We start from the raw sequence: 144,179 nt of genomic DNA on the forward strand, positions 1-144,179 counted from the left end.
AGAAAGCATTTGTGTCCCCGCCCCTTGAAAAACTGCTTTGTAATTGGCTGTAATACTTACTGTGAGAAAAATGTCACCTCCCCCCCAGCTCCCCCATCCCGCGCTTTGGCTTATGCATGGAGATGAGGATTATTTCACCTGAGATGATCTCAGGAGAGGTCAAAGAACAGGAACGGGAAGACCCGGACATTGCAAGGTCTAAGCATGAGGTTATTTCTAATGGATGGAAAACTCATGCATAACTCCAAGGAACAACCGAGTCAGTCTGGGGGCGAATGTGAGTGAAAGTACCCATGCACAAAGGACCACAGACTGTTCACACATCTCAAACACATCTTCTAATTTGAACCTAATCCTTTCATCTTCTCATGGTGAACGGGTTTTACAGGAATATTCCCTTTATGGTTCAACATCTCTAGCATGATGGCACAGATGAGAAAGTAATGGATCACACTGCCCCCTCCACCGGATCATTCTCGCCGCTCTCCCTGCACCTGCTCCATGCTGTGTACAGCGTTGGCCATCCTACTCTTCATATTCTCCAAACAGGTTCCACTGTTCTGGGGAGATGAGTTAATTCTCTATAGACAATTCCAATAGATTATCCTTTATCCTTGCTTAGTTTCCTGGATCACAACTGTTACATATCCACTCCCCTACACATGATGGCTAATACCTTGGCCTAGGAAAAATAAACAAGCAACTCTCTGTGGAAACGACAAACGTTCACCTCAGCAATATGGGTGAGGCCAGCAACTAGGCAGCACATAGCTGGTTTATCAGATAAACAGATGGTTAGTACTGCACAACTATAGACCCTTCCTCAGTTAAGAGAATGAAAACTGAACAACAGATTGGGCTTGCTAGGTTTTAGGGTCACTTGCCAAAAACAAGGAAAATGAAAAGCCACGTATATTTATCTCCTCATATAGATAAAACACACATAACACAATTCTGGTTTTTACATAATGAACATAAATTTGTGCTGTTATAATTACCATCAGCAGGAGCAAGCATCTGGGGGAAGGAATACATCAGGGCACAGCCTACTGCATTGCTATTACCATGGTAGGATTTATTTATGTAATTCCAAAAATAAAATACATTTCCATGACTCATGAGACTGTGTGTGGCTGGGATGAGATTGTGCAAGGGGCCCATCTTAGAAAATTCTACCAGGCCCAGAGAAATTACACTTGGGCCCCGATCCCCATCTTGCCGGTACCTTCATTGCTGAGTTTTAAAGCTGGTGTTTCAGAAAAGGGCCATAGCATCACCTAGAAGAAGCCATCTTCGTGACATATGAGCTTTCCATACAAAACAAAATATTAATATGGGGGTGTTTCAGCCACATCATATCAACCCAACAGGCACTGTGAAGTGACAAATGGCCATAGAAATCCTAATCTGTGCACATGTTAATCAGCTCTGAGGATGAAAAAAAATGTACCAGCAAAATGAGCTTATCCTTAAATTTCTCAGTGTATAAATGGTTCAAAAATTAGCAGGCACTTCACTGAAGTTCATTGCACACAATTTGCATAACTTGCAGATTCTTTTTTCTATTTTGTATTAATTTCTATCTCTGAGCCTCTTCACTTCCAAGTTTGAGCACCTTTGTGACAAGTGCTGGCCTGCTACTAGAGTACAAGAATTACTAGTAATTGAACTTCAAAGGCATTTCTCACAGCAGTCAAATTTAATTTCAGGTATCACACTGACCTTGTAGAAAGTACTATGATCACATTTCAGTGATTTCACTCATTTATGCATCATGCTTATAGAGATACCCTCTTAATCTATGAGTAAAGTCATTGTGATATACCAGTGAATGTGTTTTATGCCTACTGAAAAAGAAACAGAAAGTGTGGTGAACGCACATAGAGCTTGGGATGAAGATAGACTCGGGTCCCTAGTCACCTGTGCAGATGATTCTCCAACCTCAGAAACAAGTTTTCCCCTTCAGTTTTGCATACATGAACACATGAAGCAGCCTTATACTGAAAAAGATCATTGGTCAATCAAAGTCAGTCTTGTCTACTTAGATTAACAATTACTTACTATTTTTAGATTGCTTTAAAGGGTTGTGAGCCACTCTGTGCTTGGCTTGGCTAGGAAAGGGCAGCCTAAAAATCAAATCAGATCCAATCAATAGCTCTCCAGCGTCTCAGGCTGAAGACTTTCAAGTTACCTAAGGCATACTGGAGATGCTGGGGATTGAACATGGCACCTTCTGCATGTCAAGCAGGTGCTCTACCACTAAGCAATGACATATGTACATATATTACCAAAATGTCTGTCAAGAATAGCTACCCTTTATGAGTATTCAAAAAGTCACATTTTTAACAACAGGAGTCATTAGGAAATCATACACTCCTCAAGGACTACAAAATGATATCATGCATCAGGCTAAACATTGGAATATAATACCCAATATCCAAACAAGCCCTATAGCAAGTCAATGGGAAGCCAGTCTACAGACAATACCAAACAGATAAAAATGAAAGCAACTCTTACCTTTCAGATTCCTGCAGCAATGCAAAGGGGCAGATAGAACCAGAGTTGCTTATTCCAGCAAAATCCTCCTCCTTGGCAAAGAAAGGAAACAGCGACTGAAGGCTCTCCCAATTTCAAGGTGGCCAGGGCTTCTTTAGCAGCTATAGCCATCATCCAGAACCCCCGCCCCATCTTAAGAACCAACCTTACGTGGCTTTGCAAGACCTGAGCTGATATGCGGTGTTAACCTACACATGGGAGTTAGGGAATAAAAACCACACTAACATGCAGCAGCTTGAAAACGGTGGTCAGAGGATAGGGAATGTAGTGAAGTCTATCGTCTATGCCCTGACCTGGATGGCCCAGGCGAGCCTGATCTCGTCAGAAGCTAAGCAGGGTCAGCCCTGGTTGGCATTTGGATGGGAGACCACCCAGGAAGTCCAGGGTTGCTGTGCAGAGGAAGGCAGTGGCAAAACCACCTCTGTTAGTCTCTTGCCTTGAAAACCCCAAAAAGGGGTCGCCATAAGTCGGCTGCGACTTGACGGCACTTTACACACACACACATACTACAGTCTATGTTGTAAATCGGGGGGGGGGAGGTTTCCTTCAGTCCTTTATTTCCCCACATACCTCGGAGAAGAACCCTAGGTAGGAGCCTTCCTCTTTTTTCCACCCTCTCTCGAAGGCGTTCAGACGATGATAGGACGCTTCGCCTTCCAGCTGAAGCCTCACCTTGGAGGGTAGGGGGCCCACTTTCCGCGTCCCCCAGCCTCCCGTCCAGCGCGACTGCACCCCCCCCCCCACACACTTTCTACACCAACCTTTGTTCCCAGTGGCCTGGCCCTGCTCTGAGGGTCATTCTTCTCTTTACCTCAAGCGCACTCCTCCTCCTCCTCCTCCTCGGACAAAAGCATGATGGGAAATTCCCGCCCCCCAATCCCCTACTGCCGCTGGATCTGCGTCTCCTGGCAGAGACAAGGAAGGGGGGGGGAGGGAGAAAGCTATTAGCAACCATCCGCGGCCACTACACAGAGGCAACCGAACCCAGCGGCACCTGCAGTCCCTCCCCCTGCCGTGTTATTGGCCAGCGTTTGGAGCGGCCCGCTTCCTAGCGGCCAATGCCACCGTCCTGCTGGAGCTGGAGCGAGGTTGGCCGCGCGAGGAGCGAGAGACCGACAGGCGTTTGCAAAGCGGGGCGGGGGGGAAGGAGGGCGGCGCGCGCGAAAAGGCCGTCTTGTGCGCACGCGCTGGCGGCAGTGAGGATGCCTCCATAGAAACTGGGTGCTCCGTGCAACTCAGCCGTCTTCTTCCAATAGATAATTCCCAGTGGGTAGCCGTGTTAGTCTGTCTGCAGTAGTAGAAAAGGGCAAGAGTCCAGCAGCACCTTGAAGACTAACACAGATATTTTTGGAAATCTTTCCCATTCATTCATAGATCGACTCACACCCGCTAAATTAATTCCCAGTGGGTAGCCGTGTTAGTCTGTCTGCAGTAGCACAAAAGGGCAAGAGTCCAGCAGCACCTTAAAGACTAACAAGAATATTTTTGGAAATCTTTCCCATTCATTCATAGATCGACTCACACCCACTAAATTAATTCCCAGTGGGTAGCCCTGTTTGTCTGTCTGCAGTAGCACAAAAGGGCAAGAGTCCAGTAGCACCTTAAAGACTAACAGAAATATTTTTGGAAATCTTTCCTGTTCATTCATAGATCAACTCAAACCTGCTAAATTAATTCACAGTGGGTAGCCGTGTTAGTCTGTTTGCAGTAGTAGAAAAGTCCAGTCGCACCTTAAAGACTAACAAGAATATTTTTGGAAATCTTTCCCATTCATTCATAGGTAAACTCACACCCGCTAAATTAATTCCCGGTGGGTAGCCGTGTTTGTCTGCAGTAGTAGAAAAGGGCAAGAGTCCAGTAGCACCTTAAAGACTAACAGAAATATTTTCTGGTAGGGTAAATATTTTTGTTAGTCTTTAAGGTGCTACTGGACTCTTGCCCTTTTCTTCCAATAGAGTTCGGACTGTTTGCTTGCTCAGCTCCCGCAGTCAACTTCCAGACAGCGTTGCTGCAGTGGGCATGTCACTTTTAGTGTGTGTGCGGGCGCGCAAAAAGTGGGGAGGGACCACCAGGGTCATCTAGTCCAACCCCCTGCGCAATGCAGGAAACTAACAACGACCTCCTCCCCACATCCCCAGTGACCCCAACCCTCTCCCCCCCGCCATGCACAATCAAAGCACTCCCGACAGATGGCCATCTACCCTCTTCTGGCCTTAACGCGTGTTGGCCTGCTACATGTTAGTGCCGTCAACGTTGCGTTACTGTTTCCACACTCAACGTCTATTAGTTTCGGCAGAACTAGAAGAGCACAGCGATTCTTGGAGTTGGAATCTGGTTTTCTAGCAGAGTCTCTGTGTGTGTAAAGTGCCGTCAAGTCGCGACCCCTTTGGGGGGTTTTCATGGCAAGAGACTAACAGAGGTGGTTTGCCAGGGCCTTCCTCTGCACAGCAACCCTGGACTTCCTTGGTGGTCTCCCATCCAAATACTAACCAGGGCTGACTCTGCTTAGCTTCTCAGATCTGACCAGATTAGGCTATCCAGGTCAGGGCAGCAGAGGCTGTACATGAAGCATATTAGGGATTTTCTGCTCAAATCGTCTCACATTGAGACGGGGCTGGCTTCAGGCGAGCACATCTTCAGTGTGGCTTTGGGGTGGGCAGCCTAACCACTTGACGGGGAGTATATTAGGCAAATTGGCTGCTGTTCGCTTCTTGGTGCTGCTGGTATAAATCCCTACTTCAGATATTCCAAACTATATTGTCTACATTTCTTCCTTCATTTTTCTGCTTCTGTCATTTCTGTTCTGAAACAAAGAATGTATTGATTAAAATTTTAATGGAAATAATGCCAAAATAATTGCATATGCTTCATTAGCATCACCACAAATTAAAAGAAAAATACACTAAAATCTGGACGTCTTTTTAAGACATAACATTTCTACATCTGTTGACTACTAAATAAATGTTTGAATTGCTAGCGATATACTGATAGTTACACGGGAGAATTTTGAAGACAATCTACTAGTTTTATTAAGAATAATTACTTGGGTAAAAATTGTTATAAGGGCTATAGTGCCTTTTCACTATCAATGAATAATTGTTTGGAAAGATTCAGCAGGTATTAAAAGAAAAATATGGCTCATGGGAAGTAATGATACAATTTAAAAAACATTCTCAGCCCATTCCTGAGGCCGAATTATTTTATCTTCTCCACCCAACCTTGGGTATCCAGCTTTTAGTAAAGAGCTAAATGCTAGTATGGGATACAATAGCAGACCTAGAAAACATCCAACAGAATATATAGTGTGTTTCAAATAAGAATAAAAAATATTTTCCACACAGTCCTGAAACTGAGCCTTAGATATTGTGTACAAAAGCATGGTGGGGCTTGGCTCCAGTCTGTCTGAAAATGATATGGACTTTCCCCTCATCGTTGTTGTGTAGGGATTCTCTGTCGTTTGTCAGTGACAGTGAGGAGAAAGCACTTTCATATATTCCTTCTACGTGAGTCAGGGCTGAGACTCCATGCTGTGACACTCAAGGTCAGAGCTGTGATCTCCAAGACATCCTGGTAGGATTGCCTTCTGCCACCAGTTTTAGTCATGGCCAAGATCGTTGGTTTTACTAGACCAACTCATGGGACATAAGCATTCAGCTGTGAGTAGGTAAGGTGCTCATGTCATCCACACTCAGAGTGGCCCTAGTACCTGAAAAGGTGGGCCTCTTGGCCAAAATACTGGCAAGCAATTTAAAGTGGAATGGATTGGTAGGTAGGGGGATTATTGACATGACTGCTTGTAATGTCCTCAGTGTCCAGGGCTATGGATGCGGGTCGCAGTCTGAGGGCTGGATCGATTGCAACTGGGTCTTGGTAGGTTTGCTCAATACCCACGTCACGGACCCTAGGGCTGCTGTGGCCTCCCCGCCAAGCTCCATGGCCTGTGGTTGGGGGTGCAAAGGACTGGGTGTCATGGCAGGGATGAGCAGCTACTGGGGAGGGCAGCCGCGGCTCAGGAGCACACAAGGCTCCCACGCTGCGCAAGGCTTGATCAGTTATGGAGGGCATGACTGCTGTGTGAGTTGGTTGGGGCCAGCTCCTTACCTGCGACGGCAAGGCCAGGACCTGTTCTGGCGCTGGGGTGGAGATTGCGCCGCCACTCCTGCGACGTCACTCGCTGCCGCCTCTCTGCGTCGGCCTAAATGCACTTACGCCGCCCCCCTTGCCAGTTCAGATGGTGCAAGTAGTATTTGCACCAGCGCTAGCCTTCCACCACCTCCTATACAAGGTTGATACTTGCATACACATTCTGTATGGGAGACCAATACAGCCCAGTATAAGAACAACTTGCAAGCACTCCAACTAGAGGGCTTTGCAATTTGAACTTTAACACCCTACGCACAAGCCTGGGCTGGTATATAGTTGTCTGCACATGTTGAGATATTTGTAAATACTTGTGTATGCAATATATAGGTTTAATTTGACCACTGATGAAGGCCTGCTGGCCGAAACACATCTGGCGTGTGGTATAGGTCTATCAACCTTATAAGATGCCATTGTGCCGTGTTTCATCATTTTTGATGTTTTTAATCCTTATATAGCACCTTAAAATAAAATATATTTCTTTATTATTACTTTATCTTTTCCACCCAGCCTTGGGTACCCAGCTTTTGGTTTTTAAAGGTTGGGTTCTTCCCCCTTCCCCCCCCCCCGTTAGTTCTTTACCAAGTCACCTCCCATTCATGCTGAAGAGCCCCAATGTAAGCATTTTTTTTAAAATTGAAGGTTACATTTTTGCCCAGTAACCCAGTTCTTCTAGATTCAGTCCCCAAAATACTATACCCTTGATGGGTATGGTACTGCACAAATGTCTCCTCCCATCACTTGCATGATGTAATTTACGAACATTTGATGCAGCTGTACATTGAGTCAAACCACTAATCCATCTAGCTTAGTGTTGCCCATTCTGGCTAGCAACGGCTTCAAGGTGTCAAACAGACCTACTATTTGAGAGCCATTTAACTGGAGAATACCTGGAGATGAACTGGGGATTTTCTGCAAACAAAGCACTTGTTCTACTACTGACGCGTGGTCTCTTGCCAATATATGCTAGTCACAATCATACTACCCAGTAACCAGATGTTGGTGGGCACAGTGCGTCGTATTATATTGTATGTGGATGGTGAGGTATTTATGTGCTAACTTATACCTTTAAGATATAGTATTCTAGGCTTGAGCATGTATAACCAGCCCTATGAAGAAGAAGAGCTGGTTTTTATATGCCGACTTTCTCTACCACTTAAGGGAGACTCAAACCGGCTTACAATCACCTTCCCTTCCCCTCCCAACAGACACCCTGTGAGGAAGGTGAGGCTGAGACAATGTGACTTGCTCAAGGTCACCCAGCTGGCTTCGTGTGTAGGAGTGGGGAAACAAATCCAGTTCACCAGATTAGCCTCCGCTGCTCATGTGGAGGAGTGGGGAATCAAACCCGGTTCTCCAGATCAGACTCTACTGCTCCAAACCACCGCTCTTAACCACTACACCACACAAGCACTGAATGGAGCACTCAAAGCTAGAAATAACCCACTGCTGAAAAGCTGAACCGTATAGAAATTTTGATTGTTCAATAACATGGGGCTTTCCATTCATTTTTCTACTAATGTACTTCTGTCCTACCCTGAACAAACAAATGATGTGTGCAAGTAAGCTCCAGCAAGTACACAGTTTACACGTGCAGAGGGAACATGACTGAATGGTACAGCCTCTGTTTTGCATGCAGAATCCTCTGTGAAAAGGATCTGGTAGTGGTTGATGTGAAACCCGAAATCCTGGAGGGCTGCTGCTAGTCTGAGAAGACAATACTGACCTTGCTAGACCAATGTAGTGACGCAGTATAACAGATGTCCCCAACATGGTGTCCACCAATATTTTTTCTGGTGCCTGCCAAGTGCTTTTGGCCAGCAAGGGCTCTGATTGACTATTGGAGATTTGATTGGGTGAGCAAATTTTGTAATACATTGCTTTGGCAGCAGCTGCCAGGCAACACAAGGATCTGCACTGTGTTATTGAAGTTAAACTGTGGCAGTAATTTGGTGGCTGGCTCCACCTTTTGTGGCTTCCATTTTGTTGCTGCGCCCACCATGGCATGTCAGAATTACAAATGTGCCTGCTGGCTGAAAAGGGTTGGGGACCCCTGCAGTATATAGCAGCTCTGTGTACGTGCTCAAGTTTCTGCTGGTTTGTATGTCCAAATCCTCCCATCATGTGGATCTTGAAAACAGCTTTGGTATAAACTGCCCATTCTGTCTGCATCCAAGTTTGGAGGGAAGGATTTTACTAACATTAGCTCTGTTTCAAGCTTTGGTATCTGACAACTCAAAAAACCACCCGTTTACATAGTACACTGGGATCACCGGAGGCTTTAGAACAGCTAACCTGACATAAACTCAAGGATGTCAGAAGCAACTAACTAGGACAAGTCCTTTCCATTTAGCTTCTCTTCACAGAATGTCTCCATAGAAACAGAAGCGCATCAGTGTGTTGAATGTCCTTCCCATTTTGTACCATGAGAATCTCAGCTCACAACAAAGGAGGAAAGTGTGGGACTGTTTGGGAGAGGTCAGAACAGAGTATGAATAATAAAGCCTATTTAAAAAAAAATCAGGCAAAATTAGAGAAAAGGGAAAAGCAGATATTTCTGTCACTTCTGCAGGAACCATGTTGTCTCTTTGATGTAATTAAACACAGCACAAACGCTTCCAAGACTTAAAAGAACTTAAGGGTTCAGTTCTCCTCTTTTACCCTTGGAGTTGACCCAACAGGAATAGAAGTGTATGGGAGATACCACTCCCCTTTTCCAGGAATGAGCAGCAACGTAAACAAAAGGACAGCAGGTTGGACAAGCACTGCCTGGCTAGATGCTTATGCATAACATGTAGGAAGCAAAAAACCAAGGCATGGCGAAGAGCTGGCACAATATCCGTTTGGTGCCAGCTCAGCTGCCCCACAGTTGAATCCGAAACAGGAACCACTACACATTGAGAAAGGGGAAAGCAGACAGCTCCTGGCCTTCCTCACTGTCTCTAGTGTTCCCGGAGCACAACGCTGTCCGGGGAGCTGCAGGGATACATTCTGGCTCAGCGGCATCAGCCAGCATCATGCTTGAGGGTGCTACCAGCTCCATGCCAGCAAATAGTGAAACTGTACCATCTGGATCCCCCCTTGGGGGTCTGTCCTCTTTGGGATCAGGCCCTGGAAGTCTGCATTCTGCCTGCTCTTGATGCAGGGTAGGCGGCAAGTCATCTAGCTGGTTACAGGACTCAGATTCTGGCATTGGTCCTTCTGCAAGGCGCAAAACACTTGCAAGGGCATTCGGTGCTTGGGAGGGGAGCGGTGCTAGGCTTGTAGGCTTGAGGACAGTCTCTCCTGCAAAAGGCATTGTATCATACAGCAGATCATCAGGACACTTAGCTGGGGTCTTGATAGGGACAAAGAGGTTGACGGCTGGGGGAGAGCTCTTGGAGGTGTGGTGGTTCCTGCACAGTGCTTCAAAGTGACGCAAGATCTGTAATTAATAATAATAATTAAAATAATAATAATTTAGTGCATAGACCAGTCATAGACCAGAAAATATCGTATTACATTTCTATGCAACGCAAGATCTGTTGCAAGGAGACAGACAGAGAAAAGGGGAAGCACGCCAGATGTGAGAACAGTGGTGACATCAAAGAAACAAAGACTTCTTCCACCACCATGTAGACTCTACTTGATGAGGAGGCCACCAGGATGTCATGAAGACATCATCTTCACACCCCTGGTTGCACTAATTTTTTACTCCTCTCATTGTCTGCCTATTTTGTATTTAAACTCCAGATTTTTCATTCATGTATCCTTCTCTTCCATGGAAAGCAAAGAGCGACACCAAATGTCTCCCATTTAGGCACTGATAAGGTACACACTCCCCCTTAGTTTCAACAATGCTACATCATCATTTTACTTTTTGGCAAGATCTGCTATCAGTGTTTCTGCAATGCCCCGGTTCTCAGGCGGTCTGTAGGAGTTGCATACGCCAACTGAGATCCTCTCTGCTACAGTTAATATACATAAACTACATAATATCATCAGCTGTCTCCATTCATTCCTGTATGCCTGAGCTGTGACACCTGAACCACATACAATTCAACCAGTCTTGTCATGTGGGCCTGTAGAGGAAAAAGTATATCAGATGCAGACTCAGAGGGAAGAGAGAGCCAAAACAAAGCAAAACATGATGGATTGGACCTTGCAATGCTCCTACTACAACAGGGGAATACTTGGATGGAGCCTGGATTGCCCAAGCTTGCCTGATTCATCAGATCTCACAACCTAAGCAGGGTCAGCCATGGTTAGTACTTGGATGGGAGACCACTAAGGAAGTCCAGGGTTGTTACATCCAGAGGCAGGCAATTGCAAACTACCTTGCCTTAAAAACCGTACAGGGTCACCATAAGTCAGCTGCAACTGGATGGCACTTTCTACCACATAGGTTTAGTATAGTAGTGGAGAGATGACTGCAAATCCCATATCATGACAAAGGACAGGGGTCTGAGAGGTTGCTTCAGGAAATCAAGGTTAACGGGGAAAATCAAGGGCAGAAATGACAAAAGCAGGAATTACCTTTGTTGCTTTGTTGGCTACAGGCCCAGGGCGCTCTTGACTGAGCTCCTGCAAGTGCTGTTGGGTAATGGCAAATATCTGGTCATGGGAGAACAGGTCAGAGCACATGAGGGAATAGATAGCACACATGGCCCTCTGTAGGGGGAAAATGCAAGGTTAGGAAGGCAAAAGGTTTGTGCACTGGGCTCAGTTTGGGTAGCTGGAGGGGAGGGGTACTAATTTCAGCCCCTCGTAGTTCACTGGAAGCCACCAATCCTCGGCTGCCTTCAGTCCATGCCCACCCTGGTGTGATGAGAAAGGAATGTGGGTGCTAGTCACCAACCCTGAAGGAGGTTGCCCCAAGCCCGATATGAGGTGGAGGTGACCCAGACGGCTTTTTGTACAGTATGCCTCTCAGCAGCATGTTCCCTTGGAGACTCACGGATTCCCTCACCATGCGGATGCACTCACGGGGGTCCTTCAGGGTTCGGTTGAGCAAGGCCAAGACCACCTCGCAATTCAGCAGCCCACACCTGTGAAACAGGACAGCACTGAGCCAAGCACTCAGAGGAAAAGACTAAGGCTGAATCTTCCCTGCTTTCCCTGCTTGAGAAATTTTGTACAGGAAAGCAAATGAGTGCGATCTTCGTTTTAATAGAGATTTTGTATGAAATAGTTTTTATCCAGGCAATGTATATTGATGCAATTTTATCCCTTTTTTGGCTTTTTGTAAGATATTTTGTAAAGGCCTATGGCTAAACAAATAAATGAATTCTCTCTCTCTTAGCTCACAGTACAATCAACAGACAGCCTTTTGGAAGGCCTCTGCATAAGTGGAGAGCAGCTTAGTCAGCCATCATAATGCTGGGTCTGATACAGGTTCAATTCTGACATGGATGCTCACGGTGTGACTTTAGGCCCATCACTCTCTCTCAACCTAACCTACCTCACAGGGGTGTTAGGAGGATAAAAAGAGGGAGGGGAGAGGCATACATACTGTACTGAAGTCTTTGGTGGAAGGGTGGGATAAAAAGAAGAAAAATTGGTTTTGATATGCCGACTTTCTCTACCAATTAAGGGAGACTCAAACCGGCTTACAACCACCTTCCCCTCCCCTGTGAGGTAGGTGAGGCTGAGAGAGTGTCACTAGCCCAAGGTCACCCAGCTGGCTTCATGTGTAGAAGTGGGGAAACAAATCCAATTCACCAGATTGGCGTCCACCGCTCATGTGGAAGAGCGGGGAATCAAACCCGGTTCTCCAGATCAGAGTCAACACTCCAAACCACCGTTCTTAACCACTACACCATGCTGGAGGCCACCAACCCTCAGCTGCCTTCAGTCCATGTCCACCTTGGTGTGATGAGAAAGGATTGCCAGTGCTAGACACCAAAACTAAAGGAAATCGCTCCAAGCCCAGTTTGAGGTGGAGGTGACCCACCCTGCTTTTTGTACAGTATACCTCTCAGCAGCATGTTCCCTGGGAGACATACACACACCATAGATTAGGCAGGTAGGCCTGGGAGAATCTGTATGCGCTAGGGTGGCCAGCTCTGGGTTGAGAATTATGGGGGTGGAGCCTGGGGGTGGATTATGGGGGTGGAGCCTGGGGACAGTGGTGTTTGGGGAGGGAAGGGACCTCAGCAGGGTATAATGCCATAGAGTCTACCCTCCAAAACAGCCATTTCCTCCAGGGGAACTGATCTTGGTCATCTGAAGATCAACTGTAATCGCGGGAGATCTCCAGGGGCCACCGGGTGGTTGGCAGCTCTAGTATGGGCGAGGGACCAGCAGTATCCTGGGACAAGGATCGAAGAGTGCTCTTACTTCTTGAGGAAGTGCTGGGTCTCCTCACGAGTCAGGAAGACTTTGGAGCCCTGAGTGAGGCTGCTGACAAGGCTCACTTCCTGCAGGCAGTCACCAAGGTTTTCTGCTTCCGTCCTGCAGGAAATGGGGAGAAGCAACCTTCTAAGACTGTGCTCCTTTCTCCCCACCCACCCCCTTATTTTTCTCACACGGAAGCGTCCTAATGCATGCACACTGATGCTACCAGATACGCTGGATCGGGACCTTTCTGCACAGTGCAGTGAAAAGATACACTCAATCTAAGATTACAAAGCTGTGCGTATTTCAGGCTTGCACCGTGCAAGCACAGAATTTTGGGACTTGGCTTCCTCCCCACCACCCACCTGCCAAGACAGATGTCTATGGGTGGCAGAGCTACTGATATCCCAAAGCTGAAGAGTGAGGTGGTCACTGAGCAGCATTTACTGTGGTCAGAGTTTTAGAGCCAAGCAACATTCCTTGTCCTTCCACGTGATCAGCAAAAGCAGAATGATGGAAAAAGTGATGCAGAATCCACACACACACGCCCATCTCTTACAATATTCTAAACCTAAGGCTGCAGTTCCATGCATTCTTACTTGGGAATAAGTCTCCCAATGAATTTGGGGGGACTTCCTTTTGCGTAAGCTTGCATAGGTTCATGCTACAAGGCAGTGCCCAAATGGACATTCTCCACACAATGAACATTCTCCTCACAAAAGCCATTTGGCTCTGAAAAGGGGTGGTGGTGGAGGAACACAAAGAAAATACAGTAAAGTATCAAATAATCCATTATTAGGCTCTTTGCTGATGGGACAGCGTGTAAGGCAGCCATACAGATTTTTGGCTTTACAAGTGGCCCTGGAGGGAAGGTCTGCCCATCCCCAACCTCTTGGTCTCCCCACCCCTCTCACCTTTCAGCAACATTCCCTGGTTCCTGAGCATATGAGTGATTGTCACTGCTTGACTTGCTGTAGGAATCCAACATCCTGCTCTGCTCATTGTTTTCTTGCAAGGAATTCTGGGAGCTTTGTCCACTGTCCAACTCCTCCCAGCCCCCTCCTGCTTGCCCTGGCTGATGGTTTACTGTGGGAGAATTCCAGAAGAGTAAGTATGTGGGAAAAGCAAAACCCATTACACCTCAAGACAGGAAGCATCAGGTTCAGGGAAGACATCTGACCCTTTTGCCACATCCTTTTAAAGCCCTACACAGTCTGCAACCAGGGTATCCATATAAACCTGAGTGGTCATTACAATGATCAGCAGCAGCCCTACTCGGTGCCACCATAATCTGAAATAAAGTGGATATGAGACAGGGCCTTCTCTGTGGTGGCACCTTAATGATGGAATATTTCCTGTTGTGCAGATATCCAAAAGGCACCAAATATGTTAAGCTTCCAGCACCGGCTAAATGTTTACTCAGGCTGTCAATTATTTGAAATGCAGTTTTAATATGCCCTTGTTGTAAGTTGACTGCAAGATGCCTCAATCACCTTTGATAGAGACAGCAGGACAGAAATTATAATCAGTAATATTGTAGGGGGGGAAAGGCTACAATTCACAGCCAGACATTCCTCAGCTTCGCTTGTATCCCCCTGCTGACAAATCTATCTTTAAGACATCCAGCAACCACAGAGAGGATTCTCTCTGGACTATTCCTATGCAGTTCAACTAGATAAGTTTTAACCCCAGAAGTAGCAATGTTTACTGTTTCCACAAAACAGCCAGCAGTGAAGCATGAGCTGTTATATGAGAGTTTTGAACTGGTTGCTTCTATTCATCTCGCTGTATATTCTGATCAGAGAACATTCTATACCTCTCATGTTCTGGACTACAACAGTGGGCGGCTTTATAGGTAGCACACAGCTTTTGCCAGGAGAGGGCGCCATCACCGGCTCGTAAGCGTCTTCCTTCAGTTCCCGACCCTGGGGATTGGCAAGCTCATGACCAGGGAGCATGGCACTAGCAACCACCTCAGCTGCCTTCTGGATGGTGGCCAGAAGAACCTTGCTTGTGGATGCTGCAAGAGAAACAGAGGTAGGCTGTTCACCAAGGCCCTGAGCATGGTGCTCTGTCTGTCTACGGACACTGGAAAGGGCCCAGTTCCCTAGGACATGAAAACATCACAGCTAACTCAGCAAAGAAAAGCCCATAATCTGGGGAGCACAGAACAAGGTCACTGCAGGGATTCTCTCATTGCAGAGGCTCAGAAGGCATCAGGTTAGGTTGCCCCAGATACCAGAATAAGTTTGACTCCCAAAGTCCCCAGTTTCAAAAGCAGAACTATGGTGCCTTCAGAGGGCACTTTCTATCACAGGAGAGGATTTCATCCAGACCCGAGTTTCCTTGCTGCAAGGTCGCAGTTGTCCACCCCTGTACAGCCTTGCTCAAATTTGCCAAGTGGCTTGGTTGTACAGTTGCCAACTCCCAGATGAGGCCTGGAGTCCTCCCAGAATTACAGCTGAACTCCAAGATCCATTCCCTGGAGAAAAGGGCACCTCTGGAAGGCGGTCTCTGTGGCGCCACATCCCTGCTGAGCTTCCTCCGCTCCATATACTCCGTTTTCCCCAGACGTTGTCCCCCAAATCTCCATGAATTTCCCAAGCCAGAGGTGGCAACCTTACTTGGTTGTGATTTGAAGCTCTTAAAAGGTTAGAACCATGTAGCATGACAGCAGAAACTAAAAGCCTGATGAGCTGCAAAGTTTTGGGTGCAAGGTTGGCTGCAAGCATCAAAAAGCTGGTGTGTCAGGAGAACCTTGTCCTCGCTCAGGTCTGTCCCACTGAAACCGAGGCGATACCACTTAGACCCACGTACCCAATACTTACTGGAGCTGCTTCTTTCAAACCCAAAGCCTTGGAGGCAGCTGTGGGGGCTGGGCCTGGAGCCCATTCCTAGGAAGATAAACATACGGGGAGTGTAACTGACCAGTTTGGAGTTGTTAGGGACAGCTTACTTGCATCTGTAACCACACTCTTTCTGCTCTGGGTTGAAAAGGAATATACTCCTTTGCAAAAGCTTCAGCCTAACAACTTGAGAGGAACTTAAGTCTTCAGGCAGGAAGCTTTTCTATCCCTTCCACAGAGTTTAGAGAGCATTGAGGCTGAAACTAGATGAGGTTTGTTGCAATCTAACCCTGATTGTGGCAAATTAGATAAAACTGGAGGGGGGGTAATCTAGTGTTGGGAGACATAAAGGACAGCATGGAATGGGGGACTAAACCCTTCTATAACATGCGCTCTTCCCTCTGAAAGCTGTTTATCTCCAACTGAATAACTTCTTGTCACAGAACTCCAACAGGGAAAACATGGGCAGTGGAAGGGGTCAAGCTCACTCCTCCTGTGCCATGCTTTCAATTTCTGCCCCTCTCTTTGGAGTGATCCCATCTCACTCCAATCTGACACATGGCACTGGCCATTTCCACACAGGTAGTGGCCTCAGGTTCAATACTATTGGGAAGTGGGTCCCCCCCCCCCCAAGCTTCCCTGCAGCATTATGGCATATTCATGCAATTCCCAGTTTTCTCCAGCTTTTTTCTGAACTGCCCCAACCCTGCTTTGCTCCAAAGTTTTGGAAAATTGCAGCAAAGGCTAAATGGCTGCTGTTTGCGTGGGGAAATTCCAATTCCCAGTGTCGCCCACATGGCACCCATTTTCCTAGCGTCAGCCATTTCTTCCCCCCCCCCTATCGCTGGGGGGGGCTTACTTCTTTTTACTTGAGTAAGTGAATATCATCCTATGGAACAGGTTCTCTGACCTCCCAACTTTCATTTTTTTTAAAAAAGTCTCTAGCCTATTTTGTTGCAGAGTTATGTATGGAAAGGCGTATCTCTGCAATGAAAGGGATTACAGACATTTTAAAAATGAAAGCTGGGAATTCAGAGAACATGGTATACTTATTGTTATAACTTGATGTTGACATAACAATATTCAGTTACCAATTTAAAAAAACAACCCTGGAAAAGCCCTGGTGGTGCAGGGTGCAGAATGGCCATTGATGGAGGAATGGGGCAGGGAAACTAAGGGGAAACCTGCCATGTGGAAATCTCATTGCTGCTGAGGTGCATTGGCAGCCACAGGAAAACTACATGTGCCTGGCTGCGTGTGGGAAACACCTCTGCCCACCTCACAGTGACTGGCCTGGTTCTGACGGACAGCTGTTTATCCCTGACGCTCCATCTGGTGGGGAAGTTTTGACAATGCAGCAGTTCTGCGTTCCCTCCAACACAAAGTGGCACGCTGTGGTTTCTAACATAAAGGTCGCTTTCACACATGCCAAATAATGCACTTTCAATCCACTTTCAATGCACTTTGCAGCTGGATTTTACTGGGTGAAATGACAACATCCACTTGCAAATGATCGTTAAAGTGCACTGAAAGTGGACTGAAAGTGCATTATTCAGGATGTGTGAAAGCGCCCGAAGAGTGTACATGCTATCCAAGTGGCCAAAGGCCTGATCTGGAAATAAGATATACTGCCTGATGTAAAGGGAGAGGGCTCTAAGAATGGAGGCTGATGGCTCTGTTAAAAAGAGAGAGGTTAACATGTCTCCTCCCCACCACCCACACCCAGAGAAAGAAAAAACCTGCTAAACGTGAAGAGGGAGTGAGGTAAATCTACTTCGTCAAATCTATGCAGGGGCTGTCCATGTGGAGCTGCAGCTTTTAGGCTCATCCCTCTGGCAGTTGCCCAGATTAAGCATCACCTTTACCATACTTCTTCAAGAGCCGTCTGCAAACAGATGTGCCAATAGCTTGTTGCAGTCTCTCCTAATCTAGCATGCTACCTGGAGTTAAATGGCAGCTGTGAAACACAGCTGTAGTCATCACTTTCCCCCCTGAATGCTTGAAAGAGACTTGTGCTAGAATTTATATTACTGTTTAGTTTATATGTGAGAACATTTTTGTCCCACCTTTCTTACCATTTGTGGTGAATAAAGCAGCTTACATCGCCCACCCAAGCTAGCAGACAAAAATATTCAGACCAGTATAACAACTTCACACAGATGATCACAGAAACTCCTAACATCCTCCATAAGTATAGCTTGCCGCCATTTATGCAAAGGGCTGTCTAAAGAAGATGGCCTTATACTTTTTGTGAAACTGAGCCAGAGTAGGGGCCCCCTTCTAACTTGTTATGGAAGATCATTCAGAAAAAGAACTGGGGCTGCTACAGAACAGGATCCTGGACTAACGGAGTCCTGGACTAACAGATCCTGGACTAACCCTTCCACACTCATGGACTTCAGTGAACTCTGTTTAGGATTACACAGTAAATAAATGGATTTTTAAAAAAAGGAACAAACAGAAGGGGAATCTGAGAGAGCCTGAGATGGCATACCACCTCTTTGTCTTCCTGAGCAGAAATTGTTGGATAGTGTCCTTTTCAAGGGCAGCAGTATCTCCATGCTTCCTTAAGCAACATAAGGAAATAGGGCTGCACTTTTTCTGTTCAGCACACAGGAAAAATAGAGAGAAATTGTAATATCTGAATCCCTGCACAACAGGCCATGCAAGAAGGAAAGAAGTTAGTGCTGTATTGGTGAAGTTAGCATGGAAGTTACTGTCATTTGGAAAAGGTGCAAGTGCATCCAAGATTTCCAGTGCTCAAATGGGGTCTGGTTCAAGAACACACCCCTGTTCTCCTCAGCAGTAGTATTTTACCTGTTGAAGGCAGCTCTTTTGATGGCTGAGCAGCAGACTGAGGCAACAAGGCATCTGAAAATAAGGTGCTCGCCAGGTCCTACAGGGGAAAGAAGAAAAATTGCAAAGTGGCAAACTCCTCTGGGCTGTGGGTTGGGGAGTTTGTTCAGATCCCAGAGGTCTGGGGCCTTTCACTCACCTGTGCAGTCATCCGCACCTTCTGATACAAACTGTTTCCATGGAGAGGATCAGGAGGCCCTGAGAAGACTGCAAAGCAGAGAAGGGTTGAGAGTGAAGAAGGTTAAGTGACCATCCCTAGTTATCCTACATATGAAAGAAGGAGGGAGGCTTCTCTGGGGTCTGCTGCCTAACACAGTCTCAAAAGTAGCAAGCACACCAACAGCAGAAGCCAACCGTATACACTCCAAGCTACACAAAACAGCCAAAGTATCACTTTACACTGCCATCAGTGGTGACATTAAGAACTCCCCAAAGCAGGAACAATAAATAATCACATTATTTCCTGTAAGTATTCCTCAATGGGTAACTGGTCCAGTAGCCCAATTCAGAGGGTCTAAACACACATTACGTTTTCTTCACACCCTCTCTGGGTCCACATGATCAGACGTATGTTGTGAGTTCTGTGCTGGCAATTTAATTTCCAGGCACATGCAAGCCTGATTCCCCGTGGGGCCGTGCTGCAGAGAGGGGGGGGGGGGAAGGCTTCAGCCTCCCCCACATGCTGTTTTCTGAACCTGAAACAGTCCTGGCAAGCTGTGGTTTGCCACGCTTGCACATATCCCATCAGTACCCATGGCTTCCCCAGCATGATGCATGCAAAGTTGTTTGAACCGACTAAAACAGCTTTCAGATAATTGAATGTAACTCCTTGGTTAGGAGGAGGAGTGAAGACATTCCAGTTTTTCAGTATATGCAAATCAGGAGTTTGCTTGTCTAAAGAATGCAAAAAGGAGAGTTTAGTAGGAAATTGACTCCTTTTGATACAGTTACCATTTCCAATGCTAAATCTTCTTTATCTACTATGTATAGTATGTGGTGTGTATTTACCTGGAATTCTGGTCAAAGATACATGGAAAAAAACTGAATCAGGCATTAGGGTATGAGGTACATGATCATGTCTGGAAGTTTCTCATGTCTACAGGTCTATCCTTTTCAATCAGTCTAAGCTTTAGAGAGAATGCTGTAAAGATGATACATCGGTGACATGTCGCTTCTGCAAGGTTAGCTAGAATATACAATGGTGTTAGTAACTGATGCTGGTCCTGTGGTGAATCTCATGCAAACTTCTTCCACATGCGGTAGAAATGTGTTGGGGCAGTTAAATATTAGAGGATGGTGGCTATAATGTTCACGTGTTATTGAAATTTCACCTGAATTATTTTTATTAAAATTTGCAGTTACCATTTTGAAAATTTTTAGAGTGATACCATTATCAATTATAATAGCAGCTGGACTGATTTTAGCTAAAATGTGGAAAATAAAGAAAATATTCATAGAGGAGATCCTTTTTGAACAAGCTTAAGGATTATTATGTTCTGGTTCGGCTTACTGCCCTTCAAAAGGGTGAGGATATGGAATTGGTGTGGAGGGAGGTCCTAACACACATGGAACAAACAATGTAATTGTGTCAGCTGGGATAAATGACAGTTGATATGTTCATTTGTTAATGTAAAATATGTAATGGTAGGTAGCTTAAAAAGAGACATAACTCTGTAATCTTTAATGCTGAGGCATTTATTTGTTCTTCAATACGCCTAACTCATGCTGGTTGTAATTTGTTTTAAGACAATTTTTAAATGTTATGTAATTATCATTGCTAGAGAGCCAGTGTGGTGTAGTGGTTAAGAGCAGCAGACTCTAATCTGGAGAATCAGGTTCAACTCCCCACTCCTCCACATGAAGCCCGCTGGGTGATCTTGGGCCAGTCACAGTTCTCTCTCAGCCCACGCAGAGGCAGGCAATGGCAACCCGCCTCCGAATATCTCTTGTCTTCAAAACCCTACATGGTTGCCATAAGTCAGCAGTGACTTGACAGCATTTTCTATCACTAATTATTATTATTAAAAAGCATGATAAGAATATAACCTGATTATCTTTCTGTGGATACCCCACCATCTCTGACATACCTGTGGCTTCTTGGATGAAAGAAGAATTCCGCTTGAGTTGCATAAGGAAGTGTGAGGAGCCATGGGTACACATGTACAGCAGAATCTTGAGTACCTGAGAATGCCGGAAGAACATAGTGGCGATTACTAGGCTGGTCCCAAGATTCGTGGATTCTTACTCTAAGGACCAGTCCATGTTATTGGCCACTAAATGGCCCTTTACCTTCAGCTTTACATGGCATGAGTTGTTCTGAAGGCGGTTGAGGAGATACTCCAAGAGACAGTGACTGCTTCCTGCTGAATCATGAGAGATCTCTGGAAATTTGTCATGTTAAACAGCTAGCAGAGTGGGATTTATTTATTTTAAATTGATGGCCAGGTACCCAAACCATCATGCTAGTCTCTAGCCAATTGCCTTTTTTCTACTGCTGCCAGTTATCTTATACATCTCCTGTTTTTCACTCAGGTTAACAGAATATGAGATTTTCTGTAATGTGTTTTAGTCTACAGCAATATAGAATTGTAATAAAAGAACGGTCTATATACAAATCTGATTTCAAGTTTTTTTAGGAAAATTATTGGAAGGAAGAAATTAAATGCCAATGGTTGAGATAGCAATGGTTACACCTTAGCTGGCCTCCCTACCCCTATCCTTATTTCCATTTTGTCAGTTTTTTCATATTTTTGGTTCTGCCTTCCCTTCTCCTCCCCTCCTCCCTGATTATTCTCATCATTAGTAGAAAAGGACAAGAGTCCAGTAGCACCTTAAAGACTAACAAAAATATTTTCTGGTAGGGTATGAGCTTTCGTGAGCCACAGCTCACTTCTTCAGATAATAATTTTGTGAGCTGTGGCTCACGAAAACTCATACCCTACCAGAAAATATTTTTGTTAGTCTTTAAGGTGCTACTGGACTCTTGCCCTTTTCTACTACTGCAGACACTAACACGGCTACCCACTGTGAATTATCCTCATCATTGTTATTTAATGTTAAGGGCGCCAACTGGAATTTAAAAATTAATAAGGTTTTAAATTATAGTTTATGTATTATATAGTATGTTATTTTAACTGATTGTATTACTTTGGTGGTTAGCCACCCTGAGCCTGACTATAGTCAGAAAAGGGCAAGATATAAATCTAATAAAATAAAAAACATTAAACAGCATGAATCTGGAAAAGTACAGATCCTTGCATTATTTACAACTACATGGAAGACCTGTTCCAGGCACCTAAATAGTTCAGTAAACACAGTTCTGCTTTATGTTTCTTATTTTTCATATTAAGCTAAACAGCTATCACTGAAGTCACCTGACACCCGACAAAGAAACTTAAGCGATTTGACCTGGTCTATTTATGCTTGGCCCTGATCTGGAAAGCCCAGGATAGATCAATCTCATCCGATCTTGGAAGCTAAGCAGGGTTGACCCTGGTCAATATTTGGATGGGAGACCACCAAAGAATACCAGGGTCACTACATCGAGGCAGGCAATGGCATACCACATCTGAATGTTTCTTGCCTTGAAAACCGTATGGGGTTACCAAACGTTGACTGTGACCTGAGAGCAAAAAATAAAAAATGCTCAAGAGATCCGATTTACGAGGCCTCTGCTCTAATCACTAGACATTGCTATTGCTAGGAAAACTGACATTATAACCAGAAGCCCTCTCTTTTAGAACTTTCTTCAGTTCACATCCAACTTCCAAAGGATACTGGCAATTTCTTCAAACAAGTATCCTGGGCACGGGATTTCATCATCTGAGGTGCCTTTGATCAGAATGGGTAGCTAGGAAGAAAACACATAAATGAAAAGTCACCAGGTCACCATACATGGTACATCTTTAGAAGACAGCAATTGCCCTTTCTGTTCTAGCACACCACCCCTGAACCACTGATGTCTGAGAAAGCAGCTGAGGAAGCCTGGTTCTCTTTCCACAAGGCTCAAGTTACCATCGTTTACAGATTAGAGGCCGCACCTCTGCTATCCAAAAGAAAGGTAAAGAAGCATGACCTGTCCCCCCAGGATTTAGTAGTAAACAAACCCAATTTTGCCTCCCAATCTCAGGCCAACATGAGCACCCTGCAGATGATTCCCTGATCCAGGCCTGCCCACAGATTCCCTGCTTACTGCCTAGCTGCTGATGCAAATCAGAAACCATCTCTGGTTATCTTAGAGGAAAGCTGGGAAAGCCTGTTCCTGCAAGCCATGACTGTGAAGCTCTAAAGTATCGTGCACAATATTGCTCTCCTTGTTGAGCTTAGGGGTTGCAGTTTTATGGTGCAGCTAAAGGTCAGCCCAAATAGCCTTTGTCGTATCACCTGAATGTGGGTGATAAAAAGAGATTGGATGAATGAATGGAGAATAGGCCTACCTGCAGCTATTAATTATGCGGGCTAGACAGCCTTCATGTTTAGAGCTAATATGTCACTGGATACTAGTTCCTGGGGGTAACAACTCATGAAGTCATGGCCACCCAATGAACTTTTCAATACAACCATCAGAAAACTACCCTTGTCTAGGCATAAAGGCAAGAACCCATTTGTGCGGTTGCCACGATAATGGGGGTTCCAAAGATTTGTGGGCTTTGCCTCCACTTTTAAAGCCAAAGTGCCAATTCAGAGTCACCGTGCACGTTCACTTCCCCTGTGGATAGCATCCCCACGTGCATTATTTCCCTCCAGGATCTGCCTGACGTGCTTGTTCGTTGGTCTCCCCGGAAAAGGGGGGGCGAGTCAAGTGACCCTCACAGTACAATTGTAACCAGGTTGTTTACTCCGGAGCAAGCCTCGCCGAATGTAACGGCTCTTACTCCTTAGTAAGTATGCTTCAGATTCATGGCAAAATGTTCCGGGGCATCGAGCTGTCAAAAGGACCGGCGAGCTCCATGGCCTCTGCCGCCAAGCCGGGCAGAGAAGAGCGCCTCGGGGCGTCACGATGACCTCCCGCTGGGTGTGGCAGCGGGGCCCCCTCAGCTCCCCATCCCCAACAGATTCCACTCAGTAATCGCGTCATCCTTGCTGTACCCGACTCAAGAAGCTCAGCCGATCCCTCAAAGGCACCGTCGCCATGATCCATTTCCGAGCTCGACCTCCCCAACGAGGAGCTTCACGGTCCCGCCTTCCGGAGCACAATGTCCCAATCGAACGACGGGCTTGTAGCCAGGAAGCCAATCGGCTTTTGGGAGAGCCGGAAGTAGCTGTCACAGGATGACGCCGCCCGGCGGAGGGCAGGAGGAAGGGTCATCCTTTTCCGGCTTTCTAGCCAATCGGATGTGACTATGGGATCCAATTCGGGCAGTAATGGTCTCGCCCAATTGGAAGGTCAGGCGGTTTGTGGCCTCTCCACGCTAGGCCGGCGAAGGGGCCCTTTGGCCTGAGGATGGCAGCGTCCGGGCTGTAGGGGGGCTCGCCATGGCCAGCCAAGGGGTCTGGGGTCGTGTTCGGGAGAGATTACGACGCTTCCCCGCGTTACTGGCGAGTTGTGAGCAGCAGGTACGGGAGCCGGAAAAGACTCTTCCTCCCACGTCGCCTTGGCAACCATATGCTCCCCCCCTCCCCCCCTCCCCCCGGGTAATGATGATTGGCATTTGCAAAGCATGCTTTGCAGTGATCGCTGTGACTCGCCTTATCACAATAACCCTGCATGGCCGGTCGGTATTGGATGCTACACAGCCATTAAAAGCAACAACAACAGCCCGATCTCCACCCCCCCTCGCCCCGTGGGCCTCCAACTTGGCAGGGGGCGTTTGTTGTGTAAGAGAGCGTGCGCTGGTCCTTGCACACAGTTGTGTGCCCAGAGCCTGAGGATTGGAGGACTGCTCCGTTGCATTGTTTCTGCGCTGGCCTTAGAACAGGATTTCTCTGGCTCCCTCCTTAAAGCCATGCACAGGGCTTTGTTCAAGAAGAAAGCAGATGAGGGATTTAGGATGTAGGCCAGGGGTGGGGGAAGTCAGGCCCGGGGGCGTTTAAGGCCCACGAAGTCATTTGGTGTGGCCCTTTGTGGCTCCTGGCAGATCTCTAGCTCAGAAGGATCGAAGACTGGTGATCCGCCCCCTCCCGTGGACAGGAATAGCCTCTGTTCAAGGCGGATGTGAGTTTGTTTTGCCGAGAAAAAGAACCTTCTTTCCCCCTTGCAGAAGAGTCGTTAGCTATGGGGCTGCTAGGACCGCCCAAGAAACTAATTTTTAAGTAGATAATTTTGTACGGCCCGCGAATGATGTTACAAATATCCAAATGGCCCTTGGCGGAAAAAAGGTTCCCCACCCCTGATGTAGGCAAATCCACAATCACTGAGGATTGAGAATACTCACTGAGGACTGAGAATATTCAATCCTTGCTGATGGTGGAGGAAGTCACCATTGCTTTGGGGTTTTTTCCCCCTCCCTGGGACTTTGCAGGTGGCCAGTGTTCCTTCCCTCATGGCTCATGCTACAATTGGATATATATATAATAGGGGCTGTGGCTCAGTGGTAGAGCATCTGCTTCACAAGCAGAAGGTCCCAGGTTCAATCCCCAGCATCTCCAGTTAAAGGGACTAGATGAGTAGGTGATGTGAAAGACCCTTGCCTGAGACCCTGGAGAGCCGCCGCCAGTCTGAGTAAACACTGACTTTGATGGACTAAGGGTCTGATACAGTATAAGGCATGTTCATGTGTTCTATAGGTAGGACAGCTAGATTCGAGTCCAGCACCTTAAGAGACCAACAAGATTTTTAGGGTATAAGCTTTCAAGAGTCAAAGCTCCCTTCATCAGATAATAACAGATAGTATAATTGTCAGTGATCAGCATACATTTTTCAGGGAGAAAGTGCCTTTTTTAAAGATTAGCAGAGGCTGCAAACCTATAAATGGCTGAGTGGCAACCCCCTTTCACCTTCTGGCAGGAAAATAATAGTTGCTATTTCAGTCTTTACTGTTCAGTGTATATAGGGAGGTGGGGAAGGTGTCACTAATCCTTTAAAATCAGGGAGTTTGAGGCACACCCACAGCCAAGTAGTATCTTGATAGCTGACTAGCACTGATTTTTGCAGGTTTCAGCCTACGGCAAGTGTGTTGCCTCCAAGACAACAGGTCATGGAGATCTGAAGAAGGATGTGTGTGCCAAGGAATTTCAAATGCTGATGGAGTGCTTCACAAAAGCAGTGAGTTGTATTTTTTAAAAAACATTAGACTGAGGCCTGCCTGCTTCTTCCATTAGTTGCCACTTAGGCCCTTCGGGTTGCCGACTTTTAAACTGGCCCCTCTAGTTAGTCCTTATGTAAACTGGCATAGAATAGTGAGACAATAGTGTGTGTGTTTCCCCCCACCACCACCACTGTTTTTGCTTTTGGAGCTCAGTAAATAATATACTTCCTTAAATTTCTTCCAATGAAGGATCAAACTACATTGGGGGGAAAAATTCCCCAACAACTGGAGCAACTTAAACACAAAATAAATTCATATTGGCGCCAAGTTGATTCATGGAACCCATATCCGTAGGATGTACTAAGCAATCCTATGATGCCACTATGCTACCCAGCATGCCATAGAATGACTACTAAACTCACCTGTACCGTGAAAATATACCTGTGTATGGGACTTTGCGCTAGCATAACATTAATACTGTGGTACTGCCAGTGCAACTTTTTTCACTGCAGGGGCCAGGATTGGGTGGCACTGAAAGTGTGTTGTGGAGATATCGGCCTTACATCCAAATTCACTGGCAGTCATCTATGGACAGAGCTATGTATCGCAGTAAAGTTTAATCTCGTGTTCAAATGCCAGAGGGGAAGCCATATTCATCTGTTGCAGCAAAACCAAAAAGGAGAGCAACACACTTGTTATGGTAAAAGGTTTTGTGGATTAAAGTCGACTTCAGCAGATTTAGAGCCCATTTTTTCTGATCAAGAGGACTCTAATTCATGAAAGCTTATGCCACAAGACACTTGCATGTCACTACTATGCTTGTAAAAGGGTTTGGCTAAAGCAGTTGCTAAAAAGGAATTTGTGGTCTTTAAAGCAAACTTGTTATGCATAGTATTCACAAACTCCTGCTAGGGAATTATGTAGTAGTCTTGCTTAAACTGAGGAACAGCACAGGGGAGTTTCACTGTAGATTAATATTACAAGAGCAATGGTTGGCTATTATGACATGACTTCAGCCAAGGGTAAAATATATTGCAGCACATATAAATCTAAATAAATACAGATACTTATGTAGTACTCAGTCAGTGATGTGAATCCTAAAAGCAGTGACTCATCAGAACTGATCTTCCTTTATAGGCAAAGAGCAACGTAAAGTAAAGCTCTGAAGCGGACACTACCAGCTGTGCACCTGGATTTATAGTTGCTTTCAGTGGAGAAGGACAAAGTGCTCAATTCAGCTCTTATATTGCACTGAGAAGAAATATCCAAAAATGAACAGCTTACAATATACAAGGAGTCGTGGGCTTTCAAATAATGCATCTCAACAAGCTGTGTTTAGAACTAATTTTTTGAAACTAAAACTCAATCCAGATTGGTTTTGATTTAGGACCCTCATGGCAAATCGGAGTCTTGATGAGCAGAAATACAGTTTATGCTCAAAAGAGTTCCCTGGCACACAAAGTGGGACTGAAAGCTTCTTGGTCTGGGAAACCTTGCATCAGTCTCCATGCTGGCATCTGGGTAAAGTGAAATGTGTTTCCTTCCCACAAATTGAGGCTTAGAATCCTGGCATGTAGAAGGAAACAAACTTCAGTTTGCGCTGGCAGCTGCTTTTGGATATCACAGTGAATTGGTATTTGATTAATGGCTTCCCAGCTAGGAAACCTTCACCTGCACTCTGTGAGGGAGAGGAACACATAAGCAGTAGAGCAAGTTGCATTTGTGCCCCTCATACAAGAAGAGGTTTATTGCGATGCCTGAATGTAGCCCTAGTGTGGAGCAAATGTGTCTGACAATACAGTTGATAAGAGGGCTATAGAGTTGTGTTGAGGAATCCAGGACTATGGTCTCTCAGAACATGGAGAACATTTTTAAAATCTTCAGTCTCTGAAACTAACTAAGCCTGTGTCAAGGCTTAGAATTGCAATACTGGAAGATACACACGAGGCCATTTAATCCAACCTTTTGCATTATGGGAGGGTTTCCCACATTATTCAGATTATACGAGTGCTTGAAAGTGAAAGAGCAAGACCAGAGGTGCCTGTTTGGCAAAGTAAGGATTTAGTAAACACGTAGCTGCCTTTTTTTCTTAGTGTAAGGATCTGTACCACAACTAAACCAGTTTTAGCATCAGTTTTGCTCTGAGGATTTTCTCATTCCCTTCCCACTTTATAAGAAACTAAATGCTATTAAATAGGGCACTAAGCTGGTGGATGATTGTGTTGCTTCTGGCTCTTGAAGATTTGGGGCAGAGAAAAAGGCGGCACTGGGTGTCAGTCAGGGCTCCCTAGCAGTCCTGGTTAGTTTGTGTATGAACACCAATTCAGTTGTGGCATGCTTTAATAAATATACAACCCTGACCCGCATGTTGAGGGATCCATGACTCTGAACCTCTAATTTCCCTTCTGAATGTGGATTTCCTAATTGAATCTTTGAAAAAAAATTCTAATCAGAAACCGCCTAAGGAGAGAACAGCTTTATAGGCCAAGGTTAAAGAACAGCTTGGGAATCTGCCCAATAGAACTGCAGAGACTACTGCAGTGCTGTGATTCCTGCTGACCTAAGACAACCGCTGCTTCATCATCTTAAGTCATAAAAACACAGCACTGCCAAGGCCCTCAGGGGAACTGGAGGAGATTGCTCAAATCTGGAGTCAAGTACCAGCCAGATAAGTATTTTAAGTGGAAGTTGCTTCACTGAATACTAGATCTGACCTTTTCACATGGCTGGATGGCAGGAAAAATATTAAACTGTAATTCTGTAGTATGAAACCTTTCAAAAGTGTGCTAGACTGTTTCAACTAATTGTGCCGCAGTAAATGATTCACACTCTGCGCGATGCTTCAGGAGCAGATCACACTGGGGTCAAGTAACCTGCCCAAAACTGTTTAGTAATTTCATAAAAGAACTGAGAATTAAACTTGGGAGAATTAATCCTAGCACTGATCTGCTGGCTGTATGAATGGCAACTGTGGTTAAAAAAGAGTATTTAAAAGGCCAATATCTACAAGAAAGTAAGCGATGGTCTCTTACATGTACATACTACATGCAGGTCCCCAGGTCATTTCATTTAGTGTAAATTGACACAATTTCCAACAACAACTACAAAAGAAGGCTCCAGGCAAAAATGCTTGAATTTATTTTATTGGTTTGTGCAGCCTGGTATACCCCCGGCCGCTTGTCATTGTAAAACAGGGTAAATTGCAGTTGGTGCTATGGCAAAAAAGGAGGAATTCCAGTTGAAGTCCCCTGCCCCCTTTCTTCCCCTTCCCTCCCCTCAGTTGCTTGGAGACCATTTGTTTAAAATTCAGTTGCTCTAGGGAGGAATGTCAGAATTATCTTTGGTCCTTTTCGTTGCAGGCACAACACACAGTCATACCATTCTTGGTTGGAAAAACCCTGACAGGTCAACACTTGGCTGACACCTCCATAGCCACGGCATACTAACACAACAACTTGCCTGATTTTACAAAACAAACAAAAAAACCCACACCCCTGAAACAGAAATCACATTTACATATATTCCTTCCTCTTTAGAAAAAGCTGAAGTGATCCTGGCTCTGGTTAATTGTGTTTAAGCAGCGTCACTCAATGGCTCCTGAAGATTAAGGCTATAATAATGATAATGCTCATGACAAGGCAAATAACCTTCAGAGCAGGCAAGGGGAACCAGCCACGTTTCTCTGTCTCTAATGGAGATACACTGAACACGCTTTGCAGGAAAAGACAGCATCCAATTCTGTTTGTCAGCATCAGCAGCGCAAGAACCTAGAAGGCAACTGCCTTAGAGGCAATGCCCTCACTAGCATTTCCTGGACCCATGCTCATTCTAGAAAAACAGACCAATATGAGATAAGAGGCCAGTGTACCAAAATCAAGGATTTTTGGCTTGTTTGTAACAAAATGCTCCCATGTTGCCAAGCTTCATCATGTGTGTAACTCGGAGAATCACAACCAGATTAGATGGGCAGGCACCTTTGGCTGCATTCCAGCCTAAAAAGAAGTCTCTGTTCTATCATTGTGTTTGTTAAAGCAAAAGCCACAATTCTTACCTGCACACCTGAAACAGACCAACTTTGCTCAATTGCAGAAGCTGAGAATCCAGTCAACATTACCAAATTTCACACAAATGACTGAAGAACTAGAAGAGTGGGTAGGAAGAGCTTTAGACAACACTGCCTGCACTCACAGAACGGAGGAAAGAGGTAGATGCAAACTTGGATAATGCCTCCGTGAACCCCTTCGTTTCACTTTTTCCTCCCACAGGAAGTGACTTTCATTTCACGCACAGTATGAAATCCCATAATGCACTTGGGACAGAGATGTTTTAAAAACATAAACCTTAGATTTGATAGCTAAGAAAGAATAGGTGACCTCTTTATTATTGCTAATCAATGAACTAACTGGAAAAAACACCTGAACAGCAACTTATAAATGTGTTTAAAGATGAATCCAATACTAATGAGCCCTAAATTCCTAAGAATTTACCCAGGACCAATGGATCATCTTCCCATTTTAGACAAAAAATGTCTTTCACTTTCGTGATATTACTTCCAAAGGCAGATCAACTGTGCCCTAAATGGGTGAACCTGGAACAGAAGGATCCAAAATTAATTTAAGTGACAAACACACATATACACACACACAGAAAATTTTCAACAAGAGCAAATTGCCAACATGAACCAGATTCAAGTTCAAAACACAGAAATTAAAGCATATGGTTAAAGGCAATTGAGCAAGCATCAAATTCAAATGTTTCTTTGGAAAGGTGACAAGCACAAAGTATTCTTTAAAACCCCGAGGGTTGGTGATCCTGGTTCCTGTTGATTCACCAGACTGGGTGTTACAGTACTAGAATATGAAACTGGCTGGGAGAAAATTCCCTTCCCTATGGCGCACACACAGGTCCACATTCACTCAGTCACTGCAGCCCAGTTCAGGCATGCCCAGCTGGTTCAGACTGCCAGCAGTTACACACTCAACTGCAGTTAGCTCAGTAACAGACACCCCAGAATAGCCAACAGCCTCCAACACCTGGGTCAATAGTATGAAGTCCTGATCTCACACCTCTTCTTCTGCCACCGGCATCTGTTTTATTTGTCGACTGTGAAGTGCTTGCTGGGCTCCTTCTGCTGCCTGATTCAACTGAGTCTCCAGTGCACTGCGCAGGTCATTGACTCTCACATCTGGGAGGGGATTAAGTCCAATTATCACCCTCCCGGTCTCTTCCTCCTCTTCCTCCAGGTCTCGTCTCCTGCGGCGCAAGTCCGGATCTTCCTTTAGCTTCAGGTCTCGGTTAGGTTTCACATGTTCATGTTCCCTGGGGGCAGCAATCTCCTCTGGCTTTAGTACAGGGTCACCCTTTAGGACAGGGTCACCCTCAGACTCATGCAACTTCCCTGGGTTTTTGGGCTCACTTTCGGCACCAAGCCTGAATTCATTGACTTGATTTGCCTGTGGAATATGGAATCCAGCTGCTGCCCTATCTTTGCTACTGCCTCTTTGGCCCTGCAGTCCATCAGCCTGGCCCAAAAAGGTCTGTTTCACCCCAGTCTCGTCAGCATTCACAGCTCCTGGGACTGCCTGGATCTGTTGTATGCTTTCAGCAACCTTTGGCTTGTCTGCTGGATCTGCTTGCTTTTCTTGATTCTGAAACTCCTCTTGATTAACTCTGGCAAGTGGTTCTCTCTCAGAGACTCTCGGAGCAATCTTCCCAGCAAGGGCTTTAGCTTCACCAAGCATCTCCTTCTGGCCTCCAACCTTTCCCCCAATTTCGTCTATTTTTTGTGCATTCTTCATTTTCTTTTGGGCATCTTGGGCCAACTGAGTATCATGGCCTTCTTTCTGTTTCTCTTGATGTTCTCCATCAGCCCCCGCTATCTGTGAATCGCTTCGGACTGGCTCTACCACCTTCTCTGAATTTTTCCCTGCTTGGTGTTGTGCAATATTCTCACCGTCATTTAGAGAGGCTGGATTTTTAGGTGGAGCTCTAGTTAATTTGTGTACATGCTTCAGCTCTCCTTCTGGATCTGTGGCCGGCTGTCTTCGCTGTCCATCCAAGTCCAGGGGTTGGTTATTGAGCCCATGCAAAGGATGACCCAGTTTCTCACTGGGTGCATTCTTTGCTGCATCTTCAATTTTACTTGCAGGGCCTTCCTCTCTTTCCTTGTTCTTGGAAAGAGGCAGGCCAGCTTCCTGGTGAATTTCTACTGCAAAGAGAAATAGAGATTTCTAGCTGTTGTACACTTTAGCAACTGAGGAATTCACACAATGCCCTCTTGGGCAGTCACATCCTCCTCCCCCTTTCACTTACACACGGCATCAATCTGACTCTCCTGGTTATTAATTTTGAGGCCAAGAACAAAAGCATAAATGTAGTATGAAGAGATTCCTGCTTTAAGCTTCTTGAACCACTGCTGAGTAGTGGCGGATGGCTCTCCAAGCCCCAGTGTGACTTTCCCGCCACTTCACGCTCCTGCATGGTCTCTGGTGACCCCTAAGCTGGGATCTTCCTACCATGCAACTCGTTCTTGGCCTGCTGTTCTGGTGTTCGGAAAGAACATGTGTTTCTCAATGGGAAGGAAGGCCTCTGATGAGAGGCAGTCTTGGTGCCAAACCTGGCCTCTGTAGTGATCCCAAAGAGAAAAGAAAAATAGGACCACACCTGGCAATGTGCCAGCAAAGCAAAAATGGAAAAACATGACAGCTGACAGCTTTATTGCCATATAAAACCCCTATGCATTTCGCTGTATAAGCTTCATCAGGGGGATCTATAAAAACATAATTTTACAGTAAATACCACTAATGGAAGAACCACACCGTAAAACATTACAAATGATTGAAATTAATATTAATTTAAAAGACAGGATAAAATATGCTTAAGAACACACATTAATCAGAATATAGAATAAGATAAATAATTTTACATTAGACACAAAGCCAGGCAATACAAATATATAAATATATAAAACATACTAACCAGAGTTCCTTTGTGCTGACCTTTTGACAACAAATGAGTTCTATTATTGAGTGGAGATTGACACAGCGTATTTTATGTAGCGAGATTAGCTGAGCAAGGTCAGGCGTCCCAGATCAGAATTTAAACCATGAGGGGCCCCTCGTTTAACCACTTTGGCCCCTCATAGGTTAAATTCTGATCTGGGACTTCTGACCTTGCTCAGCTAACCTCTCTACATAAAATATGCTGTGTCATTCTCCACTCAATGTGGTGGAAAGTGCCATCAAGTCACAGCTGACTTATGACGACCCCATAGGGCTTTCAAGACAAGAGACCTTTGGAGGCGGATTGCCACTGCCTGCCTCTGCGTGGGCTGAGAGAGTTCTGAGAGAACGGTGACTGGCCCAAGGCCACCCACCAGGTTTCACGTGGAAGAGTGGGAAATTGAACCCAGCTCTCCAGACTAGTGTCTGCTGCTCTTAACCATGCTGGCTCTTCTCCATTCAATAATAAAACTCAATTGCTGTGGAAAAAGTCAGCACAAAGGAACTTCTGGTCAGTATCTGTTTTATCTATGTGTATTGCCTAGCTTCATGCAAAATTATTTACCTTATTCTAATGTATTGGACCAATTCAATCAACTCTCCTAGGCCAAGAGTGACAGAGTCCTGGCTGCTATGAAGCCTTACCACTAGCCTCTTGGACCCATGCCCATCATGGCGGGTGAAAGCTGGTGGTGATGGGATTCGGGATCCCTGGAGAATATTATCAACTTGTCCCGGGGAGTTTGAAGGAGGCAGTGGTAAGGCTGCTCTTGAAAAAAAACATCATTGGCTCCTACTGATCCAGCCAACTACTGCCCAGTGTCCAACCTGCCTTTCCTGGGTAAGGTAGTTGAGAGAGCGGCTGCAGATCAGCTCCAGAAGTTTCTGGAGGACACACTGGCCTTGGACCCATTCCATTCCAGCTTCCAACCTGGTCATGGGACGGAGATGGTACTGGTCGCCCTCACGGGTGATCTCGGGAGACACCTGGACCGAGATAGATCAGCACTGCTGGTTTTATTAGATCTAACGGCAGTATTTGATGTGGTCGATCATGACCTTTTGACCCACCACCTCGCATATGCTGGGATACATGAGACAGCCTTGAAGCAGCTGATCTCATTCCTTCAAGGTCAGGGACAGAGGGTGGCGCAGGGTGAGAGGATGTCTCTGCGGTGCCCACTGGTATGTGGGGTGTCCCAAGGGGCCATACTGTCCCCTATGTTGTTCAACATTTACATGCGCCCCCTCGCCCAGCTGGTCTGGAGTTTTGGGCTGGGATGTCACCAGTACACTGATGACACCCAGCTGTATCTGTTGATGGGTGTCTGCCCTGGATGCCACTCCGGAAGATCTGGCCAGGTGTCTGAAGCCCATGGTGGGCTGGTTGAAACAGGGTCGATTGGAGTTAAATCCATTGAAGATGGAGGTCTTGTGACTGGGCCAGGGAGATGGGGGTGCGGGCTGCCAGCTTCCAGCTCCTGATGGTGTACAGTTGACAGCGGCTGCATCCATCAAGAGTCTGGGGGTGACCTTAGATGCCTCCCTTACAATGGAGGCCCAGGTCACCAATACAGCCAGGGTGACGTTTTACCAACGCCAGATCCAGCTACTGGTGCCTTATCTCTCTTGACCTGACCTAGCAACAGTTACCTCCAGGCTAGACCACTATAACTCGCTCGACGCAGGGCTTCCCTTAACACTGATCCGGAAACTTCAACTGGTCCACAATGCAGCAGTGCAGGTCCTTACAGGGACCCCTTGGAGGGCACGCAACCAATCAGTGCTCCGCCAGCTGCACTGGCTTCAGATTGAGCACCGGATCAGGTTTAAGGTTCTGGTACTGTCCTTTAAAGCCCTAAATGGTCTGGGACCATCGTACCTGCAGAATCGCCTCTCCTGGTATACCCCCCCCCCCCAAGAGCACTTCACTCGGCTGGAGAACATCTACTGGTGATCCCTCGGCCAAAAAACATCCGCTTGTCTTCAACCAGGGCCAGGGCTTTTTCAGTTCTGGCTCCAGGCTAGTGGAATGCTATGCCCAGTGACGTCCAGACCCTGCAGGACTTAAAACAACTCCACCAGGCATACAGTTGATGCCAGCAACAGTATTTCAATCGGTATTTCATCTAACTGGGCCTCTCCTCCGCTGGTTTCTCTTCTATGTGCCCACAAATGGGCTGAATTTGTTATGGCTGCTACAGAAATGATATTATTGATATTTTAAGGCGCCTGGTTTTATTGTTAACATTTTATGTAATATGAATTGCTTTAAACCTGTTGTCAGCTGCTCTGAGCCTGGCTTCAGCCAGGAAAGGGCAGCCTATAAATCAAATAAACTAAACTATATGCGGATTAATATGCGTCTTTTCTTGAGCTTATTTTATGCTGTCTTTTTACATTAATATTAATTTCAATAGTTTGTAATGTTCTATGGCGTGGTTCTCCCATTAGTTGTATTTACTGTAAAGTTATGTTTTTATAGACCCCCCTGATGAAGCTTATCCAGTGAAACATGTAGGGGTTTCGTATGACAATAAAAGCTGACACCTGTCCCCTTTTTTCTCTGTAATGATCCCACCTGTGCTTCCCATCCCATGTTGCCTACTTAAAGTCTTGTATCGTGTTGTTGTTTTTACCTGGCTTTGGCTTTTCCTCTCCTCCCTCTTCTTGTCTCTGCTGGTGGATCTCCTTGTGCTGCTCCTCAATCACCGCCAGCAACTTGGCTTGCTGGTCCAAGAGCTGCTTCTGCTGAACCTGCTGCTCCTTAATCACCTGCAGCAGGACTTCATGGTCGAGTAGCTTCTCTTTGCCAGCTTCTAGAGCAAAAGAGATAGATGAGGCAAGAAGGAATGCACCAACATGGCCCTATTGTGCGTTTTTGTATATGGAGCACAGAAAAGTTGGGCACCTGCTCTGGTCTCCACAACATTTCCACCTTCACTTCTCTAAACCTGAGACAACAACCCATGCTGGAACCTATGCCTTGCCTCGGTCCACAAGAAACCATATTCATGAAGCACCTTCTGGAAAGACCTTGCTGCTTCACTCAGGCTTTATTTGTTGTCTTATGGTGTTGTCTTTGCCTGTACCTTAAAGAAAAGCATCATGCAATGCATTTTGAGTCTAAAGGAATAGAAGGTCAAGTTATGCGCCAAGCAATCTGCGGCCCCTGGCAGCAACTAAACCAAGGCGAGCATTCTGAGATTGTACTTCCTGACATCTGAAAGGAGATGCAGTTGCCCACTTGCCGGACCTGGGCCTGTCCTCAAAGCGAGGGATTTTCCAAGCACATGGAGATTAAGGAGCCTGAAGACTGTCAAGAAGTGAATGGAATCTAAAAAGCTTCCAGGATGAATGGCAGGACAGGACTGTGCAAAGCCTGGAATACTTAAGCGTGTAAAAAGAGCCCTGCTAGAGATCTCATGGCAGGGAGAGAGAGGTTATTTTGTACGCCACATTTCAAGGCTACAGCAGCACTAGTTAGCCATCAGATTGCAGAACTTCCTCTAGCATTATAGGCAGGGCAGAAACCCCCCTCCACCAGGTAGGAGGGAGAAATACAATTAAAGACAACTGCAGCATCAATGTGCTTTTGGTCTCCAAACTCATCTTCAACTCAAGCTCAACCCGGTGGGGTGGGGTGGGGGGGCACTGCAGAATGAGTCACATAACTCAGGCTGTCTTCTCTCTTTGGAGAAGTCTCATCTAGTGGGTCCTGCTGTCTTTCACCCCAGCTTTGCAGCTAGAATCTGGACTTCCTATTAGCTGCTTGTCAGTCTCCTCCTCCTTTCCCTTCTCTCTGCTAAGGCATACACAATAGCTGCACCTTGTGGGCTCCAAGATGACAACCAACATCCACTCCTTGGAATTGACCCATGGGAGGGGTTTGTTGCCTAGCTATAGTCCAAAGAGTTAAGAGGCAGTCTGAGTAATCACATGGCTCATTCTACAGGCACCTCCTCCCAGTAGCCCGAGGCTGAACTACGCATTAGGCCACGTCTGGTCTGAGCCAGGCTGAGTTTGCGTATCTTGTTCCCCTGCCCTATGATCAGCAACACTCCCACTTCCACTTGGCTGAAAGAATTAAAAGATCAGTTTCCTAAAGGGAGTGCTCCCATGTTCCTGTTCATTAATCTCTGTTATTCAAACGACTGTCTTAGAGAAGTGGCTGTCACCATGCATGTATGAGTCAAATTTGTCGAGGGTGGAAGTTTTGGTCACACAAAGTTGCCTAATTTTTTTAGAAAAATGGAGACTAGCTGTGGGAAAAGGCATGGTACAGTTACCCATCCACCCTTGTGGACAACAAGGCAGGTTGTGGTTTCTCTGTGAAAGGTAAGGTAGGTGCTGACTTTGCTGCTTGCTCTGTATTGCCTCACTTTCTTGTGAGTCTGTTTCAGGGAGTGTTTGTCAGTAAATTTCTCAGATTAAAACTCTGAGATCTCAACCCTCTCTAGATGCTACAGTGACCGCCACCCTATCTCTCTCAAACCCAGAAGATCCCACACATATGGAGCCTGAATGTGAGTATTCAGTGGTGAAAAATGCTCCATACCTGGTCAGAAATTATTATTTCACATTTCTAGAATGGAACCTTAGCAATGAAAGCAGATTCCAATACTAAACTCTGCTGGGCCTTGGCCTGTGATATAATTAGTTATTTCAATTAGTTTAAGGAGTTGGGGTGTGTGAAAAGAAGTATTTCTATAATATTTAAAGGTTTGTGCATCTGACCTGTGTGTGTTAGGCAACAGGCATGCGTTCCCCTAAAATGCATGATTTTGTTCACTTAATGCTATGTGGTGTGGCTTTAATTTTCAAATGAGAGATGCAGGAGCTCAACTGTGTTTGGAAGCCAAGCCTAGGCTGTCTTAACATTGGTGTGTACACGAAGCTTCTCAATGGGGCTCTCTGCATATGTTTAAAGGTACTTTTTATTTACCTTCTACGCTTCTGTAGTAGAGAAATGTGTCAGATCTATCTTTCCTATATGGAGTCCATATTGCCTCTCTTGTCTCTCCTCACTCCCAACACACTCAGCACATGAAACTGCCCGTTAACCCTCAGGGCTCCTGAAACCTGATTAACACTGCTGGCCATTCTAAGGAAAGGAACCTCTTTTATTCTAGAACACATGGATCTCGCTTTGGTGAAAGTGCTCTTGATTTCCAAAAGTTCAAGAGCAAGCGTAGCAGTGTTCAACTGGGTGAGAATCACTAACCTCCTGCCAACAACCTATAGAGAGTTATAACATTATGTACTCTTGAGGGATTAAATGTAAAGGTAATTGCCAATGAAGGTGTGAGTTACACACACAGGTCTGCCCAAAGATTACATGGTTGTTTTTGACATTAGCTCCAAGTGGAGGCAGATTCTGGACCGACGAAAGGGCAAAATCCTTCTCAGGAGGCACAGGGAGATCCTCCAGGTTAGAGGCTTCCATGCAAGACAGCCAGCGGAAAATAGACTGGTTTCTAGGAAGCCCATCTCTATGATTAACAGAGCCTGAAGTAGTGCGTTTTGGTAGAGAAAGAAAGAGCCTGTGCAGCCTGACAGCCATTTTTGCCTTGGTGGCCTTTAAAGCATCATAAGAACATAAGAAAAGCCCTGCTGGATCAGACCAAGGCCCACCAAGTCCAGCAGTCTGTTCACACAGTGGCCAACCAGGTGCCTCTAGGAAGCCCACAAACAAGACAACTGCAGCAGCATTGTCCTGCCAGTGTTCCATAGCACCTAATATAATAGGCATGCTCCTCTGATCCTGGAGAGAATAGCTATGCATCAAGACTAGTACCCATTTTTAGTAGTAGCCATGAATACCCCTTTCCTCCATGAACATGTCCACTCCCCTTAAAGCCTTCCAAGTTGGCATGGTAGGTAAGAGTGGAGGGTAAAGGTGATGGAGGCGGAGAGTAAAAAAAAACCACGTGCCAGAACTCTGGACAAAGGAAACATTACTATCAAGAAAGAAGAAGAAGCCCTTTCCAGGGGATCACAAGAGGTGCTGCCACTTTTAGCCAAAGGAGGACACACCTCCTAGTGCAAGCTAGGAAGGAGCATGGTCTGCTCTCCATTATAAGCAAGAGGCCCCTATGGGGCCTGGCCACCTGCCCCTGGAAATGCTATCATGTTCACAGCTGATACAGAGCCGTGATGGGACTGCAGTGCCCAGCTGGCTGCAGTCTCCGAACAGAGGCTCCCAATCACCAGGGCAAGCTGACTTGGCCTTGCAGCATGGGAGCCTTGATTCAGTTGTTCCTTCTAGCACAGAACTCTGGCAGTTTGAGCTGGTCGTGTGCATGAACAGGGAGGCAAATGGGAGACGTTGGTGCTTTTGCACCTGCTGCATGCCGCAAGGACAGAGCTCACCTTCTAGCTTGCTGTCTGGATTCTCTTCTACGTTACGGATCTCCCTCTGCTCAGCGTGGGCAGGTTCTGGCTGCTCTGGCGGCCGCGGCTCTTCCTTTTCACCTGCTAATGAGGGACAGACAGCTGTCACAGGATGGAGCGAGAAAAGTGACAGATGTTCTTTGCTTCTCCCTGCCTTTGGTTCCGCTCAGTATGCAGGTTCCTGTACAACCTGATGTCCGGGCAAACCCAGCCCCTACAGAACTTTTGCAGCGGGCACTTAGCAATGTGGCCACCTATCAAGCACTTCTAAACCCTAGATCCTTCGTGAACAGCAAGGTGTAGCAGCAAGACCTGATGCTAGCAAACAACTGTACAACAAATATCACACGATCTGTCACAGGCAGGAGATCCACTTTCTCCCCACTCCATAAGGAGATGTACAATTACTAGGGCTTGCCAACGCTGGGTTGGGAAATACCTGGAGATTTTGGGGGTGGAGCCTACGAAGGAAGGAATTTGGAGAGGGGTCAGGACCCCAGTGGGTTATAATTCCATACAGTTCACCCTCCAAAGCAGCCATTTTCTCCAGAGAAACTGATCTCTGTCACCTGGAGGTTGGCAACTCTAGCACAATACTAGTCATAAGAAAACTTGGGCTGCAGGCAAAGAACAGTGCCCCCCTAAGAATTCTTTACTTAAAGATTCTAAATCCTCTTGCATAAAAACGCATATGTTACAAACTCCACTGTTACAGAAGCAAGGCCTGTTTACTTCACTTGGGATGTAGAAACTGTGACGTTGTATTGTAAGAGAAGGTTCAATACTTTTTTAAAAGCAAAGGGATGGGACAGGAAGAAGGAGGGCAAGAATCCAGTACAAGGGAGGCATTGGAGTTGAAATGCCAGAGGCCAGGCAGCAAGAAGGTGCTGGCTTGCTTATTGGGGAATGACTTTTAAGACTCTCCTAGCTGCAGGAACCCAGCTGGGCCTTCAGAAGCTCAGGATGGGTGTGGCTTTAGGCTGAAAGTGCCCCTGCAGCCAGTGGTATTGCAAGAATCCCATGACTGAAGCCAAACACTGCAACTGTTTGTATTTAAGTGCAGAATCACAAAATCTCAGCAGCCCAAGGAATGAACGGATCTCTCCAGGAAAGAGCAGTGGAAGGGACTTACCAGGTTCGTTCTTCTCAACAGGTTCCACTCCTTCCTTGGCATTGTCCTTCACACCCTCAGCCTGGTCTCTCTTCTCCTTCTGACTGTCCAGTTCCAGGTCTTTGTAAGGGGGCCGCTCATCCTCATGTGCAACCACCTCCGGCACAGGCTTGGGCTCTTTCACAGGACGGTCCTTCAGCTTCTCCTGGGCGCTGTCTTCCTTTGCTTGTTCAGGAACAGGCTTAGGCTCCTTCTCTGGCACAGGTTTCCCCTCCCCCAGGACAGCCTTGTTGGCTGGTGGCTGCTTCTCTTCTTCAGGCTCCTCACGGTCCTGACCTTCATCCACCACCACCTCGTCATGTGGCACTGGTGGCTCATGGCGGTGGGCTTCTCCTATAGGGAGCGCAATGCCTACAGGGAAAGGAAGGAGACCATCAACCAGACAGAGTACAAAAACCAGTGTGAGTCGAGGCTTTCTTTATGCGAGTTCTTCATATGGGCTCTGAAATCTTTTTTATCTGGCTACGGACTAAAGCAAAGAAGAACTGGAAACAGGAAGACACCTGGAATTGGCTCAACCTCCTTGCGCAGGCCCATCGGTGTGTTCTCCGCCTTCAGAACTCCCAACCGTCACTCAGCCCTACCTTGATCAGGTCGGTCCAGCTGCACCTCCTCCTTTGGCTTCTCCTTCTCCTCTCTCTTGGGAACATCAATGGGAACCCTGATCTGTGGCTGTTCCATTTCTTCTTTCTCATTCTCTGCTTTGGGCTTGTCACGGTTATCGCCCACTTTTTCCACTGCTAGGTTCTGGTCTGAAAAGCATGGAGACAATTTACATACTATAACGGAAGAACTATGCCTGGATCTCCCCTACCCTCCTCTTTTAAAAAGTGAAATTCATCTACCAATTTGACTGGCACTGTAGTGCTAGGGATGAAATCCTTGACCCACATACTGGTGCTCAATGTAAACCGCACTTCCTGAGGTTGCTATGGGGCAAACAAAAGCATGGAGCGTATTTAAATTGGGAAAACAAGGTGCAAGGAAGGGGTTAGGGAGCCTCTTCTCCAGCACCTCTCCTCCCTGTGGCTGCATTTCGTTTGGGGGGAAAAAGAGAGAAAACATTAGGGACATCCAGTCACAGATTTCCCTCTTAGATGTTGCGCCCTACAAAACGAATACTGCTGCCTGGGGAACATATGGCCACTAGATGGCAGCATTGCTCTTGCTCATTTGCATTCCATGCATAGTGATGGCAGGACAGTCACACAAGCAAGGCCAAAGGAATTCATTCACCTGGTAGGGTTAACAACCAAGAGTGAACATATTAGGGGGGGTTGGCCTACGAGACTGCAAGGAAAGGGCAGAGGCTGAAGCAGCAGGGGAGAAGGTCTAGAAAAAACAACAAGGAGGGAAAGGACCAAAAGAGCCAGGAAGGCCACAGCAGAGAAGCAGCAGATTTGGGGCCTTCTCATTTCTATCTCCTTCCATAGAAACAACAATGTATCTTGAAAAGACCCAGGCAAAGACCTGCATGGTTGAACAAAGGGGGACAAAGCTTCAGGCCTTTCCAATGAATGGCACCCCCCTTTCAAGCAAGCGAGAGAGCATTACTGCCTGTTCCCTATTTTTGTCAGCCTGCTAGCTAAAAACTGGGTACCCTACAGCAGTGGTTCCCAACTTTTTTTGACCAGGGACCACTAGGACTTTTTTGTTCGGTGCAGGGACCCCAAGGTTCAAAATAAAAATTCCGAGAATTTGAAAATAAACTTTAATCATAACATTAAACTTAGAATAATATTTGAATATATTTTTATAATAGAGAACTTTTAATTGAAAATATTAATTTATTATGGGTTTATAACTATGTTTCGCGGACCTTAATTTAGTTCTCGTGGACCCCTGGGGGTCCACGGACCCCAGGTTGGGAACCAGTGCCCTACAGGCAGGGAAGCACGTGGGGCACAGATATCTTACTGGCAGCTGCTCTTGTGGAGCCAATGCTTCAGTATACCCTCGGCATTGTCCCATGAAAGCAGCTGATATTTATACAAAGAAGTTGTCATGAAAGAGCAAATAGACGAGATCTTGTTTCCTACATTATTAGAGGCCTCTATTTTGGAAGAGCCTGAAGGAAGCCTCTTTGCAAGAGAAACAGAGCAGCTCAAACTGTTCCCTCACTTCGGGAAGCTGAAATCACACCAAGTAATTCCTGCACAGTTAAGTCTGAAATAGTCATTTTCACACTTACATGAACGCCTTTCCCCACCTTGTCCCATTCTCACTCTTCTTCCTCCTGAGAATCAACTCTGCCTACGTCTGCACTCTCTCAAAGGGGGAAGTGACCTCCAGTAGGCACGAGGCGCTTGGAGTGGAAGGGAGAAGGTAGGAAACGTATCAGTGAGGGTGCTGCATGCCCTGACTTTAGACAGCCTCTGGGAGGCTGGAAAAGGTGGCCAAATACAACAGGAAGTCAGGAAATGTGAACAAATGAAGCTGCCTTCTACTGAACCAGACCCTTGGTCCATCAAAGTCAGTACTGTCTACTCAGACCGGCAGCGGTTCTCCAGTGTCTCAGGCAGAGGTCTTTCACATCATCTACTTGCCTAGTCCCTTTAACTGGAGATGCCCGGGATTGAACATGGGACCTTCTGCATGCCAAGCAGATGCTCTACCACTGAGCCACAGCCTGTGGAGTAGTGGTTAGAGTGTCGGGACTAGGAACAGGCAGGCAAAAGTTCAAATCCCCTCTCAGCTACATAACTAAGTGGGTGTCTCTCTTAGTCCAACCAACCTTGTTGTTTGGATAAAATGGAGGGAAGAATAAAGTATGCTGTTCTGAGCTACCTGAACGAAGAGTGGGATAAAATAATGTGAATAGATAGGAAGAGATATAGAAAAACAGGGCTTTGCTTATAAGGGGAAATCTGGTTCCTTCTCCCTTGTCCCTAAGGAAATGAACAGAGATGTAGGTGTGCGCATATATGCAGATACTTGATTAAGTGTGTTGATTTCTATGAAGTGAGTTCTGGCTGTGTACATATAACCATAAAGCTAACAAGAATTCTCTGCCAAGGAAAGCTGAATTATACAAGAGGCATAAATTACATGAAGTAAACTTTTAATGATAATTAAGACTGTCTACCCCATCTTTCCACTTTTAAAAGCTTCAAGGCAGCTAGCAAAGTAAGATAAACCGTAACAACAACAAAAATTATAAAACAGAAGTTAAATTAAAATGATTAAAAACCAGCAGAGCAAACCCAAAGACAGTATAAGCAGCATGAAAACAACTCAACCATCAAATTCTTTGGAGAATAAAAAGGTACCTGAAAGCCAACAGATAAGGCACAATTCAAACATCTGTGGGGAGAGAACTCCCATAGAAAGGGTTCTCACCCAAGTCAACACCAGCTTAACCTCAGAAATGGGGGGGGGGGGGAAGCACCTGGTAATGGGCTTCTGAAGACATTATCAGAAGGCAGACATGTTCATATGGGAACAAGCTGTTCTTTGGGTATCCTGCTCCAAAACATTTAGAGCTTGAAAGGTTATAACTGAAACTCTGAAGATTACTTGGGGAAAGCTTTTAATTCTAGCACAGTAAGGTCCAACCAGCCAGTCCCTGTACAATGGTTCTGTCCTAGAGGGGATTCAGATGTGCCAGCCTATGCTTGGTCCTAGGAGGGGTGTGCAACCCAATAAACAAAGCATGCATATATATTGCATTTAAATAGCTAAATTTTGATGGCAAAATGTATATATTTATTTATTTATAATTTTGCCGTCAAGTCACAGCTGACTTGTGGTGACCCTATGGGGTTTTCAAGGCAAGAGACATTTAGAGGTGGTTTGCCATTGCCTGCCTCCACGTCACACCCCTGGTATTCCCTGGTGGTCTCCCATCCCAATACTTGCCAGGGTCGAGGCTGAGAATGTGTGGCTGGCCCAAGGCCATCCAGAAAGCTTCCATGGCAGAGGAGAGATTCAATTCTGGGTTTCCCAGTTCCTAGTCCAATACCATAACCACTACACCAGTCCAGCTCTCCTAAACAAAGCAGGTATTCTTTCTGCATAATTTATTCTGATTCTGCTAATCAGGAGAAGGGGCAAGGAGTTATAAAAGGTACTTAAATCCTGTCCATCTGTAGAGATCCTGGTTGACCTGCTCGCAAGAGTTAAAAGACATAAGGAGAGACCTGTGATGGAACTTCTGTGCCTTTTTTGGAAGCGAAAAGCAATCATCAGCATGGGGGGAGATCGGGGCCATGGCACTGGGAAGGACTTTTTTTTTTTAAACCCAGGCTGCTTTCATGGTCTAAAGTGTCCCCTCCACTGCAGCCGCTATATGTACCACAGGGGAAAGCATACAGGCACCACAGCAGCAAGAGGAAGAGACAGAGAGAGATCGAAATGAAGAAAATGGCACCAGGAGAAAAAAAATTAAGCATCCCTCCCTCAACACTCCCTTCCCAACCTGATTCCCTCCCCCATGACAGCTTTAAGTTTAACACCAAATAAGGAGAAATCTTGCTATTTCACTGAGGTAGCTACTTGTGTCTGGGCTATACCACTCCATACTGCATTTGAGAGAATCACATTAATTGAGCACCCGCCATACCTCCCCCCCCCCGCACCTTCAATTTCTCCAGGTCTTATGATAATTAGACAACAAGTTTTCATAGGAGACCTTTCTGTTTCAGCCCTTACAGCCTTTGAAGTGGTACCGCTCAGATACAGTTGTGTCACCTCACAGAGAACTAGACCTGAAGCAACAGAAATCAGTGGTCAAAGCCATGGCACATTCCCAGGGAAAGAGACCAGCAAGGCACACAACTGAAAGGCTGCTTGCCCAGAGGACTGACTGCTGTACTGGTCTCTCTGCTCTGCAGTCTGGAATTGTATCCCACCCTTACAGCATTCCAGATGTTAACAAAAACAGCTGAAATGAACCAAGAATGTGCATGGATAGCTAGAAACTGTCCAGAATGGTGCAGCTTCAATACATAACCAGCACAGGACCATCAGCATATTGTCTGCAATACTACTGGCCCCTTGGCGGGGATAAATCAGAAAAGCCGGCCTGGGAAGAACTCGTGGTGGGTCAGGTGACACAGGCAGGAGCTGAAGACTTTTCAAAGACCAGCACTAACTACTCGAGCGAACCTGAGTTCCCTGCTCAGAGCAGTAAAGCAGGCAGTTCGGCAACCCTTGACACACAGCAGCTTGCATAGCAGCCTCGAAGATCTATAAAACAGGCAACAGGTGTTCCCATAAACAGAAGACTAGCACACCAGAGGAGCGAGCCCAAAATGTTTTGCACGATACCCAGCCACTGCAGATGTTTTCCCAACGTCTTTTTGCTCTTATGTGAGACGATTTGCTATTGATCCTCCCAAGAGGGCTTTATAACCGGGTGGTGGGAGAACGTTGCAATTTCAGCGACACGTGACTCGGGTGGGTTGCGAAACAGAAGAGACGCTGCAGCATCGAGCCTGGCATGGCAACTTGCCCAGAACATGGGAGAATCTTTGCCCTAGGGCACTGTGCCCTTCTGCTGCAGGAGCCGATGCTAGAGATGTGAAGCCTGGCTCCAGGTCAAGGCCTCTGCTGACATATTGTAGGTCAAGGGGTGAAGTAATAACATCAGTCTCCCCCCCCTCCCCACACACACACACAACAGGGTGTCAGGTGCTGCAGGTCATACCTCTTGCATGCTTCTGTTGTGTTAAGCAGAAACTGAGCTCACGTTTCCCGTGAAATTGCAGACAGAGGACCAATAAGCCTCTGCTGAAGTGCTTGGCTTTCTGTGATCTGAAAGCCCAGCTTCAGCAGTCAGAATACGTTATGCAAATGGGGCTCAAATGACTGTATTTCCATACTTTATTCTTCTGGTCAAGCAGCTTTCTTCCCCCCTACCCTGGCCCGGTAAAAGGACGATGTCTGGACTGCAACCGAAGCGACTGACAAGAGGACAGGCATGGGGAGCCACAAGGGAGGAAGTGGGAGCCCATGAAGAGAACGAGAATCACGTTCTCTGATCTTGGAAAGCTGCAGTTCAGTAAGTCTCAAGGGATGAGGACCACCTCAAACAGGGCACTTTTCTCATTTGGGTAGGCAGGGGAACCACAGATAGCCACCATGTATAACAACCTGTACCTTTGCATTACACGTACGCGTGTTTGGAAGCTGCTGCAAACAGCTACTACATATGTACACACACCTACGCAGAACTTCATTTGCAAACACAGCAGTGTCTTCCCCCACACTCACATATACCCATATCAGAAAAACATCATGTGCGAAGCAGATACTGCCAACAAGTTCCCAAGTTTCCTTCCACTCTCGTAAGATTTACAAACAATAGTGAATTCGGGCAGATACCAAGCTAACCAAACTGCCTGGTTATGCTGGCACCCATGCCGACTGCAAAGACCTTCTCCTCTCCTCCCTCCCCCCAAATCCTGATTAGGTCTAACTTTAGAGATGCTTACACTGCAGCTGCAAAGCCAGAGGTTTAGATATGAGCTTGCTCGTTACATTCCAGGCTGATAAACACAACTGCGGCGTTAATAAATTAACACCACAGAGACTCCCATCTTATCAGAAGAGAAGAGAAAGGCAAAAGAAGCACAAAACGTGACCATCTTTTCTATTTTTCACGGTCCAGCTGAAGTTTAGCCAAGGAACTGGCACACAGAAACTGTCGGGCGTCCAACATTCCAGAGCGAGGGAAAAGACCCAAGGTCTTCTCAGGAGACAGTCAAATTCCTTGAAGAAGTCCTCCAAGTAAGGACTGACTCAAGGATGGTCAGCAAGCTGCAAATTTATATTACACAAACACACACACACACACACACACAGAATGCAAAACAAAAGGGAGAAAGAGATAAAAATCTCCACTCTGTAATAAGACAAAGTTGCCTCTAAGCCGTCATTTTCTCAGCAGGAAGCAAAATTAAGTTCATCATCAGGGCGTGAATTAATGGCCTCTCACGCTGCTTGGAAATCTATAAGGGGCTGTATGTGGTTTGCAGAGAACCATTTTGCCCAGGATGTGTAATAATCGCTGAAACTGTAGAGTCGCCCTTGTGGTCCCTTTGGATAATGTTACAGTAATGCTGTGCCTCTTAATGTTTTATGAGGGGTGCTGGGCTTAACAGGAAAAGGCGAAGAGGCAGTAAAAGCTTCTTGGCTTACAAAAACAACAAGGGGAAAAAATATCTCGGGGCTAAAGAGTTGGGCAGGCGAAGGGGGAGGGAACCCCACTTTGGGAGGAAGCCCAAGCACCGATGACTGAATGATGGTGCGCGCAGAGCCAACCCAAGCTACTCAGACTCCTCAGCCTGCATTAGGACATGGGTGAAGAAGGGACATTTCTCACGGGTTTCTGAAGCATCCACTTTTGTTTTTAATGGTACACTATCAGTCTCTCCGGGCTGTAATAAAATCTCATCGTGCGCAACCCTAAAAGCTTTTCCTACCCTCTCTCCAAGAATCTGACTAGGAGAGCAGAGAAAGACACAGCTTTGCACTAACTCCTGCCCACCACGCCCCCCCCCGTCCCGCATTACAGCCAGTTCTAATTCAGAAGGAGATGGGGGGGGGGAAGTGTCCCTCTTTGGGGCGGTTACCAATCCAGAATGCAGGCGAGACACACCGCCAGGTCAGCATCTCCCTGGGTGACAAAAGCAGGCCCATTTTGCTTTCTGCAACGGGACTGCACAACCTGTTCAGGGTGCAAAGAAGGTTTTCTGTTCTGCCTGTTCTTGTAAAGGCTTCTTTCCCCCTCTCTGTTTACTGTTGTTATTTCTTTGGCTTAACTTAATAAGGTCAAAACCTTGCTTGTTGTCTTGTGTTAACTCTTGCCCGGTGCACAACTTGGAGAGTACCAGTGGGATGTTAGTTGGGAACTCCTGTGGAGTGGAAATCTTTTTAATAATCATTAAAATCTCCCTCCAGCTCAGAACTGGTCCGTCCTCATAAAACTGGGAAGCAACAGAACACATTGGGGGGGGGGGGGAGAATTAAGGCAATGGTCCATGGCCAGCATTATCATCTGCAGTGCAAGGTATTTTAGAGTCAGGTGAAACTTGGTAAATGGGGGGGATGGGAGAGTAAACATACATTCATGTAACACGAAGCCCAAAGGATCTCAAACCTCAGCACATGTGTCAGAGATTGAATTGTGTGTCCCAAAGCAAGGTTTGGCAAGGCAGCCCTGCTTGGTCAACCTGAAGTCGCACTTGCCCACTGGACAGAACTGAGCCTGGCGCAGTGGTCTGAGTGTCAGAATAGAATGGGGAAGAGTGGAGTTCAAATCCCCACTCAACCAAGACGCTCGCTGGGTGACCAAGACGCTCGTAGCCCACCCGACCTGGCACGATTCTAGTGAGGATAAAGGAGGAGGGAAGAACTATGAACACCACCCTGAGCTCCTTGGAGGAAAGGGAGCTGCTTAAAAATGTTGGTAAGATACAGCATTTCTTTCCACTAGAGGGAAATTGCAGCTAAACACGGGCTCCATTTTCAATATCTATTTCCACTGCTGTCTCTATACCAAGGCCCCTTTCAAACAGCCTTTATAATCAGTTTTAGCAGCCGGTTGCAAACAGATTTTTTGTGTCATTTCAGACACAACCGTTTTGGCTCCTGGCTGCTAATGGGTTAAAAAAATTTTTTTTTACCCTTTCTTTTAAAGCTGCTTGTGTCCCATTCGCAGCATGAGGCTGAGCTGTTGTTTATTTTTAAACATCTGCTTTATTCCATTTTCAGGTCTTCTTTGACCCTTCTGAACTGCTGTAGTGTGGTGTTTGAAATGTCTGAGGCGCTTCTGAAAGTGCCGCTTCTCCCCCACCCCCGTACACACATACCTTCGTTGCGACGTGTTCTTTTTTCGACATTCTAACTTTTGCGCTATAGCGCTAGACCAATATAGCAATTCGGTGCTATATCCATCATTCAGATGCTTGCTGAATGCTGGCAATATAGCACTGAATTGCTATTTTGGTCTAGCGCTATAGTGCAAAAGTTGGCAAAAAAACACATGAAAAAGAACTTGCCGCAAAAAAGAGCAGGGGAAAAAAAGCAGCACAGCTTGAAATGGCCACAGCACTTCAGACACGGCTCATAAACTGATTATGCAGTATGAAACCCCCGTCCCAATGCCTCTTTACTTGGAATCGGGCCAACAATGGAAAGCAACCAGTTTAGAATGGTAATGTGAAAGGGGCCTAAGAGTACCTCCATAAAGACCCAACAGGTTCCTAAAGGAGACAAAACCAAACCCCCAGATTTTGACAGCATCACTTCTCCATGGCTGCTGTTCACATTTTTTTCAAGGATTATATTTTATGCATCCTTTGCTCAACGTAGATTTCGGGAAAGGAGATCATCTACCCACATGCTTCTAATGCTTTTAAAGTTCCACCCAGGAGCTCAACATACAGAAGATGGGATTATTAACCTATACTAAAGCTACACTGAAACTAGTAGCAGGCCATTTAAATGGGGTACCGGTAGAGGGCTTAAGAGATCAACGTGTCCCCCAATGCCCCCAACTATGCATAACATAAAGGAGAAGTTTTGAAAAATAAACCTGAGGTACTCAGGTAGGAAAGCCAGCCTCTACATAACAGAATAAAATAAAAAGCCTCAAACAGTTTTGGCAGGGAGCAGGGGAAGAAATGTCTTCCCCTCAAGAGCTTTTAAGCAGTGCAGACAGAAGGCACTGATTCTGCCCAGCGCTTATGCCACCGGTGGCTGCGTTTTATTGTTGCCCTTGTTGCTTCTGAAGACAGCGAAAGGAGAGACAGACCTTTTCAAATCAGGGCACGCAACTTTAAATAAAACACCCCACAGCCAAGTCTTTGTACGTGTGAGCACGAACGTGAGACTGCCAACAGTTAGCAAAAGAACCCTATAAAATTAAAATTTCAGCAGTTCCAGCAGTTCTGAATGGTGCAACATGGAACAATGACAACATGAGCCGTTAACGATGGAGCTGCAGCCAAGACAGGGTGCTAAAGATATTAGCACAATGATTTGGGAAGGGGGGGGGGAGAGACAAGGAACGCAAGTAAAAAAGTGCAGAACGTCAGATGTCTACCAAAGTTGATGTACCTAAAAGTAGGTGGGATTTGGATGCATTCAATAAAAGAGAAGCTGTTTAAAAATACCGCAGGGTACATCAACTGCTACTTCTGGTTCATAAGATAGGAAGGGTTGGGTCTGTTTGAGAAGATCCAGCGGTTTGATGCTGCTTACCCAAGAGCCTTTCCAGCACCAACTCCAAGCCTACTATCATGGCCGTCATCTGACATGCAATCTAAAGCCAGGAGTTTGTGGGGGAAGGGACACACAGTTATTTAGGCACATAAAGGCTAGAACCTTTCCAGATTCTGACCCCTAACATGCACAGGAAGGTCATCATGTAATGCTGTTTAGCTGGCCCGGATCCTTCGTAGTGGGTGGGCCACATCCCAAGATCGGATAGCATTATGCAGATCTCACAAAAAGGGAGTTCTGGATGGATCTGCATGTGCTCGCCCAGCTGGAATAAGGAGAGGGACTTCCCCAAGATCTGTAGACTGTAACTGTGATCCTTTTTCACAAGGTCACTGAATGGCATCAGGGAAACTAGTTCACCGTTTTCTCCTGACACACAGACTGTAAAACCGAACAAAAAAAAAATGACAGCAGGGCAATAGCTCCTTTTTGTGTGTCGCAGGAGCTATTAAAAGATTGCTCTCCAAAAGCACTGGGGAGTGCTCCAGCAAGCCAAGCTGTTCTTGCAGCTATCAGAAGCTAAGGGAGGAACAGCACATCATCCACGTTTCATATACAGCCCTGGACGCTCTTCTAAAGAATAACCCACAAGCAGGTGTGGAGAGGGGGAGAAGGCAGGTGTACCCAAAATGACTGACCCAGGTGCAACCTTGGAAGCTCTTGTTGCACCCCCCCATATTCCCCCCTCCAAATCCCCTCTGGCCAGCTATGCAACACAGATGCCTGGACTGCAGGCTCTCGCTGATAACCACGGATGACGACCATGAATTAGACAGGCCAGCCACATGCACAAGACACCCAAGTTTCAGCCATATCTTATCACATGTAAAAACGATGAACCTGAGTGGAGGGATTCAAAGCGACAAAGCACTGCATCCAGCATTTTGCTTGCCTAAATGACTCTGAAACTGCTGGGGAAAGGGCAAGGAAAGAACGTGAATCAGGCCTTTGATTCAGACAGTCACAGAGGGATGGGGGGGGGGGAAACCCTGAGCAATGATGTTCAAGTAAGGAGCTGAAAAAATATTACAAAATCTTAATCCGCCCAGGGAGACCCTCTGGGGGATGGGAAGGTATCTTTCAAAAGCAGAAAGAAATTGCCTAATTAGATTTTTTTTTTTAGAAAATGGATAATTGCCTTCATGTGCTTTCAAAGGCAGCTTAGCAACCTTTTAACATCCGTATGCACTGTGTGTAATAGCAGAGCCTTTCTGAAAGGGTTTTATACCTTCCCAAAGAGCAGCTGACAGTAAACCCTCAGCAATACAGATGGGGGTGTAATGGGCACTTGGGTGTCGTTAGTGAAAACACTATTCAAAGTTCGCTGGTCAATACGTGTTCACATAAAAGGGCAGCGTTCTAATATTCATAATCCCTGGACCCATGGGGCAGGGTTTTTAATGAAAGTCTGTACAGTTCTGGGCTCTGCAACATCAAAGGAGCCAATAAAAAAACCCTCCTAGCGTATGCTGACAGGCAAGAGGCATACGGCAAACCAGAACAGGGAAAGGCACAGTGTAGTTGCAGGGATTGCCTCAACAAGCCAACCCATCAATTAAAGGGGGTGGTGGATGGGGGGGGCTCAAAATCAGGAAAATGCTAAAAACAAACTGCACGCTGTCTGACAAGAAAAGCCATGTGTTTCCGCGAGAGGCTCGTGCAAGAAATAAGAAACAGATGTGGGCTGAAGGAGGGTGCACTGGTGGAAGCCCGGCAACCCTGCAGCCCATGCAGGCTTTGAGTGACAGGATGCAGCTGCTGAGGGAAAGCCGGCCCTCTTACAAAATAAGCCCTGAAAGGGTGAAGGGTGTCAATCAAGGCTGCATGATCCCTTGACAGTCGTTCACATGAGGTGTGGAGAATGGAGGTACTGGAAACAGAGTGATCTGTGGGACTAACTGTGGTGGTGCCGTGTCGCTCCCATCATGCCTTGTGATTTTGGTTCAGTGTTGCTGTTTCTCCTTCAGGGACAATTCTTCAGACTGTTTCCTCTGATATGTGAATGAGACAGTTTTGATAACTGAGGCTTCAATCAATCAGTTTCAGTCTGCAATAGTCAGGGGTACATTCTACTCATACTGCTTCTTCAGAAGACTGAGGTCCTTTCTATTAAATTAGGAGATGGTTGTCATCCATGCTTCTGTCTCCCCAGGATTAGACTACTGCAATAAGACTTGCATGGGTCTGCCCTGGCAATATATCTACAAGATTTTGCTGCTGGGGAATGCAGTGGCTCACCTCTTAACAGGCAGGCTGCAGAAGCACATGATGTGGATACTCTGCTATCTGCACTGGCTCCCTGTTCTCTTCTGGACACACTGCAAAATGGTGGTTCTAATCCACAGAGCCCTAAATGACTTATGATTGCTGAGAACCACTAAGGATGCCCTTTTAACTACACTGTCCCTGCACCAGGTTTAGTCAACAAAAGCATGGACATTCTTGATGGTTGTATCCCAGTTGTGGAACTCCACCTCACAACAGGCTTGCCAAAATTTCCAACATGAGCCTTTGGAATTGATGCAATACTGACTGCTAAATCAGGAAAGGGTGGGGAAATTTCAAACAGAACTAGCTGATTCTGTTTTGCAAAGTAAGATTTTGGGATTGCAACTTTTGGGATGGGGTTACACCTCACAGTCACTGTGGGACACCAACTTTGGCTACAGTATTAATTCCAATCTTTCTTCCTTTCCTTTTATCCCTTAGAAGCTCCTTGATCAATTGATCTTGAGCAGCATATATCTAGTGTTGGAGGGATATAAGGACTGAAACAAAACTTGCCACTGACAATGTAGCCTTGGGGTCCCTATCGCTTAGTAAAAAAGGCATTATGTCAGTCACAGAGGCATTGGATTTGTATGTTAAAAGGGGGGAAATATAGTGCAATCGAAGTTCCTCGTAAAAGAGGCATTCCAAAAGGGCATGAGCTAATAAGTCAATAGAGCCAGAAGAGCAAGGGCAGATCTTGTCTGAGTATGGTATATTCAGAATTCTGCCCTGCATTACCATAGAAGGGTTAGCATTCAATCTAGCCAAGCAAAAAGCTCTACAAAGACGAGGAGTTTTCAGGTAATATGTATAGGCAGGCAGACCACGTGGAGGGGGTATTCCGAAGAACTGGGATGAACAGAGCACGAAAAGTAGTGCTGTTATAATCGAGCTCTTTAATGCGCTTTTAAATTTTGGTAAAAGCTTCAGTTTTCCCAAGATCTAATAACATATCCTGCGAAAAGCCCAACAGTGACAGCTTCTCATCTAAGATTTTTTGCCATGTGGATTTAAAAGGGTCATGCTTCAGAGAAGCTAGGAACCCCTCAGTGCTAAAGCACAGTTTAAGGTGTAGTTTAAAGGCGGCCAACCACGCCCTAGCTTCAAGTGACATTTGGCCAATTCCAATCTTCTGCCACATTCAAGCCTCTATGAACAACATTCACTCGTGACACAAATAGCTGGGGAGAGACTCAAATTAATGGATGAAAATACTGCAGGGCCTCAGAACTGGGAGATCTATCCTAGCAGTCAACCCTGTAGATCAGGGGTGTTGAACTCATTTGTTAGGAGGGCCGGGTATGACATAAATGTCACTTGGTCGGGACGGGCCATGTGTAAATAAACAAATACTGGAGATACAAACTTTACAAAAGACACAGGCAAAGTCAATTAATAACATTGTTTTTTTACTTAAAACACAAACAAGTTTACAATAATATCATTCTTACAGCATTTTCTTTTATTTAACAGTCTTATTGTTATTTTGTAAAGTATGTTTGCATTTTAAGAAAAAAATAAAGCAAAAAATATATATATATCATTAATTGACTTTGAAAGTGTATTCTATGAAGTTTGTATTTCTAGTCCCTGCCATTAATTTTTGTTAAAAATTTTAAACCAGGGGGGTGGCTGCCTTGGCTAGCAAACCTACAGTGGGCTCGCCAGCCCAGATCTGGGTGGGGTGGCGTGGTTGCCTTGGTTGGCAAGCCCACAGCAGACTCACCAGCCCAGATCTGAGCGGGGGAGGGCTGGCTGCCTTGACTGGTGAGCCTGCAGCTCTCTCCCAATCCAGAAAGACAGGGAGAAAGAGAGAGACAGAAGAAGTGAAACAGATAAGAGGGAGTGAGGGAGGGAGGGAGGGAGGGAAAGAAGGAAAGAAGGAAAAAAAGAAAAACAGAGAGAGAGAAAGAGAGGGAGGGAGGGAAAGAGAGGGAGGGAGGGAAGAAAAGAAGGGAAGAGAGGGAGGGAAAGAAGGAAAGAGAGGGAGGGAAAGAAGGAAAGAAAGGAAAGAAGGAAAAAAAGAAAAACAAAGAGAAAAGAGGAAATGAGGAGAAAGAAAAAGAGAATGAAAGAGAAGAAGAGAAAGACAAAGAGGGAGGGGGAAAGGATCTTGGCTGCGCTTGCTGGACTGCTCCCGCCTGTTCACGCCCAGGGTAGGGGGAGAAGGCTTCCTGCTGGCGAGCGGGGCCACAGCGGGCGGCTTGTGCGCGCCCGGGAGATGGAAGGCTTCCCGCTGGCACACGGGGCCGCAGCGCGCAGCCCCTTCACACCCAAGGTGTGTGTGGGGGGGAAGGCTTCCTGCTGGCGAGAGGGGCCACAGTGGGCGGCTCGTGCACGCCCAGGAGATGGAAGGCTTCCCGCTGGCACACGGGGCCACAGCGGGCAGCCCGTTCACGCCGGAGGTGTGTGTGTGGGGGAAGGCTTCTTGCTTCCAAACTTTATCTACAGCAGGGGTGTCAAATATGCGGCCCGCAGGCCGGATCCGGCCTGTGGAGGGGTCTTCTCCAGCCCGCAAAGCTGAGGCAGCTAGTTCCCCTTTCCCTCCTCCCCTGACCTTTTGTGAGCTTCCTGGAGCCGCTTTGGCCCCGTGTGCCAGCAAGAAGCCTTCCCCCACACCCCGGGCGCGAATGGGCCACCTGCTGTGGCCCTGCGCACCAGCGGGAAGCCTTCCCCGTCCCTCCCAGGCATGCACAAGCCGCCCACTGTGGCCGCGCCCGCCAGCAAGAAACCTTCCCCCCCCCCCGTGCGCGAACGGGCCACCCACTGCGGCCCCGTGCGTCAGCAGGAAGCCTTCCTTGGAGGAAGACAAATCATACCCTTCATTTAGGGGAAACAGCCATGCAATGGTGCTCACATGGATGACGATGCACATAGGGGGCAAGGGGATTACATCTGTTCCCCCAAAATGAAGGGTATTATTTGTCTTCCTCCAAGGCATCCATTTTGCATAATCCAAGAATGGGCACCTTTTCAACCCTCAGGGCTGCACCCTAAATATACCATGATCTGGAAGGCTACAGCTAATTTGTATACTTCAGCTGCATGTAACCAACAATTTGCACATCAGTTTTATGAGCCTGGAAAATATCCAGGTACAGTTAGTGCACATGCTAGCCCTATACCACCATATCCTTAGGCTGAATTGGCTGTCTTAAAACCTGACACACTTGATCCACTCCTTTAAATTTTTAGGTAAAATCTTTTGGCACATTTTCTAAATGTATTGGTGCTAGTATAAGGGCAAGCAACTTTTTAACATATGTAAACCAGGATCCCTAGGACTCTACAAGAGATACAAAAACATTCCCCTGAGGATGCAAGTTTAACACAGAGCCAAGTGTGAATGCCAGACGACACCTGGCAAAAGCCAGCCATGTGCCAAGCCGAGTCCCAGATTCACTGTGCTGCAGCAAGGATGATTTCCAGTTCTCTCTCAAAAAGAGAAACACAGAGAAAAGGAGAGTGAGAAGACTCCAAGAAATCTGTTGCTATTTTTGTTTTGTTTTTTAAGTAATTCAGGCACATAAACCAGAGAGAGCCTTTTGAGAGCTATAGATGCTCTGAATGATTCAAGATTCTCTGGTTTACATTAATTAAATCTGTGAAGCTGCCTTTCACCTAGTCAGACCACTGGCCCATCCAGTTCAGTAGTTTCTCCTCTGTCAGGCAGCAGCTCCCCAGAGTCTTGAGCAGAGAAAGATCTTTTGTCAACACCTGTTAACAAAAACCCTTTAACTGGTGCCAGAGGGTTCAACCTGGGATCTTCCGCATGCAGCTCCCCGCCACTGAACCACGGACCCTCCCCGATGAAATTCTGGCCTGGTATTCCTCTCCAGGGCTCACTTCAAAGACCATCACTGAAAGCCTTATAGATGGCCATTCCATCTGTACCCCTTCCCCTTGGACGCTGCATGTCCTGGGGGGTGGGAAAGGCGTTTGGAGCTCAGAAGCCACTGAGAGCCACCATGGTGTAGTGGTTAAGAGTGGTGGTTTGGAGTGGTGGACTCTGATCTGGAGAACCGGGTTTGATTCCCCACTCCTCCACATGAGCAGTGGAGGCTAATCTGGCGAACTGGGTTGGTTTCCCACTCTTCCACATGAAGCCAGATGGGTGACCTTGGGCTAGTCACACTCTCTCAGCCCCACCTACCTCACAGGGTGTCTGTTGTGGGGAGGGCAAGGGAAGATGATTGTAAGCCGGTTAGATTAGCAAGAGGTGCATAGAAGGCTAGCAGGCTGCACGGGTGAGTGAAACCCAAGAGGGAATATCACTGGCCAGGGCTCCAGCATCTCAGAAATGCTCCAAACCTCAGCAGGGAAACAACTGACCCCTCCAAGGGAATACAAGCCTTCCTCTACTTGCTTCCATTCTTAGTCTCCACAAGGATATTTCCAGGCACTCTTAAAACATAATAGGTGGAAAGGGGGAGGGAGAGAAAATACACACAAACAGGACGTGACATGGCCTGAGCGGAGGGGCAGCAGAGGGTCAGCAGACACCTGCCAGCAGCGGCCTCGGAGGTGGGGCTGCAGCTGCAGCGAGGCCTGCCAGGCCAGAATTCCATCCACAGCCTCAGCAAACAAATAATAAATAATGCAAGCCAGTCAACAGAGCCGAAGCATAATCACAGGCTTTTGTCAGGGTTAAAACTAGCTGCAAATTTATATCTCAGCTACATAAAAAAGAAAAGCGGGGGGAGAAAGCAGGCTCCCATAAATTTACATACCTTTTTGAGCGTGATGAATGGGTCACTATTGAAACCTTGGAAAATACATCAGCAGAGAGGCTGGAAACCACAGCGTGTTTGGCTGCTGGTGCCTTTCATACAGGTGGCCTGGACAGGGCTACCTCTAGACCAGTGTTCACAGAGAGGCTTTGGTGAAAGGGGGTTGTGCAGTTCCTAGTTTGTTCACCAGAGGGCAGTATAAGCTGCCACCTCTCTACCTGGCAAATCTTCTGCACCATCTCGTACATTTCAAAGCCAAACCCCAAGGGAAAATGATGAGATGACAGCCTTTGAACTCTGTGGAAAGATGCCCCCCTTTTGGTTTGCTTTATGGATTGTGACAACTGGCATGGCTTTGGCTGACACGGTACAAGAATACTCGAAGGCATTCAGTTCAGCCCTTTTGGTGTCAGGATCCCAATACATACCTGAGATTTTGAAAGGGTCTTGATCCGGTACATCCCTTATCCCTTCTGGCAGCTTGCCTGGCTCCACAGGTTCTATTTTTGCTGGGGAATGTTCCACTGCTGATAAGGTAGTGTAGGTGCTAATGACCAGTACGCCCAAACCGATCCATAATATGATCTGGTGCAAAGAATTTATTAGATCCCTTAATGCAAAGTACAAAGAAAGGAAGAATGGAAAGAGAAAGACATGTAACGACAACAACAAAAACAACTAGAGGCCTACAGCCAAAGATCTGGCTGGTTATTTCAAACCAATATTCTTTGGCTGTGTGGCTCCTGGTCATGTGCATCTTCCCTCGCCCAGTTTTCCTTCCCTCTCGACACTCCCTCCTCTAACTTCTCCCCTTAGTCTCATTCTTTTGGGCTGATTCCTTTTCCAACTTTCCTTTTGTAGTTCCTTGCCTATTGCCTTCTCAGGACCTGGTCTCTTCCTTGTCAAGGGTCCTTCTTCCCTTTTTTCTCTCCAAAGACTTCCCTGTCCCTCTGTTGCCTAAAAACACAGTCAACATCAGCCAGACACCCTTCTTCCCACTCTGTAAACCCTTCTGTGAAGCTGGGAAGCTCAGCCATTCATGGGCGGAGGCTTCCTCACCATGGCTACAAAATACCTAGTGCATTGCAGAATTGATTACACCTCATTTAAATCATGCTTTGCATTGTGTTCCCTAAAAGTGAAAATTAAGGGTGCTTAAATGTATCAGTGGGGCTTGTGTGTAAAGTGCCATCAAGTCACAGCCGACTTATGGTGACTCTAGGGTTTTCATGGCAAGAGACGAACAGAGGTGGTTTGCCATTGCTTTCCTCTGTGTAGCGACCCTAGTATTCCTTGGTCTCCCATCCAAGTACTAACCAGGGCCAATCTTGCTTAGCTTCCGAGATCTGACAAGATCAGGCTAGCCTGGGCCATCCAGGTCAGGGCATCAATGGAGCTTAGGCACAGGAAAAATAAACTTCAGCTGCCTTGATTCAAAAGGAATCTCACATACTTGACTTTCTCAGGACTGTACCGTAACATATACATCTTCAGTGTTATCAGAGGTTTAAAAAACCAAACCAACCAATATTGAGTTTTACAAATGAGAGCTAGCATTGGACAACTGCACCTTTCCTTGTAAAAATTTGTTTCTCACCACTTCTATAAAGGAGACATATGGAAAATATGGATGTTTTGCTTACAAAGGTCACTAAATCAGATATAAAGGCTCTGAAACCTGGGAGCTGTTGTCTGAGCAGTTATCCACCGGCACAACAAATAGCTGCATACAAGTCTGTAGAAACTTTCCATCAGGGTTTAGCAGGACCTCTGTATAATAAGCCTCCTCCTATATAGCATTTCCAACCAAACACTGTAATTTGATGCAGCTCTTGACACAGCCAACTAGAAAATAAAAATGGCCACTGACGTTCAGAGCGGGGGAGAAGCTTGTGCACCCCTCCCAACACTTGAGGCAAGATGCGTGGAAGCACGTGGCCATGGGAATGCATGACCCCGTCAGCTATGCTCTGGAAGCTAAAATGTACCTGGACCTGACTGCACGCCATCTCTGCAGCTTGCACAGAACGCAATGCCAGATGCAACCTTGGATCCCATTTAGAACCGCAAAGAGTTTCCCAGTGTCATTAGGCGGGGGGAAGGCTTGAAGACAACGGAACAATGTGTGCTCGTGTCCCAAAACATGGCAACATTCTGGAGGTTTCCCAATTGTCAGAAGCAGGATGTCTTCAGGCACTGCACTCTACTCCACTACATGCTTCCTGCCCCAATATAGTGGCTCTCCATTGCCCTACTACTCCTCTCTTCCTCGCTCACCACAATAATCCCCGCCGTATAATTCTGCAAGAAGAACTGGGAAGATAAAGTTATTTTGCATGACTGATTGTAGAATTTGGAAACAGAATTTAGAGGGTTTCTTCTTATAACCGCTGCAGAAATGTAGAGTTCCTGGTCATTATAGCACAAGCTTCATTGTTTGCTTTGAAAACACACACACAGCACGTTGATTGAAGATATCTGTTGAAGTTTCAGTAATTTATGTGGTACTGGGTGGGGGCGATCAGCTGAGCAGATACACAAAGTAATGGATAAACAATATGGGCATCAGGCGCATTTGCCTCACTTGAGCAGCCAGAGCTGCCAAACTCCAAATGAAAAAACGTACTGGCAGAGAGGCGAGCAAATGGAATGTTGGCTGACAGTGAAGGAGATTTAATTAAACTCTGATGTATTATTTTTACCTTGTTAATCACTGTAATTGTCACTGCAAGGGCTTTACATGGAACCTGGTCTGCATGTCAACGATGTTACTAACACAGGTGCTGGGAGAACCATGGTGCTGGTAGAACCAGGATGGCTGGCCAAAAGGTGGCAAAGAAGACAGCGAGGAAGCAGAGAAGGGGGTCGTTGAGGCATAAATGAAGCCTCTGTTTTGCCCTTTCCCTCCTCAAAGGGGTATTAGATCAAGTGGAAGAACTGTGTGTCAGAACAGACTTACAGGTGATGTCTGAAAAAACAGAGAAACGTTACCTGTAGGAGATGTGAGGGAATAGGCACCAGTCCCTGAAAAATGGCAGTGACGTTCTTGCCACTCACCAGGAAGCAGATATCTGAAAGGTATTTTGCAGACAGGACCCCACTCTGCAAGCCCACTTTGCCCCCCACCACTAGAAAGACCTTGTTTTTCTGACAGTACAAATGCTCAGCAGAGGCGGAATGGCTGCCTCTTTCATTGCTCATCCTCATCCCATCAAGAAATATCTGGGCCTACATATGCATCAAGATCTTGGGATGAGCAAGTCTACCACTTGGGACCCATGTCACTATCTGATGAAGGGAGCTTTGACTCTTGAAAGCTTATACCCCGCAAAAAATTTTTGGTTTTTAAGGTGCTACTAGACTTAAATCTAGTTGTTCTAATACAGACCAACATGGTTACCCTCTGAAAGGATGCTACTAGCGCTACACCTGCTCCATCAGTTACTGTACAGCTTTAATACCAAGGGAGCAATACAGCCTAACTGTACAGAGCTTCAGTTTAACCAACCCTTGGGAAGTACATTGAGCAGCCAGAAGTCCTCAGTACGGCACCAAGGCTCACTGTCCAGTATTCATTGTCAAGTATTTCCTGTGCTCTTCAGAGTAAGAACAGCTCATAATGGATAGTACCATAAGCAGGTAAAACAGACAGGAAATGGAGGAAGACTGCAGCGTATGAATGGGGTAGAAGGGAGCAGGGCAAGCGGCAACGTTGTTCACGGAGGACAACCTAGCATGAAGGCAGATGGCAATTAGTTATAGACATTTCACAGAATTAGCTTCAAGAAGCAGCTTCTCACAGATTTGACCAGGGAAGAAATCTGGAAGGCATAAAATCTGACCATTCTGCAATTTCAAATTTGTGGGAAGAGATGGCCCATGTACAAGGAGAAAATGGAAGATGATTTTAGACAGGAGTTGGCAAGGTTTTGCTTCTGAGAAGCAACCCAAATGGATAGGATGAAGGGATCAAGAGCCTTTCAAAAAGAAAAGATCAAGGAAAGAGACAGAATTGGAGAAGAGCACAAAGACCGGGGGGGGGGCATGGGAGATGCTGAAATGTACTTCAGCCATTTTGAAGAACCACACATAAAGATTAAAAGATCCAAACACCCATAACATTTGCCAATACAGAAGAGATGGCAGCTTTTTGAACAATCTTAGAAGCCTTGACAGACAAAACCCAAATCCTTGGTCAGGTCACAGAGGAAAAGGGCAGGAAAATGGTTTACAATCCTCACCAAGAACAGGACTCTATATGTGGATTTTCAGGAAGAACAATATCCTGCTAGACCTTACAGATTTACAATGTCTGCCCTCAGCTCTTCCTGCTAGCCCAATGTTCTGAAGCCTCTGCACTTGGGCAGGAATGAAAATAGAATAGATTATATTGGTCACCAAAGAAACAACATATAGGAAGAGAATGGAATGACCACAAAGGCAGCAAAACAAGGTTGAAAAAGATGTGCCTTAAAAAAAAAAAAACCAAAGAAGAACATGTTTAGAGTATGTGTACATATGCGTGATCACATTTTAAAAACTATTCTTGATAGGAACTGCACCCTAGGAAATCTGAGGCCAGACCTTAGCATGTAAACGCAACATTCCACTGCAAACAACCAGAATCTTGTATGGTTGATCTATCAAACAAAATTCTTAAGGCGGCAAGATCCACATGACTATTAGCTTGCATTCATAAGACCACCAACTTGTGCAGAATCAGACGAAGTGGGCAAGCTTGCTGCTTCAAAGCCCTGCTACCAACCTTGGTGCTCTTTAGCGCTACACTTAGTAGCACTACACCTCTGGCACTAGGGTTCACACAAAAAACCCTACATGGCTGTTGGCATAAATCCACCTATTCTTAGATGATCATGCAAAACAGCTTGCCCGGAGAGGCTATTCTTGATGCCCTATAAAAATCCAGAATGAACATTGCTAGTTTCTGATTGCATTATACAAGAACAATTTGCAAAAGATCAGATACGGATAAAGGGAAGGCAGATAAGGAAAGAAGAACATCCAGCCATCTATTTTCAAGTCCTTGACACATGAACACATGAAGCCTTATACTGAATCAGACCCTTAGTACATTAAAGTCAGTATTGCCTACTCAGACCGGCAGCGGCTCTCCAGGTCGCAGGAAGAGGTCTTTCACATCACCTACTTGCCTAGTCCCTTTAACTGGAGATACCTGGGATTGAACCTGGGACCTTCTGCATGCCAAGCAGATGCTCTACCACTGAGCCACAGCCCCTCCACTTTAAGTCATTTTCATCTCCTATGAAACTTTGACTCCCAGGCACTGAACTTGCTGCAGAATTTTGGTTAATAGGAGTTTACAAAAATTACTGCTCCCTCAAGGATTTGTCAGATGCTGTGAAGTATGTTATTACATTGCTTTCTAGGAACAAGGCAACGTGTTGATTTAAAAGTGCCACTCAATTCAATGCGAGATTCTCCCAACTAAAATGTACAGTGGATCGCAGGAATCTGAGCCTTACTCAGACAAATGTTCCCTGAGTCAGGTTACAGGAGGTCAGATCCTGAGTTTGAATCCTGACTTCCAATCCTTACACTATTCTTTCAACCAAGCCCCAGCTCTGCCGCTGCCTAAGGCTAGGAGACCCAACTGCCTCCCGTTATGAGAATGTAACAAATAACGAAAACCAAATAAAGAAAAACATAAAGAAAACATTCTGGAAAAGAAGGATACAATTGGATGCTCGGTTGTGAAGTGTTCTGCTGGTAATTACAGCTGGAATTGAAACCTGGCACTTGGGGTTTGTGGTATGGGTGTGCTGGATTCACACTTAATGAGACTGATACACTGGAGAAGACAAACCAAGTTAATTTCCCCTATATACAGGAGTCTAACTGGCAGTTTCCCCCCACCTAGAAGAACAAAGTAACACACATACACACAAGGCACACAAGGCAGGGTGCAAGAGCACCAGTGGCTGGAGTCCAAGGAACAGTCACGCTTCTGTGGGTGGGAACCGTGTACATGCAGCTGGGCCTTCACTTGCCGTTCTTGCCGATGAGAGAAGCCACTGTTCCTTTAAAAAGCAGCGTCTTTCTTCAGCAGGGGCTGCCACAAAACAGAGAGCAAAGCTCTGGCGGCACGTGCAGTCCTGTCCTACATGTGCCTGTCCTGTCCTCTGTGGAAAATTAACTTTATTTGGCTTCTCTGGTGTATCAATCTCATTAAGCACGAAGCCAGAACACCCAAATCAATAAAGCCCAGGTGCCTGGCTTCAGCTCCTGACACAGCTACAAGCTGAAAAATGCAGCATCCGATCAGTCAACTTTTCAGAATTCTTTCTTCATAGTGCTTCCCTGGCCTTTGATCAGCAGCTGAAGATCTGGATGCTTATTTTAAGCCAACAGGTGAACTTGTGAACCTGACCTGGATAGCCCCAGGCTAGCCTGATCTTGTCAGATCGCAGAAGCTAAGCAGGGTCGACCCTGGCAAGTATTTGGGTGGGAGACCTCCAAGGAATACCAGGGGCATGACGCGGAGGAAGCAATGGCAAACCACCTCTGGACGTCTCTTGCCTTGAAAACCCTACGGGTCTCCGTAAGTCAGATGTGACTTGAAAGCAAAAAAAACCCCAAAAGGTGAACTTCAGCCTCCTTCACCTCAGCAACTCCTGGAGAAATGAGTGTCTCTTCTCTCTCTTCCCAGTATCCCTTCCCTTCCCCTTGCTCCTCGTTCCGGTGGACTCTGAACCATTTCCTCCCTTTCTTTCACTGACCCCGCTTTGCCTCCCCATCTTTGCCTTGGCCAGAACCTTCCCTCTGGCATGTGCCTCGGCAGGACTGGAGCAGTTCTGTCGGTGGCAACCAGAACTACGCAGCCCGCTGCAATCAGAGACCCTTCTGACTGCCCAGGCCAGCCCCTCCAACGACAGCCAGGCAGCTGAGCCAATCATTGCCAAAGGCTTCAGCACCAACATGAATCCTCCCACAACGCTGATTTCATGAAAACGTTGGCTGTTGCTGCGACAATCTTTAAAAAACGTATCCTGGAATCTCATGTTTCTTATCCCCTCAGGAACCGCTTGATTTATTAATTCCCAACCAAAAAAAAAAATTCCAAGCAAAGCTTTTCCGAAAAGGTTAACATCTTTAAAGCTCCCTTCCCATTTGCAGGTGGATAACCATTAAATATAATGGAGATGACAAGGCATCTGTAGGCAACGAGCAGCAGTGACCTCAATGGAATGAGAAAAAAAACACACTCTCTTTTTTCTTGAGCTTCCCGTAATGCCAGCAAAGTAATTAACAAGATGGTGGTGAGAGCACTTAAATAAAAATAAAGGAACTTTGTCTGCTTCTGTGTCACCCATGGGGAGAACGGTCACAGAATGGCAATGAACTGCAGGAGATACTTAGGTAGGCTGAGGTGTGTGATGTGAGGTTAATGTTGAACAGAAGCGTTCCCAGACAGAGTGCATCAGAGGACACATGCAGGAATGGGCGGAAATCATGGGAACCTTGAGGATAGCTTGGCAGCAGCAGGCCATAAGGACTGGGCACCAAAGGAGAACAATAGGGGAAGAAATTCCTTCCAGAATCAGAGATAGGAGAAGACCCCAAATAACCCAAGAAGTCCCCAAAAAATGTCTACCAGAGGTTCACTCCGTGAGAATACCTTGAGGAACACAGATTAGAATGCAGTGAGACCGATCTCTGGAAGTTTTCAAGCATATTTGCTTGGTATCAAGAGCACAGGGCCTCTTCGCTTCCTATCAGAGTCTCCAAAAAAGCTCCAGGATTGGAAACAGATGCCCTCATCCCTTGCTGTACTCACTCTGATGGCTATCCTGGCAAGACCACGTTCCCCGCATCGCTGGCCTATTTACTCCCAGCTCTCATCAATCCAAGAACAAAAAAACACTCGGAAAACTCACTCTACACATACAAAGCAAGTGTGTGCAAACCTCTCTGAGTTCAGACTTTGTCCTTGAAAACAAGAGAGCAGCTGGTAAAAGGGAAAAAATTAAAGAGACCGGTCTTCCTGTAATAGCCATACCAGAGCTTTTTTTTTTTTTTTTTCATTTATGGTGTACAGCAAGCAGTGGCTTTGGTATACTTCTTAGTATCAGAGGGATCCCTCTTGTATCAGTGATCCTGTGTGGAAGTACAGTATCACTCTATGGACATGATCCATCCCAGTCGATAAACAGAGGCTTAGATTCCACAGAAGATTCCTGTGGACAGAATGGGGGATTCCTGTGGACGGAAAGGGGGGGCGATTTTAGCCTATTTCCTCTACCTGCTACACACCTCCAACTTCACCACACCTCCATCACCCAAAAGCAGCAAGGGGGTGGGGGCAACTGAGGCTACAGCTGGACAGGGGAGGTGAGAAAGTCTTGTTTCTGAAGAGGGAAATCCCTTCCATCTCCAGAAATTTCTGGTAGAACCAAGCCAATATCCCCTTTTCTTCTTTTTATTATTAAGTTCCTTTAACCAACATTCTTGAGCAGCCAAGCCAGTAACTGAGAGAATTCTAGGGGAAATAGCTCTTCTGGAACAGGCAACTGTTGTAAAGTTTCGAGACCAGTCTACAGCTTTAGAGTCAGTTATGATGGACATAGAAGGGAGAGCTGAGGGGCCCAACATCATCGTGAAATCCAGGGTATATAAAAATCAATAATAAAAAAATATCGGATTTTAAAAAATTAAATCAGATTATTAAAATAAAATGCTTTTTGAGGAAAAAGCTATCTAAAGATTGTTTTCTAAGATATGTTATAATCCAAAGGTTATTCATCATGAAAAAAGGATTAATTTTTAATTATGTAGCATGAGGCTGTATATTCAGGCAATGTTTAAATTTTTGGGTAAATGAATTCCATTAGTCCATTCACATTAATCCATTCACAATGTCATGCTCTTTCAGAGGTTTCTGTAAGATTATTTTGGGCCATTTTTCTATCTAGAAGATATTATCGCAGATGCTTGGTTTTGCGGTTCTCAAAACTGTAAATTTGAGTCTGCAGGGATAGCATGCATCTTCTTCACAGCAAAAATGAACATACAAAGTTGAGAAGACCTGAATCCCATTGCCCCTTTGCAAATCTATGTACACAGAATAAACTCCTTACCTCTTAAACGATAAATTTCAAGATGTTCAATGTATACAAGATTGTTTGGAGTGGAAAATATCTGCACAAGGAGCTAAATGTGAGGAGGGAGGGGCAAGCATTAAAAACAAATGTGAAACCTTTGGAGCATAATACCCCACGCTTTGGGATCTTCATATGTATAGCCTGAGGTTTATCATATTATTCTCTCCCTGGACGAGAAAATCTATAACAGCAGCAGGCCATAAAAGAGACCTCGTTCGAGAATATTTTAATGAAGTTCTTCTATCTATGGTTATTGCTTGCATGCATGCAAAATGCAAATAATGCAACAAAGGAGTGCAAGGCCTGGTGGCCCCAATGAAACTGAAGATCATTCCCCTCACAATAATTTCATAATTATCTACCTATGTATTTCTAATAGTATAACCAAATCAGTAATTTTTGATATAATTGTAAAACTAATCTGAAAAGTTATTATTCTAAACATTAAAGCTTCATCTGGTTGTAAATTTTAAGATTAAACCAGCAAGACTGACAGCCCATTCCTAAAGGGGGGCCCAAGCCACATAGGAACCAGCGTGACCCCTACACTGGCATCTGTGCCGCTTGTGTCGTGCAAACAAAATGGTAAATGAGATACAGGAGAAGTAAGGAGACAGTGTTACACGTGGGGGCAAGAAATCCTGATTGCCAAAGGAAATCAGCTGATGAAGTGTGGGCGAAACTTATGCAACAATACATTCATTAGTCTTTTTGGTATCACAAGGCTCTTTGTTGTTCTGGTTGCAACTGACTGCTATTCCGTTGAAATTTAATGTCATATATAAACTGCTGAGATCTGAATCAGCCAATACAACCTTGAAAAGAGATCTTGGGGTCATGGCAGACTGAAGATGTCAGTTAAGTAAGCAGCCTCCATGAAAATGGCAAAAGATATTGAGAATAGAAAATTCATGTATCATAGTGCCTTCCTATAAATTAATGATGTTGCCATATTTGGAACACTGCATACAGTTCACAAAACTCCATACCAAAAAGGATATAAAAGTACCAGAGAAGGCACCCAAAATGATCGAAGGAAAACTTTGGAAAAAAACTAAAACATGCCAAACTTGTTAGTATTGGAAACAATGACTACAGGAGGGGGCATGGCAGAGCCTTATAAAATTAAGAATACTACAGAGAGATTTCTCTCTCACACTACTAGATCTCCACAACATCCATTACCTATGGAAAAAAACATGTCAAACTTGTTAGTATTGGAAACAATTACTATAGGAGGAGGCATGGCAGAGCCTTATAAAATTAAGAATACTACGGAGAGATTTCTCTCTCACACTAATAGAACTCCACAACATCCATTACAGCAACCAGGTTCAGAATTGACAAAAAGGAATTGTATTTCATACACTCTATAGTTTTCATGGCATTCACTGTCACAGGATACGATTATGGCCACTAGCTTAAAACAGCTTTTTCAATGGGTGACACAAATCCATAATGGATAGGTCCATCTGCTATGATAATTTAACAGATCTTCCATGTTCAGAGACAGTATAGCTCTGGATATTAAATGCTGGGGACACACAATGATGGTGCACTGTAGCATTCATGTCCTGCTTGTGGGCTATCCAGAAGCATCTGGATGGCTGCTCCTGGAAAGAGGATGCTGGACCAGACAGCCAATGCACATGGGTCGCACATGGGGTGGAGGCAGCGGCGGCTGGAAGTGCATGGTGTTGGCACTGGAAGGAGCCGCAGCCACTTCGCCAGTTCACCTCCAACCATGGGGATCCCAGCTGCATGCTGCAGGCTGATGTAAGGCTGTGGGCTGAAACCCCGGCTGGTGCTGGGGGGAGGTGGAGGAGGCTGCGGGGGCGGGAGGAGAGGGGGAGAGAGAGGCGCAGGTTGGGAGGTGGGGGAAAGGAGCCGCTGCTGTCGGGCCCGGGCAGTCTCCCAGCAGGGAGTCGACCCAGGCACCGAAAATGCTCCAGCAAACTCCTCAAATTGTCGCACACCTTCCATTTAGGTCATGACAAAAGAGGAATAGGCTAGCCTGGAGATGTAGCGAAAGGGGGAGGATCGTTCGCGCGCGTGGGAGAAGGACGTGCATTTCAATCTCACCAATTCGTTACATTCCCAGGAGAATGGAGCAACAAAATGGCTATGCGTCTTCAGCCATAGACAGCTCTTAGATTCAAGATGCACCCAGAAGGATATATATTTGTCATGAGGGGAGCATGTAGGGCTTTCATTGCTTTTCAACTGTTGCATGCCTTCTGTTGTCCTATAGACCTGACAAGGTTGACCTTGTGGTTGGCCTTTTCACCTCTCTCTCAAACCACTATGATGCATATACCCATAGAATGGGTAGGTAGTCATTTATTGCCGTACCTTACTGGAAGGAAAAAAGATCAGAAGGAGGTAGGGCAAAAACTGCATCAAAACCTCAGAGGAAAACTCTGAAAGTTCCATTGAGAACAGAGCTCCCTCTAACTCAGATAGCAAAAATTAAGATACATGTGCTAATATAGTATAGGGTGCATCTGCTTGTAGTTTTATCTCAAGTATTGTGTGTATTTGCAATTTTGCTTATAGAAAAGTCATTTATAACTTTTAAATTCCATAAATATGTCAAATGTTGCTATTTTGTATGCTAAGTAAAACGCTAAAGTATAAATGATACATTTTATGTTGTGAAAGCAGTAAAATTAAGTTAGGCTTGATTGCATAATATTTCAATTTTTCCCAGAATTTCCATTTTTCCCCTGGAAAAAAAAGAAAAATAACTGGGTTTTTCCATGGCTTCAAAGTTTCCAGAAATTTTACATTTCTATCTAAGGGCCAAACTAAGTTACACAGAACCAAATGTGACATTTGGCCCAGCAGTCCTGTAGGAGGGGATGCTTTACAGAAGAGAGTGAGAAAGTGGGGGAGGGGGAGGGTGCTACACCATTTCCCAGCCAGAATTCCAGCCCCACTGTTTACTTCACAACAGGGGTCTAGAATCACAAAGAAACTTTGCAATGGAGTAGGGGCCATTAGGCTAACATTACATGCAACTGCACCATAACACGTGGCCTGGGTTTTTGACCTGATAGGTCTAAAAGAGAAATGGGGCTAGCTGTCAGTAATCCATGCAAACCATAACCTTTCATCAGTGCATGTAAGAATCTAAATTTCTAGCCCCCGCCCAAAATCAGAGGTGATTCCACATACATTACAAACTGATCCAGCAAAATCATCAAGGGAGGGGGGTGTCAAAAAAGAGGGATTTAAAGGGACTTCATCGTTAATGGAAACTGTGGACATGTGGGGAAGAAAGAAGAAAAGGACCATCCAAAGGGAAAAAACACCATCTTCTTCCTGCAGTAACTTTGTATGGATACCTTTTGGACTCCAAAGCTTAGCATATTCTGCCACATATTCCATCCTTTTGTCCCAAGAAACAATCCCTTTCAGCAGACAAAGGTTAAAAGTCATACACTGCTAGATTCCAACCAACAGAGCTAGATTCAGGAGGATTTCTAGGCTTGGTGGCTTGGCTACCATCTCAGCAGCAGTTTAGCACCTTGGCGTGGGGGAGGTGCTTCTGAGGCTGCCGCCACCCAACCCAGTCTCCACCACTCGTCCTCCTCACTCGCCCATTCCCTGCCTGTCCTACTCCACCCTCGCCCCCAGGAACTGGAGCAGCTAAGTGTTGCTTCTCTCTGGGTTCCTCAGGCACCTTTGAAGACTGCATGGAAAGGTGCCTAGTTTTAAAACACCTGGGGAACCTAGAAAGATGGAAAACCAGCTGTTCTAAGGTCCGCGGTGAGGCGCAATGGGGTGCAGGCAAAGTGATGTCAAGGACACAAGCTGTTGCCCCACTACCCCATCGAGGCCACTGCCACACCAATTTCATGCAGTGCCTGCCCATTTGCCAACCAGGTACAAAGAAGAATCACTAACACAGCCCTTTACACCCATTCTTCTTTCGCCTGTCAAACATGGGACGGCACCATGAATTCTCCCTTGTTTGGAGAGGCTTTCTACGAGAGCAAGGCTAAAAAATTCCCATCAGAAACACAGCCCTTTTGTTTACGGACGTTTACATGACTTTCTCCAAACCTCAGCCTGTCTCCATATTGCCCCACAAGCTAAGAATGGATATGGGCCTGCAACAGGAACCACAGCAAAAAGAGATGTTTCTCCAGTTCATTTGCCCCTCAGCAAGCCTGGCGTGGAGTTCCTACACTTCCCCTAGTTGCTCAGTTACTCAATCATCTTTCCAACATTCCAAGCTTTTTAACTGAGCTGCCCCCGCCACTTAATCCAAGCTGCCGTTCTTGGGCTCTGGCTCATTGCCAGCTGTTGACTGACCAGCTGTCTGTAATAATTAACAACTCCAGTTGGCAGAATTAGACACCCTTTTGCCAGCCAACAAAAACATCTGGGGATGCATTTCCGCCTCCCCCTTGGGAATGGGCTTGATAGGGAGAGGAAGGAGAAATACATTTTTGATTCACCTCCTCCAGGTTCCACCTTGAACTAAAGCACTGCTACCGTCCTCTGGCTCATAGCGCAACAGGGCATCCCGTTTCCTGTACAGCCCCCATGGCTGGCAACTAGTCTAATCTTTGTCACAGCAGGTGCGAGTTAAAGAAGCACTGCTTGACTGAGGAGTGATTCATTTAAGCATATTAAGAAGCTCATTAGGATGGATTTTAAAACAAGTTGACTAGGTAAACTAACCTGATGGCAAGCTGCCTAGGCTGACACGGAGGCTGCAGAGGCAGCAATGAGCTACTGATGGGGGGGCATGTGGAGGGGGACATAACTGCATAACTGGAATCAAGATGTCGCTGAGATACCTCTGACCTGCTCAGTGTCATAGATACTGGAGCTGTAAAGGGCTGGGGGGGGGGGAACAAGCAGCATGAGAACCCTGTGCTTAAAAGAGAAACAGTGGCTTGCAGAGATTTCACTGTCACTAAGACAGGATGCCAGTCTGTTATGCCTGAGAGCTCTTGGAACAAGCTCAGAGAGAGTATACCCGATTGGGACAAGAGCCCAGTCCTCTAAGAACCAGCCTGAAAAACACAGGCATTTTGACTAAACACTCGCATGAGAGCTTCAGTCACAAGCATGTAGGAAAGAGCGTCCAGAGCCCATGTTAAAAGGACTGGACAAATGGATGGAGGTCTACTGAAATAAGAGAAATGAAATAAAAGTCAACTGTCCTTGGTGGACAAGCAAAAGGTAATATGTATGACGCAGGAGAGAGCAGGCCTTGAAAGCTAGAGCCGACAGCCAGAGCACCCACCGCTCCGCTGGTATTTTACCTCTATATTAGGAATATAACTTGATTTCTGGCAGTACCTGAGTTATGGAGTTCTGAGGGTCGTAGCGAGTGAGTCTAGTTACAGTGAGCTGAAGTTGTCCGAAGTTGAAGAAGAACAAACACGGGTGGCAGGGAGGAGCTTGGTGTGTTGTAGAGCCTAGCCTCCATTTTGATTGAACTGCAGCTGGAGTTCAAGCTGCACTTGTGAGAGCAGGGGACCAGCTTTGTGCTTCCATCAACTGGCGGGCGTTCATTGGCTGGCTACCCTCCAGACCCATGGAGTTTTGACTGCGGACTGTTCTCCAAGTGACCCAGCAGCTGTCGGCCTTGACTGGGTCACCGACTCAGCGCTGGTCTGGACGCTACTGTATTGGGGCTACGTTGTCATCTCCAGTGGCCGAGGGAAGTTGAGGGCTGCTGTGTCATGCCGCATCATCATCTTTTGTGGCCGAGAGGAGCTGAGGGTCACTGGAGTGCTCTTGGTAAGTCTCCGATGAGCTTCAGATGATCTCAGGGATCCTCGAGACAGTCTCGGTGTACTCCGGATGACTCCAGAGCATGGAGCACAAACTTCTCTGCACCCTGTGTTTGGGTCATAGGCCTACTGAGAAGGATACCACTCAGCAGGAACGAGGGGGCATCAGGACCCTGGAGCAGCCCTGGAGGAACCCTGCGTAAACTGTATGGTAGGACTTTTGAGGCTGCAATCGTACAATGGGCTGCTAGAGCCCAGGAAGACCTTTGGACTCTACCATGTCTCCTTGCTACCTAGTAACAGCTTCTTTTAGCCCTTTACATACAGGGCATTCACCATTTACGAACTGGCCAGAAAATACATCTCACTATAACTACAGGTGTTTTGTGCCCACCACCTGGGAGTTCACTGAATTATTTATTGTCATCTCCCAAACTGATGTATTCAGACATTAGCCAGGCTTAGGTATATTTTTTTTGTCCCCATATACTTTTTGTTTTTAGTGTGTGGGTGGGGGTGTTCTGGGCAAGGGGAGTGATTATAGTTTGTATTTTAAGCTGAGTGTACTACCAATTATGTTGTTAGGTGGGGATTTAGTTGTAATACCACAGGGGGTTGCTGTGGCAGTCATGGGTGGTGTTGAATGCAATCAGGTGTTGAATGATCACAGGAGGACAGCAAGGGGTCAGGGATCCCAGTGATTGGAGGGCGTGGGAGGTATGGCAGTGGGAGCAGGTGGTACAAGGGAAAGAGTCGGAGATATGGGCAGGCTTGGTCTCTTTCCAACCTGCGTCCCATCCTGAGACACAATGGTAGGGGTAGGAGGAAGAATCCATTTCCGACACTGATGCTGTGCAATGCCAGCTCCATTGCTAATAAACCCACCACCCTGCAGGGTTATTTTACAGCGTAGGGAGATGACCAGGTCACAAGACCTGGGTGAGAGAAGGCGAGACAATTGCCCTGAAAGAACTGGCTCCCCCAGTTTCAAGGTCCTCCATCAGTCTCGGACAATAGGCCGGGGGGGGGGGGCAGCAATACCAGGAGGTTTTCTCTTTCAGGGTTCTACCTGCCCCAGAGATCTCCGGTGCTGAGTGGGTTGGCCTAGTGTGGGACGCCGAGGAAAAGCTTGGATATCTGGCTGGTGTACTGGCTGCCCAACACACCAACGAATACCCTACCAAACCGGCTTGAGTCGGCCGTGAGGTGGACCTTGGAGTTGCCCAGACTTATAGTTCTGGGGGACTTCTATGTCCATACCGATGTCATCTCGTCTTCACTGGCTTCAGACCTAGTGTCTTCCATGGTGGCACTGGGGTTTTCCCAGATTGTATCGGGTCCCAAATACCAATCAGGCCATACACTGGATCTGATCTTTGGGTTTGGGATAGATGTGGGTCTGATATCTACTGAGGAAATGCCATAGCCAGACCACTTTGACCTGAAAGCCTGGATTTACTTCCCACCTCCTTCTTGTTTGGGCAGAGAGCAAATTTACAGTCGCCCATGGAGGCTTATGGATCTGACTGGATTGCAGAGTGGTCTACGGGATCCAATTCCCCCTGGTAGATGAGCTGGTAGAAGACTGGTACGGCTGTCTTCCTAAAGCCATAGATGAAATTGCTCCCCGACGCCCTCTTCGCTCCCATTTTCACTGAGCACCATGGTACACGGTGGAGCTTCGAAGTAAGAAATGGGAGGTTAGATGGCTAGAGCAAGTTTGGCGGTGGGCTCGTGATGAAGCCACAAGAACATCTTACAGAGCACTTATGAAAGTCTATGAGGTGGTAATGAAGGCCACCAAGAAAAGCTACTATGCGGCCTCCATTGCGTCCACTAGCTCTCACCCGGATCAATTGTTCAGAATAATTAGGTCACTTACGTCCCTGTCAGAAGGACAGCCAAATTCTAATTCGGTCATTAGCTGTGAGGCTTTTGCGAGCTATTTTGCAGACAAAATCTTGTCACTCTGCCACAACCTCCCTGCCAACATTGATACAGTTAATGAACTGGAGGCCCCTTGGCCGTCTTCTGATCCAACACTGGACCACTGGTCTCTCCCAGGCCAATGTTGACAGGATCCTGAGGGCTGTGAGGACTTCCACTTGCCTCCTGGACCAGTGCCCATCCTGGCTGGTTAAGGCCAGTGGGGATGCAGCGTGGGCTTCCTGGGAGAGATAATTAACCTGTCTTTCAGTGCAGGGGTCTTTCCAGGGAGTTCAAAGGAGGCAGTGGTGCATCCACTCTTAAAAAGAACATCTTTAGATCCGAGTGATCTGGCCCACTACCATCCAGTGTCAAATCTATTTTTCCTGGGTAAGTTGAGAGCAGCGGCTGAACAGCTTCGGGCATTTCTGGAGGACACATCGGTTCTGGACCCATTTCAGTCTGGCTTCCACTCTGGCCACGGCGCTGGTCACCCTCACAGGCAATCTCCGCCAACAGCAGAATCGAGGCAGGTCGGGCTGCTGACTTTACTAGATCTTTCAGCAGCCTTCAACATGGTTGATTACTCCACGTTGCTGACACTGGGATTCAAGGCACAGCCCTGCAATGGCTGTGCTCCTTTCTCCATGGTGGGGACAGCAGGTAGTTCTTGGGGAGAAGGTATCGTTGCAGCACCCTTTGGTGTGTGGGGTCCCACATGGAGCGATCCTCTCCCCTATGTTGTTTAATATTTATTGTTTTTAATATCTATATACAGCCCCTTCATCCAGCTAGTCCTGAGTTTCGGGAAGGGTTCAGTATGCTGGTGACGCCCAGCTTTACCTGTTGATGGACAGCCAGCCAGATATCACCCCGGACATACTGGCCAAGTGCTTGGAGGCCATTACAAAATGGTTGAAACAGAGCCGGCTGAAGTTAAATCCGCCAAAGATGGAGGTCCTGTGGCTGATTAGAGACGAGGCACCAGCATCCGGCTCTTGATGGTGTGCAACTGACACCTGTGCCTTCCATCAAGAGTCTGGGTGTGATCCTTGATGCCTCCTTATCAATGGAGGCTCATGTCACAGCCACAGCCAAGGCGGCCTTTTCCATCTCCACCAGGCTAGGTAGTTGGTGCCCTATCTCCCCCACCCTCACCTAGCCACAGTGATCCATATGACAGTCACCTCCAGGCTAGATTACTGTAACTTGCTCTATGTAGGGCTGCCCTCAAGACTGATCCGAAAACTCCAGCCAGTTCAAAATGCAGCAGTGCGGGTCTTACTGGGACCCCACTGAGAGCGCATATTCAGCCAGTGCTCTGACAACTGCACTGGCTCCAGGTGGAGTACTGGATCAGGTTCAAAGCGCAGGTTTTAACCTTTAAAGCCCTAAGTGGTCTGGGACCATCGTATCTGTGGGACCGTCTCTCCTGGTACACCCCCAAGAGAGCATTATGCTCAGCAAATAACAACCTGATGGTGGTCCCCAGCTCAAAGAGTATCCGGCAGTCCTCAACTAAAGCCAGGGCTTTTTTGGCCCTGGTCCTGGTCTGGTGGAACTCTCTCTCTAGCGAGACCAGGGCTAGATCTAGTGCAGTTCTGCAGGACCTGTAAGACCGAGATGTTCTGCCAAGCCTACAGCTAAGGGCAGCAACAGTGTCTAGCATAGCTGGCCTCCCTTCCCTTCTTCCTTCTTGTTGTTCCATCTCACTTATTTTAATTGGGGACCCTGATTGCTTTTCCCCAGGCTCACCATGGACCTGTGTGCCAAACAATAGGCACCAACTGGATTTTACTGTTAGAATTTTATTGTTAGTAATTTATATTGGAATTTAATTTATATATTGTGTGATTTGCATTGTTTTTTAACTGGATGTTAGCCGGTCTGAGCCCAGCTTCGGCTGGGATAGAGAGCAGGATATAAGTTCAAATAACAACAACAACAGACTTCCTTCACACACTATGCAGCTCTCAGGCCTTGTCAAAAAAGTTGTGGAAAATGTGGGATGGTATTTGTGGAAAGGCCAGGTACCAAAGTGTTTTCTGGGACAGGTCTTCCGGTAGCTTCTAGTCACCATTTTTTCTATTGCTCCCTCCACTCATAATCCTCTCCAATATATCCTGATTTTCCACCAGCACCTCCAAAGCCACAATCAGAATATCCAAAAGTAATACACTGCCACAAAACTGAATGATTGGTGGTCATTGTCCCCACTTTGAGAAGAATGGATGCCCTTTCTGAAACTGCCTACCCTGATCCACCTAGACCAGTGGTCGACAAACTCATTAATCAAGAGAGCCAAATATCAACAGTACAACCATTGAGATTTCTTTTGAGAGCCAAATTTCTTAAACTATATAGGTAGGTACACTGTTTATTAACTTAATAAACTTTAATTAAAGTTTTAAGTCTTAATTAAACTATAGGTACACTGAATAAAACTTGATGTCATACTTAATAATGATCTTATTTATTGATAAAAATTAAATTGTAAGTAAGGTATCCATAAAATTAAATCATGACAATGACTGACAAACATTGCCTGCAGGCTACATTTAGCCTGGGCCACCTAGTTTATTCCTTCTCTGGTATACATCTGGATGACACAGATTAATTTACTAGGAGGTGGAGAGTGAAAGAAAGAATGTAAGAAAGAGACAGAGATGCCAATCTGTTTTTAATGTTGCCTCCCTTTGCAGATTCCCCGCTTCCTGTTCCTTTGCAACATCATGTCACCAAAAGAGTCTTTGCATCGTCCCTGCCCTGGAGATGCATAAACGGATGGCAACTTGCACACCTCCACAAGTTGCTCAAAGTATACAAAGGTTGTTTTCTGGCCATGATACTGTCGCACTAGAACAGGAAATGTGCGGACCTTGAGAATCCTGCACCATAATATCCAAGGCCCTTCTAAACTAACTTATAATATAGATGTAAGTGAAAGCATGAAACATTCCTCCTTGGGATATGTGGTCACTCTCAGTGACTTTGGATTCCTTCCAACCCTGTGAATTCTATGACACATAATGACTCAGAGGCACCACTTTATATCAGCAACACTGAAGCAACCGCAACATTTTCATGCCAATTAAAAACCCATGTTTGTAGGGCCCTCAAAGTGCCCCGATGCTGTGCACCAACAAAATTTTTCTCTTCAAGCAATGATACAATGAATGAGAACCACACTTGGCTAAATTATGGGCTATAGCGGATACTAAAGGAATACCCCCTTTATTTCAGCAACATTTTTTTAAAAATCACATGAGGAAAAATAAACTCAAAAGACTGAAATCAACCTTGGTGAATTGGAGTGGAGCAACAGCCTTTAAATGGAAAAAAACCCAGGGCTTTCAACAAACTCTCTTTTTGCACAGAAAATTCTATTTCTGTAGCAACACTTGTTTGTGTGTGTGTGTGTGTTCCTTTTTATGATTGTTATTTTTGGCTAGAACCCAAAAGCCAAGGGTCAGCAGCAAAACCCACAGAGTCAAGGAGGGCTGTTTGTTTTAGCCAAACCTGACAGGTCAAAACAGGCGGCTTGTTAAGCTGCCTGTGTTTTCCATGCTGGGAAAGTTTGCACACACTGGCCTGGAGTCTGTAGGGAGTTATTTAATGCACTTTCATGGCTGCTAGAGATACAAGTGCGGGTGTTAGTGTGGGTGTTCCATGATTATGCACACTAAAGAATGTGCATGTATGCACACACATACAAGCACACACATCCTTGAAGCTGTACATTTCGGTCAGAGCAACAGACTGCAGTGCCTCCCATCCATGTGAAAACAGGAGGGTTGACTGGGTTTCTTGGCTATGGGGAAAATAATGAAGTTCCCAGGCACTATTGCTATGGGGAATAGTTCTATGGTGCTATGGGAAAAGTTCCCAGGCTCTATTAAATCAGCACTGACCTGTGAACAAAGGACATTCTTGTGGAGTTTCTTGTAAATAAGAGCTGGGCAGATAAAACAGATGAGGCTTCCCATCGTCGCACCTGTTAGGCCCAAAATGGTTTCCACTGGCAAAGAAGAGCGAGAACAAACAACAAATAGTAAGCAATGGAAAGAATTTCGTTTGTAATGCTGTATTATTGTGAAAATATATTAAAAAAACAAAAACAAAGCAAAAAAATAGTAAGCAATGGCTCAAAGTAGAGGCAGACAGCAACTGTAGTGTGAAGTAAGGGAATAGTTCGCAGTGGCTCTAGGAGTACAAGCTCAGGGTCACTTAATTTGGATTCAACAATCATTCACAACCAGGATTGTGAAGAAGATTATTTTTCTGCCCTTTCATCAGAACACTTGTGCAGATTGGAATCTGCTTCAGTGACTGTGACACCACAAGCACAGGATCACTATTATACATTACATAACTTAAGGTGAACACACACCCCTAAATTCATACTGTCATTCACTAAAGTGGAGTAGAATACCCTGTCATCCTTAAGTATGCATTAAAAGTGCGGGGAAACTACATGTCTATGGCCAAGTAATGAAGGGGTAGCTAATTTATATTAAGTGATTCTGCATATGTGCTGTGAGTATGAATCCAGGAATAGTGCCTCTTCTGGATTTCTTAACAAGGCACAGGACTTCAGCCTTTACTGGAACTCTGTAATGAGAGAACAGCCCTGCTATAGCTGAGGAACATGAGGTAAGAAGGCTGGTCACCGGAACGTACCTTGCATGTGAAATCACCCTGCAGTGAATTCCCTAGCCGTTCACATTAGAAAACTCCTTTGCCTGTTCCACTAGCCTTGAATTTTGTAAACATGAACAATGGCTGTTACCGCACTAGGTATTCCCAGCGATGTATTAAGAGTTTGGAAATGTTATAAAAAATACTGTTCGCACTTTCTATGTATTCCCACCGATGTATTAAGAGTTTGAAACTGTTATAAAAAATACTGTTCTTACTTTGTTTGGCCCCTTTAGCTATGAAGACGTCTTCCAACCATTTTTTAGCCATGGCATCCAAAAACCCTTTTAAAGCGGTGTTTTTTATAACATTTCCAAACTCCTGATACATCGCTGGGAATACCTAGTGTGGTAACAGCCTCAGTTCTGAACCAGGATAACTCCTTGCATGAATCCATACAAATTATTCTGGGGCACAGGCCTACCCCCCCCCCCCATCCGTCCCCCTACAATAGTAATAGTCATGACCTGACTAACAAAGCAGCTGTGAGAATAAAGGGAGCCGAAAACACAGGCCAAATAAGCATTTCAGACCATCTGTCATCACCAGGGCTACATACACCAAAATGGCCATAGGTAGCTGAGGGAAGATAACAGTCAGGTCTAGTACTGATTATGACTACAGGCCATGAGGTAGTTCCGCCACTTTCAGCCAAGTAAGGCTGCCAGGAGGGACGAGATCAGCCTAGCCCAACTGCATGTACATTCTGTGGAAACTGTCCTCCCTCTCCTCTCTTTCCCTTCAATGTCATATCCTGTGGCTAGGGCCTGTCTCTCTTTATGAATATAAGTTGCTTTGGGAGACAACTGGGATTTAAATATGGCAAATAAATCCAAACCAAACTAACATACTATGATTTCAAAGTGAGATGTCCCAGATCTTGAAAACAGTGTTGAAACAAAAACATAGGGTAGGTCGCCCGAAATAGTGATGTGTATATAATGAACAGTTGTTCACAAATATGATAATCGCAAGTGCATACAATATATGTACACATACAACTTCTCTTTAAAAGCTTTTAAAAAAACAGCATATATGTCTGTGGGTATGCTGTTTTTTAAAGCTTATTCTAACACATGCCGCTATATGACACCCAAAGTCATCAATTCAAGAGGTGTTAACTAGCTGCATGGCTGTTTATCCACACCCACATGCTGTAAGGCTTGTTTCTGAGGCAGTTAACAAATAACGTTTACAAAATCCATAACTACCTCTGGTGGATGGCATTTTGAACAAAGAAAAGAAAAAGCTACACCCCATAAATGGCTCAAGCCCTACTTCACAACTGGTTTCTTCTCCATATTATGTCATAAACAGGAATGACCCCATGATTCTTCCATCCAAGCATCAAGCAAAGATGATGAAGGACTACCGAGAGAAACTCTGTGACTACTTCAGAATCTCAGAACTCCTATCCACTGGAATGCAGCCCATGCTCAAGCACCTTCAAGAAGATCTTTGGGTAGCATCTCAGTGGCTAAAATTCAACTAATATATGGTGAGCATTTCTCAGCTGTCAAGCTTAGACAGCCAGCAAGGTATAGTGGTTAAGAGCGGTGGACTCTAATCTGGAGAACCAGATTTGATTCCCCGCTCCTCCACATGAAGCCTGCTGGGTGACCTCGGTCCAGTCACAGTTCTCTCAAACTCTCTTAGCCCCACCTACCTCACAGGATGCCTGTTATGGGGAGAGGAAGGGAGTGTGATTGTAAGCCACTTTGAGACTCCTTAAGGTAGAAAAAAGTGGGGTATAAAAATCAACCCGTCTTCTTATTCTTCCAACCCCAACCAGAATTAAGGGTGGGTGCACATTCCAGCATTTTTTCTTCAGCAGACCCCAGGATTGGGCCTCGGTTTAAGGAGAGGCAGCTGCACCCTGAGCCATCTCTCTCCAGCCTTATACCTAACCTTTGGCTGAAAAGGCATGGCCTGGCCCTACCTCCTTGGCTCTCCCTGGCCTAATAAAAGATTGTCTGACCCTGGACTCCCTCAATGCTCTTTTCTCAGAGGCGGGCACACTGTGATTGAAGGGAATCTGGGCCAATGGCTGGGGCCCTCCCCTCTCCTGCTGAGCCCTCCTCTAAGGTTTTAAGTGGCTGCTCTGCTGGCCTGTGCAGGCCCAGGAGACCCAAGCAACTGCCTGCCCCCTCCTCTGCCTGCCTCGGCCCTGCCTCCCTTCTGAAGTGCGCACCGGGCCCTTCTAGGCTCTGAGGATGCTGCTGGCACACACCCAGGTGGGGCCTCACCCATGCTACTTTCTCCATAGCACCTGGTAATGCTGCCTGAGTCCCCTCTGAAACAGGTGAGTGAGGGGGCAGGCCACCGCCCCCAGACACCAAGTGCATTTCAGAACAGAAAATACAAGGGGTTTTTGTACATATTTCAGTCCTGGTGTGTTTTTGCCTAAATACATGTAGACTGATCATAAGACCTTAAGATTAGAAAATATATATATATATAGTTAAATAAAGGCCAAGTTTTACCTACCGTTAGGTATCATGATGCCTCCCAGCATGGTTCCGAAGACAACAGCCAGTGTCAGTGCTTTAAATCGCAGAGGTGGCATATAACCCCCTGCAGCAAATGTCCCATCTTTTTGCTATTTAAAAAGAAAAGGCTAATAAACCAAACAGTTCTTCTAATTTATTTTTTTTAAGTGGAAGAAGTAGAAAAACATGGTGTCCCCCTCCCCCCATTTTTGGGGGAGCTGTCTATTAGTCACATTTCTGGAATCTTTTTATACCAGAGTCTCCTCTAAACAGGTTATGGCTTTATAAATTGGAATAAGGTACCCTAAGGTCAAGAATCAACATGCAACATTGGGCTCATATTGATCAAATAATTTTATGAATGATATATAGTAAATTTCATACAAACAAAAATAAACAACTTATATATAGCCCTGTAAAATTATTTGAATCAATATTAGCCCTATGTTGCATGTTGATTCTTGACCTTAGGGTACCTTATTCCAGATGTTTTAGGGTTAAGGTCCCCCCCCCCTTCATTGCTGGCTTATGAATTGGAAATCACATACTGAAGCTGTAGCTTTATACCCACAAGTTTCTTAAATTAATCATACTAGTGTGGCTTAAGGATTCCGCCCCTAAAATCATGCTGTTTCTGTGAGATCATAATCACTTGTCAGCATAAGATGTGGACTGCTAAATGATGTATTTCTTGCCCTTTCACATTATATCCCTATTAAAGGTCTAATCATTGCCTCAAAATGCCATTCAAATGTTTCAACTGGGCTGCAAATAAGTTCAAAAGTCCAGACCAAAATAGTAGGATTTACACTCCAAAATATTTCTGACATATGGAGTACCTGCAGGCATGCACCACCAAGTTTTCAGCATGACAAAATAATTCAATTTCCCTAGTTGCAAGGTATGTCTTACAGCATTCCCACATTACATAAAGTATCTTCCACATAACTGCCCAGGATTGCACAAGAAAATACACAAGTCACTGACAGGAGAGACTGCCTCCCTCTTCCCATGCGAACTAATCAAAATCCTCAGGCAGGGAGTCAAACCACTAAAAATTTAGGTTTAGTTCTGGTTTAAGTTCAGGAGTAATTTTTAATTTTCCAGTTCAGCCCTAACTTTAAAAAGTGATCTGGTAACCAGTTTAAACACATTTCATGAAACTACACTATGAGTAGAAAAGAGAATTGGGTAGATATGTATTTAACAGTTTTAACCTTATTATTTTATTAATCACTTTGATACTTTGCCTGAGACTTCCCTCGGTGGCTGGTCTTAATTTCCCCCTCTTTGGCCACTGTAAGAGAAGGCTTTCCTCTTAGGGTAGAATCAGAGCATACAGCTTGCTTGATTTTAGGCATGGGTGCGTGTGTAAACTTTGTTGGCAATTTTCTGGTGCATAAGATAGATATTGCACTGTCAACATAGTCACAGTTCCTTTTTTCTCCTAGGCCTCAGTTTTTACTAACATTGCTTTGCCTGTATTGCACATCATAAACAAAAACCTAGCTTCTGTACCATGAACCTGCCCCATCCACAAGTCAAACATGTAATATAGAATTATTCTATTTTAAGAGGAAACTCTCCTCTTAGATGATGGCCAGAGGTAAAAACTAAACTTTAGGCCTAGCCACCCAGGGAGAACTTGGACAAACTAATAAAGTGATTATTTTATTCATCTGCTAAACACCATCTTATCCCACCTTTCAAACTGAGCTCCGTTTCCTCCCCTTCTCATAGACTTCTTTCCTTTTTTAATATCACCTCCCCTACACCATATCCTCTAGGGCTCAATTTTTTTCTTTCAAGAAGCCCTATACCTAGGCTTGCCAGGCCCCGCAGTTCCACCGGCAGGAGCTTTGCAGGGCTGCGGCGGACGTGCGTGGCACATTCACACATTCCACGCGGTGCATCTACGTCACTTCCAGGTCTACCCAGAAGCGACGCGGACGCTCTAGTGATCCTGGCTGAAACTCTATGGTTGTTTGTATATAACTCTGCACTAGAAAGGCACAACAATCACCAATTTGCCATGGGCTAGGTGACTTTCACGACATCATCAGCATGCTGCAGAACTCTGAATGTACTATGGTGATCCCACCATCTCCAAGTCTGGATTTTGGCTTGGTTCTCTGGGATCAGGTGTAAAAGTGAGGGAGGAAGGAAGACAAGGGTAAAATGCAATGCAAACACATGCTCAGCTGAATGTGGCATGTGTATGAATCTAAAAACTGAATAACGTGGACGGGGCATGCAACTGTACCATTAAGGAGTTGATATTTGAATGCTATTTTAGTCTGGAAACTATTATTTTAAGCTGTTAGTGGTATGTCTTTATGGTCTATGATTTTCTGCTGGTTTTTAAATTGCTGGATTTTAATTAATTTCTTTCAATGCTCTGTTTTTATTATTTTAATTTGGAAGCTGTCTTGGGCAGGTTCCTGGAGAGGTGTCGAATGTTTTCTAAATAAATAAATATCATGACACAAAAGCTTACCTGCTGCTCAAAAAGAAGGGTATTTAATGCCTGCCGGCATGGCAGAATCATCATCGGAAATCCAACCGCTACAGACATCATGAACCCCACACGTATCATCTCCGTCACTGGATTGGATGGGAAGTTCATGAGTACATTCCCAGCAATTTCTTCAGTGTGGCTCACATAGCCAAAGAACCCCACCTGTTCAAGTGGGATACAGGAATTACTTACAGTGCTTGCATACATCCATTCATTCAACAGAAAGGGTAGAAGCCAGGGCATCCCTTGGGCCAGTCTTCAAGACAATGGAGAAACTATCTTTTCCTTCGCTCATCATCCTTAATTTATCACATTCCTCTTATTTGTCCTCCACTTCTAAAGCTAATTAGTCCCAATCCTTTATATTCTGCTTGTAAGGGAACCATCTGGAATTCCACATAACTTTTGCTGCATGTGTTTCCAAATTCCAATGTATCTTTACTGAGATTAGATGACCAGAACTGCATGCGTATTTTAAAGAGCAGATGCACAATTGGATTAATGACTGAGCAAAACAAATGCTCCAGTGTGATAGAAAGAAGTGGGATGACATCAAGCCCTTTCCACAGCACTTGGCTAAGACCAACATGCAGAGCTGCTGTGTGTAAAGAGATTTCTTTTTTGCAGTAAATTCAAATTTTCTCGAGCTTCTTAGATGGCAAAAATGGGGACTTTTACCTATAAAAGCCAAGCCATGTTTTTGTCTACCTGGGTAAAAGGGAACTGAAGAGCTAGTGAGCGGTCTGCCATGATCTCAGATTGCTTGGAATGCTACTCCTAAAGGCAAGATAGTAACTGACACTGAAAACATCTCCCTTAAATAAAGGAGTGGATATAATCCACTCTCAAAAACGAACTCTCTCCATGCCCTTTTCAGGATGTTCACTACATTTTAATTTGTTCCACTTACTGGTGTTTTTATGAAATATGGGATCTTTTAAGTCCTCCTGGTTGCAACAAGCTTAGAAGAAAGTATTTCAGCCCACTCTACAAAAGTCTCCAGTATGGGTGGATTAAAACTGGGGTTTGTTGCTTCTTGCCCCCAAACACATTCAGTGATGTGTATTAACAGCTTGAGACCACTCAGGAGAGAACACTCAGAGATGTAGTCACTTCCAAGAATCAATGGGATGCTAACACATCCTCTGCTACAGTTCAGAACGGCAACTGGGAGCAGCACTTCACAAGTTCTGCCCTGTCTCTCCAGAGCCTTGTATTCATTGCTGATTCCAACAGCAGCAAAGGATAAATTAGCATACGGGGAGTGCTTGCTGTGCTTATCCTGATCTCTGGATATGAGAAATGTTGACGAAACTATCATTTCTGTGATCAACAACAAGATTTTCACTTCTTTGTACAGGTGCTGCTGGAAGTTATGGATCGAGTAGTTTGAAGGCAGCAATTCTATTTAGCTAACTGCTCAAAGTACAGGGGGAAATTAAAGCCCCCATAACTCCCTCCTTACTCTAACCCTTCTGAATGAAATTTATTATTTTGGGTTCTGTGACTGTCTCCCCAGGGAATGTACACTGCATATGTCTGAAAGTGTCATTACTCACCACAGCTGTTGCTCTACTGCTCCAAACCGTACCCAGAAAAGTATTGTTATTGGGGGGTGGGTGGGTGAAGGAATGGCTAAGCCAAGGAAGGACTCAAGAAGGGTTCTCACCATAATGTAAAAGGTGGTGACCACATTGAGTGATGAGGCAAATATGGAACTCATGATTTTAACAGATGGCTCATCCAGGCTATCGTAGGTTGGCAAGACCTGGCTGCAGAAAAGCAGGTAAACATTAACTCATGTCAGAAAATTGTCAAGAAAAGAAAGGTTCCTTTGCTATGGGCCAGCAGAAGGTAACTGCAGGCATCTTCCCCAAGCAGAGTTCAGACACTTGCCAGTTTATGTTGTTAATGCAAGTTTTAAGTGTTGCACAAATATCCTTGCTCTCCCCCTCCCCATCACTGCCACGTGTGCAATGTAAATACTTCATTTTTTAAAAAAATATGTTGCAACATGAATGACCGCTTGTTTGGCTGAAACACCAGTGGCAGAGCTCCAGACGGCACACTGGAGATTATTGTTCTTGGAGCGCCACAAGTTGATAATTAAAGCAGTGCCGTGTTTACAGAATAACGAGCAGGAAGAGAGCTAAAACATCATATTGTCATAGTGAAAAGGTAAACAACCAATTCTAAATACTGTGCCTGCCATATTTCACCAATGGTGCTCAAGTCCAAGCTTGCAGAAAACTCAGAGAGCCAATTACACCGTGTCTGGGTGTGCATATGTACTTGGGAAAGCTTTTTCCGAACATCAGATGGGTAGATTAATACAGCAGCCAGAAGCTGTGTGGACCTAATTTGACCACGTACTCCCGAAGAAACACATAAAGAGATACTGAGGGAATAGATTGGAAGGTAAAAAGAAAGGTGGAAACTCCTAGTGCTATACTGGGCAGAAACACAGTTCAAAGATTCTTGTAGGTTATCCGGGCTGTGTAACACTGTGTAACACTGAAGGACAGTGTTACTCCTCTGAAGATGCCTGCCACAGCTGCCGGCGAAACGTCAGGAAAGAAAATACCAAGACCACGGAGAGACAGCCCGGATAACCTACAAGAACCAATGAACTCTGACCGTGAAAGCCTTCGACAATATACAGTTCAAAGAATTTCCAACCAAAGGTGAGTGGGGAAAAAAAGTATTCAGCTACTGAAGACTGCAAAAGGTGTTATTAAGCTCATGATCATGCCGGTTACTTACGCAGCATAGTAGTGGTTAAGCATTTATGGAGACCACAATTTGGTATGCTTTCTCACAGACTTACTGAAGATTTCAACTTCTCCTTCATCTATATACTAATAGCCAAGTCAGCTCAATCTCAGGATACTTAAATCTGGTGGCTGTGAATGGGAAAGACGGATCTTTCTACAAACCTGAAAAATGACTCAGGTTTGCAGAAAATCTGAAATCTAAAAAAATTGGGACAGGGGTTAAAAAAACAAAAGGCTAAAAGGAGTGCCTGTAGCTTTAAGAAACAAAAGCCTTCAGTGGCTGTTGCTAGGCAACCACAGATTCTAGGCTCAGTTTTTGTCTGTAAGAGGAAGGGGGTGGGGCAGGGTCCTTTCCAGGGCTCTTTTAGCCTTTGAGAAAGGAGTTGCTGGGCCAGGCCTGACAGCAACTACCAGGCTACCTGTTACTACATAGACAGCAGGGGTGGGAGGGAGTACGAGCTTCCCTGGACTTCAGGGGTCTTCCTGGGAATGTTGGAAGGAGGCGGTGGTGAAGCCGCTATTGAAAAAACCGTCACTGGATCCGCCTGATCCAGCCAACTAACACCCAGTATCGAATTTGTCATTTCTGGGTAAGGTAGTTGAGAGAGCAGCGGCGGAGCAGTTCCAGGCCTTCCTGGAGGAAACATCGGTGCTGGATCCATTTCAATCCGACTTCTGGCCTGGCCATGGGATGGAGACTGTGCTGTTCACTCTCACAGACAACCTACAGAAACAGCTGGATCGGGACGGGTCTGCACTGCTGCTGTGGCTCGATCTCTCAGCAGTGCTTGACATGGTTGACCATAAGCTGTTGACCAACCACCTCGCTGGTATTGGAGTATGTGGGACAGCCCTTCAATGGCTGATCTAATTTCTTCATGGCCAGGGACAGAGGGTGGCACTTGGAGGGAGGCTTTCCACATGTTATCCTCTGGTGTAAGGAATCCTGCAAGGGGTGATCCTCTCCCCAATGCTGTTTAACATCTGCATGCATCCCCTCGCCCAGCTGGTCCAGAGTTTCAGGCTGGGATGTCACCAGTATGCGGATGACACCCAGCTGTATCTGTTGATGAGTGGCCAACCAGAAGATGTCCCAGAAAATCTGGCCAGGTGTCTGGAGGCTGTGGTGAAGTGGTTAAAACAGAGCCACCTAAAATTGAACCCATCAAAGATGGAGGTCCTGTGGCTGGGCCAGGGAAATTCAGGTGAGGGATTCCAACTTCCCACTCTTGACAGGGTTCAGATGAAACAACGATGTTAGCCACCCTGAGCCTGGGGGAGTGTGGGGTATAAATAACATTTCTATTCTATTCTACCTCATAGGGTTGCTGTGAGGATAAAAAGGAGAAGAAGATATAGGGTAGCCAAGTTCCAGGTGATGGCTGGAGATCTCCTGGGACAACAACTGATCTCCAGGTGACAGAGGTCAGCTCCCTTGGGCAAAATGGCTGCTGTGGAAGGTGGACTGTATGACATTATAGCCCACTGAAGTCGCTCCCCTTCCCAAACCCCTTCCAGAGTCCATCCCCCAAATATCCAGGAATTTCCCAGCCGGGAGCAGGCAACTCTAGGAGTATGTGAGATGCCATGCTCCCACTGTGGAGAAAGTCTGGGTATTAATGATGAAAATAAATAAAAAATATAGCTGAATATGGGAGGCAGATAAAGGTAGGTTTGGTGTTGGATGGGAAGGAGAGAAGGAAGCAAGAAAAGGAGAGAAGCTGTGGGGGCTTTCAGGGAAGGAAAGAGGAAATAGTGGGGGGAGGGAGAAATAGATTCCCCCCACAAGTGCTTGCGGATTCCCACTTGTAATTATTTATCTAAAACATTCCTAAAGGCCGCCTTTCTCCCAGGCAACTGGGACCCTAAGTGGGTAAGAAATTAAAAACAAAAAATTAAAACATCGAACTATTAAAACTACCAGAAAAACATAAACATCCGTAAGAGACCTCTGCCCTTTAAAACTCTAAAGAAGCCATCAAGAGACCTCAAAGGCTCACTTTAAAAGTTCTGTCTTATGACCCTTGTGAAATGGCAGAGGAGTTGGGGCCTCTCTAATTCCTTCTGTAAAACTGTTCCATAGGGCGGGAGCAGCTAAAAAGCCTGCAAATGGACAGAAATGGAATGCAGCCTCATACCCAGTGTAAATGCTGGATGTCCAAAATGACCACTCTGCACCTATGCTTGTATGCACACAAAAAATCAACACACCTTGGAAAAACCAGAGTCCGGGGAGATAATTTAGGGTGTGAATCTACCCTTAGGGAATTTCACATGGCTAAACATGAGAAGCCTTCCATAGGTCTTTTTTCTTTTCATTTTCAATAGGCTAAGGTGGAACAAGTTGTAAGAAAGTATTCTGGGAGGTATTATCCATGTGCCCTGACCTGGATGGCCCAGGCTAGCCTGATCTCGTCAGATCTCAGAAGCTAAGCAAGGTCAGCCCTGGTTAGTATTTGGATGGGAGACCACCAAGGAAGTCCAGGGTTGCTGTGCAGAGGAAGGGCCTGGCAAACCACCTCTGTTAGTCTCTTGCCATGAAAACCCCCAAAAGGGGTCGCCATAAGTCGGCTGCGACTTGACGGCACTTTACACACACATTATCCATGTAGCAAAGGGTAAGAATGAAACTTCCATGTTCAGAAGCAGTACACATCTGCCTGAAAAGGGGGAGGGGAGGTTGCTATCGCTACCATGTACTTCTCTGTGAGCTTTCCAAGGACATCTGGCTGATTGCTCTTTGCAAAAAGAATATCAGCCCTCACTACATGCCAGGCTACATGGACTTCTGGTTTGATACAGCAAGGCAATTCTTATATCCTAAAGAGAGGGGGATCAGGAGTCAGCGGATCGTATCACTTAGCACCTCTGCTCTGTGTATACAAACCCTGAGACATCTTGACTTTCCATCCATAGCTGTACAAAGCTCTCTCTCTCTCTCTCACACACACACACACACAAGGCCTGCAAGTCACGATTCCAATACTCACACGCCAAGCAGCATTCCTCAATGTGCACAGGTATTATTTTTAAGGTGAAATGCCCACGCTAAAGGCCAAGACAAGATTGAGCCGTGCAGGGTTCGGAAGCCTTTGTCTGACAAACGTTTTGTATGCTACAGGCTGAGGCTTCTTCACTTCACTTGCAATCACATAAATGCAGCTCCTCAGGGTAGACTGAAGAAAGATATTTAGACCAAATGCCCTTTACATTTATCTCTCTATTCCCAAGATGAGCACAAGGAGAGAAAGAGCACAAACAAGCAGCCTCAGTGCTTGATAGAGAAAAAACGGCAGCTTCATGTTGATGAAGAGAGAGCTATTTCTTTTATTAACAGATTTTCATCTCCATCATAAAAACCTATCCCTTGTGTACAGAGAACAGAAAGGGTGCCTCTGCAGTGTTATTCTTAGGTTCATTATTGACAGCAGGAAATACCATCCAGAGAAGGGACCAAATCCTGCAAAACAGAGAGCTCTCAGGGCTAAGGCATTCTGTTACAGTTAGGGAAGCAACTTATTTCATATAACATAGGACAGCCACTCGGCTGTAAACAGGGCTGCATCCCTCATGTTGCAGAAGCCAAAGAAAGAGAAGCATGGTCAATAGGACCTTAAAAACGGCCAACAGCCACAATGCCACCTGGTGTGATTTTTATTGCACCAGTAATGCCAATGATGTCGCAGCAATCAGCCATAGTGCCAGGTCAGCAGGCTCACACAAGATTCTCCTGTGACACTTCAAAACACATTCTCCTCAAAGGTTATATCATCCTCTTCCACACAACAGATGAACATCTGAGAAGGGGAGATGATCCAAAGGTCACCCAGGAAGGCTGTAGCAGAGCTAATAATCAACTCCTAGGCTTCCTGGCTTCTAGCTCCATGTGGTTTCTTAGACCATATGGTGTGCTGGAGAGCAAAGGTGTTTCTCTTTGAATCTGGCAAAAGCGATAAGCCTCAACATGAGAAAGCACCAACTCCAAAAGCAAAGCGAACTTTTATATTCAGGGTCAGACACAGCACATGGCATTCCAAAGCACAGTACTTTTTTCACCTGTAGAGGGAAGGAATTCAGGTCTTACATTTGTCATAATTTTTTCTAAGGCAACTGAGGGGTCACAGCATGTCCACTCCAGGATTCGTCCACACATGATGTCACAAGGGCCGAGAAGTGTGTATTATTCTTGCTCTTGGAGAAAAATTATAGGTTTGAGCTTTTGGGTTCAGCTTGCCACACTGATGGCGTAGCAATCTATATTTAGACAGATATGTGAATATACTAACCCCGAACATATAATTTTCCTGTGTTTCCCACTCCCAACAAATGAAGGTTGGTTACTGGATGGCGACCACAAGAAAAAAGGACAATTTTGGATTTTAGAAAAGCCTGCTGTGGTAACTAGGTACAGCTATAAAAGAGAAAATCAACCCTTCTGTGACCAATTATAACAGAGACACTTAAAATTGAGCAGGGCACAGTCTAGCTGAGAGACACGATAAGTGGGAGACAAGAAGAGTCCGTCTGTGCCAAACTAACACCAAACAACTGTCCACCACTGGACACATGGCTGTATTTTCAGCCAGGGCCCTTTTCAGACCAGCCATACATCATAGGCCAATGAAACCGATGCTATCAGGATGGAAAGTGGGACTGCTCAGGGCATCCGCTTTCTGCCACAATTATAAACCCCGCACCTAAACAACATGTGCATTTTGTAATAATCTTCCCGCACCAGCACATAAAGCCTTCCAAAATAAATTGTGCCAATGTGTAACACTTCTTCTCGTGATTGATTTTTACTGACAGATTTGGAATGGGATGGGGTTGAGATATATAAAGAACAGGATGGCAGAAGGAAAGAAAGCCATAAAAGGACAGGCAAAGGGGTACAAGCAAGAGGAAAAGAGAACAGGTTCCCCAGGGAAGAATAGATGGCTAGCCTTATGGCACAGAAATTCCACTAACTACTGTGACTATTGAGGTCCTGGTACCTTCTGCTGTCAGTGACTCAAGTTGCCACCATAAAACCCAGAGGTTTAAAAACTTGTTTTGGGAAAAGAAAAAAAAAGACAAGAAAGCTTTTCTTTGCGCAATGCATACACATAATATGAAGAGCCCTGCCCATAACCCAAGAGAAGTGGAACCTTGTAATCATCAGTGTGAAGTTGGCCCAAATGCTATTTCCTTTTACTTAAATATTCTCAGCTAAAAATGTTGCTATGCTTAATGAAGATGCGCACGTAAATCCTTGTTGGCAGGTCTACTGTGGTGTAATTATGTCTGTTTAAGTTCTTGTTACCTCTCAAGAACTGGGGTCAATACCATCCTTAGCGACAGACATTAAAGCCAATGGAAAATTACACTAGGGATGTGTTTGCCTCCTACGAACAAGACGCTTCTTAAGTACAATGACTCCAGAGTGAAATATAACTCCCTCTCCCAGCTAGGTAACAAAAGGGTCACAACCCAGTCAGATGCTGTACCTCAGTGGGCTGTAAAATATTTTGATTAAAATAAAGACGAAGGGACCAGATGGTATCTATCCCACACAGGCCACCCTGACCCTTTGCCCTTAAACAAAAACTCATTCCACCCCACAATCTCTAAGTAGATAGAGTTGCTGGTACTTACGACTGACAGGCAAAAGACATGCCAAAGATAGGAATGCAGCGAAAAATGCCCTCCCAGCGTGCGTAACTGACCCGCTGCAGCCACTGCCCGCCAAACAGGCCATGTCTGAAAGAACTGAGCACGATCTGCAGCCAAGGAAAAGAAAAGAGAGGTTACAAGCTAGACAACAGAGACGCCAAACAAAACCATAGTCTGGCAAGCGAGGTTACAACAACTTTACTGCTGCTGTGAAAATGATCAAGGGGGCAGCAATTCCATTAGGGAAACTAAGAGTCTCAGAACTGGTTCAATGGGACTGCACTGTGCCATATCTCCTAAGACTTCCTCCCCACACGAGGGGAATGGAAGAGCAAGTGCCCATGGGGTCTACACATATTGCAGCAATTCACAAACAGGAGGGATGTGATAGGATGATACCTTCTATCCGCTGAGTTTGCTGCTGTGGATGTTTTGCATGTCACCGAGATCTCTTCACTGACGTTCTATACTTATCCAAACCCAGCACAAACTTTTTGTCCTTACTTTCAAACCTCTCCAGTCTCACTCCACTCCATTTGAGCCCCTTACCCATGCTATACTTCTCCATGACCTCTGCTCCTCAAACTCAGCTGCCTTAAAAAAGCTCTTGCTCTCTAAACAGCCCAACCCTAATCTGCCTCTTATGTGTGCAGCTCCATCCCTGAACGAGTATGGGGGCACCGTCTTTCTCTTCCTCCATAACCTTTCTCAAAACCCACTGCTCTTCGCAAGGCTTTTGACATAACTAACAGGACTAAGCGGGTGGCCTTGGCCTTGATGCCCCTGAGGATCCACCCCAATGGCACGGCTGTTGTACTAGGTTTATCACTGTCATTCTCTTCCTGACTGGAGCAGTAACACGGTCAGGTGTCCACCTTCAGTTTGGTGTAGAGGTTAGGAGCGGCGGACTCTAATCTGGTGAACCGGGTTGGTTTCCCCACTCCTCCACATGAAGCCTGCTGGGTGACCTTGGGCTAGTCACAGCTCTCTCTGAACTCTCTCAGCCCTACCCACCTCACAGGGTTATCTGTTGCGGGGAGAGAAAGGGAAGGAGACTGTAATGCGGTTTGATTCTCCTTAAAAGGTAGAGAAAGTCAGCATATAAAAACCAACTCTTCGTCTTCTTCCTGTCCTCAATGACACCCCCCTCAAAAAAAAACCACCAGCAGCACTGCAAGACTACCATGGACTGCTTCGCAGCAGCACCATCCTCCTTTTGCTTCTGAAGCCTACCTGTTACCTTTGAAAATTCACAAGCAACTTTTTCATAAATTAAATGCATAATTGATATTTAAGTAGTGCCAGGAGTCAGGAATAATTAAAAAAGCATTTCTATACTATCCACTGAGCGAGATGGGGAAAAAAAAGGATTTTGTTAGTATGAAGAAGCATTTGCTAGTACGGAGGCATGTAGGAAAAGTGTCTCTTCTCGGACTCTGGATGAGTCAGAAAAACACGGGGCAACATTCGTATTAATGTAAACAAAATATAATAGGTTTTTTCTTAAATCTCAGGAGGATGGGGGGAGATTGGGTGCACAATTAAGTATGGATTGAATTTTTTAAAAAAAGAATGTGCCTTTCCCCAGGGCCTGACAAGCCTTGTTACTCCACAGGGTTTTTTCTTTTATTTTTTCTAATCCTTGTACAGTATCTAACTGTAAAGAAATAAAGTGTAAGTAATTGCACTTGCTCTTATCTTGACCTCTCCACTCTCTATTGTTTTCCTTTTTAAAAGATGTTGGCTCTTTGAAGGCAAGGATCTGCCTAGTTTTTGTTCATAAAACTTTGAAAAGCACTTTGTGCATGGACAAAACAGAAGAGATCATGAATATTTATACCTGTTTGCATGCTTCTCTCCAGCTTTGGCACAGGGCGCCCACCTGGCCCAGTCCATTCTGCAACAGGGGCCAGTGCTATGTTACCTGCAGCTTCTAGATCGCTGCATTTTTTATCTACTGGATGGAGACATTTATAAGGCAAGTGGCGGGAAAGACAAGCTAAAGGCTCTGCCTAATCTCACCTCAGAGGTGAGATTAGACAGAGCCCAAGTTTCTGGAGAATTTGATAACTGGCTCTGGGTTTCAGGGAGAACTGGCAGGCCTTGACAGATCAAGGCCCGAATGAAGCATTTGATTAAATGCTCTGGGAAGGAACATGGGGGAAGCAATCAAGGAAGTCTTGTGACAATCTGGGTGGCCCAAGAGCCCACAGTACACTGTGGTGTATAAATACACTGAATTGTTGAAAGCTGGGGATGTGGCACCATCTCCCTAAAAGAATATGTAGTATTAAGTCTCATACTGGAGACACATTCTAGCATCTGTGGCCACTTAGGAGAGTAAGCAGCCTCCCATTTACTGGTAGTGGTTGTCTTCTACCATGCAGTGCCAGTAACATTAAATACAGTCTTTTGAAAGCGAAACCCCGAGCCTACGAGCTGCTGCCAACCGGCAGACCTGGCATCCATTTAAGTGTCCTTGGAGAGCCCACCAACAAGGAAAATCTTGGACACCATAGAACTGAATTTGCATTGAGGTTTTCCTTAGATGAATTAACTACTAACCACTGAAGAAGCGAAAGCCTTCCAGTCATTAATACTGACCACAAACATAAACACGGTGTAAAAGATCAGAGCCATGGCACTGAAGGACTGTATGGAAGCCATCATGTTTCTCTGGAGGCTCAGTGGAAGCACAATGCAGAGGGAGACAATAATCAGCAGGACTACCCGGAAGACGCCATTCACCTGAAAATTGAATGCCAGGAGAAACTGTTACTCTGAGCCCACCCTGGAAAATGCCTAAGGGGATGTGGAGGGAAACAGCGAACTAGACATACCAGAACAAGACTGATTGCCCACCACCCGCCATAAAAGGGCACTGAGAGTTTAAAGGGTCATCTTGCCTTTCTATGAAAGCAAATGAAAAGAAAGGTTTAGGGTAAACAAAGTTGCTCTCCGCAGGCCCTTCTGTGATTAGCCCACATAGTCACTGGGTGCCACTGTTGCTCTGCGAAGCTCTTACAAATCCCATTTTTAAAGCAAAAGCTGGTTGGCTCTTTTAAATGGTAACCCGAATGGAACCTATTTAAATATCTTTTATGCACTTCCAGCAAATAAAACTAACCTTGCTGCAGAAAGGAAAATGAAGGAAGAGATGGAAGCCTTGGAAATTCTGACCCAGAAAATTAACCAGCAGCTTTTCCCCGGTATTTATTATAGCAGAAGACTTGGAAATGCCTAGAAATATTTAATACCTAATTTGGCTTTGGTTAAGACACATCTTTTTAACTTCTCAGCTCCTTAATCAGAGCTTAACTACATCAGGCTGGAGCAGATAAAAACCATGCCAAAACTCTAGCTGTCCATTTAGCTTTTCTGGCCTGCCCCTGCCCCTACGGATTGTTCTCTGGTCCATTTCTCCACTGGGAATTAAGCTATTCCTGCACTGAACAGACAAACAGCAGATAGGGTATCAGCATTGCACTTTCTTGACCTGGTTTGCTGTGTTATTCACCATCTAGCTGTGTATCCCTTTTTGGAGTTTTGAGATTAACAAACAAACTGATAGATGCAAAGGCTTACACTACAGCTGCAAAGCACTGCTCAGTTCTCTAGTTCTATCAAAGACTTCCCCCAGAGACCTCAACAACACAACTTTAACATCTCTGGCTTTCAGTTCTCCACTGACCAAAGGAGAACGACAGGCTGAGTTCTATCTTATCCTGCCTTATGTCACCATCATGGTAAACATATTATAAACATCATAAGAAGGTTGACATGCTACTGTATTTGGGGGTTGAATGAGGCATGATGGAGTGTACAGAGGTATGATTGCTAAGTAAACAGATGGCAGAAAGACAAGAGACTCAGTGCTAAGCAAAGGGACCCACATAGGAAGCATACACTTGAAACTGACCCTTGGGCGTGAAGATGGACATATATACAGTAGGAGGTTATTTATTCGCCTTGGGTCAGCCTATCCCAGGGCAAAGTGTTCCATGACTTCAGCGCTTGCTGCTAAATGGCAAACTGGTGAAAGATACTTTCAGAACTGTAACATGTCTTGTATGCAAAACAACAACAGGAAAGGGAAAGTATTTGGAATGTTCTGATGCTGATAAAGTCAACAGAAGCAAGCTTACCTCAACTCCAAATAACCGGGCAAAGAAGTTTGATCCCAAGTCACCAATAACAACGTAGAAAGCAATGCAGGTTCCTAGCATCAGTCCAATCATACTGCAAAAGTACACAAATGGGGAGGTCATTCCAGAGCAAAGAGTTCCCTTGGAATGCAGCCCTTATTACTTGCCAGTTATGTGATAACTGCTGCATTCAGATGGGATTTGAACTCTGCAACATGTTGAACAGAGGCATCTTCTATTTTGGATGCCCTAGACCAGGGGTCTGCAAACTGCGGCTCCTGAGCCGCATGTGGCTCTTTGGCCCGTTGAGTGAGGCTCTCCAAACTTGGTTCGGAGCCCCTGCTCTTGCGCCTGCTCGCGCCGGCAGCCGGGCTGCGGAGCCAGCGCGCCTGAGAGAGCGCAAGAGAGCAGGCGAGCGGGCGTGCTGTCTCTCTCCCCCCCCCCCCCGCTGTGGAGAATGGCCAGGTCCCCCTTTCCCTTGCCCTCAATGGTTGGGAGGCTAAAGCTTCCCCTCCCCTCTAGCCACGTGATTGCTGGGCGGGCGGCTCGGCGGTTCCTGCCCCCCCGCCTGCCTATCAGCTGTTGGGTGGGGCGGGCTTCCTTTGGTAGACCTGGCCTCCGGCTGAGTCCCATTGGGAGGCCATGTCTACCCACTGGCTTTCTTGGTGGTAGACCTGGACTCCGAGGAGGGGAAAAAGTCCCCCTTCAGAGGCCAGGTCTACCAATTGGCTTCTATGGGCCTCCGGAGGCCAGGTCTACTGCCAAGAAAGCCAATGGGTACACCTGGCCTCCCAATGGGACTCAGCCGGAGGCCAGGTCTACCAATAGGCTTTTATGGCGGTAGACCAGGCCTCCAGACGAGGACTCCGGACGGGGAGGGGGAAATGGCAAGGACTTACAATTTAATTTTTATCAATAAATAAGATCACTATTAAGTATGATATCAAGTTTTATTCAGTGTACCTATAGTTTAATTAAGACTTAAAACTTTAAAGTTTATTAAGTTAATAAACAGTGTACCTACCTATATAGTTTAAGTTTAAGAAATGTGGCTCTCAAAAGAAATCTCAATCGTTGTACTGTTGATATTTGGCTCTTTTGACTAATGAGTTTGCCGACCCCTGCCCTAGACATCTTCCCTGAAAATTTCTAACCACCTTGCCAATAGGGCACTTTCAGGAGCAGCACTGACTATGTATATCAGGTGTTGAGAATCAAATGTATCACTGCTAGCAGTCTGCAGCAGAGTCTATGGCATTGTAATTTTGTATGTATCAAATTACTGCTAGCCATCAGTATGATATGAACAAGCTCACCTGCGTATACTGAATGGTCCCAACATTCCATATTATCCTGCAGAACTCTGGAGAGACCACATACAGTCACAGAAACTAGTTCACACAGCAGGACATACTATCTATTGCTGCTTTTCCTCCCTCAGCTTTTATACGCCTAGAAACGAATGCTCTGAATTAGCCTTACATGGCAGGTGAAGCCAAAACAGTTTAATCTGTATGCAACGTTTGGCCACACCAAGGAGAATGAAGAATCTGTCTATCAAAACTGGAAAGGACAATAGTTCTTTAACTCTTCAACCAATAATGTGATGTTTCCCCCTGAAATTTATTCAAAAGTGCTTCCTCGGGACGTTTTCTGAGCAAATATGTTTAAAAGACTTTGGATTAAAAAAAAGATTATATATCAGTTGTACAATTGCTTTCATGTCATGAAATTGTTTTATTAAATAGTTTCAAACAGCCATAAGTATGAGACTAGAGAAAGGGCCACGGGGGGCATTCGCTTTATGAGGCTCTAATAAAAGGGACACGAAGCACCATACAGCAAGGACAGTTTAATGCCATCAAGTGCATGCATGTTAATTTAACTGCTCTCCCAGAGCCAAAGATGGAAGCTCTACTTTGGGAGTGTGCTTTAAAAGAGGCTATTATTCACTTATACATTTTGTAGGGAAGGGGGTACAACTAATAAGTGATTCTCACTTTACCCAAGGGTATTCCATCACAGTGAAGGGGGGGAAAACAAGGAAACCTAACTTGCCCCCCATTGGAAGGTGAGACACATTTTAATTAAGAGATCGCCCTGGGAACACGAATGCCCTTCCCTTTCATGGCGGCATAGACCACTTCCCCTCCCATTTCCGATCATATAACATCCCAGCTGCAATTATAGCAATTGCTTACATGGAAAACTAATGGCAAGGAAGCATTGAGAATATTTTTAGTCATCTCACTCAAAGCAGTTTAGCAGCTGGGAATAAGGAAGAGAGCCAGGATCGCAGGACTGGCCAGCTTGCCAAGGATCACAGTTTGAGAAACTCAGTCAGAAAGAGCAACACTATGATGCTACTGATGCTCAAATTACAGCTTGCGTTAGCTTGGATGGGGGGGGCCCTCTTGATATTGTGTTAGGGACACACAGCTACACATCCACAGGTGCAGGGGAAGAGGATCCAGAAGTTTATGTCTCACAATTCAAGCACTGGGCGCACCAAAGTAAGCTCCAGTAACATTTCTCTTTACACAGAAGAAATGTTACATTTACAGGAAGCACAGGCCTTCAAACAACATCAAGAGCATCAAGCCTCTATCCCAAAGACGTCATGCAATTTTCTTGTGTTGTCCAGTGTCATCCTTGCTCCATGGAGAAGGAAACAGTCACGGACAGGATAAAAAGCAGCTACTGAATTATGCACAACTCTCTCCACAGACTGAAGCAAGAATGCGGAACAGTTCTCGCCTGTGGGAAACACCGGGCCATATGTGGCTTGCTTAAGGTTTTGCAATGGAGCATGTGCCAGGGGAGGAATTAAACCCAATGTCCCAAATGCACCAAGTGGACCCCCAACACCTCCAACTTGTGACTGCATGGAGCCATTTGTCACAGCCATCTGGACTCCTTTTGGGAGGAAAGTTGGAAGTGGAATATTAAAGGCCACTGCTAACTGCATAGACTCCTGCCACAATAATATGGGGAAATACGGTAGTTGTGTGTGGATATAACTGATACTGCTGGAATGGTCACTTGCAAACCCAGGAGGTTCAGGCAGAGGAATTATTAATGACTCCAAATGTCTTTTGCCTTCAGATGTTTTGCAGCATTCTGTCCAAAACTTTAAATTGGCACTACCAGTTTTTATGCTTAAATAATCAGTACAGCCATACAGGTCTTCAGACCAATTGAGCACCCATAGCAGGAGAGTTTAGGGCACTGGGAAGAGCTTTTCAAGAAGGGGCCAGTACCTATAAATGTGCAGCACAGGGACCAGAGTGACATCATGCTAACCCTACAGATTGGTACAAGATGGGTAGTATGACAAGGTTCCCCAAGACAGCAGCTGTGATTAGACAGAAACACAAAGGCTAGAGATAAATGTAGACAGACCACATCTTAAGGCTTCATATCTGAACAACTTATATTTAAAACTGCAAGCAAATAATTTAAAAGACTATTTCTCAAGGAAAATAAGAGTTTACCTGGTTTCCACCAGCATCTTCCCAGCTTTTCCATAGGCATGGAAGGCTAGCAAGAAGAAAGGGAGGGGAGACATGTGCACATCACCACAATTATTCAAACATATGTTCAAAGTATGGAACGTAAAAAATGAACAACAGTCACCAGAGGCAATTCAGAAGGCAGGACTCTGCCAGTTTTGTATTTCAGAGTTGGTTTTCTCTCCCCCTGCTGCCAAACCCTGCTTTATTTTTCCCCTCTTGACATACCATTCACAAATCAGAAGCCACATAAAAACAAATTTGGGCAAAAGATTCAAAGCAGGTTCCCCACCACCACCACCAAAAGGCCAGCAGCGCTAAGTAGGAGTAACACATGGTAACAATTAGAAGAAAGTCAGTGCAGAAAAGAAAATATGCAAGCATAAGAGACTGTGTGGCAAAAAGTTACTTCAGTGCAAAATTTCAATCAAGTTCCCATTTTATTCCTTCCTTCCCCATAATGCTGAACCACTCTGCGTTACTGATGGGAGGATTGAGATGGTGCCCAGAATGTTCAGCCACCCTGAGCATATCCATGATTCACAAGCCACACCAAAGGGATCTGACCAAGAGATTTCTCTTTCATTTCATACACTGGTCACCGCTTGCAGCACAAAGCAATCAGCATCCCTGAAATCACCGCTTCTCTGGAAAGCTCAGCTTGTATTTTCAAAAGGCATTTTAACATGGGGATAAGAGGAAAATTACCACCTTCTCTTCTGAGAGAGAACCTTTTTTAACTGGGCCTGTTACTAATGCCACATTCATGTGAAATGTTTATAGAGGCCAACTGGCTTTCAACCCTCTGTTTACACAATGTTCATATTCTCTTGGTGGAATCCAAGTGTTAAAAAGGGATCAGTCACCCTAGTGAAGGAATGTAGCTAAAAGAGAGGACAGTGGAAAGGGCATGTCCTTTCCCAAAGCAAGAGCCAAGGTTGGTTTTTTAAAAACCAGATACATAATCCAGCTTTCCATCAAGACCTAAGAAATAAAGCCATCCTTCATAGTCTAGGATCCCTCAGTGGGTTAAAAGAAGAAGAAGAGTGGGGTTTTTACATGCTGACTTTCTCTACCACTTAAGGGAGAATCAAACCGGCTTACAATCACCTTCCCTTCCCCTCCCCACAACAGACACCCTGTGAGGTAGGTGGGGCTGAGATAGTGTGACTGGCCCAAAGTTACCCAGCTGGCTTCATGTGTAGGAGTGGGGAAACAAATCCAGTTCACCAGATTAGCCTCCGCCACTCATGTGGAGAAGTGGGGAATCAAACCCGGTTCTCCAGATCAGAGTCCACTCCTCCAAACCACCGTTCTTAACCACTACACCATGCTGATGCCTCCCCTTAAATTTCCTTTATAAATTCACTCTGACAATGGAACATTCCCAAATAAAAATGAATAGGATTGGGCTGAAAGTTACTTGTAACAAAAGAGACGATACCATGCTGAGCATACTCATTGGTTGGCTCAACATGGGTTCAATGCTTCAGAAGAAACCCCCAAATGGGATTGTTTTGGCTGAGGTTATGAACCCAATTCAAAACTGGGAGTCTACTTTGAAGAAGGTGATTGTAAGACCCAGAAAGTACTGGTAACTTGTAGGATTACGGTCTCTTCTGCTAACTTGGAAGTTTAATATAAAGAAATGAATATAAAGAAATGAGGACAGTGGAAAGGGCATGGAACAACGGGATCCTGAAAAGGAAGCATACCTGATTGTTCTCCTGAAATTCTATACAGGTGGGCCACAAGTTCATCTTCTACCCAGATGATCAGTATGGATGAGCCTTAAAGAAGCTAGAAGCATTGGGTCCAAATCCCAAGTCTAGCCATTAATTCAGCAGACGTTTCCGAGTAAATTCACATTTGAGCCAGTTCACATTTTTGAGCCAAGTCACATGTCTCTGAGGTAGCTGATATATGTAAACAATTACTCATATAAGAAGTGTGACCAGTATCACATCAGAGGATGTACTTCAAGAAGAATGAAGGGGCTATCGCCATGAAACAGGATTTCTAGTTTCTTGTACACCCTTTTTTATGGAAGTATCTCCTCCAGTATTATACTGCTAAATGTTCAACAATTAGTTGTACATATGGGCTAGATCTCTCAGTACCCCATTGGTGAGACTGCAGTATGAAAAAAAGAGCATTGTCGATAAGGCACACTATACATGCAAGCTAATAAACAAAGCTCATTCATTTGTGCCTACCCTGGATCATCAGCCTTTCAGATTTTTAATTTGGCATCTCATTAATGTCAGAAGACAACTGACTATGTAACAGCAGGGAAAGAAAATGGCATGCAAAGAGACATCCCACAGAAAACAAACCCAGACTAGGGGGTAAAAGTAGAAAATGATTCAGTGAAAAGTGGTTGCTGTGTAAACAGAAGGATCTTGTCAGACACTGAACTCCATGTCCATATAGAAGGAAAAGTGACATCAAAAAGAACAATTCCATAGAATTTTGCGTTATTCCACTTAGGTGGTTCCTAACTAATGAGTGCTCCATTTAAGATACGGCCTGGGAGCAAAAAGAAAACTCTGCATGAAAGTAAGATAACCCCTTAGGTGATAGGTTATTGTTATAAAAGGTAAAGGTCCCCTGTGCAGGCACCGGGTCATTCCTGACCCATGGGGTGACGTCACATCCCGACGTTTCCAAGGCAGACTTTGTTTGAGGGGTGGTTTGCCAGTGCCTTCCCCAGTCATCTTCCCTTTACCCCCAGCAAGCTGGGTACTCATTTCACCGACCTTGGAAGGATGGAAGGCTGAGTCAACCTTGAGCCGGCTACCTGAAACCGACTTCCGTTGGGATCGAACTCAGGTCATGAGCAGAGCTTTTGACTGCAGTACTGAAGCTTAATACTCTGCGCCACGGGGCTCCTAGGTTATTGTTAGTAACCATTTAAAGAGGTTCTTTGGTATATAAAGTTCTTTACAGTCCTCGCTACATTCATCCTCACAACGACCTGGTAGAAAAAGATAATTACCCTCACCTTACAAATGAGGCCTCTGAGATAGTGACTTGCCAAAGGCCATTTAATAAGCCTGTTGCAAAGCTGAGGTTTAGACTCAGGTCCTCCATATTCAAGACCAACATTTAATCTACTAAATCAGATGAGCTCACCCATGTTTTTTTTAAAGAACAATATTGAATTGTTTCAGGGCAGGCATTTGTTCCTGATACAACTATGGTACGGACGTAGGATATGAAGTATTAGTGTTAGGTGATTGTAAAATGAACAGGAAGATATCTCAGACTACTTAAACTGAGGCAAATCATCAGGATCCTAAATTAACACAGTGCAGTTCTAAGTTGAGTTGCACCTTTCTGACCCCACTGAAGTCAGTGGGCTTAGAAGTATGTAACTCTGTTTACAACTCAGGTTGCCAACTTTGTGTTAGGAAATTCCTGGAGATTTGGAGATGGAGCCTGGAGAGGATAAGGGATGTGATGCCATACAGGCCACCCTCCAGAGCTGCCATTTTCTCCAGGGAAATTGATATCTGTCATCTAGAGATCAGTTGTAATTGTGGGAGTACTCCAGCCCCCCCCCCCCCCCCGCGGACATCGGCAACCCTATTTAGGACTACATAGTAATTAAGTGAATACCTTTGTATTTATTTATTTATTTATTCATTCAATTTATAACCTGCACCCTCTCCTCAACAGAGAACTCTGGTCTGTTCACAGCATACAAAACTTAGCATTAAAACTTAAATAGATAATAAAACCTATAAATACAAATATATACAGTAAAACAGATTCTAATTACCATTCCACTGGTCATCAGCTCTGGAACAAATCTGGACAGACAGACAGCTCATGCATTCTCTTGGTTAATTAAATGCTGCACAAAACAAGGCAGGCTTGCATGCCCTTTGGAACCCTAATGGATCCCGCAGGACATGGACCTCCTCAGGGAGCTGAAAAGGGAAGGCTGCCTAACCTAAAGTATTAATCTAACTTCATAAGCTTGTTATAGTCAGGATCCAAGTGGATGACACTCCATCTTTCTATGATGTATCAACTGGTTAACAACAAACAAATCTTTGGCCAGTTCTCATCAAGAGCAGATGAGGAAGTAAACCTGCCTGTATGGGCTGCATCACTTCAGACGGCAGCTAGAAAATAAGTTGGGGAATTACATGATGGAATGCTCCTCTATAAAAAGAAAATCCCAGCACAAAGAAAGCTAGCATAGGGAGGCTAGGCTAGACCCATCTCCTTGGCCAGCATAGATTTTTAACGCATGAACGAAGAGTCAGTCTTGTGAACAATCTGAAGGGGGTGAAGTCAAGACGCCGGTACACCTCCTCTTCTGCTGTTTGTGAAGGATAGGGCGTCGTAGGCTGTCTTCAATATTCCTTTCTAAAAACATCGGTGCATTTTGACAGGTCCCATACATGTTTGAACACGCATGAAAATGAAATCAGAACACAAAATCATTCTCACAAAAGAACCCCCGAGTGCCTGAGCATTTTGCTATGCACAAGCCTTTCTTTGGAGAAGGAAATATGTACTCCAGGTCTCATGACACATGTACTAATGCCTTCAAGTGGGTATGACTTGTAAGACTGTATCAGTCAGTGTTATAAATAATATCAGAAGGGGTCCCAAGCCAATATTTCATCTTGTCTACAGGATGCTGATGGCTTTCGGCCAATATCTTGTCCAAAACTACAATAAAGTATTCACTCATTATCGTCTACAGAAAAGGACTACATTCACAGTTGTCTTTCTTGCATTACCAAATAGTAGGGGTTACCGCACTTTGTATTCCCAGAGATGTATTAAGAGTTTGAAAATGTTATAAAAAACATCGCTTTAAAGGGTTTTTTGGATACTACGGCTTATAAATGGTTGGAAAACATCTTCATAGCTAAAGGGGCCAAACAAAGTGTGAACAGTATTTTTATAACGTTTTCAAACTCTTAATACATCGGTGGGAATACATAGAAAGTGCGAACAGTATTTAAAACGTTTTCAAACTCTTAATACATTGCTGGGAATGCAAGTGTGGTAACCCCCAGTCTCTTTCAAATACCTCTGCAATCACTGCTTCTAAATAATCCAATTTCTTATGCAATGTTTTGGTGGACAAGCAACTAGTACAGACAACTGATGGAGCGATCATTTGGCTTCATGTATTTAAATTTGTATTCACTTATCTGAAAGGCATCAGGCAAGTAACAACATGTATCCATATTCGGATTTCTTTATTGGTACTTCACAATACAGGGGGGAAACACAGTATTGAATGAACAACCGTTTATATTTCAGGCAAGCTATAAATGTATATATTTCACAAATTCTTGACAACCAGCGTGGTGTAGTGTTTAAAAGCAGTGGACTCTAATCTGGAGAACTGGGTTTAATTCCCCTCTCCTCCATATGAGCAGCAGACTCTAATCTGGTGAACCAGGCTGGTTTCCCCACTCCTCCACATGAAGCCTGCTGGGCGACCTTGGGCTAGTCACAGTTTTCTCTGAACTCTTACCTCACCTACCTCAAAAGGTGTCTGTTGTGGGGAGGGGAAGGGAAGGCAATTGTAAGCTGCTTTGAAAGCTAGAGAAAACCCAGGTATAAAAACCAGCTCTCTTTTTCTTCTTATAGACAAAACATCCCTTATATGTTTCAGAACAGTAAGCTTATCCCATTACCTTTACAAATGTGATGAATGTTTTAAAACAGATAAAAATATAAAGAATTTCCCCCAATTTCCCAAGTTTACACAAAAAATAAATTGACTTCTTGGAGGTAGGCACAAATTTTGGTAAACCTCTAGAAAAGTTGTAACTAAAGAACAATTGCTGCACCCAATAAATGAGTCTGTCCTTGAACCTGGCAAATAAATGGTAGTGTTAAATGAACACCTAGTATACAGGGAAGGCTCTCATGGTACATATATTCCTCTGCAAATGGTTTCATGTTAATAAGGATGAATAGCACTATAGGTCCATCACAGGAACAGCTGTTCAAGAGTACTGTTCACTAACATATAAGAACATGAACTCACAAGCAAGGCAAGCAAGAATACACTGGGATTACCTCTGGTTAAAAAATGCAAAGGAAACTCTTGAGTTCAATGGTTAATTAGTTTGTTTTGAATCATCAGATCAAAGCCCAAGAAAACTTACAGCAATAGAGTGTGTATAAATATTTTAAAGATGGCGCTTATTTTCTCAGAGAGAAGCGCTATTGAATTGCTGAACTTGACACACATCAAGTGTTCTTCCTCTCCCCCTTTATATTTAGAGGTGTTTATTTCTATTGTTTTGTTGCCCCTTTGGCTCTTGCAGCTTTGAATGTTCTTCCGGAAGACACCGCTTGGATTAAGTTAATTTGTAAAACTTTCCTGCACCCTTCAAAGCCGCCAATGCCTCCCACAGAATCAGCTTCAGTTTTGCCAGGATCTCTTGCAGCTGGACCGGTGTAGAAGAAAATGAGTGACAAAGGCCGCTGTGTCTAGGCTGCTGAACCTTGATGCATTAGGATGACTGAAGCAGCACTGCCTTCATTGGGGGTGAGGATGCCTTTCCCAGGCACTTTCCTTACCCAGTCTGATGGCATCTCTCCCAGGGCAAAGGCAGGCAGAAAGGGAAACCATTTCTTTCCGCACCAATGTTTGTAAGCCAGATAGTTTGGAAGCCTTTATTGGCCCTTGTGTGTATCTAAGCTGCTTAGTTTTGGAAAGTGAAGGGGACCTCTTCTTACTGGGAGACACTCCAAGGTGAATGGGACTCTATGTATTCAGGCAAAGGAGAAGGAGTGTACAAAGGCTTATTGTAACACAGAAAGGGAAATCAAGGACTGCGGGCATCTGGTGGTGGGCAGAAAGAGCCACGTTTGGCTCTCCCCCCCCCCTTGCAGGAAGAGGGGGGGGGAAGGAGACCAGTTATAGGCATTTCTTTTTTTCTTTCTTTTTTATTGTAAAGGTTTAACCTTCAGGACCACGGGAGTTTTCTATGATTTTTTTTTTGTTGCCAACAGACATATTTTGCAGTAGCTGTACTGTGCAGCTAAATGAGGGAGCCTCAGGCAACAGAGGAACTGAGGGTATCCATCTGTCAGCAGCCACTAAGGAGACTGCACATTTCTTTAAATCCTTTGCAGGCAGCGAGACCAACCAATTCCCCACTCTGACTCCCCAAGAGGCAACTCAGGAAACATAAGATGGGGTTACGGTTCTGGGAGGGCAGAAAACAGCACGTCCTGCCATGAGAATCTTTCACCTCTGCCACCCCAAGGGACAAACCCCACCTCTTGCAACAAGCAAACTGAAAACATATACAGCAGAGCTGCTCCTGCTCAAGAAGCAGCCGTTTCAGAGGAACACCCGAGAGGGGCTATTCCACCCAGCTCATGACTTGTTTTCTACCCAGAGGAAGAGCATACCGATCGGGAAGGCTCCACTCTTCAGCCCTGTCCATGCATCTCTTCCCCCACCCAAATCCTTGGGAATCAGAGGAGAGGTCAAAAATAGATGGCGATCCTGGCGCCAAGGCACAGCAGACAAACTATGAGGAAGAGGGATGCTGGGCTCTGCCAAAAACCCACACATGAATCTTGCAGATGTTTCAGTTTTCTTGGCCGCTTAAAACCTTGTACACTGTTTCCACTAAACTCCCCCCCCCTTGCGCCGCCGCAAGCACACGATCCAAGGAACCCACACTCCATGCCAGGATCTCTACTGGCAGAACCCAATGTCCTCGGCAGCATGCAGGGCGGGGGAAATGAGTGGGGTTTGGGCAAAGACCAATAATTTATAGCAGACACCCGCTATGCCAGCTCTCTAAGAGCTTATGTTTGGACCATTCTCTTCTTCCTGGCCCGGTCAGTCAAAGCAGTTCCAAGCCTTCTTCAAAGAGTTAAATCTTTGTGCTACGGGACTGCTGTTACATGAAGGAGGAGAGGAACAAGCAGACTGAGGGGAAAACAGATATCTCTCTCTAGAATAATGGGAGTAATTCAGCCACACCAGTATGAGAACTGTAAATTCATACAATTGAACTAAAAGCAAGGCACAAAACTACCCTCCTCCACCACCCCCAGTTGACCACTCTCACCTAGCCCAGGATAGGTCCTGCGTTTGCTTTGATTGGCTGATTTCACTAGGAACATACAGGATTGATGAGTCATCCAGGAACAGAAAATAAGCAGCAGGGCTCCCAAAAAGATGCCACACTAGAAAAGAGAGAAGGGGAGGGGGAATACGAGAGCTGGATAAATAATAAACAATCTGCCGCCGCCCCTCCCCCCAGGTACAGTTCTTATTTCATGCATTCTTATTGCTGTCCCACATCACCTAGAGGCTGCCTGGGACATTTGCAGCCACATACTAGCCTGTTAAGGGACATCCCCTGCCTCTGAACAGCAGTCAGCCAAAATGTGACGTACGAGTTCAATTTTATTCACAGTCACACACACACACACAGAGAGTTTATAGCAGAGACATAGAGCAGCCACCTGTTTACTAAACGGCTTAGTACCTCCTTGCCTGGAAAAGGAAGCCAGTGCAATTTATGGAAAGGAACAAGCCTTCATGCCCTGCTGTTATGACATTTTTTGGGCATATTCCAGAACAGTGATCCGTCTCTAGCTCCTACCGGATTCAAGTTAAACAAGTTAGCATGCTGTCGATCCAGGAGTGAACTCCTCTGCAAAGTGTTACTGGCTGTTCTATCCACTTAGAGCACAAACATAAATTACCCAGTTAGCTACCTGTCCTGAAAGCATTGTGCTGGCTCACTCTCTGGACATATTTGTAAAGGAAGCGGAAGGAGTTTGAAGGAAGGAGGGGGAGAGGACATGAATGGCTGATCATTTATGAAAACAATGTTTGACTCTAGGCAGGAACAAGTGGTGCTAAATTTTAATCACAGCTGCTATTTGTTCGGTTTTAGTCAAAAGAGTTGTAGCTTTGGAGCTCTTGGCAACTGAGTTCACAACAAACCAATGGCCTGCTCCAAGGAGCCTTAAAATCCAAATAGCTGTAAAGGACTTCTTCCTCAAGGGAAGGCTTATTGACATCAACTGGCAGCTGCGGGGCTGGAACAACTAACAAAGGCTCCACAGCTCTCCAAAGGCTTTTTCGACAAAACTGTCACAGGATACTTTTTCACACAAAATGAAGACAGCCATGACCATTTGCAGAGTTTGGTGCAAGGAGCTGAAACAAGATAGGTAAGCTCTTATCTCACAGGATTTGCTGATACAAAGGCTACAAACAGCCTTGCTGGACAGTAGTATTAACGGTGCCAGTACTGTCTTCTGTCAGGGCATTCATGCAACTGAGCACCACAGAATCTATTAGCAGCATCTGTTAGCAAGCACTGCCATGCATGGGAAAGCATCTGTGACCAGATGTTCATGCGCATAACCACATATCGTTGGTATTAAGCATTTTTTTACAACCAAGAAGACTTAATTACTAGCAGCAGCCCTAACTCCAGAAAGCGGATCAGTCTTAAGGACTGATCACTTCCTGAAGAATTCAGATAACTTTTACCCAAGGAGTCTCCATCTTCCTCTGTCCAACAGACAATGCAAACACCCGATGCAAGCTGGAGAAAATGATAAAAATCCATTGCCAGGAAACACACTCCCAGGCTAATTCATGCCTTGAGACACTGCAAAACATATTCCATATTCACACAAACAGGAGATACTAACTGAGAATGAAAATGTCAAGCAAACAAGCACTCAAGTTGGCAATCCATTCAAATGATTTGTCAGTTGATATTGTCTGATCAAAGAATATGTTTATTATTTGACTACAGTCAAATATTCCAGCAAGTATACTCTGATGCGCAGACCTACCTACATGTGAAAAATATAACTGAATCACGGTGCCATCTGTTAGTGGAACTACTTAAGTGACTCAAGTGTTTTGCTTTGCTACATGCTAATGCCATCTGTTGGGAAAAAGATGGAACTAACTAACTAACAGCTCAGCATCTTTATTGGCTGGAACCTCCTGATTCAACAACTTTAATTGGATGAAATAATTTGCCAGTTTCATGTACTTTTAAAGTCACACTAGGCTATCTATCAGTGAGCACTGCAGCTTAGAAAATAGTCAGCATGGTGTAGTGGTTAAGAGCGGTGGACTCTAATCTGGAGAAGCGGGTTTGATTCCACACTCCTCCATATGAAGACGGCTGGGTGACCTTGGGCTAGTCACAGTTCTCTCTGAACTTTCTCAGCCTCACCTACCTCACAAGACGTCTGTTGTAGGGAGAGGAAGGAAAGGTAATTGTAAGCTGGGTTGAGACTCCTTAATGATAGAGAAAATCGGGGTACAACAACCAACTCTTCTTCTTCTTCAATAAGTTTAGACTCTGATCACAACAAAAAGTGCATTCTAAAATAATATACGCTTTCTGAGGAGTAAGTCCTATTGAACTCAAGGGGACTTTCTTAAAAATAAATATGCAAGCAATCATGTTGCATATCTTCTGCTTTTCTCAATGTATTACAGTCTACATAACTTCAGATAAAATATGGTTAAAACCAGGGTGGATAAAAATCAATGATTTTTTAAAAATAGCACTTTTAAAAATTTAAATCGAATTATTTTAAATAAAATGCTTTTAAAGGAAAAAACTATCTAAAGATAGTTTTCTAGTTACAATACTTATAGTCCAAAGGTTATTCATCATGAAATAAGGATTAGTTTTTAATTATGTAGCATGAGGTTATATATTCATGCGATGTTTAATTTTTTTGTAAATGAATTCCATTAATCCATTCACAATGTCATGCTCTTCCAAAAGTTTCTGTAAGATTATTTTGGGCAATTTTTCTATCTAGAAGATATTATCACAGATGCTTGGTTTTGCAGTTCTCAAAACTTGATTTTGTGTCTGCAGAGATAACATGCCTCTTCTTCACAGCAAAAATTGTATAAAATAAACATACAGAGATAAAGACTTTAATCCTATTGCAAATCTATGTACACAGAATCAACCCCTTACCTCTTAAGTGCTATGTTTCAAAACGTTCTGTGAATAGAAGATTGTTTGGAGTGGAATAGATCTGCACTAGGCACTAAGTGTGAGGAGGGAGGGACAAGCAGTAAAAATGAAAGTGAAACCATTTATTTATTTATTTATTTGTTTATTGCATTCCCCCCCAACCCAAAGGTCAAGCTCAGCTTACATGATCCAAAATATAATAAAACGATAAAACATTTTAAAATACAATTTAAAATACAATTTAAAATTGCCCAGATCAATCTAATAAATAGGGCAATAATGCCCCCCCTCCGATGGCGCTAAAATCCAAAAAATAGCCATCTGAAGCCAGTAGATGAATCTTACCACCCCCAGGATGGTATAAGCGGGGGTGACGCTCTGCAGTGGGGGAGAAAAAAGGATTAGGTCAGCTAGTATTTGTGAGAACCATCACTGGCCTCAACCATAAACCCAGCGGAATACCTCCATCTTACAGGCCCTGCAGAATTCCTGAAGATCCTGCAGGGCCCTGATCTCGCTAGGGAGGCTATTTCACCAGGCAGGGGCCAGGGCCGAAAAAGCCCTGGCCCTGGTCAAGGCCAGCCGGATACACCTTGGGCCGGGGATCACCAGTAAATTGGTAGTAGATTAACGTGCCAGGAGAGGCGGTCCCGTAGATTACAATGGTCCCAGATACTTTACAAATCTTGGGATCTTTGTGTATGTAGACTGAGGTTTATCATATTATTCTCTCTCTGGAGGAGAAAACCTATAATGGCAGCAGGTCATAAAAGAGACCCAGTTTGGGAATATTTTATGAAGTTCCTCTACCTATGGGTAAGGCAGGCAGGCATGCAAAATCCAAACACTGCCTGGTGGCCCAAATGAAACAACATCATGAGAAGTGCTGTTTATGTAGAAAACCATGACTAAATCTATTCTTACTGACTAGTGATTTAAATCGATTTGATTTAAATCAAACCCACCCTGGTTAAAACAATTTATCTATAAAGATTTTGAATCTACAAGTAAGCCAGCAACAGACCAGTGTAGACAACTGCAGCAGCAACTGCTGTGTTCTGAATCCTGTGGGTTCTTGCAAGAATTAAGAGAATCCCAGCTTTCATTAGGAAAACTATAATTCTCTAGCTGGCTGCTCATAGCAGCAGAGATTGCTTGAAAAGCTGACAAAAGTTTCCAACATTGTCTATACTATGCAGATTACCTACCACTGTCATCGCTGACCATTTATAATACCGCACATACAAATCAAATAATTTTGAGGTAAAAGTGAAGCTGTAAGTTCAGAGAACATGAATAAAAACAAAAAAGTGCTATGGTACACCACAGAAGACAAGCCAATGATAAAATGTTAAAAGAAAACAAACACCATTAAGGTTGGTCTGCTTCAAAGGCCAACCACCAGTAGCTGTTCATGTGCTGCAAGCTCTTGATGATGGATCATTGCACTGCTGGCAAAAGAAGTTAGGAACAACAGAACATGCTACAGTGAAGAGAATCCATCTTATTAATAAAAGAGATGGCATTATAGGTTGGATCCTGAGTATAAAATGCACAAAAGACTGAACAGCAAACACCAAATGTGCCTTCATAACCCAAATGTCACATTAATACTTACATTTGTACTGGCACTATGTGAGAAGTTATAAAAACTTATGAGGACGGAGAACTGCTTACTACAGCCCCATACCTTTCACAGGGATGTCAGCGTCTCAAGGTTATAAAACAGAGTGCATTTTGGTACCATTAAGGACAAAATTAGCACACATCTGTACTCAAATCATACTCCACACCATGAAAAAGCATTATATGTTTAGTTTTGTAAAGAATATAGGAAGTTAAAATGGTTGAAAATGCCCTTATCACATCAATGCAGCAAATGATCACTCTCACAAGTTATAGGATGTGGCATGATATATGCATGGTTCACATCTGCTAATTTCTTAAAAGTATGACGCAGCCCTAGATGATAAGTTGCACAAGTGCTTCCATGGCCCACCTTCTACTAGGCTTTACCATCTGGAACCCCCTAAGTATCCAAAGAAGGGGTGGAGGAAAGAGGTAAGAAACAAGGGCTTTCACATCTCTCACATAAATACACGATAGTATTGACTGAGAGGGGGCAAATAGTATTTCCTGCTGCTTTCCAGTACAGGAAACTTTCCACTACAATTCTTGCAGGTTCCCTAATCCTGTGCCAGCTTTTATGTCTATCGAACAAGTCATACAGGTGTGACTGGACTGCAGCATATGGTCCAACATCTAAACTACAAACTATAACAAATGGCTACCTCAAGCAAACAATGTATTACATTTTTAACCTGCCCTTCTCCAGGGAGTTCATGACACTATATCATGCTGGTTCTACTGTGAATATCCAGATAGCCAAGATTAGAAAGTGTGCAAAAATAGAAATATTAGAAGTCCAGATTATGGAGCAGACAAGAGAAGTTTATTCTGGCACAATATGCTTTTCCATTGCTGTAAGACAAATGCTTTTAAGTGAACCATATATAACCATATGGCTAGCTTCTAAGACAAAACAATAAATACAGAAAACCAAGGCTAATAGATCAAACCACAAAGTCAAAGAAATCACCAAAAAACCTCTAAACTAAGGGTAAAATCAGGATTGTGCCATAAAAATTAAGGCTATATTTTATATAACATGCTCTGTAAAGCAATAATAAGTAATGCTTGTAGCAGGGTACTTGTTTAAGCCTGAACTGGTCTGAAACTGGCTTGTCTTAAAAACAAAGCAAAAGAAAATGGAGGGACACAATATTAGGGAATACAGATTTTTTAAAAAAAGCTTTGGATTCAATTACTAGAAAGGCAACCTATCAGTGTTGTAAATATTATCTGGTGATACCAGAAATGGAATCTGGGACCTTCTGCATGCAAAGCACGTGTTAATGCTATATAACTAAATAAAGGAAGCATAACCAATAAAAAGTCAGAGAGATTAGCATAAGTCAAATGACACAGTGAAGATGGTAAGAAAGGGCTAAGTACTCTGCAATGATAAAACCAGACAGGCAGCAAGTTCTTTGTTAAGCAGTCAACAAAGCTACTAGCCTGGTGAAAATGAATTCATTTTGCCTGGTACGACAGCAGCACACCTGTAGGAGTCCCTCCTTACTATCCGACAGGACTCCTGAACCTGACACCCTAACGACAGCCAAACAGACTTACAAAAGGCGCAGCTTTCCAAACCTGGATATGTGTCGAGGAATGCTGAACCTATCAAATTATTCTATCGAAGTCCTGCCTGGCACTCACACGTATTCGTTATCCGGCAATAAAAGAGCAAACCAGTGTTAGGAGGTTTGTGTAAGGACACGACAGGCCTAAACTCCCAGTACAAGGCTTAACAGAGCCAGCCAACTGGTTCTTGTAGGTTATCCGGGCTGTGTAACCATGGTCTTGGTATTTTCTTTCCTGACGTTTCGCCAGCAGCTGTGGCAGGCATCTTCAGAGGAGTAACACTGAAGGACAGTGAAGGAGAGACACTGTCCTTCAGTGTTACTCCTCTGAAGATGCCTGCCACAGCTGCTGGCGAAACGTCAGGAAAGAAAATACCAAGACCACGGTCACACAGCCCGGATAACCTACGAGAACCAATGAACTCTGACCGTGAAAGCCTTCGACAATATTTAGAGCCAGCCAACCTTCGAGGAGGAGGGGGCCCTTGAAATGCCCGCGCAAAACCAGACTAACCTGTCGAAAGCAGAAGGGCATAGTTAGCACGCTGACCCCCACAATGCTGTTCACGATGTTCATGATTAGGCCCCAGTTGGAACCTGAAGACGAGGTGGAAGCCATGCCCGGGGGGGGGGGCAGGGCAGGGCTGACAGCACACTAGGGGGAAAGGACGGAACCCCGTTGGAGGAGGACCGGGGGTGGGCACCGCAGGGAGGGGAGCTGGCTGAGGTCCCGGAGGGAGGGAGGGAGGGAGAGAGGGAGGGGGGGTCAGCCCCAGACCAAACTCCCTTCCAGGCCGGCTCCAACAGCACACGTCGCACACAGTTCCTAGTTCCCCTGGTCCGCCGGCGCTTCCGGGATGCGAAATCACAGAGCGCGAGTGGCCTAGAGCGGCAAAATGACGGAGAACCGCTCTGACCTTCCCGGAGGTCTTGCAGGGTGCGGGCGGGCGGGGGGGGGGGAGAGGGGAGCGACTGGCGTGACCATGGAAACCTGAATGAAGCCGGGATACAGCAACATCGCCACAGCCCGGGGCGGAGAGCGGAGCAAGTGTGTCGTGGCTTTATTATTTCCTTTAAATATCTATCTATCTATCTATCTATCTATCTATCTATCTATCTATCTATCTATCTATCTATCTATCTATCTATCTATCTATCGTGTGTGTTAAGTGCCTTCAAGTCGCTTCCAACTCATGGCGACCCTATGAATGAAAGTCCTCCAAAATGTCCTGTCTTGGACAGCCTTGCTCAGATCTTGCAAATTGAAGGCTGTGGCTTCCTTTATTGAGTCAATCCATCTCTTGTTGGGTCTTCCTCTTTTCCTGCTGCCCTCAACTTTTCCTAGCATGACTGTCTTTTCCAGTGACTCTTGTCGTCTCATGACATGACATGACATGAATTAAATATATTACCGCGTTATTATTTGCGCCACAGCTCACTTGTATGATGCTTCTGTGTAGCTGCGGTGATGCAGGATCTCTTCAGAGCAACATGGATGGACTAGTGGAAATCCTCTTCAAGGAAGGGAGCCTCTGAGCATGTGCAATATGTCTTCCCTTTACTAGTAGTGCACACAAGCAGCACCTCCCCCGCCACACAAATCTAGGAATAGGACACAGAGATGGCTTTACCTTGCAATTTCTAAATAGGGCTGAGCACTAGCTCCTCCCTTTCGACAGAAAACAAACAAACAAACCATTGGTATCAGGGTGTAGAAAATGAGCTCTCTCAAAGTCCATTGGATATAACGGGAGCCAGGAATACCAATAGACTTGACTGGGCTCTGTTCAAACGTACTGAAACACTGCAAAGGCATAAATGAAATGAGAAATTGATTAAGAGAAATAATGGAATGAGTCAAGCATGGTCCATGGGACTGGCATGAGTGCTCTTGATCTGGAATGATGATACTAAAGTTCCATCGTGTCCACATGATATGTCCGAGCAATGGTTTTAAAAAAAAGACATATCCATTACTTGGTGTGTGCATGTTAAGTGCCATCAAGTCGCTTTCGGCTCATGGGGACCCTAAGAATCAATGTCCTCCAAAATGTCCTATCATTAACAGCCTTGCTCAGTTCTTGCCAACTGAGGGCCGTGGCTTCCTATATAGAGTCAATCCATCTCATGTTGGGTCTTCCTCTTTTCTTGCTGCCTTCAATTTTTCCTAGCATTATTGTCTTTTCCAGTGACTCTTGTCTTGTGACAAAAGTACAATACCCTCAATTTAGTCATTTTCTAGGGACAGTTCAGACTTGATTCGATCTAGAACCCATTTATTTGTTTTTCCACTTTTTTTTTTTTTTGTTTTTGGTGATCCACGGTATCTGTAACACTTTTCCAAGACCACATTTCAAAGGAATCTACTTTTTTCCTGTCAGCTTTCTTCATTGTCCAGCTTTCACACCCATACATAGTAATAGGGAATACTATGGTATGAATTAACTTGATCTTGGTTGCCAGTGACACATCCTTACACTTAAGAATCTTTTCTAGCTCCTTCATTGAGCTTTGTGTCCATCCTAAGGTAATTTCTGGATGGTAACAGCCTTTCGATACCGAATAGCGAAAACATGATAGACCAGAATATTGTCGAAGGCTTTCACGGACAGAGTTCATTGGTTCTTGTAGGTTATCCGGGCTGTGTCCTTCAGTGTTACTCCTCTGAAGATGCCTGCCACAGCTGCTGGCGAAACGTCAGGAAAGAAAATACCACTTCCGGGTCGGACGGCCCCCCCGCCGCAAGCGCGGAGCCGTGCTCTTGCTGTCTCGCTGCCGCGGGGCAATCAACTAGCCCCGTGAAGAACCGGCAAGCGGCACCCCTCGGTGTAAGAGGGGATGCAGAATCGGGTGCCTGTGGCGGACCTGTCATCTGACCGATAGCCGCCACAAAATCGGCGGCTGTCGCTCTAACGGGACTCCGCTGAATGGCCGGCGCCATCTTAAAGGCACAGCAAGAAGAAAGCGAGGTGGGATCCGATTTCCTTTCAAATTTGGAACAAAGAATTTTTTTTGTACACTTAAAATATTAACTTGGGGTGTGTGGCAGTATTGCTTACTAAAGACTCAATTTAGAACCATCTATAGTTCTGTTACGCTCTGTTTTGTGACTTTTGGATTTTTGCCAGCTGTGTGACGCACTGCAAAAAGTTTCTCACTAAAGCAAGATCTTGGAAATAAAAGAAAGGAGTTGGAGAACAATCAAGTGACATGGAATAAAATCATTTGAGATGTCATAGTGATTGCTTTCTCTAAACTGCATTCTTTCATCTGAAATAACTTCTGTGTAATGAACTAAAAGAAAGCTTTTGCCCCCCCCCCTTCCCTTTTTTTGGATTACAATTGCCAGCTGTTTTGTCTTAAGTTTTCACAGTTTACCAATGGGAGAAAAAGAGAAACACACTAAGGACATTCTTAAGGATACAAAGTTGGTGGTACAGCTTCCTCAGAGAAGGTCCTCTGTAACTCAAATTGTAACTAAACAGACAACTTCTCCAGTTGCATCATCATCTGTCACTACCAAGATGCCTCCAAAAGCAAAGCCTGAAGTAACACTGACCTCCGTATTTGAACTTTTAACTAAGACTCATCAAGATGTTGCAGAAATGAAGCAGGAGTTATCCCAGAATACAGCTACTACATCTCAAAATTCAGCTGCAATAGCTACTTTGCAAGACACAATTTCATCCCTGACTATCAGGCAAGATAGGGTTGAAACCAAGCTAAAGAAAAATACACAGGAAATTAAAGAAATTAAGAAGAAGGTGGACACCCTTGAGATGGCAACAGCATCCTCATCTGACAGAGACGAGAAACAACAAGACCAAATGGCGATGATTGAGCTTAAGATAAAAGAATGTCCATTGCGTATACGTGGATTGAAAGAAAAAGTTGAAAATCGGGATTTACGTGGATATCTGACAGTTCTTTTGGCAGATTTTCTACAGGAAATGGAAGAAGTTATTGCAGGGATTATTGTGACAGCTTACAGAATGAATTCTGCATATGCAACCAGAAACAAAGTACCCAGGGATTGCCTGCTTCAACTATTTTCGAGGAGTCACCGGGACTTGATACTTAACACTCACTACAAGACACCACTTAAAGTTGAAGATGATCCTTTGAGATTGATGAAGGAAATACCTGCAAGATTGTTGAGGAAAAGGAAAGATTTTATGGAGATTGTTCAACGTTTAAGACTCAATGGAATTCAATTCAGATGGGAATATCCGCAAGGTATCTCTTTCACTTTCAAGGCAAAAAGGTTCAAGTATACAGAAGTGGACAAGGCTGAGCAGTTTTTACGAAGATATGATGCAGAACTGGTTAAACCTACTAAATCAAGTAAGCAAGTTCCAACCAGAGAATCTACAGAAGAAGAAAACGCATCTGAAGCATCTGGAGGTGGAGATTTGCCAATAGATTCTCCAGAGGACTCTCCAACTGATGATACTGAAGACTAAATAATGGGGGGGGGAAGGGGGGCAATAAGAGATATGGTTGTCATCAATGTTGATCATGGAAGATTAAGCGATCTAACTGAATTTTGATATGTTACAGGTTTTATCTTGGAACATCAACGGGTTGAACTCTCCTAACAAAAGGAGGAAAATATTTCACCAGCTACAAAAAAGTAATGCTAATATTATTTGTCTACAGGAAACTCATATACTCCCAAAGGACACATTTAGATTGGAACAGTTAAGGTTGGGTACACTCTTCACGGCATGTAATGAAGGTAGAAAAATTAATGGAATAGCTATGTATGTACCTATCTCATTGGAACCAAAAGTTATTTACCAAGATACGGAGGGAAGAGTTTTGTTAGTTGAAATAACATGTGATTTTCAGAAGATAATGCTTGTGGGAATATATGCGCCTAACATAAATCAAAAAGTATTTTACGATAAATTAGCAATACTATTAGCTGAATATGCCATAGAAAACATGATTTGGATGGGGGATTTCAATGGGGTTAAGGTACCTAAGATAGATAGATCTGGAAAAAAGAAAAAAGCGACTAATGAAGGAAAACTTCCAGGGGTCTTTGATGTTCTTATTGATCAGTGGGATATGTTTGATGTCTGGAGACTGGCACATGGTAACAAAAAGGGATATACTTTTTTTTCACAAAGACACCTTACATATTCCAGGATAGATATGTTGTGGTTATCGAAGGGCCTAATAGAGAAATCAGAATTCAGAGATTTTACCTAGGGTTTTGTCAGACCATAATGCGGTTTCAGTTAAAATCAAAGTGGGAGATAGAGGATATAAGCCTTGGAGAATTAATGATTTCCTTTTAAAAAATACTAAAATAGTTGCTAAATTAAAGATGGAAATACAAAATTATTTTAAAGAAAATATAGATAAGGGTATTAGTGAAGATATAGTTTGGGATGCCGGTAAGGCAGTAATTAGAGGATTATTAATTCAACAAAATATAAGATGGTATAGGGATAGGGAGAAAAAGAAAAAATATATACTAGAGGAAATAAAACAAGGGGAAAGATATTTAAGCAGGTTGCAAGATAAAGTAGCTAAACAGGAACAGCAGGCAAAGATTAGAAACTGGCAACAACAATATGAATTTTTAATTGTAGAAGAAATTGAAAGAAAACTCATGTATAATAAACAAAGATTTTTTGAAAATGCAAATAAGCCGGGTAAAATGTTAGCATGGCAAATTAAACAAAAAGATAAAAAAACACCAATAACTCAAATTAAAAAGAATGGTAAGATGACAAGAATAAAAAAGGAGATAATAGAAACATTTGTAGAATTTTATACAAATTTATATAGAAAAAATGTATCCTCAGAGGTAGAAATAGATATGTATCTTACCAAATGGGATTGGGGGGAAATAACACAGGAAAATAAAGATTTTTTGGATTCTCCAATAACTAAAGAGGAGTTGGAAGAAGCAATAAAGAAAAGTAAATTAAATAAATCTCCCGGTCCAGATGGTTTTAATGTATCTTATTATAAAACATTTAAAGATCAGTTAATCCCTTATTTATTGGAAGTGATGAATTTAGGATTGACAAAAGGAATAATCCCTCAAACTTGGAAACAAGCAAATATAGTATTAATACCAAAGGCAAATGCAGATATATCAGAAGTTAAAATTTTTAAACCAATTTCATTGTTAAATGTTGATTATAAATTATTTGTAACAATTTTAGCTACTAGATTAAAAAGAGTATTAAATCAAATAATACATGAAGATCAAGCTGGTTTTTTACCAGGAAGGTTGATGAGTCAGAATGTAAGGGTGGTAATGGATCTTTTAGAATATGCAGAACAAGATACAACACCAATAGCTTTGATATTTTTGGATGCTGAAAAAGCCTTTGATAATGTTAACTGGCAGTTTATGGTTAGGATATTAGATTTTATGGATTTTGGTATGAATTTCAAAACTGCTATAAAGGGAATATACACACAACAAACTGCTAATCTGATTATAAATGGGTCATTATCACCAAAAATTGAAATTCAAACGAGACAGGGTTGTCCTCTTTCCCCTTTATTGTTCATTTTAGTATTAGAAGTATTATTGAATAATTTTAGAAAAAATGATAATGTAGTTGGTGTAAGAATAGGTAGAAATCATTATAAACTTAAAGCATATGCGGATGATTTAGTATGTTTTTTGATAGATCCGATAGAACAAATTGACAGATGGAGTAAAATTTTGGAGGTTTATGGAAAGCTTTCAGGTTTTAAAATTAATAAAACCAAAACTAAGATTTTAACTAAGAATATGACTCTTTCACAACAACAAATATTAACAAAAAAGATGGGATTTAATATTGAAAATAAGGTTAAATATTCAGGTATATGGATATCGAATAATAATCTTAATTTATTTCAAGATAATAATGTGAACCAATGGCAACAGATAAAAAAGGAATTGAGAAGTTGGGAGAAATTGCCACTATCACTGTGGGGAAGAATTTCGGTAGTTAAAATGATGTTATTACCTAAAATGCTTTTTTTGTTTCAAAATCTACCAATAGTTAGAGGTGCACAGATATTTGAAGATTGGAAAAAAGATATCATGAGATTTCTTTGGGGTAAAGAAAGACATAGGATTGCATATAATAATTTAATTGAGTTAAAGGAAACGGGAGGATTGGGACTACCAGATTTGAAAATGTATTATCAAGCAGCATGCTTCACCTGGATCAAAAATTGGATTCTCTTAGAGAATCCGAAGCTATTAGAATTAGAAGGATTTAAATTGAGATTTGGGTGGCATGCATACTTGTGGTATGATAAGGAGAAAGTAAATAAAGAATTCAATTCCCATATTATTAGGAAAAATTTATTACAAATATGGAATAAATATAAGGTTGTTTTGGAAATTAAGACTCCCGGTTGGATTAATCCTATAGAAGCATTTATGAGAAGAGGTGCACATTTAAATTTGGATTGTAATAATTATAGAGAAATGATAGAATGTCAAGACGGGATATGGATATTGAAATCACGAGAAGAACTCCAGATTAAAGATTGGTTTATGTATTATAAATTAAGGGATGTTTTTAATAAAGATAATAAGTTGGGTTTTAACTAAACCAAATCAAAATTTGAGATTATATTATCTAAGGGTAATAAAGGATTGATAGGTAGGATTTATAAAGTACTTATGGAAATAAATTTAGAACAGGAAAGGATTAAACCAGTGATGTTGAAATGGATGAGAGATTTAGGTTATAATATAGATTTGGAAATATGGGAAAAGTTATGGAAAAAGGAGTTTAAATTTACCATTTCAAATGAAATAAAAGAAAATTTATATAAAATGTTTTATAGATGGCATATAACTCCAGTATTATTAAGTAAAATGAAAAAAGAAGATGAAGCTTTATGTTGGAAATGTGGTACAGAAACAGGTACATTTTTGCATGTCTGGTGGTTTTGTAAAAAAATAAGGAGGTTCTGGAGATTAGTTCTGAATGAAACTAATAACTTGATTAAATTAAAAATTAAGAGAGATCCCGCCTTTTGTTTATTGGGTATTCCAAAAAAAGATTTAGATAAAGGTGACATAGTCATATGTCAATATAGTTTTGCTGCAGCAAGAATTATAATTGCGAAAAAATGCAAGCAAGTAAATAAACCTTCATTTAAAGAATGGAGAGAAAAGTTATGGATGTATATGCGGATGGCCAAAATTACAGGGTTTTTTACGTGGTAAAGATATGGAGGAATTTAAATGTACATGGGCAAAGGCCGCCGCATATTGGGATGAAGTGGCAAAAACGGATTTTAAAAGTATTGTTAACGAATTATAGTACAATATGATTTTAAATACGATATAATAATAGAAATTTTCTTTTTGTAATGTCATAACACGCCATCGGAAGACCAATGGTGATGGGCACTGTGGTGGGGGGGAGGGATTTGGACTCAGGGCACTACAGGGTTTATAAAGAGAATTGAACATTGTATTAATAATGGAAAAGTAATTCGCTGTATATGTAATTTTTTTTAATATATATATGTATTCTATATATTTTTTTCTTTTTTTGTTTTGTTTTGTTTTGTGTTTATTATAAAAATAATGGGGAAAAAGGAAAGAAAAAACCAAGACCATGGTCACACAGCTTGGATAACCTACAAGAACCAATGAGATACCAGAGTTTGAATTGCCCTCACCCTTGGTAAGAAGGCAGCAGACCTATCCATGTCCAAGAGGGCTCCTATGAAATCCACCTGTCTAGAAGGAGAGAGTCTGGACTTCTCAAAGTTAATGACAAACCCCAATTCAGATAGGGTATGTGTCACCATAACTACAGAGAATGCAAGGCCCTCTCTGGAATCCTCAACAATGAGCCAGACATCCAGATAAGGGAAAATTGAGCATCCTTTGGTAGCTAAGAAACCAACCACCTCTGCCACCACTTTGGTAAAAACCCTTGGCGTTGTTGAAAGTCCAAAGGGTAACACTAAAAACTAAAAAATGGAGCCATTGCACATGAATCTGCGAAATCTTCTACAGGATTTATAAATGGAGATATGGAAGTATGCATCCTTAAGATCAAGGACTGTGAACTACAACTGATCAGTCAACAGGGGCAAAATTTCCAGAATGGACAGCATCCTTAATTTACGGACATGTGTTTATTCAATTGGTAGAGATCCAGGATTGGATGCTTACTGCCACCTTTCTTATCAACCAGAAAGTATCTGGCGGAGAAGCTGGATACATCATCAGAGGGTGGGACTCTCTGAACAGCCCCCTTAAGATAGAAATATATCTGTTCCCATCCTTAACTCAATAGGGTCAGTGTTGTGTAGGTGATAGGGATAACCACACTCTGGCACTGATAAAAATTTCAAATAGTAAGCTTCCTTTATTATTCTTAACACCCAGGAATCCATGGTAATAGTTATGCATTTTGCCCAAAAAGAACATAACCTTTGGCAGAACATGGGAATCACATTAATGAGAGCACAGCCTAGTTATACAGAGGCTTTCTTGGTGACATGTTTGGACAGAGAATGGCCAACCTTCTTGCTAGGGTTGCCAGATCCCCCCTCTACATTGACAGGAGGTTTTTGGGGTGGAGCCTGAGGAAGGTGGGGTTTGTGGAGGGGAGGGACTTCAATGCCATAGAGTCCAATTGCCAAAGCGGCCATTTTCTCCAGGTGAACTGATCCCTATCTGCTGGAGATCAGTTGTAATAGCAGGAGATCTCCAGCTACTACCTGGAGGTTGGCAACCCTACTTCTTGCCCTTTTGCCTAGATTGGTACCGCCCCTGTTGAGGTTGAAAGGAGGACAGCCGATGATTTTGTGTTGTAAGGGAAGTTCCTAGACTCCCTATTACTCCCTGAGAAATAACTCTGGCCTTGTCTATTGTAAGACTTTGGTTTGTAGGAGGAAGTGAAGGCCTGTGGGATACCCAGAGATTTTGCTGTGACCTTTAATTTTCTGAAGTTATGGAGGATCTCGTCTGTTTGATCATTGATCATCAAAGGGTATGTCTTCCAGTCTGGCCATGAGGTCAGGGGGAAAAGAGGAAGACTGCAGCCAGGAGTGCCGTCTAAGAGCGATACTTGAAGTGAGGGACCTCCCAGATACATCTGCCATATGGCATGCTGCAGCAATTTAATGCTTTCCCAGGTGCTGACCCTCTATTTGAAAGACCTTAAGTAACATTTTCTTGACTTCCAGGAGCACCTCTAAAATCTCAGTGAGCTTGTCCCACAGAATCATTTGGTACCGGCCCATGAGGGCACTGAAATTGGAAACACTGATACCCAGGGCACCAGAGGCATAGAATTTACATCCCAATTTTTGTCCCTCCTTGTCAAATGGAGCCCAATGGGTCCCTGAGATATACTTTGCCGCCAAAACCTCAGTAAGTAAGAAGTTGGCTTGTGGGTGTTTATAGAGGAACTCAGACCCTACCTCTTGGACCTTGTATAAGTTTTCGACCTTTTTGATTGATGCTACTACCAAGGACAGCTTAGCCCAGCTCACAGTCACCACTTCCTCAATTCTCTTAACCATAGGAAGTCGTATCGGGCCCACGTCCTGACTATACAAAGCCCATATAATCGGATCCGAAGGTTTCTGGTCTGAGGGTGTAGAGTCCAGTCCCAATGTTTTTGCCATTCTGAAGAGGTGCTTGGTGTAAAGGCGAGCGTCCTCAGTAGGGGAGACAGGAATAGGATCTCCCACAGAATCACCCAAGAAGGGCAGGGAAGTGCCTTCGCAACTGGCATCAGAGTCCTTGTCCACTTCTTCCTCCTACATAATGGGCATGGTGACTAACTTGCCTCTTGCCAGAAGATGAGGAAGGGGGAGCCACCGCTTTCCTTTCTCTCGACGTCAAGGTCAAGGCGGGATGATGATGGTCACAGCAGCTGCATGCATGTCAAGGAGGGGAACAACACCGACAAGGTGCCCAACTCAACTGGCGAACGTAGTGCAGTGAACACCACGATTCCCGCAAAGAGTGCCTCTCACGGTTGGATGGCGCCAACAGAATCTCCACGATGGCATTGTCAGAGGAAGAAAAACTGATGTTGACCCCTGATGGAGATGGGGTACAAGGTTTTCTGGGTGTTGTGACGACAATGCTCTTAATCTGTGGAGTAGGGCTGCGTCCTTGGCACCAAGGTGATTGTGACACACTTGCCCATGCTGAAGACTCCCTGTGATGCCTCTGCGGAGACTGGTGCCAAGGTGAAATGAAGCAGCGCCAAGGGGAAGTTGACCAACGCCAAGAACATGACCGGTGCCAAGGAGAACGATCCTTCGTCAGAGGCTATCTCAACCTCGAGGTAGAACGACAATGTGGTGAGTGGCGATCTGACGAGGAATGCCCCTCTCGCTCCAACGGCGAGCACTGGATGATTACCCATGGAGATCTTCGGCACTGAGGTGATGCTGAAGGAGAATGCTGCCAACAGTCCCCGAGGTCAAACTGTCAGAAGTCGCTGGTATCAGTCCCAATGACTTAGAAGTGGTTATTTATCCTTTGAAGAGGACTTGTTCACCTGGGTGGGGGACTTCAGCTTTTTCTTCGTTTTCTTGGACAGTTCAGAGGAAGCATGATGGCCAGTCAAAGAAGAGCCCTCCTGTTGCCCCGATGGCGGTGGAGGCACTGAGGACACTGAGGGGGAGCAAAGGCCCTATGATTGCTCAGCAGTTTGGGAGGGCTGGAGGGACTTTTCTTAAAGAGAGGCTTTAAGCATCACAGCTCTTTCTTGTCTGGTCTTTGGCATGAAGAGGGCACAGGACCGACAGGATGCCATAATACGGTCCTCATCTAGGCAGAAAATGCAGTCTTGATGTTCATCATTGGGTGCTATCTTTGTGCCACAACTGTGGCATTTCTTGAATAAAGCCATCTTCTGAAATGGGGTACTACTTATAATGCGATAAAAACAAAGAAAGGAACAGCAATCACTGTGAGAAAAATGCACGAATCTGAAAAACACGTCCTCTCCCCTTGATGGTGGAAAGAGAATGGAGGGAAAGAGTGCTCCCCCACCCCTCCATCACATGTCCTTTTAGGCGGGAAAAGCCGTTAAGGCTAGGACACATATGGAGGGGAGGGGGAGCACTCCTATGGAGCCAATCTTCCCAATAATTTTTCAGTCGATCTCCATGGCTGGCCTGCACATATGGGACTGCACAGAAGCCATGAAGATGAATACAGATTTTGTCCTGGAAGAGAATTGTGCTAGCGGATCAGTCTTCCCAAAGTGTTTACTACTGGTTTGATGGGAGCTTTAATTCTGTATAAATAGTGGGTCCTATTTGCTTGCTACTCTCTGTTCTCTGGTGCTTTTCCTGCTAGGCACAGGAACAAACATTTTGCTTGCACACTGCTTGCAGGCAGTGGCAGACAAGAGTGGGGGATACCGATGAATGCTATACTTACCTCCTCCCCCCACATGGCAGGCAGTACTGCCACTGGCATAGACAGATAGAAGCAAATGTTTTGCTTACACCTCTGTGATTCACAGAGAAATGCTGCCGATTAGGGGAAGTGATAGAGGCAAATACCCTCCTCCCTTCCCCCCTCCTAAATACCAGGCAGTGTCTGCCACCTTCTCTCAAACGTAAGTGCCCTGTAATCAGAAACACAGAGAGAGAATACAACACCACAGGAGGTTGTAAATAACCATTTAATATTTTTCAGCCACCTTCTGTTAAAACGATCACATAATGTGGATTTCTACCCTTAGGGAAAGGAGGGAAAAGCTCCCACACCAATGCCACAGAGCAGTCAGTAGGGTTGGGTGTTGACTCTGTCCTCTGATCTGATTCTATTCCCTGCATGCTTGGTACACAGATGGCCGTGTGTGCCCCATGATGCCTGCCCAGTGGCATTTTAATTGGTTATTGATATATTATTTGCACCCATTCTAACGTGCTGTCTGCTTTTATGGGTAGCCCAATACCGCCTTGTGCCTACTCAGCAAATGACAATTTTAATTGCTTATAAAATAGAGACACATTCTCCTACCTCAGAAATTTAGGACATGGGTAAGAGGTACGTCCCTGATAATTTCATCCGAACTGGTGGGTGGGGGGAGTTACACTAAGCCCATTCACATGTTATAGTGAATACGCACACATCCTATCTGTACATAAGTACACCTGTTTGTAAGAAAGAGCCAATGGGTATTCACTTTACTGGTGATACCAAAGACTAGTACCTGGATGAATGTGAGGTTTCAATCCCATGTTCAGCTGTACACTTTTTGACTAAAACATGAGAATTACTCAATGCATGTATAACAAAAATGGAAGTGTAAAGTGTAGACAGATTGTACATGTGTTCACTGTAACTTGAGAACAGGCCTACTCCGAGTGTATTTCCCATTGGAACTAATGGAAATATAAACTAGTTGAATCACTAATAATTAATTTCACAAAACCGACAGTGTCATCCTAAGCAGAGTTACACTCTTCTAAATCTATGGAGTTAGAATGGTGCAACTCTGCTTAGGATCGCACTGCAAATCATCTTAAAAGGAAATTATTCTGCTACTGTTGTTCATATATCCATAGCATATACCTTTTTCAAGGCAGCTGACAAGTTCCCAGCATCCCAAACCCTGAAATTCATGAAACAAGGTCTGGCAATGTCAAGGGTAAGGCCTGCAGATGTCACATTAAACTGTGGTACCAATAGTAATACTTCCACACCTCTTAGGAATTGTACTGCCAGGTATCTTTGAATTTGTGTAGTCATGATATCAAATATCTGAACTTACATAAACCTTTCATCCTGGATGATCTTCAGTACATCTCTGCTTGGTAGGCAGGAATCTATATGCCAGTTAAGTTTATACTGTCTTTAAGCAGTGAAGCTTTTTCTGCAATGCACAACTTCAAAGTACTGTTGGGAAATTTGGTACTTGGATGCCGGGGAAAACTCACATTTAGAAAACAAGCTCAGGAGAAGATGCCAAATCCTTCTCCTTGACCTGCTAGTTTCCATATACAGGGCTTTCTCCCCAGATGTGTGCATTCAAACATGCAATAGTCCCCTCTTCCTGTAGCCTTAACTGGTACAATCCAGGCAAAGCATTATGCTTGATTCTAGTGATGTGCAGCTCCCATACATTTCAATGAGCTTGTGCAGAAGAGCTCCTCAATGCATTACACCCCCTATTTGTAGGAGGAAGGGCCTCGGGATTTTTCTGCCACAGTCACCTAAATGTTTAGTGCTAATCCTGACCCATGCAGACATTCCTTTATTCCCCAGCTTGACTGGTTAATTGATTTTAACTCTACTTACAACAGCAGCAATTGTTTCATCTTGCTACATGTACCATATACCAAGAAGGGGGGTATGACCTCAGATCAGCCCCATAAACACCACTGTGCTCCAGTGACTAAATTTTGGAACAGCAACGAAAATGAAAGTCCTATGTCTGATGTGGCTCCAAAAGAAGATCATTTAAGATGTTATGTTATGGCGCCCAGCAGTTGTGTGGCCCTGCTGGCAGAGGAACATGGTTTTCTTGAAAGTGGAATTCCTTCGCTTAAATGGCAGAATCTAATGCAAAGGAGACATACATAAACATCCCACCACCACCAATTCCGATATATTTTTTGTAGAGATAGGAGAACTTGTCGTTGAGAATTAGGCACAAGTATACAGGGAGCACATGAGAAGATCCCTGCTGGATGAGACCAATGGAGGATCCATCTAGTCCAGCATCTTGTTTTGCACATGGCTCTGTGTGTGTGTAAAGTGCCGTCAAGTCGCAGCCAACTTATGGTGACCCCTTTTTTGGGGTTTTCATGGCAAGAGACTAACAGAGGTGCTTTGCCAGTGCCTTCCTCTGCACAGCAACCCTGGTATTCCTTGGTGGTCTCCCATCCAAATACTAACCAGGGCTGACCCTGCTTAGCTTCTGAGATCTGATGAGATCAGGTTAGCCTGGGCCATCCAGGTCAGGGCTTGCACATGGCTAGCCTGATGCAATGCCTCCAGAAGGCATGCAAGCAGGCAGTGTTAGCTCCATCCTCTGTCTGTTGTTGTCCACCACCAGCACTAGCATTTAAAGGGCTCCTGCCTGTGAACATGATGTTCCATTTAGTTATTGTGGCTAATGGCCAATGGTTAATTTGTCTAATCCCCTTAAGAGTTAATTATTATTTTTCTAGTCTCGTACTCAGGGTTAACAAAGCTCAGAATTTCACTTTTGCGCTGCTGTCTGGTCTATGCTTACCCAACAGCTAGTGCCATTGTTCTGCTGCTGGTATGGTCCGCATGTGTGACTACTCCTTGATCTGGTTAACGGCTCGTTTAGCTAATTTTACAATGACAGCATGTCTAGATCACATTCTATTTATACCCATTTTGCCACACATTCCAGAGCCTTGTGAGAAGAAACACAGGACCATTTCTTTCATTGATGAGTGACACACGGGAGGAAGAAAAAGTGATTTGCCCTCCAGCATTACACAAATACCCTGGTCAAACAATCTCTTGTAGGCACAGGGCTGCAAGGCAGCCAAAGAGTCCCCCCCACGCAAGGAACTTCCCCATTCACTTCAATAGAGAACGCTGCTCCAGATGATTACATGCTGAACTTCTCCTTCCATTGAAGCAAATGGGGAAGCTTGTGTTTCAGGTGGTTTATACTGAGTTGTCATCTACAGGATTGGGAGAGCAGAAAATTAAAACTTGAGCATCACTAGTAAACATATGCAATTCTACAAGTATGTGTAGTATACATACACACAATTAACTATAATTTAAAACATTCTGCTTCCCCTTTCTCTTGCTTTGGCCTGTGATCTAGGAGCCTCACCCTGACTCCCTGCTGTTTTTTCACTTTATCTGTTTCCGACACATGCCAACATCTGTTTGAAGTTGCTTCTTGTTCTCCACATCAACAAGGTTTCTGTTCCAGCCAGGGACTGACTTTGAGTGAGATTTGTATAAACTGACCAGAATTTTCAGAAATGCAAAGGGAGAGAAGGGAGTTTGACAACCGTGGGCTAGTCCTTTGCCTGCCCACCCGAGCCTCCCTCTCTCCCGTCTTCCCGACTCTCCTATTTATATAACCCCCCAAAGTCATAAAAATGACAACACATCCAATAGAAAGGGATGGATCTAATTTACCGCCAGCAGCCCCTATAAAACCACAGATGGGCTGTAGCCTGGGACTTCTCAATTAGATTATATGCTAAAATGAAATTCCATGGATGCCGTCCCAGAGCTGATGGTTAGGGTTAAAACTCAAATGATGGAGAATCACGTGGCAGATCTGGGGAGCTCTATGTGGGCTACCTTGTCATGAAGATCCTCCCAAGGTGGTTGTTGTTTTTTTAATTTCATACATTGCATTGTTTGGTAAAGTCTGGCAAGAAAGAGTGCTGGGGAACCTGGCCTGGATAATGCTGCACAGTGCACACCAAGTCTCTGTGCAGACTTGGTCTGTCAGACCTATGTACTCAACTTTAAAAACAAACAGAAACATTCTGCACCACTATCTCAAATTCTGTGGCAAGAAAAGCTGCATTCTGAAACCTATGTAAAATTATGCACACCACATACAAATATATTCATAGACCACTTCATTTATTCTACTTCTGCTAGCCAGAGGAAGGGGCAAGGAGCCATGCAGGAGACTGCAGCTCCCCAGAAACTCCAGTGAGCTTTGGCGATCTCACCAGACATTACCATCATACTTTTACATCTGTTTCTAACACTCATAGGGTCAGAATCCGCAATCTGTCTGTTGAATACATTGACAATCACTGATCTTCCAGGCTCCCCCACCCCCAGCAGCTGTTTCCGACCCCTGAAAAGTTTATTCCAAGGAACACGAGACATGCATGAACTGCACAGGACCCGCCACACAGGTTGGAGGGTTACAGTGGGAAGGGGAAGAGGGGGAAATCGCTGCCTCCTGCCTCCACTGATAGAAGAGGAAGAAGGGTGCAATTTTGCCCCCTCCCTACTGCAGCCTCCCAACTTTTGTCATTATTATTCTATGTGGGTCCTGCAGTCTCAGGAATAAAGTTTTCTGCAGTCAGAAATAGATGCTGGAGGGGAAGAGAAAGCCAGAAAGATTGGTGACCCTCGTGTTGTCCTCAGACAGTCCATGTTCTAGATCCAACCCATAAAATCTAACTTAGATTTCCCTCACACCCAGCTTTCCCAGCATAGTTTTGAATCCTACCAAACGGTCTTATGCCCTGAAACATCTCTTGAAAGAAAAATATATGAACATTAATTAAATCAATAGAAGACTCATAGTATGATCATAAGCAAATAGCTTTCCCCTGAATAGCTGATCATATGTCATATTATAGATATATAACTTGTTTTACCACTTCTGTGCATGCCTGCTTATGTTAACTACTGTACATATAAACTGGAGATGGGAGGCAATAATTGGCACTAACACTTCAACTACATTTTTCATTTAGCACATAGTTAATTTCCATGTTATTTTTAAGTTTGGTAAATAATCTGTCGGGAGGGAAGGCAGCATGGTTTAGCCCAATCTTATCACAGAAGCTAAGCAGTGTCAGCCCTGGTTAGCATTTGGATGGGAGACCACCAAGGAATACCAGGGTTGCTATGCAGAGAAAGGCACTGGCAAACCACCCCTAGCAGTCTCTTGCCTTGAAACACCCATAATGGGGCGCCATAAGTTGGCTGTGACTCAACAGCACTTTACACAAAACCCAAATAGTCTGTCACTTGATTGTGACTGTACACCTTGCAACTATCATCTTTCTGTCTGATTCTGAATCTGTTGTGAGGGTGTGGATCAAAAAATCTGTACCATGGGGCCAGTTACAGAAAACAAGGTTCTCCAGACTCACCTCAGTCTCCATTTGCAAGTCCATGGGAGCAGGAAATGACATGGGTGGCCTGGCCAATTGTGGCTGGCAATGCAGCAGGGTGGCATTACCTGCACCACTGCAGCAGCACAGGCCAGTTGCATCATCTTTCCCCTGGCCTGGCATGGCCAAGGGCATGGCTCAGATAGGCAGACCGTGAGGAGGGAGTCTTCCCTCTGGTCTATCCAGCTGGGTTAAAAGGGGCACTGCCCCTTTTATGACTGGGCTCAGTCGGCCTCATGACTTTCCCCACCTATCCCTCCCTTTTTTTGTGGTAGTTATGCATGCATTTTGCTTTGGGTGTTACTTCTACAGTGCATTGTTGCATTAGTCCTTCTTTTCTGTCACAATTGTGTTCTGGCAATATCAGCATGAGGCCAGATTCATTTTCGGTGGAAACACAGCTTGCCTGCTTGTTTCCCCCCATCTTTGGAGATCCCCTTAAGGAATTTTGAGGTGAGGGCTTGCAGGGGACAAGCCCTGCTCAGGGGCTGCCAGGGCACGCTCACTCTCAAGTGGCAGGGGAAAACCATGCTGTGGCTTGTGCCCATGTGGAATCCTGCATCCTGCTATCCCACAGTATCCCCCAGCAGGCAGACTGGAGGTGGTCTTGTCACGGTTCAGGCCGTTAAGTGCCTACACTCTTAGAAAGGACCCCTTCCTGAGAAGGGATATGTTATCTTATTCAGCGAGACACCACTAGACCGGAATCAACGGTTCCTAGAAACTTGTTATGGTTCCTAGAACATCTCTTGAACACGTCAATAAATTTATAATACTGGACAAGAGTAGAAGTATAAAAAACAAATTTATTTACATTATACAATATATGCTTTTTAGTTGCAAAGCTTTAAAATATCATATAAGGCTAGACATCATTAGTCTTAAACATGTTTATGTAGCAAGTAATCATTCACATTCTCTATGCCTCCATAAAGGAGTATTTTAGTCAGAATATACTCATAAAGTATCCTTAGTGCAATGCACCTTCATTCAGAATATAAGGTTACAGAAATCCTGTCAAAATATGGTTAATTCATTGGAGAAAGATTTGGTTAGAAGCATCCTAACTTAAACCATTCAAAACATCATAATATTTCAGTACAGAAGACACACTATACCTTGCTGTGTCATCTGTAGTCCTCTGTAGTCCTCTAAGAATCTAAGCTCTTATGAGAACATATGAAGTTATCCCAGAGTATCTGTATTTGCTAAGTCTTGAATCCTTTAAAGACTTCTATTAATATTCTTAACTGATCATCATTAAGATCAGGCATTGTCTATGTACATGCTATGCATGCTCTTTCTAGTTTTAGACAGCAATGCTGAATATATAAATACTATGTGTTAGCTTAAAGCTGTTTACAGTCTCTTTGACTGTGCCAATCTGTGTATGTGCTGTACAATGTATCAGCATTGGGCATATCTCACAGAGTACAGAGAGTCTCCTTTCCCTTCAGGAACATCTCTGGTCTCTTGCTCTGAGTAGGTTCAGAAGTTCCTCTGTTAAGTAGAGGACGTTCTGACACAATCTCAGAGGTCTAGCTATTAGCCCTGTGTTCAGGATGCTTCTTAGCATTGGTAAGCCAAATAGGCTTAGTTTGTAAGAATCCATAAATCTGATGGACTCTCAGTGTTCCAATATATGGAAAGATCACTGCACTTAGATTCCTATTCAAAGGATAGGCATTCTAAGGGTCTCTATCCTCTTCTAGGAATAGAGCAGTCTCACAAGAAGACTGTAAGTAAGATATGTTGAAATATCCAGATCTTGATACTTCAAGATACCTGCTGTCCACGCAAGGATCAGAGTTTCAATGTTTTACATCTCAAGCCTTTTGAGATGGAGAAGTGCTACATCAGACAGCTGCAGTCTGCCAGTCATAGCACTCTAAAGTACTGGCAGTATTGTAGCTGTATTTATACTGTTTCTAGACTCATTAAGAGTGAAGAGTGCTCCTTTATCCCCTCCTTCTTATCCTTCAGAGGGGTGCCTTTTGTTCCCTCTTATCAAATGTCAGGAGCAGTGCTGAACTGGCTTAGTGGACAACTGCTCATGTCTTCTGATATCTTATGTCCTAATATGGACTTCCTTTCCTTTTACTCCTCTTTGCTTAGAGTATAAACACTCATTTCTGAGTTACATGATCATATTACATATTTAATTTCTATACCATCCTCTTCGTTAGGACAATACGCATTAAATGAGACTACTTAGAAATCTGTAGCACAACGTTTAACTATATAACTCATGAAACACAATTATTGTTTACATTTGTCACTTTGTAACATCTTTTAGTAACTGACAGTCTTGGGCAGATTACAAAAGGCAAGAAAGCATATTACTTTTATCTTTGAGAGAACTTTAATGCCTTTAAGCTATATTAAGCACAGTTTCAGCTGTTAAGACCTTGAAAAGGCCTTTGAGATTCGGACATCTGGCAGCTGAGTCAGAAAGGTGACTTTTGTCAACTTAGACAGATAAGGGAAGGTACCCTGCGCTGCCCCTTCAAGGACAGAGCCAGAGTAACTTTAGTAGTTAGCTTTGATAGAGCTAACCTTGGGAGCATTCTGTGAGCCTGTCAGCATGACATAGACTTTCATTATACATTACACAAACCTCTGTAGTGGCTCAGTTTGCATGATGTGTTTAAGCTCTATATGGAATTAATTCTGCACATGTTCACAGAATACCATGATTATGTCATAGCCCGTCACAGTCTGTTCATGGGCCAGCATGCAGGTCAGCTGATACAAGGGTCCATTGCCCCTATGCTGCACCTAGGCTCTGTCAGCTGTAACTTAAAAAGTTGCGGCCATTCTACTCCAACAAGGTGTCTGTTGCACTGTGGTTTTGCCTTGCTATCTTCTAGGGTTGCCAGGTCCCTCTTTGCCACCGGTGGGAGATTTTGGGGGTGGAGCCTGAAGAGGGCGGGGTTTGGGGAGGGGAGGGACTTCAGTGCCATAGAGTTCAATTGCCAAAGCGGCCATTTTTCTCCAGGTGATTCGATCTTGATCGGCTGGAGATCAGTTGAATTATCAGGAGATCTTCTGCTACTATCTGGCAGTTAAGACTGTAGAAGAAGGCAGCACGAGGCTCACTATTTTAAGACAAAAAGACGTGTAATAAGACCAGGCTTATAAATAACTGAACTACAATTTACTATGATATCCAAAAAGCAAACAATATCTCAGAGACAAAATTTAAATAAATATACACTCATTTGTGAACGTGTTGATGCATACGGAGCGCCTCGCAGGGCTTAAACGGAACGCCTCGCAGGGCTTAAAATGAAAAACACCAACTTGGTCAATACAAAATATAAAGCAAAAAAATGCATAAGCATTCAGACAACTGCCAGCTAGGGCTTAGAAAACAGTCACTAAGGACTGGAATATCTCAATGGTGGCAAACTGCACTAATATTCAAATTGAAAAGTATGTGCTTGCCACACATAATAATTACAAAGAATGTAGAAACAAAAGAACAGCGGGTCCATAGCTGAGGTCCATAGCAAGGACGCGTTTCAAAATCTTCTTCACCTTGCCGACCCAATAGCTGATCAAAGGACCACCGTGGTAGGTTTCAATCAGTGAAATAGCATGAATTTCTAAAAATACAGACAGAAACAACGTGGCAAAAAGTTCCTAAATTTATATTAGGTAAAACATGTGTAAACCAACAAAATAAGATGGCTTACCTATGGAGTCAAGAATTGAGAAGCACAACAGCAATGCTTCATATATTTCAGGCTGTTTCTAAAGCATAAGTTTCAGGCTGTTTCTAAAGCATAATAGACAATGTTGCAAGGTGCTATAGTTACAAAAAGGACAGCTAATAAACTTGACTGAAATTAACAAGACCTGGCTAAAATTGACAAGGTATAGAAATGCTTACCCATTATGAGACGTGAAAGACACCTAGCAGGTTTCTTAAAATTCTTCAGAAGGCTAGAAGGTCTCAAGACCATTCTAAAATACATGCAGCTGCACTCACCAGGTAAAGGGCAACATTGTCTATTATGCTTTAGAAACAGCCTGAAACTTATGAAGCATTGTTGTTGCGCTTCTCAATTCTTGACTCCATAGGTAAGCCATCTTATTTTGTTGGTTTACACATGTTTTACCTAATATAAATTTAGGAACTTTTTGCTACGTTGTTTCTGTCTGTATTTTTAGAAATTAATGCTATTTCACTGATTGAAACCTACCACGGCGGTCCTTTGATCAGGTACTGGGTCGGCAAGCTGAAGAAGATTTTGATAAGCGTCCTTGCGTTGGACCTCAGCTATGGACCCGCTGTTCTTTTGTTTCTACATTCTTTGTAATTATTATGTGTGGCAAACACATACTTTTCAATTTGAATATTAGTGCAGTTTGCCACCATTGAGATATTCCAGTCCTTAGTGACTGTTTTCTAAGCCCTAGCTGGCAGTTGTCTGAATGCTTACATATTTTTTTGCTTTATATTTCGTATTGACCAAGTTGGTTTTTTTCAGTTTAAGTCCTGCGAGGCGTTCCGTTTAAGCCCTGCGAGGCGCTCTGTGTGCATCAACACGTTCACAAATGAGTGTATATTTATTTAATTTTCGTCTCTGAGATATTGTTTGCTTTTTGGATATCATAGTAAATTGTAATTGTTATTTATAAGCCTGGTCTTATTACACATCTTTTTGTCTTAAAATAGTGAGCCTCGTGCTGCCTTCTTCTACAGTCTTAACTACTTACAGCATAGGTTTTTCTCTTCCCTAAGTTTACTACTTGGCAGTTGGCAACCCTACTATCTCCACACCACTTTGGCGCTGGGTCCTCAAGGGAAGATGGTTCTAAAAAGCTGCAGGAATGGCAACATTTGCAGAAAAACTGAATTTTAAAAAAGGAGGGATAAAATAAAATTTTAAAGTTTTTAAAAAGTGATATCTCAAGTGATTACCTCAAGAGATATTGGTGTAATCCAAGATTGCTGCTGCAGTTGCATTTTCAAATTTGATGTAAGCTAGGGGCAAGATATGGGCATGCAGGAATAAGGGGAGGGGAGCAAAGCCAGAATAGAGGGAGGGAGGGAGGGAGGGAGGGAGGAAAGAAAAATGGTGCAAAAGGAGGGCTGGGGTTGCCAACCTCCAGGTAGCACCTGGAGATCTCCCGCAATTACAATTGACCTCTAGGCAGCCAAGATCTGTTCCCCCAGAGAAAATGGCTGCCTTTGAGGGTGGACTCTATGGCATTATAGCTGGCTGAGGGCCCTCCCCTCCCCAACACGCCCCCCAAAAATCTCCAGGTATTTCCCAACCCAAAGTTTGCAACCCTATGGGAGTGTGAGGGATGGAAGGAAGCAGGGAGATGGAAGAAACTGCAGGGGCTATAAGGGGGAAACAAAAGCAGAGGTTGTACAGGGCAAGAGACCAGTGGAGGGTGAGATCCTCTTGAGTCTTCATGGTTCTCCCATTTGTGTGGTATAATACATAGTAGTGTGTTAAACTATTATTAATAATATTGTCAAAGGCTTTCACGGTCAGAGTTCATTGGTTCTTGTAGGTTATCCGGGCTATGTGACCGTGGTCTTGGTATTTTCTTTCCTGATGTTTCGCCAGCAGCTGTGGCAGGCATCTTCAGAGGAGTAACACTGAAGGACAGTGTCTCTCAGTGTCAAGTGTGTAGGAAGAGTAATATATAGTCAGAAAGGGGTTGGGTTTGAGCTGAATCATTGTCCTGCAAAAAGTATCAAAGGTAATGTGCTAATCATTTTCCGGTAAGTATCAAGATAATGTGCTAATGAGGGTGTGGTATGTTAATATGGAACCATTGTATCCTGAAGTGATCTGTTAATGTGTGAAATCCAAAGCTAATCCTCATGGCTATTGTGGACTGTGGACCAATGGAGGGGGGGGGAGAAAAAGAGCAGACTCCCCCTGCCACTACTTGCACCCACCTTGTCCAGATATCAGGCAGCCCACACACAGCAACAGCCATTTGGTCATCCCCCAACCAGGTCTCAGGCAACCAGATTCAGGTGATATTTCCAACCCCCCTCACATGGGGTGAGGGCTAGGGCTGTTGATTCGGTTCGGCCCGAACTGAAAATCAGCCGAATTTCCCCTGATTCGGTGGTTTTTAGTTCGGGAGGAACCGAACTCAAAACTGGCGGGCAACCGGGGGGCCGAATTCAGCGAGTTCAGGAGTTTGCGAATAAATTCGGCAAATTCGGCCATCAGTAAGCAGCATAACCGTCAGTAAGCAGCATTCTCTTCCCCCGGCCAATCGGTGGCCAAGCTGGGTCTTCTTCTGGCCAATCAGTCAGGATTGAGTACTGGAGGAATCAGCTGATGTGCGGCCCCGCCGGGGAAAGAGAGAGGGAAATCCTTGTGTGTGTGTGTGCGGGGGTGCTTGTGCACATTCGCTCCTTTCTGTGGCTGCAGGGGGTGCATTTTTTGGGGTACAGACCCCAAACTTTGAGGGGATATTCAGACAAGCCTTCTTAAGAGACCACCCAAGTTTTGTAAACATTGGGTCAGGGGGTCCCGAGATATGGGCTCCCCCCTTTTTCTTTCCATGGCTGCAGGGGGCGCATTTTTGGGGGTACAGACCCCAAACTTTTAGTGGAGCTTCAGATGAAGCTTCTTAAGATACCCCCAAGTTTTGTAAACATTGGGTCAGGGGGTCTCGAGATATGGGCTCTCCCCCTTTTCCCTCCCCCCTTTTTCCATTTATGTGGCTGCAGGGGGCGCTTTTTTGGGGATATAGCCCCCAAACTTTTAGCATAGCTTCAGACAATTATTCTTAAGATACCACCCAAGTTTTGTAAAGATGGGTTCAGTGGGGGCAGAAATATCGCCTCCCCCCTTTTCTCTTTCCGTGGCTGCAGGGGGCGTATTTTTGGGGGTGCAGATCCCAAACTTTGAGCGGAGTTTCAGACCAGTGTTCTTAAGAGACCACCCAAGTTTTGTGAACATTGGGTCAGGGGGTCCCGAGATATGGGCTTTCCCCTTTCCCCTTTCCCCTTTTCCCTATTGGGATGAATGGATCAGCCGATCCTGTGTGTGCATCTTCTCCAGAGCAAAATGTCCCGTGCCTAATTGGAATCATCTTGGATTACAAGTCCTCCCCAGCCCATCCTGATGGAACAGAAGACAGCCACAGTAAGACCCCTTTGGGGGCTTTAATCTATAATTTTTCTCCTGTGTATGCGTGTGTGTGTGTGGGGAAAGCAGAGTCTGTGTGTGTGTGGGGAGGGAGCAGTTTCTGTGGGTGGGGGGGAAAGCCAAAGGGGGCTTTCGTCGGTTCTGCCTGGGGTGTGTGTTCCCCCTCGAGTCTCTCGCTCCCTGGTTTGAGGGGGGAGGTTTCAGTTGTGTCTTCTGGTTTTCCCTGTTGCAAAGGTGTTGTTTTACAAGGTTGTGTTGCTTTGCAAACTGTTGTCGGGGCTGGGAGCTTTGTGCGTGGGCGGCAAGCTCTGCTGAGAGATGCACATTAAGGGTGGGGGGGACCCCTTTCAGGGCCCATATCTCAGCCCCCCCTGACCCAATCTTTACAAAACTTGGGGAGTCTTTCAATAAACGTCCTTTGAAGCTCTGCTGGAAGTTTGGGACCTCTAACCCCAAAAATGCCCCCCCAGAGCCGCGGAAAGGCGTGATTGTGTTTTTAATGGCTATATTCGGCCGAATTTTTTTCCGAACTTTGAATTCCCGCCGAATTGAACGGATCCGAAGTGGGGGAGTTCGGACTTCGGCATATCCCAAATCTAAACGGGCTGAATTCGGCCGAATCCGAACTATACCGAATTTTTTAAAATTCAACAGCCCTAGTGAGGGCCGCTGTTGCTTGGTCCTGCCAGGGGGGTGCGGGTGACTCTCAAGCCCCATCCAGGACTTTTGTCCAGGGCCTCAGTGAAAAGTCCTCGGAAAGATGACTGCACCATGGAATTAAAAACAACAGATTTATTACAGCTCCAGAAATCATCAACACACGCAGCGGCCGCTGCGGCCGGCTAAAGGAAAGGAGCAGGAACCGAGGTAAAACACGGAGCATAATGCCCTTTACTTAAAGGGCTAAAGCTCCCACATAATTAAGTATGGTGAACCAAACAGGTCAATACATTACACCCCTTCCCCCTAGCTCACATAGTCCTTCAGGTACCGTGGTCGAACTCTGATACGTTGTGGGCGACCTTGATTCTGCACTGGGGTTGACATTGTCTCTGATGTCTCTGATGTCTCAACAACCTCTGGCTCATCAGTAGCCTCAGGCTCTCATCAACCTGTCTTTGCTCAAATTCCTTGGCAGCCATTAGTTCCCAACCCCCAGCTGCTGGGATATCGCTGGCACCTGCCTCACAAACACTTGTAGAGGGATGAGATGGTCCAGACACACGTCACCTCATTTGGTCCACATGACGGCGTAACACATGACCATCTGATGTCTCTGTCCGGTAGGATAGTGGTCCTGTAGCTTGTGTCACAGTGGCAGGAACCCATGATGGCCCCATCCCGTAATTCCTAACATAAACAGGATCATCCGGGATGAACGTGCGTACGGGCCTATAACTCCTGCCCATGGAAACATCACTGCCTGCATCTTTTGGTAGATCCTCAGTCAGATCAGGATGCATACGATCTAACAGAGTTATCAGCTGCCTGTTCATTAACAACTCAGCAGGACTCCTGCCTGTAGTTGTACATGGTGTTATATGTTGCGTCAGGAGGAAACTTGCTAAGCGACGATCCCAGTCACCTTCAACAATCCGTTTTAATGCATCCTTAGTTGTTCTAACCATTCTCTCAGCTTGGCCATGTGTTGCTGGATGGAAAGGGGCTGAAGTAATATGACGGATTAATCCATTTGCAAGAAATGTCCGAAATTCCTCTGATGTAAACTGGGTGCCATTATCAGAGACAACAGCATCTGGCAATCCATGTGTCACAAAAAGTCGACGTAAAGCTTTAATGACAACACGGGATGTCATTGATGACACAGGAATAACTTCCAACCATTTGGAATACGAATCAACCACAATAAAAAAAACTCTGGCCTTGAACTGGGCCAGCAAAATCAATATGAAGCCGTGACCACGGGTTTTTTGTTGATTCCCACGGATGCACTGGAGCATGTGGTGGAGCTGACTTTGAGGCCTGACACTCATCACATCTCTTGACCCAATTTCCCACTTCACTATCTATCTTGGGCCACCACACATAGCTGCGTGCTAAGGCCTTCATCCGCACTATGCCAGGATGTCCAATGTGTAGCGCCTCCAACACACTGCCTCAAAACTGCAGGGATAACAACTCTATTTCCCCAAAGGAGGCAACACTTATGCACTGATCATTCATGTTGCCTTGACACAAATGGCGTGAATTTCTCCTCAAGCTTCCCCACTGGCCATCCCCTCCACACCCAGTTGAGAACACATGCAAGGATTGGGTCCTTGGAAGATGCAGCTGCAATATCAGACGCATGAAGGGGTGGCTCAGGTAAGGACTCTAACAACAGAACCTCCAAAGGAGGAGGAGGAGGATCTACTTCCACTGATGAAAGAGGAAGACGACTCAATGCATCAGCATGGGCAATACCCTTGCCCGGCCTATACAACAGGCTATAATCATAAGCATTCAAAAAAATTGCCCATCGAAGCATTCGTGGAGACAATATCTGTGGTGTCTGTCGATTAGGAGCAAATAGTCCCAACAGTGGTTTATGATCAGTGGTTATTATGAATGGCCGCCCATAAACATAGTCATGAAATTTTTTCACACTAGCCACGATTGCAAGAACTTCTTTATCAATTTGCGCATAATTCCATTCAGTTGATGTCATTGTTCTAGAATAAAATGCAATAGGGGCCTCACGAGAATCTGTAAGTTGATGAGTAAGAACAGACTTCCGGGCGGAGGCTGAGCTCGCCAGACGTGAGCTTCTTCGCGGCTTCCCAATCGCTTCTGTGGAGACCCCCCCCAGGCTTGGGGGGAGTGGGCCATACAGGAGAAATTCTCCATAAAGCCCCCCCGGTCCTATTTCGGGGGTCCAACTGCCAGCAAAACGCCTCTCCGTGCGTCTGGTGATGAAGGAAGCAGCTGGGGGTGAGTCTACTATGGCGGCCCTCCGTCCAAATCTTTCCTCCCCCCCACTTCCGTTTTTTAAGAAATCTGCTACAAACAATATAAAACAATACAATACAAAACCAAACTCAGAACTTACCTTACTATCGATTTAAACTCTGAATATTTGCTGGAGGGGGCTGCGTGTGAGCGAAGACGACCGGAGAGGAGAAGAGAGGAGGGGGGGGAATTCTTTCTGTGGCTGCCTGGCTGGATGCGGCTGAGATTGCTCTCGGTAGAGCTCGTGCTGTGGAGTCCATCGTCAGTCTCTGTGCGGCTGCTTTGGGCTGTTGGCTCACCCGGGTGCGGGTGGGCGGACAGCTGAAAGGCGGGCCGTAGGAGACAGGGAGAAGAGACGGTGGCGGCGCGGCGGCGCGGCAGTTTGGCGGCGGCACCGGCCAGTCATTTTGGCTTCTCTTTTGCCCTCTTCTTGCCCCCCCAGAAGCACAACATTTCGAATAGGAGCTAGCTCCGCGCCCCCAATTTTTTCCCCTTGTTTTTTTCCTTTTTGCTGCTGCAAGTTCTGTTTCTTTTTTCTGCTTTGCCAAGAACCAACATAACAATACAGACTTTGGACGGAGCTCAACAAAATGGAGTCAGGTTGTTAAAGGTTCACTTTCGTTTCTCCTGTTTAAAGAACCAATGTACGCTTTGCTGCCCTACTGTGGTTTTTGGACTAATTACAGTTAATTTTCCCTTCCTATTTTTATCCCTATATCAAAGCTGAGACACTGTTTTTCTACTTCACAACGAGATATTAACTGAAGACTATTTTTAAAAGAAACATATCATTGACAATCTCTACATTATAGCTATACTTTGAACCTTTAAGGAGGAAAAAAAGAACTATTATTAATTATTACTGATTTTTTTACACACAACTTAATCAATTTTATTTTTCAAAATAAATTTACTGACTGTATTTTTGTTACACAAATTAACTAATTTTTTTTAGTCATATAAATGAACTATATGAACTGATTTAGTCTATTGATTTTATCAAAAAGAAAATAACTGTTAGATTTAAATAAATCTTCTTTATATTGTGTGGGTGGGAGAGTGGAGAGAAGAATTGTAATTCTAAGTGTGTGTAATTTGAACTGACATCCTTCTAGGTTTTTCTATTATTATGAGGAAAAGATTTACCAGTTTTGCACATCGACAATCCCAGAAGCTGAAAGGTAAACAACAACAAAAGTTTTTAGAAGAGTTTGCGGTATCTGAAGAAGAAGAACAAGAGGTTGATGTTGCAAAATTTAAGCATACATCAGAGACTCCACAGGATAAAAAGATCAAAAGTTCGGTCATGGCCAAAGAGAGTCAGGATTTTTTTCTCCGCACCCAGGAGATGATATTGGATATGAAAACCTCTCTACAGAAATCAATACAAGACTCAGAGCAAAAGGTGCTTCAAAGTATTGCAAAGGTTGAAGAAAAACTTGAACTTAATTCTCAAGAAATCATCAAAATTAAACAGAAGCAAGACGATATAGAGACTTCAGTAACGCAACATACTACAGAGCTTCTGGAACAATCAAAAATAATTCAAGATCTTTCAATCAAAGCTGATGCACATGAAGTGAAGCTCAGAGACAAAAATATTAAATTTCGCGGGATTCCTGAACGTTTTGGGAAAGATAGCCTGGAAGCAGATGTCAGGGCACTACTTCATGACAACTATGATTTTGACGAGGATGACACTCTTCTGGAATTTTGCTACAGAATAAACTCATCTTACGCTACT

At 44.7% G+C, this 144,179-nt stretch overlaps 3 protein-coding genes and 1 non-coding gene across 4 annotated transcripts; 2 read left to right on the top strand and 2 right to left on the bottom strand.

Moving 5' to 3' along the window:
- Positions 1 to 9,586: 9,586 nt before the first annotated feature.
- TEPSIN (TEPSIN adaptor related protein complex 4 accessory protein) lies at positions 9,587 to 23,846 on the bottom strand. The gene is made up of 13 exons (XM_056863801.1): positions 23,802 to 23,846; positions 22,491 to 22,563; positions 21,003 to 21,094; positions 20,801 to 20,894; positions 18,853 to 18,920; positions 18,675 to 18,753; positions 15,840 to 15,905; positions 14,828 to 15,031; positions 13,926 to 14,097; positions 13,015 to 13,128; positions 11,645 to 11,723; positions 11,212 to 11,346; positions 9,587 to 10,120 (listed from the first exon to the last, which is right to left on the bottom strand). Exons 1-13 carry the CDS (start codon positions 23,844 to 23,846, stop codon positions 9,587 to 9,589), a joined length of 1,755 nt encoding a protein of 584 aa, XP_056719779.1.
- A 342-nt stretch (positions 23,847 to 24,188) lies between these two features.
- Positions 24,189 to 27,282, top strand: NDUFAF8 (NADH:ubiquinone oxidoreductase complex assembly factor 8). Its single transcript, XM_056866901.1, has 3 exons — positions 24,189 to 24,269; positions 25,807 to 25,917; positions 27,038 to 27,282. Exons 1-3 carry the CDS (start codon positions 24,189 to 24,191, stop codon positions 27,056 to 27,058), a joined length of 213 nt encoding a protein of 70 aa, XP_056722879.1. The 3' UTR covers positions 27,059 to 27,282.
- TRNAV-CAC (transfer RNA valine (anticodon CAC)) lies at positions 25,230 to 25,301 on the top strand. Its single transcript has one exon. It is a non-coding gene; the product is annotated as a tRNA-Val (tRNA).
- Positions 27,283 to 30,852: 3,570 nt separating the features above from the next.
- Positions 30,853 to 115,122, bottom strand: SLC38A10 (solute carrier family 38 member 10). The gene is made up of 16 exons (XM_056865055.1): positions 115,012 to 115,122; positions 108,382 to 108,499; positions 100,286 to 100,331; positions 96,792 to 96,885; positions 95,251 to 95,394; positions 92,629 to 92,753; positions 85,890 to 85,992; positions 84,200 to 84,382; positions 81,701 to 81,812; positions 78,427 to 78,533; positions 58,122 to 58,278; positions 41,050 to 41,217; positions 40,427 to 40,816; positions 39,274 to 39,378; positions 35,541 to 35,720; positions 30,853 to 32,105 (listed from the first exon to the last, which is right to left on the bottom strand). The coding sequence occupies exons 1-16, from the start codon at positions 115,114 to 115,116 to the stop codon at positions 30,961 to 30,963; spliced, it is 3,282 nt and encodes a 1,093-aa protein (XP_056721033.1). The 5' UTR covers positions 115,117 to 115,122; the 3' UTR covers positions 30,853 to 30,960.
- Between the last annotated feature and the right edge of the window lie 29,057 nt (positions 115,123 to 144,179).

Source organism: Euleptes europaea, chromosome 1 (assembly GCF_029931775.1).
Source record: "Euleptes europaea isolate rEulEur1 chromosome 1, rEulEur1.hap1, whole genome shotgun sequence".
NCBI classification, from domain to species: Eukaryota; Metazoa; Chordata; class Lepidosauria; order Squamata; family Sphaerodactylidae; genus Euleptes; species Euleptes europaea.

What these genes read in the sequence shown, in the direction of transcription:
- NDUFAF8 (XM_056866901.1), top strand. Translation starts at nt 24,189, where the DNA reads ATGGCCAGCCAAGGGGTCTGGGGTCGTGTTCGGGAGAGATTACGACGC. An exon ending in TGGCGAGTTGTGAGCAGCAG is followed by an intron (nt 24,270 to 25,806) that starts GTACGGGAGCCG and finishes TGATTTTTGCAG; the next exon opens with GTTTCAGCCTACGGCAAGTG. An exon ending in TGGAGTGCTTCACAAAAGCA is followed by an intron (nt 25,918 to 27,037) that starts GTGAGTTGTATT and finishes CTTCCTTTATAG; the next exon opens with GCAAAGAGCAACGTAAAGTA.
- SLC38A10 (XM_056865055.1), bottom strand. Translation starts at nt 115,116, where the DNA reads ATGGCTTCCACCTCGTCTTCAGGTTCCAACTGGGGCCTAATCATGAAC. An exon ending in TGCCCTTCTGCTTTCGACAG is followed by an intron (nt 108,500 to 115,011) that starts GTTAGTCTGGTT and finishes TCTCTTTTCTAG; the next exon opens with TGTGGCATCTTTTTGGGAGC. An exon ending in TCCAGACAGCAAGCTAGAAG is followed by an intron (nt 35,721 to 39,273) that starts GTGAGCTCTGTC and finishes CTTTTGCTCTAG; the next exon opens with AAGCTGGCAAAGAGAAGCTA.
- TEPSIN (XM_056863801.1), bottom strand. Translation starts at nt 23,846, where the DNA reads ATGGCGACGGTGCCTTTGAGGGATCGGCTGAGCTTCTTGAGTCGG. An exon ending in GTTTGAAAGAAGCAGCTCCA is followed by an intron (nt 15,032 to 15,839) that starts GTAAGTATTGGG and finishes TTTCTCTTGCAG; the next exon opens with CATCCACAAGCAAGGTTCTT. An exon ending in CCCGTGAGTGCATCCGCATG is followed by an intron (nt 11,347 to 11,644) that starts GTGAGGGAATCC and finishes TTCCCCCTACAG; the next exon opens with AGGGCCATGTGTGCTATCTA.